Below are 144,179 nucleotides of genomic sequence, written 5' to 3' on the forward strand. Positions count from 1 at the left end.
TACAACAAATATACCAGGTGTATCAGATGTCCCTTTCGATGTAATTTGAATTGCAATGGTCGATTTGTGTATATCTGAAATATTTCACACGCTAGAGGAGGTGAAAGAGTTAAGTGGGACTCTCTGTATGTGTGTATGAGTGTACCACATGAATTTCATTTGTCATCAAGTTCTTATATGTCAAGAATTTAGACTATTTGGCTGTTTACCAACTATTACTTCTATCTCATAAAATTACAGTGTATATTACTAGGAACACTTAATTTTTTTTTCCAGCGTATTCGACGTCACAGCTCTATCTATACCAATATGTATTTACTGATTCCAAATTAGTGTAATAGGCCTATTGCTTGTCTCTTTTCACTGATTGGTACTGTGGTTGGTTTATGTCGAACTATTTTCCTACTTCATCATCATCATCATCATTATTATTACTCGTATTATTATTATCATCATCACTATGCATCATTATTATTTACCATTTATTCTTAGGTACTTACAATGTAACATCATTATAGTTATCTGTATTGTCATTGTCATTATTATTATTATTATTATTATTATTATTATTATTATTATTATTATTATTATTATTATTATTATTAGAGCGGTGCAGACGGAGCACATGACAGACAGAATGGCATCATAGCAAGGGTTCCGACGTTACTTGGCGTGTTCCCTGTGTACAAGGGACTGTCAGGTACACGATGTGTTGACGTACAGACGACACAATAGAAATGACACAGTTCTCTAACGTTTCTACAATTAATTTCCTACAGATACTTTAGTAAGATTTCAAAATTACAAAACTAATTAACCATTTCATCCTAAACAAACAATATACTGTATACATGTATGATTTCATACAGAACGCAAACAAAATCACTGTTTATTTGTAACGGGTTCATGATATTCTATTCGCAAAAGCACTTGAACAATTGTTTTTTGTTTTTCCTTTTCTTTACAATGACTGTGATTTATTAATGCACATATGATACGTTATCTGATTTCTTCCAAATATTGTTACAGTGCACAACAAATGACATTTGTACGTTATTAACAGAAAACGATTGTCGTCTATCTGATAGCATGGCCTTATATGTGGAGAAGCTTCTTTCTACGTCTGTTGAGACAACTGGGGCATACGTAAAATCCTGTAAAACATTTTTTTTTTCAACTTCTGTTAGTTCTTCAAAGGAATCCTTATCTCCAGAAATACTGTCACTAATCTTTCAGAGTTTATAATATCCACCATTTTTTTCAACTTATTTGTTATTTTCGCAGATATTATTTTACAAATTTTATCGTCTACTTGAGTCACTTTCTTCCAGATATTTCGCAGTAGGGAAATCTGATCAACCAGTTTTGTACCAGACTTTTCTAAAGCTGTTATACAATCACGAATAAACCCGTAATTCGATTCAATGTATTCCAATTTGTTTTATGCTTGAATCAATTAACAAAAATATCACCATATTCGGAATTAAGTCTCTTAACTTTGCCGAACGAATTTGCTCCGCCTTAGGCATCGTAACACTAGAACCGAACTGTTCTTGTTTCTTCAGTACTGACGTTAGCTTTACTACGCTGTACCTACTGCTTGCAGCTATCCTGTGTACCGCAGAGTCAGACCTCTGCAGGTACACAGGTGAATTTACAACCCTTGCCCTGTTGCCGGTGTGTCGAACAACTGCTATCTTTGCACTGCTCTAATTATTATTATTATTATTATTATTATTATTATTATTATTATTACGTTTCACTGAAACACTATTCAAATGTTTAATGCAATGTCTCTTGTAATTCATTATTTTAAGTTATAAAATAACTCAATATATAGTACAATATTATTATGCTGAAAACAATGAGACTTTGAAATTTCAGTTTTTAGCGTATAATCTGATTGGTGCTCTCGCCATCATCGGTTGGGGAGTTGTCACGTCTTGCATCATGTTCGGGATATTGCAGCTGCTGGGAATACTTCGAGTTACAGAAGAGGAGGAAAGAGTAGGTACGTACTGTGCCTCACAATCGTCCTGGGTTCCTTACTATCTGCGACAGCGCTATGACATGGACCACGACAAGGATCACGATAGGGACCACGGCATGGACCACGATATGACACCAAGACGAGGGACGCATGATTAGATTATGTATTACTTAATTAAATATATTTACTTTCGTATCTTACACGTGCCAATCATTTTGTAAATTCTGGTATTTATTAAGCGATGTGTACTCGTATCCTAGGCAACTCAAGATAAAAGTGTAAACTACATACATAACTAGAGCCCTGCCTTTAGTCACTTTGGATACAAGTTAGGTATTAGTCGAGCATTTCTAACCTCGCGCGCCTGGCCGCGAAACCAGGTGGCCCGGGTTCGATTCCCGGTCGGGGCAAGTTACCTGGTTGATGTTTTTTCCGGGGTTTTCCCTCAACCCAATCCGTACAAATGCTGGGTAACTATCGGTGCTGGACCTCGGACTCATTTCACAGGCATTATCATCTTCATCTCATTCAGACGCTAAATAACCTAAGCTGTTGATAAAGCGTCGTAAAATAACCGACTATAATAAAAAAAATGTACAGTATATAACATTCTTTTTCGTACAGCCCTTATGTATGTTTTAACTGTCAAATAAGATAAAAATTTTGTTTCCTTCTTTACATATATAATTGTGTGTAGTTTATTCATAATATTCGCTACTAGATTTAATTATAATGTATCTTTAAAACATTTGTTGTTATTTTAAAAAGAAATCTCCATTATTCGTTGTGTTGAATATGCAACTTTTCTGTTCGTACACTTACAAGTCTTGCCCTATCTCACCGTTCCAAAATACACTAACCGGTTCGTGCTTGCTACTGCTGAGTGGTGGCTTCCCTTGTTTACATTTTTACAAGCATGACAGTAGTGTACGAGATGGCGAAGCGAAAGCAGCTTTCAGAAGATCTGAAGAAAGTTATTGTTCAACTTGCCCTTAAAGGCAAGTCTTTACGGGAAATAAGTAAAATTGTTGGACATACACATTCAATAGTTCAAACAAACAGATTTAAATATGATGGGTTTTGGAAGAATTTTAGGCGAAAACCAAAAGAAAGAATATTAAATGAAAGGGACGAAAGATACATTGTACAACAAATTCGACGTGACCCTAGATTAAGTGTTGAAAAACTGTGTTCACAAGTCCAACACACTATAGGAAAAGAAATTTCTAACTAGACCAATCGTCGTGTACTGTGAAAACACGGGTATATCGTGGCAGGGTTCCACGTAAGAAACCTTTTATTAGTGAGTCAAATAAAATAAAAAGACTTCTATTTGCAAACCAACACGTTTCTAAAGAGGAGGACTATTGGTATCATGTAATATGGTCCGACGAGACGAAGATAAATCTTTTCGGCGCAGATGGTTGCAACAGACTGTGGAGGAAGGCAAACTCTGCCTTTAGAAAAAGAAAATCTATTCCTACTGTAAAACACGGAGGTGGTTCCATCATGATATTGGCCTGTATGTCTTCCTCTGGAGTCGGAAACGTACACTTCATTGATGGAATTGATGGAATTAGTCGCCCTGGTTGGCAAGTTGGTATAGCGCTGGCCTTCTATGCCCAAGGTTGCGGGTTCGATCCCGGGCCAGGTCGATGGCATTTAAGTGTGCTTAAATGTGATAGGCTCATGTCAGTAGATTTACTGGCATGTAAGAGTACTCCTGCGGGACAAAATTCCGGCACATCCGGCGACGCTGATATAACCTCTGCAGTTGCGAGCGTCGTTAAATAAAACATAACATTGATGGAATTATGGATAAAATGACGTACACAAGTATTCTTGTGAAAAATTTGAAAGAAAGCGCTAAAAAAATGGGCTTCCAGGGTAGTTATGTATTTTAACATGATAACGACCCTAAACACACAGCCAAAATCGTCAAGACCTGGCTCATTTTGAACGTTCCCCATCAACTCAAAATGCCACTTCAATCAGGGGATTTAAATTCTATCGAACATTTGTGGTCAATTTTGAAAAGGAAGCTACGAAATAGCAAGGTAACATCCATTCCGGAACTCAAAAGAATAGTGGCAGAAGAATGGCAGAATATCACTCCAGAGGTTTGCAAGAAACTTGTCTCTTCAATGAAAAGAAAATGTGAGGAGATTTTTAAAGCCAAAGGATATGTTAAAAGATATTAATTTTGTGTAATAGTTGGCAATTAAGACTTTGAAAAGTACAAAATGATTAGATGTATGAAGAGAAAAGTTGCATCAAATGTGCACATTTTTTTTTTATTTTGTATGTTTATTTATAGTATTTTATTTTTTTATTTTAGTATTTATTTATTTAACCTGGTAGAGATAAGGCCGGCAGGCCTTCTCTGCCCCTCTACCAGGGGATTACAACTATAATATGAACAATAAAATTACAATTAACATTAAATTTACAATTGCAATTACAATAAAAATTGAAGTACGACAAGATTACCTGATTAATGAAAGCTAGACATTTTATCATAGAAGTTAAGAACAAAGAATATTTTTGTATTTACTAAATTACAAATTAAACCTACAATAACAAAATTCTATAGTGATGAAATTACCGGATATTGAAATATTTTGTGATAGATTAAGAGAACTATTTACAAGAAACCATGTCTGAACGAGTCTCAATTACTGACCAAGTGCCTAGTAAGTTTTCGTTTGAATTCAATTTTATTTCGACAGTCCCTGATGCTAGCAGGTAGCGAATTCCAGAGTCTTGGCAGGGCTATTGTGAAAGAAGATGAGTATGAGGAGGTGCGATGGGATGGTATTGTTAGTATTGTTTCATGACGAGAGCGTGTGTTCAGATTATGGTGGGAAGAAAGGTAAGTGAAGCGAGACGACAGGTACGAAGGAATAGAAGAGTTCAAGATTTCGAAGAGAAGGAGAAGTGAATGTATTATATTATATTATATTGATTTGAAAAATTTGATGACGCTTATTTTATATCCTGAAAAGAAGATATTGTTTTTTCATATTTTAATTTAACCCATTAAAATAAATTATATTTACGTTAACAAAATTATATAATTTCAATAACAATATTACTGTACGACCAATATTGTTACATACTCATGCGACAAATTATTATTTTACAAGACTCAATAAGAATAAACTATTTCTTTTAAGTCAAACAAATATTATTTTTACAATAAATACATTGCAATTACATACTGTAGACGTCGTACAGGTTGGAATTATTAGTTCAAAAGACATACATCTTATAAAACAAAACTATATCTTCTATGAACTTTACGAGCGTCTATGCATTACAAGGAACTATCATAAACATTTTGAGATTCCCTTATACGAGCTACCACATTTTCATACCAGGGCAGTAAATGATATCTACGTAATGTTATTGCAAAAGGAAGTTTTCTTTCTGTATATTTTTCCATGAATTCTTGACTATTTTCCATCTTTTCAAGTGGAATATCCGCTAATACCAACATTTCAAACAAGTCATGGTAAAATTCAGACCGATTAGCGGGAAAGTCGGAACTGGAAAGCACGTTTCCATGTTTTTTGGACAATTCTTTTACACGTGTAACATGTGTTTTAGTGTTGCAATTTTACTCTATAAAACGCCGTTTGTTGGTTTTTATTTTTATGTTACATACCTTACAGAAAATGTTTTCTTCTTCCTGCGTGAAACACTCGTTACCAAATTCTTCTATCAGAGCGCTGATCGTCAAGCGCCTACCGTTGGTTTGTTTTGGCATGTTGACAGCGTACTTCATTCACTGAACAGCACAACGCAACTGTGCAGGTAGGGGTGGTGCACGGAGCTATACTCTATATACACGTACACTGCTGGGGGTTGCTTGGAGCGTTTGGGTGACCAAAGGCAGGGCTCTAAACATAACTTCTGACTGGCGATTATAGTGACAGGTTTCAGTCGTTTTCCCTGTATTACAACTCATCAAATTTTAAATGAATTCCAGGGCTAGATATATCCATGCACAATGAGCCTGGATATCACCCCTTGGGATGGAACACATTCCCTCCTGTATCGTCATCCCCGTCGCCACAGGCAACGCCAGACCTACAGCCAATCCGCACCCAACACAGAGGCAGATATAGCAAAAGTAAGTTAAGTTCAAACTCCTTGTGAAACATTCCCCATTTCCCTCCTTGATAATTTATTAAAACTGATATAATTAATTATGAATGCTAACTTTCTTATAATCATACTTACTTACTTACTGGCTTTTAAGGAACCCGGAGGTTCATTACCGCCCTCACATAAGCCCGCCATTGATCCCTATCCTGAGCAAGATTAATCCAGTCTCTACCATCATATCCCACCTCCCTCAAATCCATTTTAATATTATCTTCCTATCTACGTCTCGGCCTCCCTAAAGGTCTTTTTCCCTCGGCCTCCCAACTAACACTCTATATGCATTTCTGATTCGTCCATACGTGCTACATGCCCTGCCTATCTCAAACGTCTGGATTTAATGTTCCTAATTATGTCAGGTGAAGAATACAATGCGTGCAGTTCCGTGTTGTGTAACTTTCTCCGTTCTCCTGTAACTTCATCCCTCTTAGCCCCAAATATTTCCTAAGAACCTTATTCTCAAACACCCTTAACCTATGTTCCTCTCTCAAAGTGAGAGTCCAAGTTTCACAACCATAAAGAACAACCGGTAATATAACTGTTTTATAAATTCTAACTTTCAGATTTTTTGACAGCGGACTGGATGATAAAAGTTTCTCAACCGAATAATAACAGGCATTTCCCATATTTATTCTGTGTTTAATTTCCTCCCGAGTGTCATTTATATTTGTTACTGTTGCTCCAAGGTATTTGAACTTCTCCACCTCTTCAAAAGATAAATTTCCAATTTTTATATTTCCATTTCGTACAATATTCTCGTCACGAGACATAATCATATTGTCCATAAAATGTTAACAGCCATACAAAAGGAATTTATTCTTCTACCTATCACTAGACATCGGTAAGGTTCCCTTTTATTACCCATATTACTCATACCAGTGTTTATTTGTATGGTTGTGAAACTTGGACTCTCACTTTGAGACAGGAAAAGAGGTTAAGGGTGTTCGAGAATAAAGTCCTTAGGAAAATATTTGGGGCTAAGAGGGATGAAGTTACAGGAGAATGGAGAAACACAGAACTGCACGCATTGTATTCTTCAACTAACATAATTAGGAACATTAAATCCAGACGTTTGAGATGGGCAGGGCATGTAGAACGTATGGGCGAATCCAGAAATGCATATAGTGTGTCAAGAAATTAAATTACAACATCGCATACAGAACAAATAACACTCTACAAAAACATCTCAACACACAAACAACACAAACAAACAAATACATCCACACAGGCGTATACAAACTCAAATGCAACACCTGCAACAACTTCTACATAGGACAGACAGGCAGATCATTTCAAACACGTTACAAAGAACACATCACAACCATATCAAAATTACAAAACACCTCCACATATGCAGAACACATCACAAATGCTAACCAAACATACAGAGACATCAACACAGACATGGAAATTCTACACATCCAACCAAAAAGCCAGAAACTCAACACACTAGAACAATCCGAAATATACAGACACACAAAAACACATCCAAATGAAATTCTCAACACACAACTCAATTTCAGAACATACACACTTTTTGACTCCACATTACACTACACAAACACACCCCACAGGAAACAAAACAAAAGGCGCCAAGACCAGCAACAGCCAGTTCTGAAGATGGCCAATAGCAGGCCGAAACATGTTAAGCAGGTAACGTAAAATTTAACACGAGAAAAACACAAAATACGTTCTTTACTGTCTTAACTTTATTAGGAAATTTCCTGGCTGACTAGTTTCGAAGCGATAACCTTCATTGTCTAAAGCCTGATTTACAGCATTGTGGTCTACTCTACGTTATTGAAGTGTATTTCTTGTTCAACTTCGTTATTAGCTTCTAATTACTATTGTGTTTAATTTTCAGTTTTCTCTCAGTTTACATCACGTATTTGAGAATACAACTGTAACTGAAATTCGCTTCCATTTCAACAGGAAACAAAGCTGACAGACTCAGACCTGCAGGGTTCATGAATCCTGTCTTCGTTGACCCAGAAAACGATGAAGACTTGCCGCATAGTTCTTCCAGAATGTGAATCATATGATTGGCTCAGGAAAGCGAAGTCCGATAAAATACAATGGATGTCGTTGAGACCTACTAAATAACTCCCTCTTCAAGATTCAAGTCTGGGAGATCAATTCAATTGGTGCAGATTAGCTGATTTGTACAAGCAAGTGTTTCGTGAAATGTTTGAGCATTCAAGAATCAAATACAGCACAGTATTACCTATGTACTGAAACGATAGAAATCGAATGGCGTTATCGAAAATATTCGAATTTTTGTTTGTGTTAATATGAACCTCATGACGGCAAAAGGATTTTGTTCTTTATTGGTCATAAACAAGTCCATATTTCCGAAATCATTGTGTACATGTCCATCTGCCATCTTCTTTCATGATTTATAATCGTCTATAAACACAAAATAACTCATGTTATTTGTCTACAGTAATCTCACTAGAGATTTTGATTTATCCAGAGAAAATCAAAACTCGAGTGGGATTTAATTGACTATTACACGATTAGAAGAAAGTATATGATTATGTAAGTATATAAAGATCAGAAGAAATAAAGTACTCTAAGACAAGAAAATATTAATTTACTTAATAAAATACTAAACTGACTTGAAAATGTATTATTGTATCATCTCATCATTACAAATATTCCGCTAGATGGCAGTAGTGTGCTATGATGAGCTGTTCTCTTGTTACCAATTGTGCCAACTATACAATCTTCATTGAACTCTATGGACGATTACTAGTCAAGAAGGCTTTTCTTATTAAATACAGTTTTCATACTATATAATTTGAACTGGTAATGGAAATTACGGGAAAACGGCTGAACGGATCTTAATAAATGACCCCTCATTTTGAAGCTTGGAACATAAAGTTTTTCAGGAAAATGGTAGTTTTCAGTGAATTGTCAATTTTTCAACATAATTTTCCTATTTTCTAAAATCCATCTGTCGTCACTAATTGCATTTCAGAATAAAACAAAACACACACTACAGTAAACAATATTACACGAAGGCCATGATCTGCAAGAATGCTGACATATTTAGAGCTCAAATTAAATTGGTTATTAAAAACTTCAAGACCCAAGACTTACTAAAAATAATTTACAGGTTCGATTCTGTGGTGTGTAATTTTCTGAGTACAGCTGTGTATTGGATATTAAAAACTACAAAACTTGAGGTAGTTTGATGACATTATTACCATTAGAAATAAAATATTATTATAATTAATGCCATGATGTGACTATTGTTCATTAATTATGCATATTAATGCTATATTTATGATATGAAAGTGAAACGTTTCTGGATTATATAAGTAGATGTACAGAATATCTTAAATTAGATTTTGATTTCTATATTTTACTGAGTGGCAGCTATATAGTATATATAGTATATGTTACTGAAAACTATAAAACTTACGTAAGATAATAATATTGTTATTAAAAATCAAATATTTTTATAGTTATTAATCAAGTTGGGTTGGGTCTTTTTCATATATTTAATGGCGGTGTGGTGTAGATATTTATATGCGTGGTTCTCTTCAGTATTGGCTCGAGAGAGCGCAAAAATTACAGTTCCTAAGAAAAGACCAAAAGGTATTACTTACTGATAAAATAAGAAGCCTACAAGATTTTGTAGTCTCCCGATCATTTCAGCAAGCTCTCTTAGTAGGATAAAATGATTTTACCCTCTACATTTCAAGGTAGTTCACGAAACATGCAGCAGCTATACCAAGATGCTATGTCTATTGTTCGAAAGCATAGCAAACCTGACTTTTTTTTAATTTTCACCTACAATCCGCAATGACCTGAAATAGCTATTGCTTTACTCCCACATGAAAAACCGACTGATCGTCCTGACATTGTTACCTGCGTTTTCGCTTTCAAACTAAAAAACTGAAGGTAGCCTATATAGGTTCAAGAAAAAGTATTTGGCATAAAAAACCATTCAGAGGGAGAGTATCTTTCATTATTATAGAAGCAAATAACTTTCAGGATGTCTGGTATTCTTCATAGAAAATAAATCTGAAAAATGTTTATTTGAACGTCTAATGAACTTAGTTTGCAGCATTTGTTGCACAAGCCATTAGTTATTTTGTAAACACAAGATTTACATGAATTTCTAATTACTCAATACATTTTCTCACACTTCCTGTGCCAAGTACATAGGCTATACTTAAAAATGTTTTATTTAAGCATGAAGGTCCATCTTTTATTTCCCTTAGCCAGCATCATTATCCTCGGGTTCATTGTGTTAAATAAGGAACATGTGTCTTACATTCGCTGCTCATGACGCAGAAGCGTTCAAACGCAAGAGACCATGCGCTCCATCTCTTTTCGAAGCACACAAATGCTGTTTTCTCTCAAATCGGTCCAGTGTGCTTCCTTTTCACTATTGCTAGATTTTCAGGAGGCCTTGATCCGGTCTCCTTGGAAACGTGCAGTTTCTGTTTCCTTCCAAACGCGTACAACTGATGCAGAATTATTGTTCGTTGCTGTCGGTCAGGGTGGCGCAGTAGATAGAGTGCTGACCTTCTGTGCCAGAGGTTGTGGGTTCGATCCCAGCCCAGATCGATAGCATTTAAGTGTGCTTAAATGTGACAGGCTCATGTCAGTATATTTACTGGCATGTAAAAGAACTCCTGCAGGACAAAATTTCCGGCACACCGGCGACGCTGATATAACCTCGGCAGTTTCGAGTGTCGTTAAATAAAACATATTTTTTTTATGCTCGACCATGCCGAAATGTAGTAATTATACACCTGGTAGCAGCCCTTTAATGGACCTCGTTAAAGTACACCTATTCATTAAAGTTCAGGTGTTCCACCAATCAGAAAACACCTTTGTAAAAATATGAAAGCGCAAGTATCGAGTATTCTCGGATATGCAATCGAAAGACAACTAGCGAAACGTCACGGAGGCTGGAAATCCAATACTGTCGCAGAAGGTTATGTTCTGTTACTATAATAATTAGCATTAATTGTAAATAATATTCAAATAAATTCAATTTGCCATCTCGTTTTTCAATGTCTAAATCAATTTCAAGGTTATATCAAGATTAATCTTTATTTTACTCTCTAGATTATATCAAGGCCAATGTCATTTGTTTCTCGGAAAAAATGAATACTTTCGCGTCTGCGCACATCTCACAATTTGCGAGATATTGCACAAGGTCAGTTCCGCTCCCCAGTCAGATAAGAATAACATGAATACTTATGAATAATTTCAAGTTAGAAATATGGTCGAGCATAAAAAGTCCTATAAAACTTGCCTATAATGGTAATTAAGACGCTCGTATGAAAATTATGAAACTCGCTTGCGCTCGTTTCATAAACATACTCGCGTCTTAATTACTACCATTATAGGCTCGTTGCATAATGTACTATTATATAGGACACATAAAAATTAATTGTATTAAAGTAAACAAATCTAGTGTCTGAGAGTAGTCTACTTTTCAGAGATAAGGTTTATTACATGCAGGAAAAATATTAAAGATGTCAGAGAGACCATAAAAATGTCATGGTTACCAAATGATGTAACTGTAGAATTCTTTTGTTTGTTTTTTTTTTTTTTCATACTCTGATAAAACTGGTTTGAAAAATATTATTAGTAACCTTTTTTATACTTTTATCAGATATTTAAGTTCTAATAAGTCTCGTTGTGGTACCTTGAAATTTTTTTCCAATTGTGAGTTCATTTTCTTATAAAATTTTATAAATTTAGAGCCTGCATTTTCTGATAATATTTGTGATCGTTCACGTACATATACCCTTAAAGGTTTCATATAAAAGAATTTTTATCTAGAAAAGGAAGCAAAAGCAGGCAAAATTGTATTAAACATTGTTTTTGAAATATCTCAAAGAATAACCCCCTGAAATTAATTATATTACTTCACCCTGCATATAACATGAATTACTTATTTACTGGCTTTTAAGGAACCCGGAGGTTCATTGCCGCCCTCACGTAAGCCCGCCATTGGTCCCTATCCTGAGCAAGATTAATCCACTCTCTACCATCATATCCCACCTCCCTCAAATACATTTTAATATTAACCTCTCACCTATGTCTCGCCTCCCCAAAGGTCTTTTTCCCTCCGGCCTCCCAACTAACACTCTATATGCATTTCTGGATTCGCCCATACGTACTACATGCCCTGCCCATCTCAAACGTCTGAATTTAATGTTCCTAATTATGTCAGGTGAAGAATACAATGCTTGCAGCTCTGCGTTGTGTAACTTTCTCCATTCTCCTGTAACTTCATCCCTCTTAGCCCCAAATATTTTCCTAAGAACCTTATTCTCAAATACCCTTAATCTCTGTTCCTCTCTCAAAGTGAGAGTCCAAGTTTCACAACTATAAAGAACAACCGGTAATATAACTGTTTTTTTAAATTCTAACTTTCAGACTTTTTGATATCAGACTGCATGATAAAAGCTTCTCAACCGAATAATAACAGGCATTTCCTATGTTTATTCTGTGTTTAATATCCTCCTGAGTGTCATTTATTTGTGTTACTGTTGCTCCAAGATATTTGAATTTTTCCACCCCTTCGAAGGATAAATCTCCAATTTTTATATTTCCATTTCGTACAATATTCTGGTCACGAATAATAATAAAATATGTAACCTGACAAGACCTGGCAATATACAAGTACCCCTGCGACAGACAGGTTTAGAACCCAAGTCTGTAACATTCACTTGGCGCTAGATCTGCACCTAAAACGTTTTGTACAGCACAGTCAGTATCTTCACAGAATACATGGTAGAAACTGACGGAATTAAGAAAAAATACGCGTGACTGAGCCATGATCAGGGAAGTGGAAGATCGCGACTACAGACAGTTCCAGATGTAACCAATCTCGTCTGATGTGAGAGTGCTTGGATGCAGTGTGAGATTCAGTCTCTCACAGGAAGGTTCATAAACATCAAACAACAGTTTAATTCAAGTCTATGTTCATTCAGATAGTTTTAAGTTCCGATGTGTGTAGTGTACAGGTGAGTAAAAACAGCAAGTCAGAAAGTAAGGTTCCTACAGTCTTGAAGTTTTTATATATTGGCCTAAGCATTAAAAATTAAAAAAAAAGTTTATTCAACATTACATTTATTTGTCAACATAAAAGTTTAGAGATTTTGAACACTTTTCTTTCATGGGTTTTAAATTGAGTTAGGCAATAAATTGGAACTTTTACAATGAAATTATACTTTTAGTACAACCGGAGGAAGAGTTGTATTGTATTGTATTTATTTACATTCCATTGTATTCGTACATCTCTTCACAGCTAGAATATGAAACATGTCGTGCTATCAAAATGGAGTGGGTTATATGATAATAAAAATTTTTAATAGCTTCCCTATGGATATAAAAAATCAAACTCAAAACATAAGATTATTTAGGGCCAAATTAAAGAAGTACCTAATTTCTCACGCCTTCTATTCTGTAGGTGAATTCATGACATTCAATAACGCTTCATGAAATTGATACTAAAACTTTGTGTTGTACTAGTAGACTATATTGTAAATCTCGTCTGTATATATTTTATCTAGACTGTGGCTATAAATTAAGATTTTATAATAGTATTAAGTTTTTTGACTTGTTCCATATTCCAGCTGTAAGCAATGTATGAATACCATGGAATGTTAATAAATACAATACAATACATATCCACACCTCTGCCACGCGTATACTAGCATGACTTTGAGGACAGGTGAGCGAAACTGGTGATACATAACGGAATGTAATATCATGAAGCCCCTATCGCGGAATGTGTATACATTTCTTTTTTGTCACAATTTTTTGGAAAATTAAAAAAAATATATCTCGAAAACTATCCCAAGTATTGAGTTCGAACTTACCACAGTTACTTTTAGTGTCAAATAGACTGTCTGTACAAAAATGTAGGTTTCTAGCATGTATAGTTTCACCTCGGTCCCCCCTTAAATTCAAGGACCACGACCTGGGACGTTTCCCTTGTTAGACAAATTCCCACTATAGGAGAACGGTCATTTTTTTGTGCCTAAGGCTGTAGAAAAATAATCCATATATCCCAGAAAAATTGAAGGAAAAAACAGCAGCGGCTTACAAGTAAAGTCAGCCGGAGCGGTTGTGGGCGAAATTGACGAAATGTTGATATATAACTCGAATGTGCTTCATTTATTGAATGAATGAATGGCTTATAGAATACAGAGTATGCTTAGAGACTATCAGTAGGTACCCGAATTCTCTTTTTGAGCCGATGTAGAAAGCTGCGGTGTTACGTCTCGCCTTTCTACAGCCATAGAGTCCATGGAACTTTTTGTTTTTTGTTTTTTTTGGGGGGGGAGCATTGTTACCGAGCGGTTGGTGACCTACTATGTCAAACACAAAGACGTAGTTCTACAACACAACAGTATCCAGGAAAACATCCTCTCCACATCTCAACAGGAACTGTAGCGAACGATGTGTCGTTCCTTAAACAGATGTAAGGAATGTTAAAAACGAGGATGCAAAGTTTCAGCACCTCTTTTTTTAAGAAGTTAGGTACAGCTTACAGCAAAAAAATTTTGGAAATATTCAGCTTTTTTTATCCATTACTGTTTCTTATACAATAATGAAAATTGGTATATTTAAAACACTGCCCTTCTGCTATATGAAAAAAATATATATATATATTTTTTTACGATTTAAAAAAGTTATTTACTTTTTTTTTTTCAAAATTCAGTTCACTGTGCAGTGATGAAGCGTTTCCCACATAACTAAAAAACTATCCAACATTCTGTGATGAAATTTTGTGTGTGTATTTATACATGTCAAATCAACAATATGATGCAAGATCACTTGTCTACCTTTGATAGATTGTCTGATAAAAAATAAATTTGTTAAAAAAAATAGTCAAATATCAGTATTTTCTTCTAACGCAAAATAAAAAAATATATATTATTTATAAAGGAATGTAGTTGGAAGAGCATGACATTGTAAACATGAGTTTCAGCAATAAAATAAAAGAGAGAGAACATGAAAAAGTTAACAAGTTTATGAGTTATGAGGGAAACGCTTCATCACTGCACAGTGAACTGCCACCACTTTTAATTAAAACAATATATAAGTAATTTTTAATCGTAAAAATATCTTTTTTTATATATAGCAGAAGGACAGTGTTTTACACGTACCAATTTTCATTATTGTACAAGATACAGTAATGGAGGGAAAAAATGTTAAATATTTCCAAAAATTTTACTGCTGTAAGCTGTACCTAACCCCTTAATTTGGGTGAATAAATGATGTTATAACTGCTTATATTTAGTAGTATTTTACATCAATAGTTTGCGATGTGTCGAATTACTAACACTGTACTGTGTATCGCCGGTAGCAAGCTGTCTGCGTAACCGGAATCTGTGAGCGGCTCGGCTGAGAGTCGGATAGCCGCGTTGAGCTTTTTCTACAATCTATTCGCTCAGTATTTGCTAATTTATGCACATTCTTTCAGTCAACAGGAGCATAAGGTGCCATCAGCTATGTCCAGCAGTGTGGATGAAGAACTTAAAGAGCTGAAGAAGAATATCGATGACGTCTTCATTTTGACAAATGCAATTATAGTCTGCTGTAAGTAAAATCTAGGAATTTATATGGACAAAAACTTAAGTTGGAATACACAAGTCACACACATATGTAAAATAGTTTTTATGAAAATTCACGCACTAAAAAAAATTCGAAATTTCCTTCCGTTGCTTCTCAAGAAGAACTTAGTGCAGTCGCTCTTGATGCCTCATTTTGATTACTGTGACACTCTCTACACTGACCTTAACAGGAGACTGACAGACAGACTACAGCGTGTTCATAATGCATGTGTTCGATTTATTTGCAATGTCCGTAGATCTGACCGCATCACACCTTCACTAAATATGCTGTCCTGGGTCCGTCTCAAAGAGCGAAGAACTATTCACTCTCTCACTTTATTTACTCTTCAATATTCTTCAAACCTCTAACCCTAGCTACCTAGCTTCTCGTTTTCAACATTTGTTCTCATATCACGAAATAGATACTCGCTTACAACACCATATCACACTCTCCATTCCTAAACACAGAACATCCTTCTACTCTTCATCTTTCACCGTCTCTGCAGCTCGTCTCTGGAACTCTCTACTACAACATGTCAGAGACTGTCGGACACTGTCTAGTTTCAAAAATAAATTAAAATTTCACTTTTTGAATTAGATTCCTTTCAGTTATAAGCCCTTTTCTCTGCCATAGTTTTGTAAAAATATAGGCTATGTATTTCTTTTTCCTTCCTTTGCCCTTTTTGTTCTCTTTATCAGCCGATGAATTTATTAGCATAGCCTTTTTATCGTGAATTTTATTTAATTTTTGTACTTCTTTTCTTTTTTATTACTATTTTATTACATTCCATTTTGTTATATTCTTCCTTACGTTTTTCATATTAACCATTTGTACTAAATGAGTTGCTTTCACTATATTCCAATGTATTTTACTTTCTTTTTTCTATTATGGTATTATTTTCATGTTGTTTAGTGTCTATTTTATTATGCTATTATTATTATATTTTTTTTGTAATATGTTAATATTCTGTTCTTTAACTTTTTGTTAAATTTTAACTGTTTGTATACTTTGTGACCTGGTAGAGCGTAAGAGAAGGCCCTATGGCCTTAACTCTGCCAGTATAAATAAAGAATTATTATTATTATTATTATTATTATTATTATTATTATTATTATTATTATTGAGCTGAGACGTGAGTTGGTGTGGGGATGATGAAATTTACATGCACTGACAGTCTTTCTTCTCTCATTATTTAAATGTACAGTCGCTTATAAATTATATGGCATGAGATACTGAAGTACATTGAAAATAATCTTCCCATTAGTCGCATTGTTTTATATGAATCTCCAAAATTAAGTCGTGACTCCTTTGGAGCTAACTTCCCTGAAGGATAAATCTTTCAGATGATGTAACAAGTAAAACATAAGTAGTGATCCTAATCGTTATGCCCCAAATACTGATGGGTAGAGGAAACGGGAGTACCCCACGAAAATCTACCACTAAGAACCCTTTTCCTGCTACAAATTCCATTTGCACCTACCGAGATTCGAATCCGGGTTACCAGAATGGAAAGCCGATGCTCTAATCGTTAGGCTAACGATGCGCCATTATTATTATTATTATTATTATTATTATTATTATTATTATTATTATTATTATTATTATTATTATTATTATTATTATAGACAGTAATAGAGCATATATTCAATTTACAGTGATGCAATGTGGATTTGCTTGCCTGGAAGCCGGCGCAGTGCGTTCAAAAAACACAACAAACATTATAATGAAGAACTTCATGGACATTTGTGAGTAAAATCTAAAACAGTGTTTTGAAGATGACACACATTTTCTCAATATACGATTTGAGCATTTCACAGCAATTGTCTAAGATAGTTTATTTCTGAGGTGCACATTAAAAAGGGCGTAAGTCTTAATTAGTTGTTTTGAGTTATGACCTCCATGTGAATACAAAATACTGTACTTCTTCAGATGGTATAAAGGGCATATGTCTATCCTCTTCCATAATGATGTAGACCGTAAGATTTTCAGGCCATCATAATGCTATTGGACCTCATTTCAAATTTTTCTTTTGCTCTGCTCAAAACTTACAATTTATGGCTGGTACCCTATTTATCGCGGACCATCGATTTCTCGATTACCACGTATAAAGAAGAATCATAAATTAAATGATTTACTAAATACCCAATAAGAACATAAGATTTCATATTTTAATTGCAAAGAAATGCAACATTTAATCCTAAAATTTGAGATACCTGAATCTATTTAAGTATTTTAATGATATAGGTCTAATCATTGTATCGACCACTAGTTAATAGATAGATAGGCACCATTCCGAAAGCCTTTGTAAAGTGGAGGGAAAAATACAAGCTGACGAGAGATCTTCAAGATGCCATCGACACCACCATAATAAAATTTTCTGTAGCGATATTTCGTCAGCATCTTTATGGTGTACATTCAATTTAAATTATATTTGGTTCTATTTTTTTTTCTTATGTCTTAATCAGTTTTGTCTGAAACCTGTTTCTATAATTTTTCATTTTAAATTTTATTGTGAGCTATTCTGCATCGCAGGGCAAACCCAAAATATTGGGTCAGACCAATAAATAAATAATTTAAGTACCGGGTGTAAGGGTACTGTACTACAATAATAAAATTTTAATTTACGAAACCCAAGCAGAAGAAAAACAATGAATACCATTGAAAAGTCAAGATAATATTGGAAGTAATACAAGACGTAAAGACACTTAGCAATACTTTTGCAGATTCCTACAACATAAGGCTGGTTCACAATAAACCGGAAACGGAAACGACAACAAAAACGAGAACGGAAATAATGTTAAAATGAATGTATTTAAATGTGAGCATTCACAATAGTTATTTGTGAATACAGTAGAACCTCTATTATCCGTGGTAATGAAGGGGATGGACTGAACGGTTAATCGAAAAAATCGGATAATCCGTATCATAAAAGATTTTCATAAATAAAGTGCATATTATTTAGGCCTATAGTTTCATAATTTCCTCCGTGGTGTGGTGTTTAACATGCTGGATAGTGGATCAGAAGTTCATTAATTTAAGATTTGTTACCAGTGACGGGTTTTAAGGGCTAAGGGAACACCTTGTGATGGTTGTCTGCCGAAAGATAGAAGTAGAGGTCTCATGTTGTAGATTTACAAAGTCGTACTTTATATAATTGACCTTTTTTATTAAATCGCGCACAGTTGTAACGCCAATCTCGTATTCTGATTCGATATGAGATAAAGTTTCTGCTCTCCCAAATCTCTCAATTATTTGCTCTTTTTTATAGTTAGCATAACACGTTTTCTTTCAACACCCATGGAAGATATTTTACATATTATGTTATACAAAATGTTCACTCCAACCGTCGAAAAGGACTGAATTGTACACGGATTTTGCAATTGTGTGAAAGTTCTTGGAGTCATTTCCTTGAAACCACGTAGTGACTATTTTACAATTTGGGAAAAACACCCCCTCCAACAAGTAACTGTATAGGACTTCATATTTTTTTCTGTAAAAAGAGAGAGAGACACAGTCGGATAATTCACCAATCGGTTAATAGGGTAGCGGATAATCGGGGTCCTACTGTACTCACATTTAAATGCATTTATTTTAACAATATTTCCGTTCTCGTTGTCATTTTTGTTCCCGGTTTATTGTGAACCAGCCTTAATTGTCTTCTATTTCTTTCTTTCAGTTATAAGTGCCCTATGTTACTGGCTGGTAGGATACGCGCTTGCCTACGGAGACGGCAACCCCTTCATCGGATACACGTACTGGGCTGGTGTAGGTGTCAGGGGTCACCAGATGGCGCACTGGTTCTTTCAGTTCGTCTTCGCAGCTACCGCGGCTACTCTGGTGTCCGGCGCCGTGGCGGAAAGGTGCAACTTCATCGCCTATATCACCTACAGCGCAGTCATAACAGGTGATATGCACCAGGACTTCAATGAGAGACAAGATCTGTTGGGCTGGTGCAAAAGTTCTAGCGCATTTCTCTCTGTGACAAAAGTGTTTGTTCTTGATTACACAACTCTTAACACTATATCACTTAGGAATATATTTATGATGATCACTTTCACGTATTAAATGTAAATCAATTTTAAAGCCCTAGTTGACTAATTCCAACTTAGTAGTAGCTATCTTCAGTGCCAGTGAGGTCCTTGCATACATCTTCTGGTTCCTTCTGCAGAGCGAAATAGCTTGACAAACTTGAACCGAATATAGTGGCTGTGATTCACACGCTAACGGCAGCATCAGATATCAGCAACGATAGTAAGCTGGTTTTTTTAAAAGAAATAATAGTTGAAGTAATAATAGTAAACCAAATTGGTAAATTTAACAAAAATAACCCTCTCCAAAACATATAATAAGGTAAAGATACAAACAAAACTGATAAATTCTTAACAGTACATGGGGTGAGGCAAGGAGATTCCTTATCTACAATTCTGTTCAACATCGGCCTTGAAAAAATCATTAGGAACATTGATATAAATTTTAATGGTACCATATTTAATAGGACCAGATAGTGCATGGCCTATGCGTATGATATTGTGGTCATGAGTAGATCTCTTGGAGTGCTAAATGAAATAGTAACCCAAATTCAAACAGAAGCAGAGCACATGGGGTTAAAAATTAATAAAGAGAAAACTAAATATATGAGAAACATAAGACCAAGTGGCGTTTGTAATAAAGATATTATAATAAATGGACAGAAATATGAGGAAGTAGATTCTTTTAAATATCTAGGAGTTCTAATTACCCAAGAAAACACTGCAGATGCGGATATGAGGCAAAAAATTGCTGGGGGAAATAGATGCCTGAGAGCCCTTAACAAAACTTTGAGAGCAAGATGCATAAGTAAAAAAGCAAAACTTACATTATATAAAACAGTCGTAAGACCAATTGTGCTTTATGGCAGTGAAACTTGGACTCTGTCGAAGAAAATGGAACAACAACTGATGACATGGGAAAGGAAAATTCTAAGGAAAATTCTAAGGAAAATCTGTGGTCCTAAATATGAGAATGGGTACTGGAGAATTAGATATAATACAGAACTGAAAACTCAATATAAATCTCCAGATATTGTTGCTGAAATCAAAGCCCGTAGGTTGGAATGGTTAGGACATGTAATCAGGATGAATGATCAGAGAATACCAAAAAAGATTCTAAACACAAAACCAGAAGGCAGGCGCAAAATTGGCAGACAGAAACTAAGATGGTTGGATGGAGTGGAGGACGATTTAAGGACTCTAGGCGTGAGAAGATGGAGGCAGAAGGCTCTGGTTGGACAGGAATGGACCAAGATCCTAAGGGAGGCCAAGGCTAGACTACAAGGGCCGTAGTGCCGAAGAAGAAGAAGAATAGTAAAAGTAATTTTATAAGTGTCCCCTGCGGTGGCTGAGTGGTCAGGCCTTCAGCCTGTCAGGCAAGCTGTCCGGGTTCGAGTCCCGGTCAGACGTGGGATTTTTCAACAGTAATCTCACTAGACGTTTTGATTTATCTAGAGAAATCAAAATTCGAGTGGAATTTAATTGACTATTATACGATTAGAAGAAAGTATATAAAGATTAGAAGAAATAAAGTACTCTAATACAATAAAATATTGACTTACTAAAATTATATTTCACTAATAAGCCGTTGAAAGCAGAAGTGGTGTAAGTCAAAACTGGGTAATGAGGGTTAAAGTAAACATTCTGTAAAATACAGCGCAATGTAGCAATTAGTAATGAATTTATTTGAACTATTATTAGTTAGTGGATAGCATGAAGGTCATATTAATTGCTACTTTGCGCTGTATTTTACAGAATTTTTACTTTAAACCTCATTACCCAGTTTTTGACTTACACCACTTCTGCTCTGAACGGCTCTAATGTTAGCTTCACCAAAACCTTTGAACGGAGCGCCATTTTCAGTTGACTATGCGGTAAACAAATGACGATTGCAAAGTATGATTTATGGTATCGTAAAGAATTTGCAATTTGAAATATTGGCAAACAAATGGTAGTGAGGTGATAAAAACAAAAGAAAGTATATAAAGATTAGAAAAAATAAAGTACAAGGCCCATTCAAAATGAAAATTAAACATAACCGTAACATAAACACACAAGTTTGCGCCCAGGCTACCAAATATTCACATAAACACTGACATTAACATTGCCGTAAGACGTTAACATGAAAGTTTGCAAACTCCAAACTTCCATGCTTATGCTTACGTGATTTGCAAACAGAACACAATCGTGGAGCGCTGAAGTATACGACAGAATATGAGGAAATGGCGTCGTTGTTATGTTTCCATGGTTACCAAGTATGTTTGCTGTTATGTTTATGTTTCCAACGTGAATGATTTTCATTTTACCGTAACGTTTATATTCTTAAGTTAACGCTTACGTTATGTATTATTTTCATTGTGAATGAGCCTTAATACAATAAAATATTAATTGACTTACTAAAATTCCATTTCACTAATGTTAGCTTCACCAAAACGTTTGAACGGAGCCGCCATTTCCAGTTGACTGTCTATGCAGGAAACAAATGACGACCTCAAAGTATGTTTTATAGTACCGTAAAGAATTTGTATTTTTAAATGTTGGCAAACAAAGAAACAAATGCTAGGGAACTGATAAAAAGAAACAAATGCAAGGGAAACGATAGAAACAAGCAAACGCTATGGAAGTGATAAAATTGTAGCGATAAACAGCCATTATTGGTTGAAACACGTCCTTTCAAAAGTAGTATGACGTAGTAAAAATGTAATAGTCATTGTAAAATCCATAGTGACACCTGTGGCGGACAAGATCGTTGGGTTAGCCCACATTAGACATCTACATTATTCCGTCAATATTTCTTCATTCCGTCATCATTCCGGCTGGCGACGCACGGTGTGGGTTTAGGAATGCGCCTAGCTTGACGATTAGCGCAGTAAATCGTAAAGGTCATAGTGCCTCCCTCCCGAAAATTTCATTCCATTCCAAACTTTACAAGTCATTGAGGTTTACTGCTCCTGAACATGTTTCTAAACTTTCTTGACAAAAATCAGATGTTCACAAGCAGCGGTCATAAAGGTCACATGACGTATGGCCACTTTATGAGACAACACAGGACAATTATAAGAGAAATTGCATGTACTTAGTCTTCATAAGAGAGCAAGTTAATATCCAAATTCGTCGAGAACCGAAATCTACTTGATTTGCAGCCGGAAACTTGATCCCCAGCTCAGCGAATGAGGATAATGATGGATTGATAATGTGTTGGTGCTCCCAGGGTTCGTGTATCCCGTCGTGAGCCGATGGGTGTGGACCGAAGAAGGCTGGTTGAATCAGATGGGGTACAGGGACTTCTCAGGCTGCGGGCCCGTTCATCTCCTGGGAGGTACATGTTCGTTCTTCGGAGCTGCGTTCCTGGGACCGCGTCTGGGTCGTTTTAACAAGATGGAGGAATCTCAAGATTTTCCGGGGCACTCCGTGCCTGTAAGTATCCTCACACTTAATTTTAAATTACAGTTTGTGAGGTGAAAATGTTCCGATGTACAACACCAGTGGACCAAAAATAATAAAGGAACCTTGCCCTCGGCTGGATATGAACCTATGAACCTCGGGTCCAATGGTCAGTATAATAACCAGGAGAACTCAAGTGCGATTGATGATGGCACTTTTTATGGTTTACAGTCCACCGCAGTGGAGTAACGGTTAGCTTAGAGGATTCCACGTTAAGAAAAAAGCATCGAGTATATGGGGCTGTTCCATCAAATGACCAGTTGCCATAGAAACGCTTACCTACCACATACCTTCTACAATGTACGTGTTCATAAAGTGTGCATACGATTCATCTGCAATACTCGTAAATTTGACCATATAACACCTTCCCTCCAGTTACTTTCATGGGTGCGTCTGAAGGAACGAAGAACAATACATTCACTGTCTCTTCTGTTTAGAATCATGCATACTTCTACTCCGAATTATCTGTTATCTCGCTTTCAGTTTCTTACAACTCTTCGAAACCGACATCAAGCACTTCTTTCTATCCCTCATCATAGAACGTCTTTATACTCATCTTCCTATACTGTAGAAATACCTCGCCTCTGGAATTTGTTACCTAATGACGTCAGGGACTGCCGGACTTTATCACAATTCAAAATTAAATTGGAAAATTTTGTCTTAGTTAATGTTTTTAAGGTATTGCTAGAAGTATTGATTTGTGTTTTTATTTTCTTTTTTAATCTAGACTAAAGTTGCAAGTTTCTTGTTTATGTTGTTAATTAGTTAGGATACAATTAATTATGATACTTAATCGCTCATTTAAAGTTTTGTGACTGCAACCTGTGTATATTTTGTGTGGCTTTACTTTGTTTATAGTGTTTTTTTCCTCTCCCTCTCTCTTTATCTCTTGTGTAGCTTTACTTTGTAGGCTACATAGTATTTTTTTGCTGTTTATTTCTGTGATTGTATTTGTATTCCTGGTGTTGTGGAAGAGAAGGCCTGATGGCCTTAACTACACCAGAATAAATAAATAAATAAATAAATAAATAAATAAATAAATAAATAAGTAATAAATGTACTAGGCAAGGCCCATAAAACCAATGCTTTTTTCTTAATGTAGAGTGCTCTGATTTCGCAGGGGTTTTACCGGGGGGGGGGGGGCGTAGTTGAGAAAGGAGTTTAAAATCCCTTTCGTTGCAGTTGATGGGTCTGGGAGGCATGATCCTGGTGACGGGCTTCCTGGCGTTCAACGGCGGCACGCTGGGCTCCATGACTAACCCAGGAGACAGCGAGGTGATCGCCCGCGTCATCAGCAACACAGTGATGGGCGGCTCAGGGGGCGGACTAGTCCTCATGGCGGCGAGCAAGTGCGGGCTGTGCGGCGCCAGAGCCTGGAGCTTCATTTATACGTTAAACGGGGCTTTCATTGGCATGGTAATCAGTTATCAGCAAACTGCAAATTTTTAGGCACTAAAAACAGTTGGAATAGGCAGGCAAAATAGGCATTCAAAATTCTAAAATAGGCATTTAAAAAGGCACTAACAAATTTCTAATTCTTAATGGCTAACACGACCATAGCGTAGCATTATACACTACTTTCTATAGGAATGTCATTATGGCAATGAATAACTAAATATTCGTCCAAATGTTGTAATGAGAACTGATGTCTATTGTCTGTAAGAATGTTCTTAAATTGGGAGAAACTCCCTTCCACTTCACATGAAGTGATGGGGCAATACTTCAATCAGCTGGGGACCAAACCAGTGGGAACGCAGTAATGTCAATGTATTTTCCAATCAGTGCTTCTGATGACTTTTGCTTTGGCATAACTCCACGGTATACTTCACGTATTATAGCAGAAAACTCAACTCCATACTCGATTCACTAACTCACAAAACGGGTACACAGTTTAAACAACTACCCTAGTCAACTACCACAATAATTCATGCGGCTTTCGAAATACATTTTTTTCTTATTGGTTGATTTTAAATTATTCGATTTCTCCGCGCTCTGCTGGCAGTACAACGTAACGCACAGAATTATCGATAGTTCTATATCACTTCCCTCTGCTGGATAAAAAAGAAACAAATTACAGATTCAAAAAATGTCGATAGAATGGACAGTAAATTCAATTATAATATATCATACGGATATTTAGGCAACTTTTAGGCATTTACTAATGAAATAGGCAATTATAGGCACTATAGAATTCGCATATAATACTCACGTCTTAAAATGGATATGTAACCTAAAATCTTCCGCCTTCAGGTTAAGGATCAAAATAGGCATATAGGCATAAATCCCCAGCTTACTTATCAGTCAGAAATGACTAGGGCGCGGTAGTAGAGGGCCTAAAATTACAGAAAATGATCTTAAATTTCTGAAAATATGACGTTATAATTTAAAAAAACGACAGAGATATTAATAATAATAAAATAATAATATATTACTTAATGTATCCGAAATCACGTCAATGTATATTTAAATATTAGAAGGGGCAGAGAGGTGCAGACGGCTGTCACATTCTGGTTCTGATCCCAGGCGGCAGACTTCTACGACACAGAGATACAAAAGTTGATCCCACAGTATGAGAAATGTCTCAATTCCGGTAGGGAAAATGTTGAAAAATAGCTCTACAATATCTGTTACAATAAATCTTTCCGTGAAATTTTGTTTTCTTTCTGTAAACGGCGCCAGGGAAACTTATTTTCTGGACGACCTCGTAATTGCGTTCGAGTGGCTAAAATTTGTATAAGCACTTGTTTTGACATTATTAACATGGTGGAAGAAAAAAAAATAACCACCTTATCTGCCCACATAATAATATTTGCTTGTAAGTCAACCAGATTTAATGTTCGAGAAAGTCGTAGGCCTATTCGTGGGTTTGAATCTCTCTGCTTTATCGTTGATCACATGTTTCGTGAAACAGTAGTAGTAGCAGTAATATATACAGCCAGTGCCAGCGTTTTTGGCGCGTCCTTGAGTAAAAAGCCAGTCAGTGAGGATTTCTTGTCAGAGCAGCTGAGAACGGTACTATCCAATACGTCACGTCAGTAATCTGCCAATCACAGTTGTCAGTCTTATTGTCTATTGACTGCGGCAAAGACAAGATATTCGCACTTTGCATTTCGTGTCCTTGAGTACAGTGTTCAGTCAGTGGTATCTGTTGCCACTTCGACTGAGAGTGGTGCCACCTCCTAAACAGAAGTACAGTAACGTCAGCAATCTGCCAATCACAGTTGTCAGCTTTCTTGCTCACAGACTGTGGCAACGTTCTCATTACTTATTTCACGTGCCAGAAACGATGGCTTTGGTGGTGGTAGTAGTAGTAGTAGTAGTAATAGTAATAGTAGTAGCAGCGATAGTAGTAAAGTGATAGTATTAGTGGTGGTGGTGGTAGTGGTAGTAGTAGTGATAGTAGTAAAATGGTAGTATTAGTGGTGATGGTGGTGGTAGTGGTAGTAGTAGTAGTAGTAGTAGTAGTAGTAGTAGTAGTAGTAGTACTGTCATCCTCTGAGGAATTTAGTGCTGAGAGGAATGCGGTTCCGACTAGTCTAGCACGGTACTGGAGTGGGAGGGAACAGTGACAGCGGCAGTCTGGAAGGAAGTACAATCATACTGAAAGCATTCGCCCAATTTACGAGAGCAGTATGCCTATTAGTTTTCTAACGTATTTTTGGCGAGATAGAGATACAACCATTCGTACTTACGTATTCAGAGAAGGAAAGTATTGTAGAACATTTTATTTATTTATTTATTTAATTAATTCATTTATTGTTTATTTTTTCTGGTGAAGTTAAGGCCATCACACCACCAGAAATACAAATACAATAAAATAAATAAAAAGAAAAATCATAATAAAACTACAATAATATAAATGAGAAGAAGAATCATACTATAAAATTTAGTGATTAGTAGAATTGAATTAAATGTGTAAAGTAAACAATTTAAATATACTGTACTGCTGAACTCACTTGAGAAGTAAAACTACTTGATTTGTATTTTAAGATATCACTAACAAATGAGTTTCACATGACATTATAGGAATTTGTTTTTCACGATACCAACCACACATATTCTAAAATTCCAATAGAATAAAACCAAAAACTTTCCACAGCATGTTTCCTTAAAAATGACTTGTAACGGTGAAATATTTAATATGAGTAATTCATATAATATTAACATAGCTAACATCAGGGAGATGTTTGAGCAAAAATTGCAACAATACAGTATATTTAATATATTAATAACAAAACCATATAGGCCTAGGTAAACAATATGTATATGAAATATTCACACACTACTACAAACTGAAGACTGCATATTTTTGGACGATTAATACTTCCCACTCCACTCGGCTCGGCTTGGCTGTAGCAACAAAAGAATCTACCTGCAACCCCCCCCCCCCACACCGATGGCAAGAATACCTCAGGTCCAGCGCTAAACTCGTCAGAGGAAGACAGTAGTAGCAGTAGCAGTGGCAGTAGCAGTGGCAGTAGTAGTAGTAGTAGTAGTGGGCTGATGTTCGAGAATAAGGTGCTTAGGAAAATATTTGCGGCTAAGAGAGATGAAGTTACAGGAGAAGGAGAAAGTTACACAATGAACAATGTTGCAGGTGTCAGTGTGTGCTGGTGTCAATGAGATGAACATGTGGGAAAGTTTCGTCTCAGGGATAATCGCTGGACCAATCTACATGATCATCCATTATATTATTCTTTGGTGCAGAAGTAAGTTCAGACATTTTCAACAATTTAATATAATAACACTGAACAACAAGAATTTTGCTCCGACTTAAAACAACGTGTCCCTTATGGTTTGGTGTGCGCTGAATCCGAAAATGCATCTCTTTTCTTCGTATCACGTAAAGTTTTTAAGATATACTATGATTTCAATTTTCGATAAGCGCTCCCCCAGGAAATGTCTGGCGCGGGTTGTGGGTATAAATCAAAACAAAAGCTAATGTATTTTATGACTTATTTACGGTTTATTATGGTTGTTGACATGTTATTTTGTACTTCTATTAAATAAACAGATATTGGTCTCTTCTATTAAGTAAATTTCATAACAGTTCAAAGTGAGGTCTACGCAATGAACAAACAAGGGTGTGGTTTTCAGTATTTAAAAGAAAAGTTTACCAGTTTGGGTGAAGAAAAATTAAAAGAGGGCATTTTCATCGGTCCACAAATTCACAAAGTTATGGCTGACCCTTTGTTTGAGGAAAAACTTTCCGTTACAGAAAGAATGGCATGGCGTGCTTTCAAAGACGTTTGCTCTAATTTCCTTGGAAATTCTAGGGCAGACAACTACATCGAACTTTTTGTGGAAATCATATTAAGTGCATATGACAAAATGAAGTGTAATGTGTCTCTCAAAATACACTTTTTACATTCTTATTTGGATTTCTTTCCTCCTAACTTTGGAGCGGTAAATGACGAGCATGGGGAAAGATTATCATCCAGCATGCTTGCAGACTATTGTTGGTTCCTTGTAAAATACAGTCCCGGGTCTAGTTATAAACAGAAGTCATCCAGAAAATTATTTGAAAAGTAAGTTCAAAATCCGAGATTTTTCTCATTATATGCATGAAATATTTTTATTGTTGTTGTGTTTTAAACTATGTTACATCATTTTTGTATCCAGTATCAAGTATTATGAGGAATTTTGAATCCCTAGTGTGTTGTAATTTTATCAGTAGCAGTGAAAAATTAAAAACAAATAAGTTTTGTCATAAAAAATTCAATTAATTTTCCACGGAAAATGGTACGTGATGGGGCAATTTGGATTTTAAATTCAGATTTAGGGCACACATATTAATAATATTTACCTATTTTTTTATTTCGGAGCAAGACAAAGAGTAAAAATTTGTTGTTCAGTGTAATTAGCAGGCGAACATTGAAAACTATATTTCACATCATACTGCAACTAGCCTACAGTAAATAAGTCTATAAATTATGTATTATGTAAAATTAATTTTTATTTTGCTACAGTATGCAACAGTATTTTATTTTCATGCTATGCGAAGTATAAATTGGTATGATGATGGTAACAAATTCTCTTTATATTTTACCCCTCTTGCAACAATTAAATTCTTTATCAGTTTCATTTCTTGCAATTTCTGGAAATCTGTGGTGAAGTTATATGCATAAAATGGGGCTTGGTCTTCTTGCAGTTGACGACCCTTTGGATACCGTGGCTATCCATTTTGGAGGAGGATTTTGGGGTCTGCTCTCAGCTTCAATATTTTCAAATACAGGTCTAGTGTTCGGTGCCACAAGAGAATCCTTGATGGTAAGAAACTTTCGAGTACCAGTACCAGTATCATTCAACTATACAGTTCTTCTACAAAGAAAGAAATAATTTAGAGAATTTTGTGATTATATCAATAGGTATAGGTGGTTCTGGTATACAACCAGATCGCAGTTTGAAAGTTTTTTTTAGACTGTCTTCGAGAAAGTCGCATTTCGAATGTTGAATAACAATGTTTATGCTCGACCATGCCGAAATGTAGTAATTATACACCTGGTAGTAGCCCTTTAATGGACCTCATTAAAGTACACCTATTCATTATAATCCAGTTGTTCAGCCAATGAGAAATCACCTTTGTACCGTTATAAAACCGCAAGTATCGATTATTCTCGGATATGCAATCGAAAGACAATTAGCAAAAAGTCACGGAGGCTGGAAATCCAATACTGTCGCAGAAGGTTATGTTCTGTTACTATAATAATTAGCGTTAATTGTAAATAATATTCAAATAAATTCAATTTGTCATCTCGTTTTTCAATTCTAAATCAATTTCAAGGTTATATCAAAACTAATGTTCATCTTATTCTCTAGGTTATATCAAGGTCAATGATATTCGTGCCTCGGAAAAAATCAATACTTTCGCGTCTGCGCACATCTCACAATTCTGCTCCTCACTTACATAACCATAACATGAAAACTTATGAATAATTTAAAGTTAGAAATATGGTCGAGCATAAAAAGTCGTATGAAACTTGCCTATAATGATAATTAAGACTGTAGTAGAAAACGGTAGCCCGGAAAACTTTTCTACTATTGACGCCGGCCGTGAAAGCCTACACTCCAATAATTAAGACGCTCGTATGGAAATTATGAAATTCGCTTGCGCTCGTTTCATAAAGAAACATACTCGCGTCTTAATTACTACCATTATAGGCTCGTTGCATAATGTACTAATGTGGATTAGAGCTTTTGGGATAAAATGCCACCTTATGCTTCTAGCTGCTTGCCTACAGAATGGCTGGAGCATCTGCGATCATCGTTTGGTCGTCAATAATGTCTTGTATCACATTTGGCATTCTGAAATGTGCTGGGAAGCTTAGAGTAAGTGCTGAAGATGAACAGAATGGTAAGTAAATTCATGGTGACTCAAAATATTTCACTATCACAAACCAATTTACCCATAATTTACAATTATTATGCTGCAGAGTTTAGGTACTTCTGAAGAGAGTGAATACAGGAGCTTCTAGTAATTGAACTATCTCATCAAAATCTAAACAGATCTGAATAGTGTTACCTTAACTTTCAAAATACACGAATAAAATTTAGGTGTCTCTTGTTTTATCATTGACATTATCACATCTGTAAATGTTAGACTCTTTAATAAAATATTACACTCTTACAACCGACTTAATACTAGAAGATACTAATCAGGATTATACACCAACACTACAACAAAACGCTCGCTAGGAAGAATAATTGGATACTTAACAGTAGAAAAGTGCAAAGTGCCAAATTTATGAACAGTATTTTATTAATGGAACAGATGCATTATAGGACCCACCCTTACTTACTTACAAATGGCTTTTAAGGAACCCGAAGGTTCATTGCCGCCCTCACATAAGCCCGCCAGCGGTCCCTATCCTGTGCAAGATTAATCCAGTCTCTATCATCATACCCCACCTCCCTCAAATCCATTTTAATATTATCCTCCCATCTACGTCTCGGCCTCCCTAAAGGTCTTTTTCCCTCCGGTCTCCCAACTAACACTCTATATGCATTTCTGGATTCGCCCATACGTGCTACATGCCCTGCCCATCTCAAACGTCTGGATTTAATGTTCCTAATTATGTCAGGTGAAGAATACAATGCGTGCAGTTCTATGTTGTGTAACTTTCTCCATTCTCCTGTAACTTCATCCCGCTTAGCCCCAAATATTTTCCTTAGCACCTTATTCTCAAACACCCTGAACCTATGTTCCTCTCTCAGAGTGAGAGTCCAAGTTTCACAACCATACAGAAGAACTGGTAATATAACTGTTTTATAAATTCTATAGGACCCACCCTAAGTATAAAAATATGCAAAGCCACAAAAAATGGTCAATGGAAGTACCGTTTCGATCAAATAATGATCGATATATATTGTTTTCATTATGTTGCCAACCAATCAATATTGTTGTAAATTAGTTTTAATCATAATCATGGCGGCAATTTCGAATGCTATAGTTAAATATAAAAAAGAAGTGGATCAAATTCTCCCTCTTGATTTAAAATGTAGGCCTCGAAATGGAAATTATGGAATTATAAATAAGTTGTAAACTTTTTAGTTGTTTTATCCATGAATAAAGACATGTAGGCTATGTTTATGGTTTTTTATGCGAATATGGTTTACTTAGGAATGAAATGTTTTGCGAAACATGCAATCCTGGGAAGAGACTGAAGAAATTTAAAAGTAAACGAGATGAACTCCTGTGGAGATGTCATTGGAAATTACAAGGTATTAATGATAGACACAGGAACGCTGTATCGTAGCACTTTGTGAAATCACTCGGATAAAGGAGAAGATGAAATGGAACATCTCCAGTCAAGTCCATGGTAAAATGTTAATTTTACACCAATTTTGTTTTTAATTCTTTGGTCCAGGGAAAATACTAGTAAAAATGTGTTTTTGTGAAAGACTAGTATTTTCCCTGGACCAAAAATGCAGTATAAATGGAATAGAATTAGTATTTTATAATATAGCATAAAGATGACTAATATGAACTTAATTTCATTGTTGTATTAATATCAATGTTGTATTGTTTGAAAGTTTGATGTTACTGTGTTTAAAGTTTAGCTTTGGTTTGTTTCTTTAACTTTACTGTGAATAAAATTTAATATATTGTATAACAAAGGTGACTAATATGAGTTAACTTCATTGTTGTTAGTTTTATTAAATTATACATGTTGATAGTACTATGTATTTAGTTTTGTTAAGATGGCATACTTGATATAATAATCGAAAATATACAATATATAATCAATATTATGGAATACTCGGGGTGGGTCCTATAATGCATCTGTTCCATAAAGACAGCTCTTTTTGCACACGACATAGTTACATGGACATCTTCCCCACAAATAGTCAAATCCAAAGCTTCAATGGCAAAGGCTCTGATCCTATTATAAAAGTGGACTGACAACAATTTGATGGCCATAAATACTGATAAAACAACGTTTCAAATATTTAGTTTGAAGAAAAAAATCCCGAAACTAAATCTACAGTTCAAGAAAACAAACCTGAGACATACACATGAAACGAAATATTTAGGGACAATTTTTTATTCAAAATTATCTTGGAAAAATCATACTGAAGTAGTAGTAAACAAATCAACAAAAAAAACTTCCAATTTTAAAGAGATTAGCTGGAGCAAAGTGGGGTAGACTTTGAACATCACGTACAAAACATTCATAAAGCCAATACTTCTCTACAATGCGAAGGTATTAATTACAGCAAATAATTTCAACCTGAATCGACTAGAAGTATGCCAAAATCAGGCCCTGCGACTAATAACTGGTGCAACAAAATCAACTCCAATCACGGCAATGCAAGCCCTAACCCAGAACCCTCCAATATGTCTAACTCTAGAGGAGCAGGTACTAACACACATGAACAAATGCTACGGTTAACAACAAAATGGGAAAAAAGACTGTTACAACCAACCAAGTTGAAAACACAAACAAGTTTCCTGTCCAAAGTCACAGAAATAAAAACAGAATTGAATCTCCCTAAATTTAAAGAAAACATTTTAACCAGAGAAAACCCTCTAACCTTCGAACTTAGTCCTTTAGGATATAAAGAAAAAAGCAGCATACATACCAAATCATTCATTAGGAGATTCAGCAAGAAATTCCGTAAATAATGTAGGTAGTACACATAATGTGAGACATATTCCCAACATTTATAGGATTGTCATTTCTGTGTAATGTTGTTGCCCAGCAACATTAATATTTATTTATTTACGTAAGTCTTTATATACTGATTTATAGATGCTATAATTATTATCTGAGATCGTAAATGAAACAAGTTTCGTAAATATTTCGGAATCTGATCCACTTTTGTATACAAAATATGGAACAACTGGATAATACGCACGGCAGACCAATATCGATAATCGACTCTACTTGCTGGCCACTAGTCACCGGGCCATACCGAGCCGTATCAAACAAAATATAATCGAAATGGTGGTAGTCAAATTCGCGACTATATTCTTAAATAATTCACTCCATTAGTCAAGTTCAAGGTTTTATGTAGTACAACGGCGGTTTTTTGAATGCATTAAAATAAAATGAAGATGTAATAAGATAATAAACTAGGTTATCACAAGGAAATTAACAGGAAAAAAGGTGTGTTTCACGGAATACAATTAAAATGACGGAAAGTAAATTTCCGGTTAATGTTCGCCAAAGCGTAAAGTACGTTATTATGACGGCGTTGCTATTTTATTTCTGGCCTATAGAAAAATACCTAGACTTTTACGAAAAAAAAATTTAAGGACCATGAAATTATTCACCGCTTTCATTATAGCCCTATTATTTTTTAACAATATTACGAATCAAAAACTGTCATATTATATAATTTTAACTACTACATGGACGAATCAAATCAATCTAACCTAACCAAAGCTAACCTAACCTAACCAAAGCTAACCTAACCTAACCAAAGCTAAGCTAACCTAACCAAAACTAATCTAACCTAACCAAAACTAATCTAACCTAACCAAAGCTAATCTAACCTAACCTAAGCTAAGCTAAGCTAAGCTAAGCTAACATAACATAACCTTCGTAAATGCAAGGCCTGTAACCGGAGCAAGAAGGGATCTCAATCATTTAATCTCCAAGTACACGCAAAAATAAATTCAAGTAAGGATCACGCTCCCACTGCATGAGAGGTCCGCGCATGCGCTACAGCAAAACTGTTTCTGTCCCGAGCCTCTCATCTAAGGCACTCGTCATAATTTACTCGCAATATTTACGCAAATACACATTGTCACTAACAGTGGTGCTATCTCTCAATAATGTTCAGAACGAAGGAGGTAGACAGAGAGAGAAAAAATGTCTCCCGCCAACTACGCCACACACCAACGTCATGTTCTTATGTTGGTGACATTGTGTATTTACTTAAATTTGGTGGTAAACGTAACGGCACGGTTCAAAGTGACCGTGCTAATTCTCCAGTATAGCGCAAATTTTCAAGTAAAACATGATCTTAATTATTATAGGTACTGCATAAATGTACAACAATGTAATTGCATGATTCCACCTACAGTTATTCTTTTTTCCAGGATTGGATGTATCTATGCACAAGGAGCCAGGATATCCAGTGAAAGGATGGCAAATAATGCCTGAAATGATGATTGTGTCCGATAAAAGGAATTCCAAATTAAATGTTTAGTATTTTACAATATTAATATTCATGCTCACGAAATTACAAGGTCTAAAATAAAATTTTAGGAACCTAGGCGTCAACACAATTAAAATTATTTATTCCAATTATGAACTTCAGTCTGATATAGCTGTCATCAAACATGTTTCCATTTTTATTATGGTTATCATTATTGGTATTGTATTACTATTAAATATGAATAAACATGGTATTTTCATAAGTAAGAGCTTCTGTATCAATATCTAATTAATTTTAATCCAGTCTTTTCGATCCTTTCCAGTTTCATTTCACACTTTCCAATCTATCACCTTCCAATTTTAATTAGACTCGCCATTGAATTATATGAAATCAACTGTATGTCATTAATTGTAACAAACTTCTTACATCATCTTATTTGAAAAGTTCGGCCCAACAACCTGGTACACATATCCAATGCTTTTGATAAGTGTTAACACAAATGATTCAAAACATACCGATACGGTACACAGTATGGACAACTGTTCTTTGCCAGTAAATGATACATAGTGTTCTGCTCAAGGGCAGATCTTTCACTGCAAACCCAGCTTTCTCCAATCTTTCCTATTTTCTACCTTTCTCTTTGTATCCTCATATGATCCATATATCTTAATGTCATCTATCATCTGATACCTTCTTCTGCCCCGAACTCTTCTCCCATTCACCAATCCTTCCAGTGCATTTTTCAGAAGGCAGTTTCTTCTCAGCTAGTGACCCAACCAATTCCTTTTCATCTTCCTGGTAAGTTTCAGCATCATTCTTTCTTCACCCACTTTTGCCAACACAGCTTCATTTCTTATTCTGTCTGTCCACTTCACACGTTCCATTCTTCTCCTTATCCACATTTCAAATGCTTCTATTTGCTTTTCTTTACTTCGTCCTCTGCTTGTTGAATTTCTCGAGCATGGGGCCACAATCAATGCACAGAGTTATGAAGAAACTGAGGTGTTTCATTAAATCAAAACACCCTGTAATGCTATCGAACAGCATTATCCTTCATGATGTCTGCCCACATACTGCAAACTCCGTGAGGAATACAATTCAGAGATTTGATTGGAAACGCTTCAACATCCCCCCTACAGCCCAGATGTCTCCCCATGTGATTTTCACATTTTTGGAGAGTTGAAGAAGACATTCACAGACTAAATTTTGCATCGGACGAAGACGTATGTAACTGGGTAAAGAATTGTTTCGGTAAACATTCCACAAGCTTTTTAAAAAATGGGATTGATCATCTTGTCTCGCAGTGGGATAAATGTATTTTTAATAAAAAAGCCGCCCTAAATAAGGGTTCGAATAGATCGGCCTGCTAATCAATTCATGAAGAATAATCATGAAAACCAATTGTGTGACAATTTGAAAGGAAAAAGAAAACATTAAGATAAATGATACGAAAACATAGGAAATCATTTACAATAAAAGTTTGTTGGGTACAAATGATTACTAATTATAGCTAAGGATGATTTTAACACATGAGATCCTATGGCATCAATCGTTGCATCAGAAATTTTAAATTGTTTAAGTTGATTTAAAGTTTCGCATGGGATCGTGCCACGGGCACTGAACATGAGCCCAAAAACTGTCCAATGTGTGATGTGGTATTGTGCTCCGAGATGCTGACAACAAGGCTCATATGAATAAATAGTTTTGGAGATTACTTTTGAGATAATAAATTTTATATTATACTTTTTGACATCTGACCCATTTTCATTTGACTACCCCTCACATATAAACTGCCCTGGGTGGTAGAATATCTAATAAAAATTCAGCTCTGTGGACAGGTCCGCACACATTTCCCTACACAGACCAGTCCCAGTCCATCCTTTATCACTTAGATTCCTCAAGACAGGCACTCTGCACTACAGTCATTAAGCCAACGGAACATTACTTTCTGGGACCAGTCTGCATAGCAACTCTCTGTACATCAAGAATTGCTTTCTATGGAAGTTTACTGTGTAAGGATATGAATAGGGATCTATATATACAGACGTGGACAAATTATTAAACTAAATTAATTATATGTGCAACGAAGCTGTATTTATCTATAGAAATAATGAACAAAAATGTATTTTGCACAGAAATAATGAACAGAAAATTGAGTCTTGAGATTTCTAATTTTTTTGTGAACATTCCCTTATTCTTTATTAAGGGGACACTCAACTATATTTTGGAACTTTTTTCCTATTTGACCAATATTTTTCAAATTTGGAGAAAAAGTTTAATATACACATGGAAAGTAACATGCAAAATCTCAGCTCATTAGATCCAATACTTTTCAAAATAAAAAAATATTTCAATTTTTAATCAATCATTAATTGAAATATCACTTTTAATTATCATTTTTTATTTTTTGGCTTTGTGCATTTGACTGTGACTTCTCAATGAATAGGGGAAGAATTCTGCGTATTGATTTAGTTCTGTCACGTAAATTAGTGTAGAAATTTAATTTTTCATTTCTATGACACTTTTTCTCCAATTTTTAAGTTGAGTGTCCCCTTAACATACTGATTTTGTCAGGGATGCTGGAAACCAAAGTTTCACACTTTCTTTGAATATCATCTTCATTTAGCCAGATATCAGACAGTGCTTAAATGAGTCCATGTTTTGTTGTAAGCCTCTTTTTGTTCACTTTCTTCTTCAGTATAGACCACAGAGTTTCAATTTCGTTCATGTCCGGTCTTCTTGCAGGCCATGGGAAAATATCTTCTGCAGTATATAATTAAAACACCAGTAGTACCAACATAGCCAGAAAAAATATACTTAACCGTTAGCAAAATATACCAGAAGATGAAAACAATCATATTTACAACAATAGAGACTCTGTGAATTATATTGATAGTTGATATGACGAATTATATTATGTTTCCAAGAAAAAGTTTCAGTCTAATAATTTGTCCACGTCTGTATAAAAGGAGAAAAACTGAAATGAGGAAAGAGTACTGAGAGCAAATCATCAAAAGCCATAGATTATGATGTGATCCCTGCAGGAGATATTTACCACTATGTTATTCTATTCTATAGCCTAGGGGCTGCACAAAAACAGAGATAGAACTAAGAAAATATATTATAATAACAATAATAATAATAATAATAATAATAATAATAATAATGATGACAAAGCCTAAAACCGAAGCTAGGGACCAAATTTGACAACTTCTCCTTGGATCCTCACCATTACCCAAGAAAAATCAGGAAGAAGCCACTTCTGCTGAACTATGTTCATCAAGAAAGAACAAGCAACAAATTATAAAATTCTCTGATTCCAGCTTTATACCGGTGGTACGTATAAAAAAAGAGATTATTTTAATTACTACACAATGTAGCTCCTTGTTTATCGTTTTTAGGTTAAACAGTAAATTTTCACAGGCTCAATTAAAATTTATTACTTTTTCTTTCATTTACAGTAGGCCTAACTAGAGGAGTTTCATTTCATACTTAATCCAGGGTGCTGAAAACGTAAATACGGCCCTGGAAAGAAGAAATAATCGTAAAAATTTATGAGAATAAACCAAAGAACAGATTAAATACAAAAATGATAAGTTCTATGAAACACTTCACAGCAATATCCCCCTATTATTTTTAATAAAGCATGCTGAAAATATGTTTATTTTGAAATGTTTAACAGCTTTTGCAGCATTACATGGCTCTCATTACAATTAGAAAATTTATAAAATTATTTAAGCAAAATATAGATACATTATTTACAAACTAGTTTTGTTACTCATGTCTGTAAATCATCACATTTCTTCTTGTTTCTAATAAAAAAAAATAGAAGCTTATACGTCATTTAAAATGACAAATATACCTGAATTATTTCAATGGGCTAATAAATACTATTTCTATATCTACATTTTTTGCGTCCTTTGCGGACATAAATAATTTAAGATGATTTACAAAAGTATACATTAACCTTTTAATTCCTAAAGTGAACTACAATACTACATGCATAGCATAATATAGTATTGTATGCCAATTTTAGCAGAAAAATAATTGCACTCCCCTATTTCAGTCTGATTCCGTTACACATTACCTACAATAAATTCCAGAAGTGTCATAATCTGTTAATAAGCCTATCAGATACGAAATTGAATCAGTACCTTCCAAAACGCCATTTTTATTAGCATGTACAATACATTCGCGTCACACTTGATCCGAAGTACATGAGCGGGAGCAAGTCTGTAGAGCATGTGGTAAAATGAGGCATTTTAGATACGTAATGTCCGGCGTATTGCAATCATATAACTTTCATATTGTCGTGACACTGTTATTCCCGGAGTGACTCCTCCTCTTTGCTTACGTCTTAGGAAGTCAAGGCTCTATAAAGTCTAGGTAGGTAGTATCGTTCGCCATTTTTGTTCTTTCGTTGCCGAGCTACCAGACGAGGGATCTAGTTCCTGCACCGTTAAACATTATCATGTCGTAGCTCCTATGATAATAACATTAACATGTCGTAGCTCCTATGATAATAAATCAAACGCACTGTAATTCAGCAAATAACGTCCTCGTGTCCTTTCTGCGAACGCAAATGAAAAAGCCAAAATGGCGGGCGATTATATTAAGTATTTATCGAGCCTTAGGAAATACATAACGTCTTCATCAGCGAACGACAAGACTCACATGTTTAAATGTAGCCGACCTGCAACGTGATTGGCTGCCGGAAATTAAAGTGACGGGACTATAATTAATGGCATGCAACAATCTTCATTTTATTTCACTAACCTATGTTACAGTAGTTGCTGAAAGTGGTGTCCATTAGCATTCAGACAATCATAACTTAAACTGAGAGGATTCGATCCGACAATGGGATGGGGATCGGTGTGGCTTAGTGGATAGAGCATCAACACGTATAGCTGAAAACCCGGATTCAAATCCCGGTGTCAAAGAGAATTTTTCTCCATTCCACTCATCTTTCATCATTTCAGATAATTGTTCAAAAAACTGTGTATCTGCATACGATACCTCTCTGAATTTACTGTATCTTACAAAAATATCAGTCCTATTACCCGATTTGCTGTTACGGCACACCACATACAATCTTTTCATCATGCAGAGTCACTTCGAGAATTAATCGCGAATTTTCTGTGCACCAGAATCTATTGTTCTGTGAACATACATAACCACGTAAATGAAACCATTGCCTCGCCAGAGAAAATTATTAAATGTGGATCAACAATATCGTCAACAGTGTTTTGTAAAACCCAATTACAGAAATTCACTCAACTTTCGTTGTCACGCGGCCACTTGGACTACAGTAACTATGTAAGGTTTCAATTTTAAAAGTTTAGTAGCCATATGGACTGAAGTTTTTGATATACCTACTTCTTGTGCAACACGATGCAAAGATTTATTAGGAGAATATTGAAGTGATGCACCAATAAAAAATTAAATTATGGTTTATTTAACGACGCTCGCAACTATACAGGTTATATCAGTGTCGCCAGTGTGCCGGAATTTTGTTCCGCAGGGGTACTTTTACATTCCAGTAAATCTACTGACATGAGCCTGTCGCATTTAAACACATTTAAATGCCATCGACCTGGGCTGGAATCTAACCCGCAACCTCGAGCATAGAAAGTCAGCGCTATATCAACTATGCTAATGAGTAATTTACAATTCATGTTGGAAAATGTTCAGCTAAGCCTCGTGTTAATAGCATATATCAAAATATAATTAATTATTTATTCCGTCAATATGGCTTAAGCATTGAATTACATATGAAAGAAAACTATTGATGTGTTACATCCTATTTAATCTTGATACTAACATTTTCGCCCCTAATGGGGCATCTTCAGGTACAAGATAGAAGTATCATCTAAAATCAATTACAAACAAGTTTTACATTTGAAAATGCCATGATTAGAATGAAATATGACAAAGTGACAATATTATCCATACCAACATTAAATGTCCTGTCAAAATATTTAAAACAATGTGAATTTGCTTACCTATACAAAGTAATCTCCTTTTTGTTTTAAATTAAATTTGTTTTTAATATTTTGAGAGGACATTTAATGTTGGTATGGATAATATTGTCACTATGTCATATTTCATTCTAGTCATGGCAATTTCAAATGTAAAAATTGTATTGTAATTGATTTTAGATGATACTTATATCTTGTACCTGAAGATGCCCCATTAGGGGCGAAAACGTTAGTATCAAGATTAAATAGGGTGTAACACATCAATATTTTCTTTCATATGTAATTCAATGCTTAAGCCATATTGACGGAATAAATAATTAATCATATTTTGATATATGTTATTACACTACCAAGGCCAACTTGCACCAATATCATCAAGTTTTGCTTTCTGTTAGAACCTTTCATTTCGGCCTACGAATTTTAAGAGTTCAGCAATCCCGTTTGTCTTAATCTAATGACAAAGTTTCGAACTGTATCTCTATTTGGAGGTCGAATATCGAGGAATTTCTCTACAAATTGCCTACATACTTGTCGGCATGAATCTATTTTGACACAAGTTTCGTACATAAATATTCGCTGTTGTAGAGTAAATTTTTCAGCAGGAATTTCAGTTATCTAAACAACTAATTTAATGCACAGCACACATATTTCAAACGTATTTCAAATAAGTACACAAGCACACACACCTTCTATCACTAAAATCTCAGACTGTACTAAGCTGTGGCAATGATCGGTAACATACAGGCCTGCGCAGCCTTGAAGCATGAAGCAATCAGCGGTTGGGATCGTTCCGTATTCTTCGGATCAAGTGTGGCATGAATGCACTGTACAATAAAATTTTTAAGTGGCAGAATTTAAATCTCAGTCAGCAGCCTATTTCAATTTTGGCACAACAGGGTCTAAATGCAATTATACTTGTCCAAATCATTACTTCCAATGACTCATTATACAGGGCTAGCAAATTATCTCCCAGCTGGAAAACAGCAACACTGCTATCCCACAAACAATTGTGTAATGTATAAAGAAGACTCAGTCAAGGTGATCATCTAACAAGCAAACGTTCTGATGGGGGCAGATAAAAAAGTTAATTTTTTTTCTTCCACCATGTTAATAATGTCAAAAGAAGTGCTTATACAAATTTTGGCCACTCGACCGCAATTACGAGACCGTCCAGAAAGTGATTTTCCCTGGGGTCGTGTATAGGAAAAAGCACAGTTGCATGGAAATATTTATTGAAACAGATACAGCAATTGTTGCGCGATTTGTCAACATAGCCTCCACTGGAATTGAGACATTTGTCATACCATAGGATCAATTTTTGTGTCGTAGAAGTCAGCCGCCTCAGATCGGAACCAGCGTTTTAGTGCGTCTGCACCTCTCTCTGTTGATTCCATGATGAGAAATGTCTCAATTCCGATGGAAAATATGTTGAAAAATAGCTCAACAATTGCTGTGTCTGTTCAAATAAATTTGAAATTGTGTTTTTTTTTCTGTTAGCGGCCCCTGGCAAACTTATTTTTTCACGGCCCTCGTAATTGCGGTCAAGTGGCCAAAATTTGTATAAGCACTTCTTTTGACATTATTAACATGGTGGAAGAAAACAATTTAACTTTTTTATCTGCCCTGATCAGAACGTTTGCTTGTGAGTGGAAGCCATTTCAGGATATTTATTAATTTGGTAAGTGAACGTTTTAACTGCTTATATTTAATATTATTTTATATAAATAATTTGTGGTTTATCAAATCACAGATACTGCTTTGTTTCCATAACCAGCATATGGGAGTGTGGCCTGCTGATAACCAGGACTTCCACTTTCCAAGCCTAATATGAAAAAATTATGTGTAATTTAACTTCTAAATTAAACATGTTATAGTAAGGAATAGAAATAAAAAACGAAATAGTTTGCACACAATTTTTCTAAATATTTGTAACATAATATATTTATAGGATTATAAGTTTTATGTAACAAATAAATAATTTAATTACATGACAAATTATGCCACACACACTTCTTCTCAAGCTGCTCATATTCACAAGAGATAATTATTCATTTCAAGTGAATATAAAAAAAAATCGTCTGCAATCACAAAATTGGAAGAACTACTTCTGCTTATAACTGTTTTTGTGACTTATAATGTAAGAGGTACATTATTCCTATCGGTTCCGGACAATTGGCCACAGAAAATTGGTAACAGGGACAATTGGCCACAGAAAATTAGTAATAGGGACAATTCGCCACAAATAGACAATTTGCCACAATAGACAATTCGCCACAAATAGACTATTTGCACATTCCTTTGCCTTAATCCTTCCCCAGTCTACAGAATGATTCTTGTGTTCAGACGGTTCTTTGACGACACTGCTTCCATCATCTGATAACGTGACTGCTGCATTACACCCGCCACGCATGTCACAGCGCCAAACAACTTCTTATTTTCTCTAAGTCTCGTGTACATGTAGCCAAGATATATTAATTTGTCAGAGCCTCTTTCTGATTTTGTGAAGCGAATTTCTTCTGCCATAGTTCAGAATTAGTTTACAGCTTCTGGATTTGTCTTGTGTTACCAGAGAAATATATTATAAATTATTGCGAATTTGAGTATTACCTTCATATATTACAAGTTGTAGCGAATTTTAGTATATGGCCAATTGCCTTTCACACGAATTTTAATGTGTGGCTAATTGTCTTTGATAAGAATTTTAAGTATGTGGCCAATTGTCTTTGATAAGAATTTCAATTATGTGGCGAGTTGCCTCTGTGGCCAATTTTCTGTGGCGAGTTGTTCCTAACCCTATTCCTATAGATCAAATGTCCAATTAACAGAAAAATGCCTGCAAGAGAGACTAACCATCATGAACTGAGTTTGCTAAATTACTTTAGTTCCCAATCTCCACTTGCAAAAGGCATTCTCAAAATGCATTATTAATTTGAAAACTTAACGTAACATTTTTCTGTACCTTAATACTCTCCATCGTTAAGTAATTAATGAGGAAATATAAATATTCTCTTATACATACATCATACAAATGTGATGAAAGAAAATACATTTTTCACGTTTTAACGGTAAAATTATACAAAATCTCAGTCAGTACAGAGAATCACGTCATGGAGGTTAGTGTATTTAAATTGCAGACCTTGCTTGTTTCACATTCCACATTATAACACACAGATACATGGTTTTTAGTAAATAATATGAAATAAGCCTTCTCTAATCAATGGGCTTACTCTTAACTATAATAAACTTCAGTTCTTCCATGAATATGCTTATATTCCTCTCTTTGACACAATTTCTTAAAACGTTTTGACACCTGACAAGGTACAAGTGTCATGTAAGTTAATACTGAGGGCATGCACCTTGAAGCAAGAGGGTTATCACAACTATCACAATACAAGGTAATTATAGCAAGGAAGACTTATTTACGAGGCGTGTTCTTAAAGTAAGTTCCGTTTTCAATTATAGCCGTCACATCGCTGCAATCGTTATTTTGCGCATGCGTGTTTTCTTCTTCAGTCCTCAGGCAAGCTGAGCATGCAGTTTCAGAGCTTCAGTCCGTGTGTGTGGTTAGTTATGATCAGTTGAAATGTTTAAAGTGATCGAGCACCCCGCCAACTGTGAGATGCGGTCTGTTATCCATTTCTTGAATGCGAGAAACATCAAACCAGCTGACATTCATTGTCAACTTTGTGAGGTGTATGGTGATGATGCCATTAGTGATGGAATGGTCAGGAGATGGGTTAGAAAGTTCAACGAGGGCCGTGTCTCTGTGCATGACGAGCAGCGTACCGGTCAGCCATCTTTGATCAATGACGATTTGGTGCATGCTGTCGATGAAAAAATTCATGAGGACAGGAACAAATTGACCATCCCCCCCTACAGCCCGGATTTGGCTCCGAGTGACTTTCATCTCTTCCTGTACCTCATGAAGTTCCTCGGTGGTCAACGTTTTGATGGCGACGACACCCAAAATCTCATCTCGAAATTTGGCTGGGAACAAATTGACCATCCCTCCTACAGCCCGGATTTGGCTCTGAGTGACTTTCATCTCTTCCTGCACCTCAAGAAGTTTCTCGGTGGTCAACATTTTGATGGCGACGACACCCAAAATCTCATCTCGAAATTTGGCTGGGAACAAATTGACCATCCCCCCTACAGCCCGGATTTGGCTCCGAGTGACTTTCATCTCTTCCTGCACCTCAAGAAGTTCCTCGACGGTCAACGTTTTGATGACGAAGTGAAAACAGCAGTGCGGGAGTGGTTCGCATCGCAGGCAGGCGAATTCTACAATGAGGGGATAGAAAGACTTGTGCCACGACTCGATAAATGCCTCAATAATGGTCGAGATTATGTTGAGAAGTAATTGAAGTGTGGTGAATACAATGCAACAAAAATGGTTTATAAATATCTTCCCGTTTACTTACTACACCCTTTTGGAACTTACTTTAAGAACATGCCTCGTATTATTTACAAATATGTCTCGAATTTAACACAATAATAAACATGACAAATAAATTACTACAATACAATAAAATTATTCTTGTTATGTCTTATCCATGAATATCTTACACGCAATATGCACAAGATGTCGAATATTAGATGTGTAAGCATAATATACTGACAGACAAATAACAGTAAATGAAGAAACTATGAAATTATTGCAATAGAGATGTGTGTACCTCAACCAAACTTCCATCATCATATCACCATCTACATATTCCACCTGGACTTACTGAGATATAAAACCCAGTTGATTGAGGCATTCAGGTAGCAGTTTTCTTAATTATTTAAAAACTAAATTAATATATAAATATGAACAATTGGCTTTTCGTTTACAGTGCTAAACATTAAAACACAACTTATGAGTGATAGAGTTACATAAAAACTGCGTACACATGTTTAGGAAGATTTGCTAATTGATTTTATGACTTTTCTTCAGATGGTAGGAACACTTATGCAGTAATGACTATAAATTTGTTTTTAGAAAGTCATTTGTCTATGAATTTACAAAGTTACTGTTTATAGTTCGCAGCATTTTTCAGAGTATCAAAGCATATTTTAAGTAACTTGCATTGTATTTTATTTTAATGCAGTTGTACTTCATATTCTCTTAAGTACAACTTTATTTCCTATGTGAAATTAGGAGTGTAACCATAGTAACTATGGTTTATTGAGAAGAAAAGAAATTTACCACCCAGAAATATTAGTATGAAAAAACATTACTTGAAGAAACATGTTACAACAAAAAAAAAAAACTCAGTTTCACAAAAATCGGAAAGCAGACTAAAAAAAATATGTATTTTCCACGAGAATTAAAATGTGGTAGAACGAGTGAACTGAGTTATGAAGCTGAAGATATCAACAAGTAAACACAACACAGCCATCAGCAATGATTCGAGGCATAAATTAACTTATAGCAGTATAAAAAAACACCACGAAGTCAGAAAAAAAAAAGCTGTGAGATGAAGAAATGAAAACTTGAGAGATCACGAAGAAAAACATAAATCACTTCATTAATGGAGAAAAAAAATACCAGACAAAGGAACTAAATGATCTGACCTGCAAAAGTTTGCATAACACAACATCTTAGATTACCATATCTAATATGATAAATGTGAAATATGTTTCCAAATTACCTTAATATTGGCTATCTTGTTCTTTTAATCAGTACTAACATAATATTACAAATGCATCTAAATATTTACTATTATAAAGAAATATTTAAGAGTGTGCAATTCATATTTGAAATCAATGAGGTAAAAATTCAATACATCCTCACAAGAGCAGAGAAAAATTTCATCCAGTATGTGTACAACAGGCAGTAAAACAACCTACTACAGTTAAGGAGTTCAGTGTCACAGGAAGATTATGTACTGTCAAAGATACCATGAGAAATGACTAATACACGAAAGGTCTTCAAATCTATCTAGGTTTAATTTATCCCCAAGCAAGATGAAGCACTTTGCCACAAAGTCAATAAAATCGAGATTTTGCAGGTTATTAATCTTAGTGTATTTCCATAACTTGGATCTGAAGTGTTTTTGGAAGCCAATAAATATGAGTAGTGCTCTTTTCTGGAGAAAAAGGTGGTGGAACTCTTTAGAATATATTATCGCAGACAGGAAGACGATTACAGTCCAGTGCATGGGAATTTTGTCGTTTTTAACCTCCTTTTCATTTAACCTAGGTTTAGCTTATGACTTTCAAGGTCTAAGTGGACTTCAAAGAAAAATTATATTAAGAAAATTATTAACACATTCTCAGTGCCATGATGAAAAATACAACAAGAAAGGTACTTGAATGCCATTCCATCGCAATCTGCCGGAAAAAAAGCACAGGGAAAAACTATAATTAAATATGTTATAATGAAATATGCTCATATATGTTTCTTACTTACTTACTGGCTTTTAAGGAACCTGGAGGTTCATTGCCGCCCTCACATAAGCCCGCGATTGGTCCCTATCCTCAGCAAGATTAGTCCATTCTCTATCATCATATCCCACCTCCCTCAAATCCATTTTAATATTATCTTCCCATCTACGTCTCGGCCTCCCTAAAGGTCTTTTACCCTCCAGCCTCCCAACTAACACTCTATATGCATTTCTGGATTCGTCCCATACTTGCTACATGCCCTGTTCATCTCAAACGTCTGGATTTAATGTTCCTAATTATGTCAGGTGAAGAATACAATGCGTGCAGTTCTGTGTTGTGTAACTTTCTCCATTCTCCTGTAACTTCATCCCTCTTAGCCCCAAATATTTTCCTAAGAACCTTATTCTCAAATACCCTTAACCTATGTTCCTCTCTCAAAGTGAGAGTCCAATTTCACAACCATAAAGAACAACCGGTAATATAACTGTTTTATAAATTCTAACTTTCAGATTTTTTGACAGCAGACTGGATGATAAAAGCTTCTCAACTGAATAATAATAGACATTTCCCATATTTATTCTGTGTTTAATTTCCTCCTGGGTATCATATATGTTTCACATAAAAATATTAAGACTGTGAACATATTAGTATGCCACCTTCTATGCAGAAAGAAATATAGTGTCATTGCACAATTAACCTATTTCTGTTTGTCTTTGTGTCATTCAACAGATGATGCCAATACATTTCAAGCAGTGATTCATATATAAAGAGAGTAACAAAATAATGGGGTTATAGCAGAGATGAGTAGAAACATAAGCTTTTGAGAAGGGAATGTATATCCATTGCAGCCTTGTTTTGGAGCTATGCATCTGCAATACTACTTCTTAGAACTTGCAGGCAAACAACTTATTAAGGGTACTGGTAGAGTTGGCAACAGTTTTAGCATATAAATATGAATACATGAATTATTTTTTTCCTCTGTTTCTATCAAACACAGACTAATGTCCTTTGCACCGTGTGATAAAGAAATGTTGGTGAGTTGTGAGCTGGCCATAGACACAAATTATCTTTCATTGTTTTAATACAGGAATGGCAGAAAGGAAAGTCTATTGAATTTGCGATTGTCAACAGTTAGGAACACCTATTACAAAAAGTTTTAACCTTTAAGCAGTCATGCATGACCACCCCACCTACTTAAACCGTTATCTCGAGTATGCAAATTCTGATTTCAAAAATGTTTATGGTTGTTGTTGCCATACCAATTCCAATAAAGGTACTGCAAGTTTCAGAAGTACAGGATTATTAATATGTAATTACGAACTCCATAATATCTGACTGGGGTGTTCACAACACCCCGTGTGATTACTTTAGGATTAATCTCATACTTTTCAAACTCCCTCTCCCCATGTCAAAAACATAAGCCTATTATTTGATAAAATGAGTGGAATAAAATAAATTACTTATTAAAGAGAAGAGCAAATAAGTACATACATTCTACTGTAATGTTTATACTTTAAACCCAAAATGTATACCTCTAAAACGGTAGTTGTTAATATACTTACTTACTGGCTTTTAAGGAACCCGGAGGTTCATTGCTGCCCTCACATAAGCCCGTCATAGGTCCCTATCCACTGATACTTTATATGCATTTCTGGATTCGCCCATACGTGCTACATGCCCTGCTCATCTCAAACGTCTGGATTTAATGTTCCTAATTATGTCAGGTGAAGAATACAATGGGTGCAGTTCTGTGTTGTGTAACTTTCTCCATTCTCCTGTAACTTCATCCGTCTTAGCCCCAAATATTTTCCTAAGCACCTTATTCTCGAACACCCTTAACCTATGTTCCTCTCTCAAAGTGAGAGTCCAAGTTTCACAACCATAAAGAACAACCGGTAATATAACTGTTACAGATGCATTATTATTTCATTAATAAATCATTTTTTAAGAAGACAGAGTGTTATTAATAAAAAGAAAAGTACTCTGAAGCTCAAATGCTTGTACTTTCACGATGCATACTGTTGATATCCAACTGTAATACATGGATGAATGAAACAATCAATGAATAAATGAATAAATTAATTAACCAATCAGCAAATCAATCAATGAATCCATGGCTGAATCGATGGATGGATCGGTGTATGATTGATTGGATGTAGTGGGAGAGAAGAATTATCAATTAAATGGTAGGCCTACACAATGATAAACGCGTCCTTGAAAGGGCTCTTGTAACTCCTGCATGGCTCAATGTTGTCTGTCTTTGCTGTCCATCCACAAAGAGTGAGAACTAACTCGAATATTTGTTAAAACCGAACCTCATACACTCCCCAAGATGGAAGAGCTTTGCATACTGACTACAGTGCCAGGCATTCAATAGCAATATTATGATTTCTATTTTCCATAACCAGTTGTGAACAACTCTAATTTATATACATGTTTTTGGGGTGAATATTGCCAGGGGCGTTATGTACATTAAAATTTATTTTGATTTTTGGAATACTGTATAGGTGTAATAACATCTGCAGATTGCACACCGCAAGTATCGCAACACTTGCTCGTTTCTCGGAGCTACAGGAAAGACGTAGAAATAGCGAGAATATGATGCGCGCGCAAGTGCCTTCCTCCTTGGTCCGTCCTAGGCGCACATGCTTCTGTTATGTGGTGTTTGAAGCTCTGGTCCGAGAGCTACACCAACGACTATTTAACGTTACACAGAGCAGTATTGACAGCGGGAATGTGCTGTGCAATGTAATTGTATGAGCGGAATGCATGTGTTAGCTGCTGCATGTATTATTAATTCTTAAACATTAATTTGAAACATTGCAATGAGTTCGGAATTGTGTGTTATTGAAACCTTATTATTAAATCCATTTTTCCGAAGAACTATTCAAGATAAGACATACATTATAGAGAATATGTGCGCTCGTTCTGTGCAGCTCAATACAACAATATGCATTGGTTGGCAGGGTCGAAAAAAAACTAAATAAACTGTTTTGTTGGCCATGTTTGTTATATTATATCGAACTTCTACATCTGGTAAGCGAATATGATCCATGACTCATAATGATTTCATAATTATAAAATAAATTATTTATGTGGGTCTGATTATTTTTATTAATTATGAATTATATATCCTCCCATCTTCCCCTATGAATAAAAGAGCAAGCCTAACTTTCGTGACTAGCATTCGCTCCTGAATATTACATAAAAATCCGGACTCTAGTTATCACACGCATTTGTCAAATGATGTGGTATCAGCATGATGGGTACATTGCCCACAACCACAATCAGAAAGCATTTGTGTATATGCTGCATCATCAATAAGGAATTTGTACTATAATTAGTTCAATCACCAGATCTCAATACTTCATTAATTTCTGCAAGGAGTGAAGTTCTAGCATAGTACTCTGTAAACAATCAACTGTCTAAAGATTATGTAGCTGCAGGTACTTAAAAATAGCAATTTTATATGTTCATAGCATCCAAACAAAGTCCCAGTGTATAGATTTCCTACAGCTCATGTAGCTCCCTTCTCTTTTCTCCTCTGACAATCGCATATAGCTTGGCTCCATAATTTTTTTACACCCTGTAAATTTCCCTTATAACATTTTTCCGATGTGTTAAACAAAAAAATAAAGAAAAACTTAATGCAATCAGTGGCGTAGCATGGAAAATAAAAATGTACAGACATAGCACTATTAAAAGACATGAAATTATATATATATATATATATATATATATATGTATATTGCACAATTAAGGAGTCAATTATTGTTTAAGTACTCCCTTGCAGATTAGCTCCATCTTACGAGTCTTTTCTTCATTACAAAATGTCTTCTCAAAACTTGGATTCCTACTTTACAAATGACAGTTTTTTTTTCTTTGGCAAGTATAACCAGATGTGACGATCTTCAATTCAACATTGAATTGCGTAAGTTTTTATAATTTTCAGTGTGCTCGATCTCTTGGTGGAGGCACAAAGAACTACAACTGTCAAAGTTATAATTGGAAGTTTCTTCACAGATGTTCTGAAGTTTGTGGTACAAAACATAATTTACAGGTAAAAGTCTTATCATTATCACTATCCATGTTGATTACTTCATTCTAAGTGCTTCAATGCCGAACACATTTGGAAACAGAGCTGTAAGCTTGCTGAATTGCAGAAAATTTGTGCCATTACACCTCAAACTGCACATTATTTCGTAACTATACAGAAGTTTGGCTATCAAACTGTCCAAACTTGATGTTCAAATGTGTTATTTATGATTTCATAAAATGGTTCCTCTCAAATACTAAAAAGTCCAGATTTTATGTTAATCTGTAGCAAATTAACGTCATCCAGGATCCCAGTTTTCCAAATATAGTAGTAGTAATCTATTGCCCAAATGCTTAGATATATTCCATTTCAGTGGCGGTGCGTCAATAAGAGCACAAGAGCACGTGAACACCTTGTTTCCATTAATGCACGACTAGTTTTATTATTTAATACCGTATTGACGTAGTGGGGATGTATAATATCAGGATCGAGTATTTTAAACTTCCCGCATAATCTTGCATAAACTTCATATGTAAACTTGCCAACATCCGTTTACGTACAAGCCGTGATCTTTTCAAGAAGGTTACAGAAATTTCACGCGTGCGCAGGAGAAAATTGTCTTTTGCTGGCTGCTTATGACTCGTCAAGAGCACAAAGCATTAAGTGAACAGTGAATCTATCTCACAGATGTCAGGTGCATCGATGCCTATCGTTTACGTGCTATATCTCGAGGAGAAAATTTAATAAGTCTGTATTTTAGCCTGCAGGTGTCAGCATCTCACTGTCTGAACATTTACTTTATGTGGATGTGTGTACAGTGCTGCTACAAGAGTGTAGCTTGTGAATTACTATACTTCAGTGTCAGCATATAGCATAGTTTGGCTTTGAAAGACGTGCTGGCTGAATGTGATGGTGGTATGAATTTAAATATCTGTATGGTGGTGTATATTATTTAAGAATAATATTTACTGGCATGTATTTATAGTAATCAATCTATGTGAATGGGATTACAGTACTGGTATAGGCTACAGTGTATCAGTGTGTTGTGAATCAAAATATATTACTGAACACACGCTTTTGTAAATTGTTTTATATATTAATTTTTAACAAACGTAAACAATGAACTCTGTTCAAGTAATTTTGAAGAGTAAAGAACTGGGTAAACTGGCTTTCCAAGAAAAATTGGAAATAAAAAGACTGGGTTTTATTATTATTATTATTATGTTGTTTTGAATTTATATACGGTTTTTTCGACAGTGAAACATTGGAATCATGACATTTCATATTAGGCTAAAAACGTATGATTTGAAATTCGCTTCGATTTTGGAACACACATAATATTTTATCACGAGCCGCCACTGTTCCATTTGCTTTCTTGCTTCCCAATAAAGTCCAGCCAGCGTTCTTGTAGGGGACATCTTGAGAGCTAAACAACTCCAAAGGTGATCCTTATTCTACACAATAATGTTGTTCTATTTCAAAATACACCCTTAAAAACTGCACTTGCCCCTATATGACATTCGCAGAAGCTTCTTCCATTGCTACAAACTTCAGTGTCTCCTCAATAACTCTTCATGTTCTTGGTGTTCTCTAAATTATTTTGTTTTCTATGGTGAAGTCTTTTCGAGAATTATTTTCCTCATACTATAGCACCTTTTACTCTTGTAGTTTCTACAAATTCCGTTTTTACCTAGTCTGCAGAAAAGCTCTGCATTTCGTATATAATTTCTTCTTGTTGCGTGTTTTTAACTTTAACTCCAAATATTCTTTATTACAAAAATTCCTCTCTAAAGTTCGTCACCATCCCAACAATTATCAAACAGTAATAGCAAATTAGACTATTTTTATTATTCTCATTATCCACATGCAAAATATACTTTTACACCGACTGTCTCGAAATATCCTTCTAAATTACTCATTCTGTTGCACCGAATCCAATAGAAATCTACCTTTTTTAACCATCTCCTTGCTTGAATGTTAAGCCTAAAGTCAAGGAATATGCTAATAGAAAAAAATGAGTGTAACAAAAATGGCACATACTTCCTCAAAAGTCTTTTACATGCTTAAAAGACACATACATATATGAAGTAATTTACTGTGTATCTAAAGAAGAAGACACATTTTCATCTTCTGGACTGCACATAAAAATACGTTCTTTATAATCCCAAGAATTGATACATTTCACTTCATTTATAAAATTGTACAGCTAAAGTAGAATACTGCAAAAAATTCCTTAAATTTCCATGTTACACCTCTTCGGTTATTGTATTGAATTCTAATATTAATTTGGTATTTACAAAAATAAAAAATTTATAAGAATATGCATAGGTATTAGTCCTTCAAAACAGAATTGTGTTACTGCAAACAAATTATTAGTTGAAAATAATTCACGGACATCTCTATCGAATACAAAGCAAATTCTGAGAACTACGAAGAACAAGTACTGATGTAAAAAATTAAAAATAAAGTTAACAACTAATTTCCATTGAATCACTATTATGTTTTTATTTCAATCAAAACATGTGTTAACTTCTGTGTAAAATGATTATACTTCAAGCACATCATTTCCTGTGAAATTCTCACAGATATTGTATATGAAAAAATACGTCCAATATTAGAAATCATTGAAAACAACTTTTTCGACATCAGGAGACAAAGGCCTATAATATTTCAGTGAAAATCTCGAAATCAATCTTTAGTGGCATTAAAATACCTATTTACAGTTGCTATAACAACAAAGGAACACCACAGTACTTCCTTTTTTTTGTATTTCATATACCGGTAATAAAAAGGAAATTCAATAAGTCTCATTTTCCAAATCATTCGTTATCAATTCAGACTCACCTAACTAATTGGAACTGAAGTGACGCTTGCTTAATACCGTTTACTCACAAAAGTCTGAAATGATATGAAAGAAATGTCTTTATCACCATAATCACAATGTAAGGGCAGTGAAGTAACAGCAGGGTAGCTGTGGACAATGTTACACATTGCTGCCTGTCACCAAAAGTCTGCACATAGTGGTTTATCACATTAGTCACTCGAGGAGGCTTATGTGGGTTTCTTGTACCTGCAGTCTATGTTAAGGTAAGAAAATAACCATAAAAAGTAATATTGTGGGACATATTGTAGTCATATATAAGGAGCAAACTTTCAAAACTTTACATATCCATTTTCAGAAAATACACTTCAGATTTTAAAATCTTGCATCTCTGCAATACACAATAGTAATATGCGTTACAAGAGCGGTATGTTGAAGTTTTCATGTTCGAGGAAAAGTTTGAAAAAGCGAAACGTAGTTGAGCTTTTTTAATTTCCGAGAATTGAAAGAAAACAAACCGCTCGTGTATCGTACATTATTTTGTGCGAAGATCGTTTATTACATACCTGAAAGAGGAATTTCTAATTAGTTGCAATGAAATCTCCATCTTAGTTTCTGTTCAATGACGGCAAATTTGCAAAACAAAAATATCTACCTTCAACATTGTTGCTTTAAAATGTTTTCTGTGTTTACTATACTCCAGCAGGCCGTGATATACGTGTCTTTTTTTTTCCCCCAGTCTATGATGAGTCTGGAATCTTGTTGATTTTTTCACGGCTTCCTTAATGTTACTTGCATCACGAAAGCAGTAACTTTAGTGGAGTTGTAGAGTTTACTTAATTTTTGCAAATATTTAAAAACAATAATTTAGGTGAAATTGCAGTGGTAAGTTTCCAATTTATAATTATTACTATATTGAATGTCTGTAAAAATAATGTTAAAAGCCTAAAGCAGTAAAATCAATATGTCACTTAAGCAGTAAGAAGAGGGAAATTGTTATGTGTGTTAGGTTGGGAATACTGAATGTGGAATTTTAGATTTTCCGCGGATTGGTTTTGTGCGGAAACCAAGCAAATACGCACGATCTCGCACAAAATATTTTATGTGGTGAAATATTAAAGATTTTTTTTTGCTATAGATTCTTACCAAATTTCACAATCGAAAACAAATCGTTTATTATAAGGACACATATCTGTAGCATTTCCCGAAAAGTGGCATGACAAGTTTTTAAAGTTTGCTCCTCATATTATGTACTACGATATTGAAATCAATTGCTTCCTTTTCATCTCTGAGCACACATTGTCTGTCTATCTTATCTTGCTTGATGCCACTGGTAGGGATAATACTGCATTAATTTTGTTGAAGTTCCTTTGCACCATAATAACGCACTTTAATCTAATATAAGTTTGATCACAATCACACATCTGCCTTATAGATAATCATTCTCATCTAATGTTTGTGGCTCTATTATGATATTAACATTGCAAATGGTTAACTAAAGCAGAACAGGAAGTTAACTGACACAAAATTCGTCTGTCACTTTTCATATATTGCCATGACAACATAATTTACTTCCAGCATAGAACTTAACTGTAAAGGTTATACTACATACAATCACTTTCTGCTGAATCAACTTGTGTGGAAAAAAGGGGAAATCGCCTTTAGAAAAGAGATAAATCGAAGTGTAAAGTAATTATATGCCTCAGAGCAGTGTTGCCAATGTGTGCACTAAAATTCTTATGAAAATGAAAACTATATACCAGTATATAAAAATATAAAAAATCGAAGGGGTTCAAAGATCTCCTGAGCGGTATGATGGCTACTTATATTTTATTAAAATAAATGCACTCGTTTGCTTTCACCCTAAAGACTGTGACAAGTTCACAATCATTTCTATTATTTCAAGACAACATGGAACCACTGCAAGTATACAAATGACTATTTCTTTAAACTTAATATACAAGCTACATATAAATAACTCCACTGTGAATATTTCACTGCAAAATGTATACTTTTAGACGTATATCTTACAACTGAATGGAGAAAAGTTATTCTCCAAATCATAGTGAGGCACATCCCACTGTTTTCACCCTAGAAACTACCCATTCTTCATTTGTCATATATACATCATGCTAACTGTATTGTACTGCCGAAACCAGAATATTTACGCTCATAAAAATAGCTATGCCCTATATTTTATTATACATGTACATACTTCAAATCTGTTCATTAATCACGTTTCACAGTCGTCCACAGTTATTTTGGGAACTTTCAAATATAACTTTTTATACAGAGAGATCAGACGAGGTCTGGACAGGAGCGATAGGATTTTAACTGTGCGTTGATGACGTTCTTGCAATGGGGAATGAACAGTTTAGAGTCATGGTGATACAACAATACAAGTTTTCATAATGATGATGTAAACATGCATGTGTTTGACCTGGCTTGTGTCAAGGTTAGTGAATCAGTCTCTAAATGACTGGCAAGTGACACGATACATATGATACAGTGTTTTCTTGTGCATTTAAAGTGAAAGTGTAAAAAGTGTAAAACAGTGGCGGCTCCTGCATATTTTTTAAGAGGAGGAAAGAAGTTAACAGCGCAAAATGATACCTTGAGAGAAACATGCTACAAATTAGCCAACATGCATACATGTAAGACCAGGTAGTGTTGGGGTTGGCCTTCCCTTTTGTATAGCAATAATGTTTTTTGTAAACTGAGTTTACTAAATTGTCCAAAATATAATATGTTTTCACTTCCAATCATTGTTGAATAATTGCACAAATTAACAATTACAAGGAAATTCACAACCTCGCAGCATTTTTCACGCACACTACAGCATCACACGTGTTGGAAGAGACTGTAGTCCGGGTCAGGTTACTTCATACCCTAAGGGTGAAACCTAACTATTTTTCCATTACTACATATGCTAGTGAATTGTGGTGATTTTCTAGTTTGCAGCTTGAATTTTCTTTTGCCAACTTCGTTTCGAATTTCGATACTGACAAATGCTACAAATGGTAGTAATTTTGTAACTGGTATGTTGGCAGCTGAGACAAATGTTGTTGATACTGGAGTTTCATGAAATTAAAATTGTACTAGATTTCTGAGCCAGTTACTGGAAGCTAGTGAAATTTGAACATACTAATAATTAATGTATATCAGTATTAATATTAATATATAATAGTTATTTTATGTGTTGCATTGTGGTTATAATTCAAGACTGTAGTCAGGTTAGTACTAATTTTATATGGTCAAACAAAATACATTTTTAGGTTAGATCTCGTGAATCAATTGTTTAGTCAAACCAATGAATTTCATATTGCCAGACAAAATACATAACATGGTGATCCCTTTCTCGTATAGTTGGCTACGAAAATATTTACAAATTATTGAATTATTTAGAATAACCTCCCAACATAAAGGTAAAGTACAGTAAGTAAATAAGTCATTCAGAATCGTGTGATATCTGGTAACAGTTGGCAACACTGACGAGATGGTACTATTTGCTGTTTAGGAACTGTTCTTACGTGATCCTCACTATAGCTACTAACACATTTCCGGAACCGTTTTACAGAAATGAGAATGAGAAATAATCTGTTAGGAAAGCAAGAACACTGCACCCACCCACGTGGTCTGTGTTGCCACATATACATTTTACAAGTTCAGTATCACATGCTTTTGAAGAATATCAGTTCTTGTAAAGTCATACTACCATTATTGTTCAAAGCTGCCGGTGGCCGATTAATTTTTTTATGTTAAAAATAATGTAGTTTGCGGTACTTTCAATTTCAAATATATTTGTACAAAACTGAAAACTTGGCTGTTGTCCTGTCTAGTAGACAATGAATGGAAGTGAATTTCAGAGGCCAAAAAGATCTGCGATACCATCTTAGAACTACTTCCTCTTTGTTTTATATAAATCCAACTTCAACTTTCAGATATCCTCGAAAGTTTCAAACCATGAATATAGCTTATATAAAGTGCAATGAATAATATATATTGATTTATAATTTTAAAAAAAGTTTATATGGTGCCTTTCATAGCTTTGCGTTAAAACTGTTTTTATAGTGTCTCCTCCTAGATGACGTGTTATAGTCTGGTTGAATGCAGCAGTTACAGAAACTTGTACGGTTGTATCACCGTGACTCTACACTGTCCGTTCCTCACTGCGAGAGCATTAGCAGCGCAAAGTGAAAACCCTGTCGCTCCTGTCCACACCTTAGCTGATCTCTCTGTATAAAACCTAAATATAAATATGGGTAATTCTTTAGAATTATTTATAATAAATAAGAAAATCATAGAATGAATTCATATTCTTTCTGTAAGTAAAAGCCATATAAAAGTAATAAATGATGAAGCATGAAATAGGCTACTTCATAAGACTGAAGTACAAAGAAAAAGGCCCATTCACAATTAAAATTAAACATAACCGTAACATAAACACAGAAGTTTGCGCCCAGGCTACCAAATGGGATCATTCACAATGACTCACATAAACACTGACATAAACATTACCGTAAGACGTTAACATGAAAGTTTGCAAACTCCAGACTTTCACTGTTCCAGGCGCCATCCACTACTCTCTCGGAAGGAAGTCCACATTTCCCACCAGAATCAAGAGCAGACTTCCAATGGACCTCATATTATAATCAAAATTTATCATCATACCAACCTATGTAAATAATTATTTATTAAAAATTATTTTTGTTCATTGAGGAGCCCAAGCTAGGCTGCCCTCAATTCAGTGTCATATATTGTATTTATATTTTATTTAGAAATGATCTGTATAGCACTAAATGCGCTGATCGATCAGTAAATTATTAAAAAAAAAAAAAAAAATTTCATGCTTATGCTTACGTGATTTGCAAACAGAACACAATCGCGGATCGCTGAAATGTACGACAGAATATGAGGAAATGGCGTCGTGTTTATGTTTCCATGGTTACCAAGTATGTTTGCTGTTATGTTTATGTTCCCATCGTGAATGATCTTGATTTTACCGTAACGTTTATATTCTTAAGTTAAAGCTTACATTATGTTTAATTTTCATTGTGATGGGCCTTTACAGTTCGATAAGATAAATAGACATTATGTATAACTTAGTGGAAATAGATATTATCTACACTATTTTAGCACAATAAATGAAACATCACATGCACTCAGCATGAAAACAGAATATAAGTAGCCTATAAATTGTAGCGAGAACTACGTAATCTTGGTAAACAATCCCACTTTAACTCCAGTACTTCATTTTCCTTTACGTAATTGCACGTAACTAAATTTTAAATCTATCGTCATAAAAAAAATGTGTTTTACGATCGTGAACATATTTGGAGAAAAACACAAATCTGCCACAGTTTTACTGGTAAATGTTCCTTGGAATTAAATTTTATGCCCATCTTTAGATCTATCTACAACACTTCCGAACTCTGTAAAAGATAGTTCAATACATATCCTATCAAAATATGTCTTAATGAATGGAAGTGGAACATAAATAATATTAATTTTTTCTTCTTGCACAGGACACTAATCTCATTAGTATAATGATATAAAAAGAATTAAATCAATGGAAGAATCTTTGTACATATTCATAACTGGTATAGTTACAATTATTACAATACACTACGGAATTCATTCCACGTAGGAATCTCAAAATATATTAAATTTCAAGACCGCATTACTTTCTAAACTTCCTTGGCATGCTCTGATTTGTTATCTTGTGATGATGTTAACTTTGGATTAAGTGTTTGCATCTCTATATGATCATCTGACGTTGTGCCAGGCAAATAACCATTACTACCAGTCCGATGAGTTTCTTCTTCAAAAGAACAGTGCCTTCGCACTAACTCGTCGAAGTCCGGATAAATCCCTCGCATTACGAACACGATACCGAAAACATTCTTCATCAGAAATATGGATGCATTATGTCCATATGAAAACCACAGGTACAGACGCACAGCAAGGTATGGAATGTCTATCAGGCATAAATGAAGAAGATTATAAACAATTTTCAATGGTAAAGACAAGCGTTCAGACACTAGATCTGACAAACTAAGTTTGTACACAGCAAGTGTTGGAAGAATGAAATTGAATGAGCAAAGAACAAGCACTGCATTCTCCAACGTGAATGTCAATACCATTTTGGTTTCATTCACCAGTAATAAGGCTAGAAGACTCACAGTGTCCAAAATTTCAATTCCTGTTTTAGCGCACAAAGAAGTTACGTATGTATACCGAGGACTGTCTCGTGGTGCCCAATTGTGACCTTCTACAAGTAAAAGGAAAATTATTCCAGATGTTGCAATTGTTACTTGAAGTAGCTGTGGCCCGAATACGGCGTCTGTTTCCAAAGTGTCTGGAATATCAGTTTTGAATATCATCATTACTTTAGACAGCAAAATCCCTGTATAAAATAACCATGACACGTAGCTTAATGGTAATACTCCCAGCTTAGATGTAGGAAATTTGCTTCCGAACACCTGTTTTGGGGAGTATCGATAGACTCTGTCTTCTATGGATACATCTTCACTTGCTGTTAGATACTGATACGCAATTGTGAGCGTACCAAGAAATGCAAATAAGCAAGCAAAATCAGCAAGAAACCAAAAATATGGAAATACAGTATTACTGTAATGACTTATGAGGTAAAAATTTAGAATTGTTCCTTGAACAACAAGCAGCAATGTCATAAATGTCGCATCCATTATATGTAATACCATTTTCTTTGGTAAACAACACCATATAGGGTTGGAGTCCGTTTCAGATGCCATGGCGGGTGAATATTATTCGTATGGATGAACGAAGAGCAGTTTCCCCACAATAGCGCAGGTACCTGCAAAGAACGATTCTCATAATCATAATTCACATTATGTACACTACTTTCTCAACAAATACAAAATATATATGTAAAATAAACAGAATAAGCCAAATAATCAACTAATACTTGCCAATACTATACCATTACTCCAAAAGTAAAACGTAACAAATGTACACTTTATCTAATAAATGTACTTCAATTACTATATTTATTACTTCAAACCGAATTTATTATAGAGCACATGTTATAGAATACTGCAGCACATGAAATATGTAATGAATCATATCAATTTACTAAATTCTTAGTATATTACTACAACTACACATTACCACAAGATGTACTGGTCTGGTTCGTAAACAAATCCATCGAATCCTCGCGATTAATTATCGCAATTAATATGATCTTGAGACTCTTTGAAAAGAATCGAAATCAATTTCACACAAGGCCGTATGATGGCAGCAACGTCGACATACCTGAGTAGACTTGTGAGAAATAAAACCAGTACAATCCGAACCGATCAGGATTTTTTAGGACTTCTGCTTGGAACAGTGACGTTACTTACCCGCTTGGAACTACAGCGCTACGTTGCCAATTTGGGCTACGACGCAATCAGCTGATGCTAGCTACCAAGACGTTAAAGTTTTCATTGACAATAAAATTGACGCGAAGGTATACAATATTACAAAAATCGACAGAAAATGAAACACATATTAATAGCTGACACAGTGTGGTTCCAAGAGAGTTCTTCAGAACTCACCACGATGTGGGTGGGAACTATAGCATTGGCAACTCAGTCGTTGTTACCATAGCAACAGTCTTCATTTGTTTTTTCCCATCGCAGCGCTGAATGTCACATCTTTGTACGTACCAACCTTGATCATGATCTAATAGGGTACCACCACAGTCTACTATATTAGACTGTGGTACCAACCCAGACAAAGGCCTTGAACGTCTCAGTAATGAAAGTTGCGTTTTTTACATAGTGCAGTACAGGATAAATAATGTCTTGATTTGATGTTCTTAAATGATGTCTATAAAAAAAATCCCAGCCACAGAATTTTTTACTCAAGAAGGGAAATTTCGTTAACTTCTCAGGGAAATTCGAAGTGCAGTCTAACACTGCTCCAGTGCTAAAATGGCGGTGAAATTGAAGAGTAATGGTACTGGTTACTGTATGTCTGTGTTAATAGTTGGACCGAGTGCAATTTGTGAAAAACTATCAGCAGCATTACATGAGTGCAGTAAGAAACAAGAAATGTATAAACTTCTAGTTCACAGCGCTAATCGCGTACAAGATGTTGTATTATCAGATACAAATACCCATGTAGATTTTGTAGCGTTCTGGATTGATACACGCAACACAGACTGCCTTGATAAGCTAGGACAAGATATCTCTAAGTTAGATATAGACTTCACCATAGGACGTATGTGCTTTGTGCATGGGAGTGACGTGAAGCCCGAGAAGATGGCTGTCAGCTACAATGCAGTGTGGGATCTTAAAAAGAAGTATTCTGTTTATCTGTTAGCTGGAAATACAACAAATGAAGCGAAGTGTTTTTACTTGGCAGGACGTATTTTGAAGTTGATGTCTGCAGTAAGTGGTGTGTACTCCGGTATACCATACATAGACTGCCATTGTCTACCAAAGGAAGATATGTAAAGACAACACAAGGAAAAGCTACGTTATAGTGATTCATTGTATTGTATTTTGGTCCAGGGAAAATAGCATGTCTTTGCGAAAACACTTATTCACTGGTGTAGCTTCCGTCATAAATTCATAACTGGTGTATAATTCAATTTCTTAATATTACAAACTGTCCGAAAAGTTCCGTACCATAAGACAAATCATAGAATGTCGGCAGGCAACTCTTCTTGCTGAATTGATCGCAGAGATCTCATTGAATGAGCTTCACGCTCGTGGACTTGAATCTCCTTAAGTCACGGGTCTACAGCGTCAAAATATCTACGCCAAAGGATCGAGAATTAGTGTCTCGCCATATCATAGCTGGTTTTGTGACTAGTGTTTTAAACATCATGCACTTTTGTCTCCAGATGTGTGGATCACACAAAAAACCATACTGTGATTATTCCTATGGTACGAGACTTTTTAGACATTCTGTAGAATGAGAAAATAGTTTCAGAGTTTGAGGGAATGAGTGAAAGTGTACACAACTTGAACATGATACAGCAAATGTCTTCAATAAAATTTATTTTGTATCCACTGACTAATAAATATTATTTCATTAGGCCTATGAGTAAATATGATGACAGCTGGTACAGTCGGTATAATATCTGTTCTTTTGGTAATTCTCCATAAAAGCTACATTAGAGGGAGATTTTTTTTTTCTTGGATGGCTTTTGTGACATGTATATAGTGACAAACAGTGGTTTTACTTAGCAACCACAAAATACTTTCCACATAAAATCGTTTGAGTTACCTGTATATTCATATGACCAAGGCCCATTCACAATGAAAATTAAACATAATCGTAACATAAACACAGAAGTTTGCGCCCAGGCTACCAAATGGGATCATTCACAATGATTCACATACGCATTGACATAAACATTACCGTAAGACGTTAACATGAAAGTTTGCAAACTCCAAACTTTCATGCTTATGCTTACGTGATTTGCAAACAGAACACAATCATGGAGCGAAGAAGTATACGACAGAATATGAGGAAATGGCGTCGTTGTTATGTTTCCATGGTTACCAAGTATGTTTGCTGTTATGTTTATGTTCCCATCGTGAATGATGGTATGACTTCTTGATATATTCTTTAAGTTAACGCTTATATTATGTTTAATTTTCATTGTGAATGAGCCTTAACTGTATGTACACAAACTCCTCCCTTTTCTGTCCTCCATGTTGGACTATGATCGTGTCCCACCATCTTCCTGAATACACAACTAGATCTAAGGATTGCTAGTTAATTTCTACCTCAGGTAAAAAATAAATAACTAAAAAGTTGTAATAGTACCTTCTGAGTACAGGAACATACACAGAGAGAGAGAGAGAGACCAAGAAAAGAAAGATAAGAGATGAGAGAGAATTGAAGAAAAAGGAAAAACACTTCAGGAGGAATAGATGCAAGTGACATCTAATAAAGAAACTTAATCTTCCCCTTTGTTTTTTCATTTCCTCACGGATGGCACCCATCACCCACCCTGAAACCACCTCTTTCCCTATCACCTGAATGTTTCTTGGGGTGGAGGAATGTGGAACATCAGTGTAGCTTTTATGGAAAATTACCATTCTTTTCAAGACTTCCCTGCACAAAACTATTTACATGTACCAAAATACCTGAAAACTTAAAAACACATAATTCAGTATATGTGGTAGGATTAGTCATTTAATGGATAGTGACTACTGCAAACATAGGATACAGTTGTGCCAAGTTATGCACATCCACTTGCAAGTACTCTTTTCTTCTGTTGTGAACACAATATATTTATAAAACTGTACATAACATTCAGAGAGATAATAAAGGTCATTATATACCTACTGAACTGTTAAGGGTGTTTGCAAACACGATAAAGTGTTTTGCAATTCATTTTGAATAATTTTCAGAAAAGTCTATGATATATAATACGAAATATTTATTTTCAGTCAATGACTTTACTTTCTATATGTGTAAGGTACAAGTCCTTATATTACATAATTTAATACTGTATTAACGTTTTCGTCGGTCATGTCGACATCATCAGATACAACATTTTATGCAGGAATATCAAGTATATCAGTCTCTGCATAAAATATAATAAAAACAACATAACTTAGGACATCAATATATCTCTTTTCTTGTGTAAATATACCCTTACTGTGAATTGATTAAAAACACACGTGTGATTACAATGCATGTACATATATAAAATTGCAGGTCTTCACTAATAAAATAATAAGACTGAAATCTGTATGATATATTATGTGAAGATATGCTTAGAGTCTTTGATCTATATTAGGCCTATCTGATTTGTTTGTGCCCACGGACGGTGAAAATGCATGTAGTAATGAGAAAATAAGAACATGGGCACAAACAAATCAGATAATATACTGGGTGTTCATTTCAAAGTGTGTCATGACGTCACTGTTGTTGGGTCACCGATTTGAAGCGAGTTTCAGCTTATATGTTAGAGAAGTTGCCTATTATTTAAGGCGTTCTTCAATCTGAACTTGAGAATGTGTACGGTATAACTTGAACGTCGTAGCAACAGATGGCGGTCTGTACGGTCTGTGTGCTACCATAACCTCTTTCGAACTGTGTTTTGCGCGGGCAAGTCGTACGCAGGGTATTTGTTATCATCGGTTGTGTACGGTAACATTCCACAACACAAATCAAATGCTCCGTGTCCATGTTGACCGTCGAAGTTAATGTCAACAAATACGTAAGTAATCGTCTTAACCCTCTCCCCATATCCCGACAGTACATATTACCAAACAGTTCACATTCCTGCCACTACCGGCGTTACCGTACGTATCAGTACATACTCTTCAGAATGAACGCCATACTTGCTAGGCAACTTCTCTACCTCATAGGTTATACATCTCTGCGGAAGTGTAGGAAGATTGAATTCTTTAGGCTCATCGGCTAGCCACATGACGGCATATAGCGAGCCATGACACACTCTGAACTGAACACCCAGTAGATCAAAGACTGTAAGCATATCTTCACATAATATATCATACAGATTTCAGTTTTATTATTTTATTAGTGAAGACCTGCAATTTTATATATGTACATGCATTGTAATCACATGTGTGTTTTTAATCAATTGACAGTAAGGGTATATTTATACTAGAAAAGATGTCCTAAACTATGTTGTTTTTATTATATTTTATGCTCATTAATGTATACTGTATTTTGATTGTAGAGACTTATGTACTTATTAGAGATGATATTGCTGCATAAAAAGTTGTATCTGATGATGTCGGCATGACCAATGAAAACGTTAATACAGTATTAAATTATGTAATATAAGGACTTGTACCTTACACATATAGAAAGTAAAGTCATTGACTGAAAATAAATATTTCGTATTATACGATAAAGTGTGCTGATGCATACCTAAAAGCACACTGAGAACATTTTCAGTATTTACTGAAACAAAAGCTACTATTTTTGTGTTGGCACAGAAGGTACACAGCAACTTTTTGATCTCTCCACATGTATTAAAAAGTAGAAAAATCTTTCTACATATATTAAAAATTAAAAATATCATTAGGATGCATTTTACCGATATTTCAACACGAGTAGTCGTTCAGGAATCATTCCTTCATCTCTCTTCATAATAATGGAATATTCAAGAATAAAAATAAAATGTAAGTTTTTATTGTGCACTTTTTATGATATTTCACATCAATCTCCAAACATCTTAGTAGCACACATGTTAGCATGTATGTCAGCTATTGCTGGACTTATCATCACTGAACACATTGGACAACTCTGAAAACAAAAGAAAACAATGACATAACGCATAAAGAAAGTGAACATTTATTGATGAGTTGAAGTGAATTCCATTACAAGAAAAAAAAAGTCCTGCAATATAGGTATACACAAAGGAAGCTGATTTACTGTGTATGCAGGCAGCTAAGTGAAAAGAGAAAATAATTTGCATTCATGAAAAAGTTAATAATAATAATAATTTATTTATTTAATCTGGCAGAGCTAAGGCCAGTAGGCCTTCTCTTCCGCCCAGCCAGACTCTAATTCTAATTGAATACAATTGCTTACATAGTTGTTACATTAATATCTAGACCATAAAACAACATGAAAGTAAATAATGAAAGTTGGATAAGTAATGTTAGTGTGACAATAATAAACAATGGTAAGCAATAGTGATGATGATAATAATAATAATAATAATAATAATAATAGTAATAATAATAATAATAATGAGATAATTTAGATATTTATTCTGTGATATATATAACCATTAAACATTGAGAAACCTGAAACAGCTATTATCGTTAACAAGAATTGTTAGAAAAATATTTCGTTAGCTATTCTTAAATTGGTTTGATGTCTGACAGTCCCTGACATTACTCGGTAGGGAATTCCAAAGCCGAGGAACAGCCACAGTGAAAGAAGATGAATATGAGGATGTTCGGTGGGAGGGAATGGATAATATTGAGGAGTGTTGTGATCGCGTGTCTAGGTTATGATGGGTGGATAAATTTTGAAAACGAGACGCAAGATAGACAGGAGTGGAGAAATGCAATATGTGAAAGAGAAGGGAAAGACAGTGGATTTTCCTACGATCTTCTAGACGGAGCCAGGACAACATTTCGAGGGATGGTGTTACGTGATCAGCCCGGCGAATATTGCAGACGAAACGGACGCACATATTATGAACAAGTTGCAGTCTCTGCGCCGAAGTAATGCTTAGGTCAGTAAGCAGAATAACACAGTAATCGAAGTGGGGCATCACGAGTGTTTGCACTAACATTTTTTTTCATGGAAAAGGGTAGAAAATTCTTCTATCGCCTAAACGAGTGGATTAATGAGAATACTTTTTTGCAGGTTTCTGCAACTTGAATGTTCCAATTTAAACTTTTATCCATATAAATACCTAGATTCTTCACTGATTCACTGAACGGAATTTTGGTGCCGTATATTTTAATCGGGGACAAATTTGGTGTGGCAATAGTGCTTAACAAACGTGAATGGCCCACAATGATTGACTGTGATTTTTCTGGATTTAGCTTAAGTCGGAATTTCCGTGTCCATGTCCAGATTGAGTCCAGATCGTCATTAATTTGAGTTATTTCATCATTTATTTCAGTGTCAGACCAATAATAACAACAACATACAGGATAATTATTTATAAATGATTCGAGTTTTAAGTTGCTGTATTAAGAAATATGTAACACGTACAACAATGAAAGATTCATCAAAATAAACAGAAACTGTCCAGGTTTCAGACAGACTTTCACAAATGTTCGACGTGGCTTCCTCTTGTTACACGATACACATCTATGCGGTATTCTAGTTTGTTCCACATACGCTCTAGCATATCCGTAGTAAAAAAAAATCCATGGCGCTACAGCCCATGAAGGGCCAAGACCGACCAGCCGGCTCCTGGCCTCACGTCCACATGCCGAAGCAGAGGTGGACGATCATCCAACCAGAATGGAGGTATCGTGTGGCGGAGATAGGACGAGTATTTCAGAATTTTTTAACATGATACACCATTTGTATCGAGAATGCTGGACATTATTTTCAACATCTGCTTTGATGAAAGGTAAGATCTACATCAGTTTTCAACTTCATTTATTCATTAGGTAACTCTTAACTAATAATTTAAGTCTACTGTAGTGAAACTGAATGCCCACCCTTGCTGCTACAGCTGACCGTTGAGTCGAGCAATGGATTACGGGCGATCTCTTCCCCCGACGTCCCCTGCATAGTGCGGTAACTTTTCGCTGCCTTTCTTTGTATATAATGTCACTGGAGTAGAAGGTTATAAAACTTCTTTGTAATAGCATTAGGAATACTATTTCGAGAACTATATCATTCAAGCTAGATTGCTTGCAGCTTCTTTACTTGGTGTAGCTATTAACAGCAATACTGATTGTTACATAAACATCTTAACAAACAAATGTTAATTTAGTTGCACTGTACAGAATACAGTACAAGACATAGTTAAAGCTTACCACTTCTTCTACAGCCGTAATGTTTGGTACATCACTTCCAGCAAATGCAGTGCATTCTGACGAATGATTTTCAATAACATCTGCTTCGAAATATACTGCAATGCAAAAAAGATTCACATTACTAATTTCATTTTCACATGCGTTTTAATAGAATATATTCTTCTAAATAATCTTTGAGGGTAGATATGTCATATAACCCTTTCTTGTAATACAGTGTACAGTCACTCCCTACACACTTCAATAATACAGAGTGATTGGTGGGGTTTTACGAGTTCCCTGTCAAATTCTACGTATCCAACCAACAGATACACTAAAACACACCCACAACAAATCCTCAACACACAACTGAATTTCACAACACACACACTATTTGACTCCACACTCAGGGTTGCCACATTTTAGATCTACCAAAGAGTGACATTCTTTTTTCATCATAATATACAGTACTTACATTTTATTTTAAAGAACGAATGGTATGAATATGGGCAGAGTTGACATTTTCATCACGGCAAAAAAAAAAAATAAATAAATAAAAAACGAAATAAAAAATATTCCTTTACATACAGTTGAAGAAATTAATATGAATCTGAAAATTGAAATTTTTATTAAAAAAAAAAACATATTGTACATACATGTTTCCAACACAAAACAATATTTGTCTGGCTGCAAGTTACATCACATTTCTCTGGCATCTTTCTGAAGGACTTGTGGCAATAATATCTTATGCCAAATTATTAACTTAATGACTTAATATTAGTTCTGTCTCATAGATTTCCCCAGCTGTTTTTTTTTTATTAATTCCAAAGCACAAATTCCAAAAGCTGGTACCAGATATGACAAAATATTTAAATTCCAATGTTTATTAATTGATAACAATAACAGTCCACACCTGTGGAGTAACGGTCAGCGCATCTGGCCGTGAAACCAGGTGGCCTGGGTTCGAATCCCAGTCGGGGCAAGATACCTGGTTGAGATTTTTTCCGGGGTTTTCCCTCAACCCAATACGAGCAAATGCTGGATAACTTTCGGTGCTGGACCCCGGACTCATTTCACCGGCATTATCACCTCCATTTCATTCAGACGCTAAATAGCCTAGATGTTGATACAGCGTCGTAAAATAACCCAATAAAAAAAATAACAATAACATAAAATTTACTGAAACCTGAATTCATATTTATTTTATGACTTATTACTTCTCGAAACCCATAATGTAACACACCGTGCAATACACATTTTCAGAGCTTCCAACATATTTATTACTGGACTTCAGCATTTTCAACAAGCTTTTTTCCATTCTCTTTGCCATGCATTTGGGATGAACGTCTCTTTTTAAATGTTTAGAAATATCATATTCACCACTGAATTAGCTGTTAGCTGTTACAAACCTTACACTTGTCAAAATATTAGTTTTTTTTCCAATATAAAGACCTACATTGTTAAGAAAATTAATTTAAATTTGTTGTAATTATCTAGGCCTAGGACAAAATAGTTACTAGGTAACAATACAATTACACAAGTGACGTTAATTTCCTAAAGGAGGGACTTTTATATGAAAATCGGGACATGTCCCGCCAAACTGGGACATCTGACAACCCTGTCCACACTACACAATACAAACTCACCCTCACGGAGGGCGAAGACACAAGGACCATGCAGTTCTGAAGATGGCTCCCAAGCCAAAACTAGTCAACTAGGTATTTTTAAACCTACTTCAAATTACAGTAGAACCTCTACTGGATGTTCATTTCAAAGTGTGTCATGACGTCACTGTTGTTGAGTCACCGATTTGAAGCGAGTTTCAGCTTATATGTCAGAGAAGTTGCCTATTATTCAAGGCGTTCTTCAATCTGAACTTGAGAACGTGTACAGTATAACTTGAACGTCGTAGCAACAGATGGCGGTCTGTACGGTCTGTGTGCTACCATAACCTCTTTCGAACTGTGTTTTGCGCCGGCAAGTTGTATGCAGGGTATTTGTTATCATCGGTTGCGTATGGTAACATTCCACAACACAAATCAAATACTCCGTGTCCATGTTGACCGTCGAAGTTAATGTCAACAAATATGTAAGTAATCGTCTTAACCCTCTCCCCATATCCCGACAGTACGTATTTCCAAAGAGTTCACATTCCTGCCACTACCGGCGTTATCGTACGCATCGGTACGTACTCTTCAGAATGAACGCCGTACTTGCTAGGCAACTTCTCTGCCTCCTAGGTAATACACCTTTGCGGAAGTGTAGGAAGATTGAATTCTCTAGGCTCATCGGCTAGCCACATGACGGCATACAGCGAGCCATGACATACTTTGAACTGAACACCCAGTATTATCCGTGGTAATGGAGGTGGACTGGATGGTTAATCGAAAAAAACACAAAAGTTTCTTGCACAAACTTCTCTTTACCAAAGAGAATTGATGACACTTTCTTCCATATGAAATTCACCTGGACCAATTTGTCCTTCTAATACAATGGTCAGTGCTGTTTTCAGATGTCTCATTCGTGCTAATTAAACCTACCAATTTTTAACCATATCTATGAGACAAACGAAAGTGTGGCTCGCTCCCTATGCTGCTTTGTCAGACAACACAACATACCTATTCAATCCTCGCGCATGCCCAACAGGTCAAACATAACAGACTCCCATTGGATGCTGGAGACCCCATCCCCGTCTCTTTAACTCTAACTCGTTCATATATGCATCACAGGATGTAACATTATAGATTTCAGTATGCTCTTTCGAATGATGTATAAATTGTCTGGAAGTTTTCTTAACGTTGAGTGATGTTCCATTGTTAGTTACAGTAAGTACACAACTGCTGATAAGATAATCCTCAATTTAACAGACAATATTAAGAACTGACAAGTAAATGACATGAAGATAATGTAATGAGGACAAACTGAAGTACTCCATGCATTCTGGCCCACAAGAATAGTGAGGGTCACAAAAGAACAGTTCCTAAACAGCAAATATTGTCGTCTTGTCAGAGTTGCTAACTGTGACCAGATATCACACGATCCTACGTACTAAATGACTTATGTACTTACCGTACTTTATGTTGGAAGGTTATTCTAAATAATTCAATAATTTGGAATATACGGGAAAGGGATCAACATGTCAAGTATTTTGTCTGGCAATACGAAATTCATTGATTTGACTAAACAATTGGCTCACGAGACCTAACCTAAAAATGTATTTTGTTTGACCACATGAAATTATTAGTACTAACTTCGAAAACTTACCTGACTATAATCTTGAATTATAACCACAACGCAACACATAAAGTAACTAATATGTATTAATATTAATACTGATATTAATTATTAGTATGTTCAAATTTCACTAGCTTCCAGTAACCAGCTCAGAAATCTAGCACAATTTTAATTTCATGGACCTCCAGTACCGACAAATATTGTCGATATTTGTCTCAGCTGCCAACATAACAGTTACAAAATCACTACCATTTGTAGTATTTGTCAATATCGAAATTCGAAACGAAGTTGGCAAAAGAAAATTCAACCTGCAAACTAGAAAATCACCACAATCCACTAGCATATGTAGTAATGGGGGAAAAATGGTTAGGTTGTTTCACCCTTAGGGTTTGAAGTAAGCCGATCCGGACTATACTCTGTTCAGTGAGAACTTATTGGGAATTAATCCATTTTCTTTGTTAGAGATCAGCTGAAATTGAAACTACAACTAAATAATACTGGGAAAAATAGCATCAATGTAGACTTACCCTTACATATTGGGCATTCAACTAACTGATCTGGTGCCTGTTTAGACACCGAATCAATCACTGCATGATCTTGATTCCTGCTTATGTCTCTAATATCTGACATATCACTGTCTGCAACACATAACTTTTTATTATTATCATTTTCACTCGAAACCTTCCTCTTCAGGGGACTACTAAGGTCTTCAAGTGTGGCACATTCAGTTTTTTCCAATTCATTTGTTTTTTCACTAATGGCTTCCTTTCTCATGCTCCTGAAAGGAGACCTGTCTTCCAGTTTATGACCGGAATCTGCTAAACTAACGCGATTTCTTCTTGTTGATGGGCTCGGCATAACTACACCGTCACTTTTTGATGTATTGGTTTCTAATGAAAGATTTCTTGTTGTATTTAACCACCCAGTTAAACCATCGTCCACATTAGATTCTTTCATTGAATTCTCTCTTTTGTTAGCACTATGGTTTTGAGATAGTTTATTTACTAAGTTAGTATTTGATTTGGGTGTTACAGGCTCCTTTAAAATTGTGTTTTCTTTCTTAATATTTGGTGAATTTGTTTTGTTGGCATTTTCTTTACTTACTAAATTAATATTTGATCTGGGTGCTACAGGCTCCTTTACAATTGTATCTGCTTTCATAACATTTGGTGAATTTGCTTTGTTGGTGTTTTCTTTACTGACTGAGTTCATATTCAATTTGGGTGTTACAACCTCTTTTACATTGATGTTTGCTTTCCTAACACTTGGCGAACTTGATCTGTTTGTGTTTTCTGAAGATTTCAGTGACATCACATATTTCTTGACAATATCGGAAAAAATATGTCTTTCCTTTGTTGAGAATTTCCGACCTTGCATGTGTTCCATTTTTTCCCTCACATCTATTAACTGAATTCTGTCCAGGTCTTCGTCCTGTAGTTTCAGTGACTCCATAAAACTCAGAGTGGATGCCTCCAGAAGAGACTCGTCTATGTCTTCGTTCTTTGTACTGCTCGCAGATACATCCTGGAATCTACCAGCTTTTTCATCTGTTTGACGACGAAGTTTTTCACTTCGGGAAAGAGGTGATGAGCCACCTGACCTCTGACCAGTTAATTTCACACTCGTTGGACTGAAATAATGAACAAGTTATGTTAGTATACAATGTATATATAGTCTGAAAATTCAGAGTAAAAATAATAAATAGTACCATTTAATTTTTTTATTATGATGGGTATTCCACTGATAATTGACTTCAATCTATCAATTTCCACTCACTGTGTGATCATGCAGACATGACATTATGCTCAAAATTTATTCTGGAAGTGAGTTCCTCTTTGTTTCGTCTACAGTTGTGTTAAATTGGAAAAATCATATTAAAGAAATTACCCCCAAACTAAATTCAGCTTGTTTTGCTATTAGATCTATGCAAAAGATAGTAAATATCAATACCTTAAAAACAATACTTCCACTCGGTAATGAGTTTTGGAATAATATTCTGGGGAAATTCCACAGATAGTAACAATATATTTCTATTACAAAAAAGAGTAATTAGAATAATAGTAGGTGCCAAATCTAGGGAATCGTGTAGGACTATTTTCAAAAAACTACAAATAATGCCCATGGTTTGTCAGTATATCTTTTCATTAATAGTCTTCCTCATATGTAATCGTGAAAACTTTGTAACTAATTCAACAGTTCATAGCATAAATACACGTCAAAAAAATGACTTTCATACTCCATCGGCAAGTCTATTGTGCTATCAAAAAGGAGTGCGTTATATGGCAGTAAAAATTTTTAATAGCCTCCCTATCGATATAAAAAATGAAACTCAAAACATAAAATTATTTAGGGCCAAATTAAAGAAGTACCTAATTTCTCACGCCTTCTATTCTGTAGGTGAATTCATGACATTCAATAACACTTCATGAAATTGATACTAAAACTCTGTGTTGTACTAGTAGACTATATTGTAAATCTCGTCTGTATATATTTCATCTAGACTGTGACTATAAATTAAGACTTTATAATAGTATTAAGTTTTTTGACTTGTTCCATATTCTAGCTGTAAGCAATGTATGAATACCATGGAATATTAATAAATACAATACAATACAATACAATACAATACAATACAGTACAATACAATACACTTTTCTCTGACAAAGAAAGCTGTCTTTTGCTAATGAAATATACATTTTCCATCAAGTGTGAAGCAGGTATTCGTTAGAACAACGGATATTTATGTATGACAAGACATAAAAAAAAATAATTTAAGAAACAATACATTCGATTCATGAGAAAGCTCTCTACCATTTTTGTGCTGAACAAGTACATGAAAAAGTGTGATAAAAAAACAAGTTTCTTTAACAAGACAAACTGAAGAAAGATTAATGTTTTAACAGAAGATTTGATTTGAAAGATAATTACTGTTGTTTTTTCAGATAAGTTACTAATAAATTAATTATATTAGGTTACTGTTCAGTCTAAACTTAACACTTTTACACAATGAATTAAATCACTGAGTGTAAATATATTTTATTTTATTAGAGGACAATAAATTTTACAGTCTGTACAAAAGAAACCAAATGACCTGGAAATGTACAAAAACTAGCCCAGACATGTTCAAACATTTTTAACAAGAGCCAGAACAGGTCACATTGTCACACAATTGTACCTACACCGATTTCACATTTCTGATAATCCTACTTGTCTGTGGTGTAATAATCATGATGAAGATCTGGAACACATTCTTCTATACTGTCCATCCATAAACCACAAAAGAAGTAAATTAAAATCATCAGTACCAGTTGCAGAAGACACAGCCCTGCAGTATATATTGACTACACCCCAACTCTGGCTACTAGCAACAGGCATCTATAATGAACACCGATCAAAATACCCTCATTTCTCGTGAAAAATAACAACTGAATAGACTACAGTGGACTATAGTGGATTTTATGTAGTCAGCAAACAGCTGTATACATTAAGAAGACTAATTATTATAGGACAAGCGTTTTCGCCTTACAGCATTGTCAGGTCTCATGAACATAACAAAAACACACTATAAAGTATCTAGTTAACAACATATAATATGCATGAATTATAATATTGCGATGAAGATTGGAAACTCTGATGTATTTTTTATAAGCATGTCAGAATGCAAATGTAATTTATGAGGCATTTGCACATTATTGTTAATATGGAAGAACCAGAAATATACAATATTATGCATAACAGATATATGTCTTAAATGTTAGACAAAATAATTAAAATACAATTAAAAACAGTTGGAAAAGCATATTTTGAATAAATTAATTGTGGTACATAGTTGTTAAAATTACATCTATGATATATGCTGACAATTGTTACCAGTTATCTTATCAGAGATCTAGTAAATAAGTATTTTGTAATTATGTGTCCAGGAATGATAGTTGCAGGTGGATAATAACTTGGTCGTAATGTTAGTTCGTGGATGTTAGAATGCATAGAAATGTCTGAAACGAGATATAATGTGTTTTAGTTTTATTTTTATTGAATGCAAGCAAGATATAATGTGTTTTAGTTTTATTTTTATTGAATGCAAATAAGATATAATGTGTTTTAATTCTATTTCCACTGATTGCAAAGTTGCTAAATGTTAAAGTAATATGAAGTTACTTACGGAGATATTGTTCGTCCACCACTGCAGAATTACTAAGCTGTACAGAATATGCATGATGCAAAAGAAATTTTACCAGGCTGTATTACTCAATCATCTGATGGAAGTTAATTGGCATGTATGTAATATAGTAGGTTTGCAAGGTTGGGTAACTGTTCGTTGATTAGTTTTGCATTATTATTATTATTATTATTATTATTATTATTATTATGATATTTAGCAATAAAAAAATTCTTCAGCAGTGTTGATATATGTATTATTATTAACAGTTTTAAGGATTTCCATAGCATTGTGTATGGGTGTTAATTCATGATTATTCCTAATAAGGTGAGTGGCTTATTTGGATTTATTTCTATTGAAACGAAAATTGGCAAGCCCCCCCAAGATACCTTCGCCATAACCCTTCTATATTATTCCTGAACCGTCAAAAATCAACATATGTATAACAAACATAGATAATAGTATCAGAGTTAACACCATTCACAATGAAAATTAAACATAACCGTAACATAAACACAGAAGTTTGCGGCCAGGCTATCAAATGGGATCATTCACAATGATTCGCATAAACACTGACATTAACATTACTGTAAGACATTAACATGAAAGTTTGCAAACTCCAAACTTTCATGCTTACGCTTATGTGATTTGCAAACAGAACACAATCGTGGAGCACTGAAGTATACGACAGAATATGAGGAAATGATGTCGTTATTATGTTTCCATGGTTACCAAGTATTTTTGTGGTTATGTTTATATTCCCATCGTGAATGTTCTTGATTTTACCGTAACGTTTACATTTTTAAGTTAACGCTTATGTTACGTTTAATTTTAGATGTAAAAGAGTAGTGTAGTTCAAAAGTGATATATGGCTGGCATCTTCTACGCAATTACCATACGCCCATTCTGGTATTGTGCACTTAAGCCAATATCTGTACATATTCTACATATTTACATCTGCTGAAAAACTAAATAAGAGGACTATTGATAAAAATGTATAAATATAATGTTATGATTACCTTGAATTTGTTACTTCCTTTTTCATTTTCTGCCATTTGGACAGAAAATCAATATTAATGTTATTACTTGCAGTCTCCTCCTCCACATAGCTGAACAATCGCATAAAACTTAGTCCAAACTGTGTGTGGAGGTTAAACGGTTGTGTGACCACTACACGGAGTAGGTCCCATTTCCCATCTCTGGTTTCTTCAAGGAAGTCATCTAAACAATAACATTTATTTTATGCACAAATAAAATTTTAATAAATACAATGCTTCTCATACATTCTCAGATCAAAGACTACACATACCTTTGGAATAGATTTTGACACACATTTTATTTTGGCCCATCCTACTCTCTTGCATGGTCATCAAAGCAGAACATGGTAAAAGGTCCTTAAAATCAGTACACCCTAACTTTGATACCAGAAGAGAAACAAATGCAGATCCATGGTTACCTACAAAAGTAACAGGTAAAGAAAAATTGCATTAATACACACATATGGGTTTACAGACAATAGACATCGTGTCCATAAAGTTCTAGTACCATTATAATTAATCACTGCTCAGAAACCACATACATAGAGCAATACGGTTTTTTGCAACGTGTTCTACATCTCTAAGTTTTGTTTTCATTCTTTTGCAGATTTGGTAATTTCCTACAAGACGGGCAAAATCCAACATGGCTGACAAAAACTATCAAAAACGTTCTGCCAACTGTGAAGTTCAAATGTCACCAAACATCACAAAATGAAAGATGGAAAATCAAATACATATTCATATTTTTAAAGAAGAACAAGCCCTCCAGAAAAATTTAAATATATTTAATTTTTCACCTTTGATTTTTTTGGCGTTTGGTGGCATTCGAACTTCATAGTTGTCAGTACTTTTCTGGCAGTTTTCATCCGCACTTTACCCCTAAACTAAAACAGAATAATTTATCACCTTATCAAACAAAATTCAATTCTCATTGACGTCTTCAACGACAACCACTTCACTTCCAGTATATGACACAGGCTTCAAGGCAATCTAAAGGCAACAAAGAACTAAACCAACACTTTGTAGTACAGTCAACTTCGCATAAATAAACCATGTATTTACACAAAATGAAATTCTCTTCGAACACTTATTATACCTTAACTTATACAGAAAATTTAGTAAATAATTCCTTCAAACCACACAGAAACAGTTTCATCATTCAACACAATTCTTATTCACCAGCGAAAGATCTAAACCATAGGGTATGGTGTTCCACAGGGCTCAATTCTTGGACCAAGTCTCTTTTTGTTATATGTAAACGATTTAGAGTCATACATCAGTCATGGAGAACCAACTTTCTTTGCAGATGATACCAGCATCTTTTTATCAGGAAAAGATGTCAATACGATGCGTTTTCTTATAGAAAAGACAACAAATCAACTAGTGGAATGGTTTAAGAGAAACAGACTGGTAATCAATAAGTCGAAAACCATAGCCAGTTCTTTTCATCATTCGTAAAATAATAATTCTGAGTGGCCGATCATAGAGTATCAAAATGAAACAATTCAGTATTCTAACAATACAAAATTTCTTGATATATGGCTAGATGAACATTTAAAATGGTCTGTACACCTTCAGGAACTAGGGAAGAAATTAAGTAAAATTTGCTTTGCCTTGCGATTACTAATAAGAGCATCATCTATTGAATCTGCTCGCACATTGTACTTTGCATACTTTCACTTTATCCTAACGTATGGTATAATCTTTTGGGGTAATTCACCCAATGCAATCCAAATATTTAAACTACAAAAGAGAGCTATTAGAACCATAGTTCAAGTGTCTCAAACTACCAGCTGCAGACCATTCTTAAAAAAAATTACATATCTTGCCATTAACCTGTATTTATATTTATGAAACCTTAAATTTTATGAAATATAATTTGCATAGCTTACCTACAAATTCAGACACACACCAGTACAATACAAGAAATAAAGATAATATTTTTATTGACAGTTTTAATAAAACTCTATATAAAAACAGTTTCATTCATGCTGGTCTTCTTATGTACAATAGCCTACCAAATTATCTTAAAGAAATATCTGCACATCAGAAATTTAAGAAAGCTCTTTATAAAATTTTAATCAAAAACTGCTTTTACAGTATGAACGAATTTATTGGAAATTGTCATAACTGAATAGAAAAAGAACGCCTTACTTCAAAAAATTTTACTTCCTGACTTCGAGAAGGATGTCTTCTCATGAAAGACGCAATGGTTGAAATTGACTCCTGACTTCAAGACATACTGCAAACGGGACTTATAGCCGAAATAGACTGATCTGTAGTTTTCTTCAATCAAGTTCCAAGTTTTTATATTTGTATTTGTATTGCATTTAATTATAGTTATTACTTTTATGTATATTATGTAATTAATTATTAGTTTGTAAATATGACATGTCCCATATCATGTATATGATCAGTGGATGTAATAAATGATTATGATTATTATTATGATTATAAAACCGACACAAAACTTAATACTTTGTTTTAAGTTAACACATTTTTCACAAATATCATAAAATGACAAACTTTCAATAGCTTCAGCCATCAGATACAACATAACACCACTCACGTCAAACAACCAAGAACTACTGACGTCATTAGCCATTCAAAATTAATGAAAATTCTAGAACAAATGACAACTATAACCAATCAAATTAAAAGAAAGTCACGGCGACACCTAATATAAAAAAACCTAGAACCAACATATAAAAGTCACTAAAAGATCACTAACATTTAACTCTGAAATAAAAAGGTTGGTAATACTTAGTACATTCAACCAAGTGCCCGTCTTCTATGAAATTACCTCAGATTTTAATTAAACGATGATGACGACACTAGTGGAAAAGACCCAATGTGTGTAGTGGTATGCCGAGTGTAAATCACCAATAAAAAATGCTGCTGGCAATATGGAAGAAATCCTCCATCCAAATCCACCATAATGAGATGAGTCACGAACTTTCAACAAACTGGTAGTGTTAAGGACTTGTGAATCAACAGACTGTTGACAATGTGCAAGATGCATTTCAACGCAGTCCTCAGAAGTCGATCCCTCGTGTTTCACGGGAACTGCACATACCCAAATCAACTATCCATAAGCGGCTAATCTTCAAGCCTATAAATTGCAAGTATTGCAGCCAAAAGACCGTCCTCTGTACTTTGAGTTTGCTGCTGCCATGCTGAACACAATCGAAGAATACAATGAATATCTACACAGTGTGATGTTTTCAGATGAAGTCACTTTCTTCTTGTCTGGACATGTTAAAATTAAGCAATTAAAATTAAACCAAACCCTTTAACTCTATTAAATATAGAATATAATCTAAATTTAACAGAAGAAATACTGAAATCAGAAGTAAACACTGAAATAATGAAACAATTGTCTTTAGAGACAATTAATATTAGGTACTCTCCACAAAACTGGCTTCATTTATACACTGACGGATCCTTGATCTCCAGAGAACAAGGTGCCGGTGCAGGTGTTACGTGCTGTCCCTTCTCACTTTATAGATTGAGCCGTGCCCACGACCACGGCCGTTCACCTAGTATGTCACTTCATCTGTCAGAGAGCTCTCAGATGTCACAGTATAGATAGTGCTATCAATCCCTTCATTTGTTCTTTCCCAAATAACCCTATTGGCTGTTCATTACGTCTCACGAGGATAGAGGGGGAGAGAGTTTACCTGTTTAATGGAGATACACGGAGCGTCACTCGGTTTCCGGTACGCGGCAGATAACTTAACAAGACTTAGGCTCTCGTATGCGGGAGATATACAGAAACAGTTGGCTCAGATTCAAGGTCTCGTACGCGGCAGAAACATTTAACAAGACTTAGGATTTTGGTACGCGGCAGATATAGACAACGTGACTCGGCCTTTGTAGAAACTTTGGAGATAGATCAGTGGAGTAGTTATATTGCGTCGTGTGTCTTTGGGATTTTAGTGGATCGTAGTTTGAAACTTCGCTTGCTTGTGATACGTCTTGGGGGCTAGTTTTAGTATTTGAATCGAGTAACATATTTGTGAGATATATGTGTTTGAGGTAAATTGTATTTGGGAATTATGTAATGAGATTTGATTTGAAACGTGAGTTCATGTTCCGAGACGGTTAGAGTGATAAAGCAGCGGTTACGGTCTCACATTTTGTTTTAGTGTATTCCCTGCTCCATTTGATTATTGGTTTCCTTCGCCGCTATTTGTTATCATATGCGTCGAGTTTTGTTGCTATTTAAACGATCCCTGAGATTGGAATTATCGTCCGTTACTTATTACGTGTATCTGTCTCCATCCCTCTCTCTCTCCGTTGGGTGTTCATTTTGTAAAGTGCAGAGATTTGTGTTAGTGCAATTTGCACAGAGTATGTGAGCAATATGTGCAAAGGGTAATGTATAGTGATCACTCATGTAATGTCTTATGCTGGGTAGAGTTTCTCTCTTATTGAGTGTATATGTCTTCATGGTTTGGTTACTCAGTTTGAGTGGTATCTATGCTCGAATGGATCATGCATTAAGTTAATGTGTCGGCTGGGTGTTGTGTTCAGATTCATACTCAGATAGTTAATATATATATACTTTTAAAGAGTGGTTCATGAACATATGGCTAATAGGTTAGTCACTGATTGTCGAGAGACGGCCATATTAGATTGTTTAATCACTTATAAGTGTGTTGGCCTCAGCCTTGTGATACTTACATGATTTACATATCTTGGGGATATCATTTCAGATTAGTTTGTCCTATTTTCACTCACTCATTTCATATTTATTGTTATTTCATTTTTTATTTATGTACATTGTTACTTATTATTGTTAATTATATTTGTTTTACAAATTCACACTATTCATTTCTAAAAGTCTTCCACTGCGCACATCCAATCCTTCCAATGTGCCCTCCACCTGGCGAAAGCAGCCAATATAAGAAAGATAAAGAAGAGGAGTGGATGATCGTACCGCCGCCGCCCTCCACTCCACAAGATCTCTTGGATATGGAACGACAAGTTTTGATGGAGAAATCGTTGCAATAAGGGAAAGTCTCAGGAATCTTCTATGCCACATCAATAAATTTAGGAATGCAGTTATATTATCATACTCCAAAGCAGCTATTCTGTCAATAGTCTCTAAACACACACCTTCATCTCAAACAGCAGAAATAACTAAAATGCTCTCTCAATTAATATCACTCAATAAAAGAATTGTATTCCAATGGATACCATCCCATTGTGGAATCCTGGGAAACGAGGATGCAGATGCTTTAGCAAAAAAGGGCAGCACTGATACTTACAGACCTGTTACTAAATCTACGTATTACTCTGTGAAAAGATTTATTAAATCTACATACTTAGACTTCAACAAACAAAAATTTGACAACACAATCCCATGGGAAAAAATGGAACTCTCTGCATCATAATCCACAGTTAATTCCCGATTTACCACGAAAATCGTCTGTAGCTGCATTTAGATTGGCAACAGGCCATGACTGTTTGGCCAAACACCTGCATAGAATTGGAATATATCAGTCGGTCGCGCTTCTGAACAGGGGCAGCGGCATTTTCCCTAAGGTTACAGCCCAGTTTAGGTGTGTGTGTATTAATCGGAAAAAATGTCATATAAACAAGTATCCTATTCTCAATATTTTGTAGCCCCTAATTTTCGATTAATACACACACACCTAAACTGGGCTCTAACCTTAGAGGAAATGCCGCTGCTCCTGTTCGGAAGCGTGCCCAAATATTGGAGTGCAAGAGGTCAAATGACTTTATAGTCAAACGCCTGGCATTAGAAAACAACAACAACAACATGTTAACCGCCATAATGTTCGGATATGGGCTTCTGAAAATTCTGGCATCACTCGAAAACATGTTCGTGGTAGTCCATGGATAGGGGTGGAATATCGTCTAGACATCCTGAGGGCAACGAGAGAAGCACATGTGCAAGTGCTCTGAATGAAAACAAAACTCTGAGAGATGTAGAACATATTGCAAAAAACAGTATTGCTCTAAGTCATGTAGTTTCTGAGCAATGATTAATTATTACAATGGTACTGGAACTTGCAAATGAGATGACGATGACGTCAGTGATGAACATTAAGGAAGATGAGAAAGACGGAGAAAGAGGAAGAATAGTAAGTGTACCAGTGGTGGTGTAAAGCTTTGAGCAGCAGCTCTCACTAGTACACAAAATAAAATTTTTTACAAATGTAATCTTCATCTTATGATGTTTGGTGACGTATATACATCCGTTGATGTGACATATTAATGAATTTAAATACTATTATAGTCACAATCATGCCATGGTATGAAAGAAAAATTACACAACCTCCAGCGGGAATCGAACCTACGACTTCCTGTTCTCCGGTCAGGTGCTCTACCACTGAGCTATCGAGTTCGTCTCACGCCAAAGGCTTGGAATTATCCTTTCATACTGACGACTCTGTTATAGAGTACTGTTCATAGCGTCTGATCTAGTCAGCACTGCTTATGAGTGTGTTCATACCATGGCATGATTGTGACTATAATAGTATTTAAATTAAAAATTTTATTATTCCCAACTAATCATGTCATATAAAAAATATCATCTACTATCATTGTTCAGTTAATGAAGTTAATGAGGTTAAATACTTAGCTATAATTATTGATAATCATTTAAAATGGAATAATCATATTCGTTATATTTGTAATAAATTACGTAAAACATTATGTTACTTTGTTGTCTTAAGAAATATTTTGTCAATTAACTGTTTACGTATAATTTATTTAGCATTATTTCAATCTATATTTATGTATGGTATTATAGGTTGGGGTGGAACTTATAAATCCAACCTTTATCCGTTAATTTTACTACACAAAAAAGTATTAAAAATGTGTTTAAAAAAGCAGAAAGATTACCCAACTGAATTGTTGTTTAAACACTTCAAAGTTTTCAATATTAAACAAATGTATTATTCTATTTTATTAAAATATTTTCATAGAAATTTTAATAACTTTGAAAGGTATATACATAAATTTAGAACTAAAAATATGAATTCTCTGCGTTTGTGTGAACCCAAATGTAAAACCAATGCAGATTTTTATCATAGCATGAGTCAAGGTCCCAGATTATTAAACAAATTTTATTCCAATATTATTTTAACCACGAATCTTCTCCAAATTAATAAAAAAATATAAAAATTTGTATTGGATTTATAGTTTGGGTTTAAACACATTAAACACTATTTAATCTGTATTCACTCTCAGTTTTAATTTTATTTTTGTCTGTATTGGAATCCCCTCCTGAGCACGAGTCTTACTCATTCAGGAGTGGGCTAGTTTATCTTACATTGTATTTATTAATTTGTATTCATTTCAAACTTACTAGCAATAAAATAAATAGCCTAAATAAATAAACTACTACATGACAAATTTACAATATGAGGTTGGTTAGATGTTACTGTTAAGATACTGGTACTTATTTTACAATGTGCACAACAAGAATACAAAAAATTACTGACTAAAATAATTTGCACAGTAAACAGAAATGAGTACGAATAAACGTAATTCAAAATTGTAAAATCAGTGCAGGCAGATTAAACATTTTTAATTAGAAGGGACGTAATAACTACTTATATTCAATATTTACCAATATGTACACTGCTTATAACGCAGCATTCAGCCAACTGAAATGTAGCCGACATTGATGTGACTGTCTTTGAAGACGAAGTAAGCCATTTTCCACCAGACAAATTTCCAGTGAGAAGATTATCAGCTGGATGTTTCTCATCCTGAAAGTTTAAGCATAAATAGAATAAATTTCAGACACATTACCTACGTCTGGATGTAGTGTTTAGATAGCTACTTCAATATTAATATAGGCTACACTGTGTCTGGTTTATAGACAAACAACTGTCTGCTGGATCACACTCTATGGCTAAAAGTTTATTCGGTATTTGATTACTGTGGCGGCACCAAACGTGGCAAGACAATAGACATCTGCAACTAACCTTCTCATCTAATCTTCTCACATTCCTCGGCCTCATGTCACTTACCTATCCCCTAATCTAACTCACTCTAACCTTGTCACAGTCCTCGGTATCCTATCATTTAGCTACACCCATATTTAACACACTCTAACCTTGTACATTCCTCGGTCACACTTAGCTGCCACCCTTTCATCTAACCTAACCTTTAACTCCCAAAATTTACGAAAATACACAGCGGCGGAGGGTGAAACACAGTGCAATACGATTCTCGCGATCAAACACTGCCAATGTGCAAAATACGGTAAACCTGCGATGTCTTTAAGCAGATAATTACGATTTGTTCTAATTCTGACTATAACTCTAAATCCACTATCTCATAGGATAATATTTGCTATTTACCTGCGAGGTATAACCTCGAACTTCAACCAACTTAACCTCAGGCATGTGCAACAGTAATTATTTTCATAGAAATAGGATTATTTCCATAACGTAATACACTCGGTAACACCACTACTTATGGTTCCTTTAATGGTTTGCAATATTAATGACAATAGTGCTGGGACATAAATATTTCAGAATGCTACGCTCTTTTCACTGATTTCACAACATCAATTTACCGCCTACGAATGATGTTATAACTTCAGGAAATTGACAGTTGACACCAAGCAAAATTTCCCCAGACATTCCCCAGGGTCGCCAATAAATACACATTATTTCCCACTAGATACTTCTTTTCCTTCCGATGAAATTGCACCTCGATCTCTCGATTTACTCGCTGTGAGCAAAGAGTATATTTCGTTGATGCTACTGCCACCTACAGGCAAATTACTTAAGAAAACTATAAAACAATGTGATCAGTTATACAATGATCTTCAAGTTCAACCAATAAAAGAACACATTAAAAAACTTTCCCATGATTTTTTCTTCGGTTTACCCCTTGCTCATCCTACTAAAATCTTCAATCTTGACCAGGACTTCACTTTTACGTATCTGTAACAGAATGCCAGCACACACATTCATAATCAATCTATTAATCTTGAACGGCTCATTCTTTCACAATTTTTCTTCTGATTGTTAAATATTTTAGCAAATTCTTCATATTTAATAATTATTCAAAACCTTTAAAACGGATGGTGCCAGCGTTGGGGGGGGGGAGGCTTTGGTGGGCTGGAGCCTATCCAAAATTGAACTCACCCTTAAACCCTCTCCAATATGAAAATGAATATCATATGAATAATTATTAGGCCTATGTATTGTTCATTAATTTCCCGGAAAAGTAACTGTCGAAAATAGTGTAATAATGACTCTGAAATGAGCTATCCAAAAGTAGTTCTCCATGAAGTTTGCCTTTTTTTGTTCAATCCATTATAAAGCACATTGTAGTTAAAAGCCTTTGCGTCACTTTTTATCACCTCTCTTCACGTTGAACTGACCATCTATTATTGCAACTCCTCAGCGCCTGCAACAAATACAGTCTCTTTCATTGTATGTATGTATGTTTAGATAGCAGTCTGAAGATTGATCGAAACCTCATAAGTGACACCAATAAGGCAACACTGGATGCTAGGACCATCTTAACAGCATTATAAGCTCTCAGGCAAAGCTGTACACCGAGCCCTGTCTACACAATCATTCACAGGAGTAAATCAAATAAACTTATGTTTATAGGTAGCCTACCTCCAACAAATCAGTGTTTTGACATTAAAAAAATACACAGGAAAGATTAATCACTACAATATGAGCCTTGAACTTGAAAAACTAAAAATTTCAACATAAAAATGGTACACCATACTGATGGAGATAACATAAGTGCATATTATGAAATTACCATAAATTATTTATTACTGATCCAGTGTTCAATACAAACATTTGCGAAACTAGTTTGCAGATATTTCTTTTATAGTTCGCCTTAAGATGGCACTGATGTGAGTTCGCCAAACAGCAGTGTCGAATTACAGAGTGAAAAATATTCAGTAGTGTGCCTAGATCTAGAAGAACACATAATACAAGAAGAATATCACAGTGATGTCAGTGAATATGATTAGTATACTGCAGTTTCAATAGATAAGCCAGCTGATATACATTCAGATGAAAACTCCGAATGTGATAGAAAGCAGCAATGAACACAATGCATTGTGATTTCAGAAGTCAATACGAACTGATGGACCAAAACAATCTATGTTACATCCTTTTCCACAGACATCAATACTTGTGTTTGGAATTCTGAAAAGAAGCTTTCAAACCGACTGGTATAGAATAATCCTTTGGTTAAAATACAGTAGGCTATACTGGTATAGAAAGCTATGAATGAATATCAGAGAAAAATATTATGATCGCATTAGTTATGACCATTAATTAAAAAACAAATTGGTAGCCATTCTGTCAAAACTTGAAGTACAGCCAAATCACACCTACCAAATGTTGGAAGTTCTTACAAAATTTTGCTTTAGTGGTGAATGTTTTAACTTGACAGTGAAGAAGTTCGATTTAAAGAGTTCAATAAATTTTATTTATTAAACAGCTGATTATTTCTAATCAACACTAATCCTGTGACTTAACTTAATCCTCAAAGCACAATAGAATTATTACCTCTTTCAAAGGTTTGAATCAACTGGAGCAGTCAGTAGGAAATCAATTTCATATATACCTATACACTCAAAATGCCTTCAAATTAAGTGTAGATTTGATCACAGTCTAGTATATACAGTCGCGAAGCTCAATACGTAGTAAATATGCAAACATTAGATAGTTGCTCACCACTAGGATCACTAATATCACCTCATTACAGGCAATGCAAAATAGTACCGTCACAGTCTATTGTGTCTAGCACCCTCAAAACTCAAGCTTCGTGACTGTATATAGTAGACTGTGATTTGATGTTGTAGGTCTAGCTGCATAAAGATGGCAATCCTGTACATTACACTTAGTCAGCATAAGATTCATAACCTCACCTGGTGGGTGAAAAACATATTACTAAAAATTTATATACTAGTGTCGACCGTGACTAAGATATTATGTAAATTGCTACAGGCAATAAAATGCCTAAGGCATGAAAGAAGAAGCAGAAGATGATGAAGATGATGATGATGATGATGATGACGACGATATATTTGGTGCCGAATGATAAATTTAAAAACAGACACACCAAAAGTTTTTTTAAGTTTGATTTATTTAACATGAAAATATTAAAACATTACACACGAATATTCAAACCTATGACATAAATGCAATACATTTGCTTCAAAATGTCGACAGCACTCTGTGCGAAGATTTGTTAATACAGTAAAATGTGAGCTGTAAGTTTTTCAGAATTGCAAGAAATGAAATACATCATTCAGAAAAAAGAAACTGTAAAATTTCTTACGACCATAATCTCTTTAATGACATGCTAGCAACTTATCTAATGCTTCCTAGTACGGTTTATAACTTACAGTACAGTCAGTCACTCTGGCTTGGTCAGCTTTTGCAAACGAATTGCTCATGAATGAAATGGTTACCAAACATTCTTATCCTACACTTTACTCTGTACTGCCTGAATCAGCAACATACAAGCTGAAAAATAAACAAGTTATGATAAAATCTTACAGGGAACTTTCAACTGATAACTTCCCGAACTATGCTATCCAGTACAGTGTCTAGTTCTTATGTAGAGGTTCCAGAAGGATGAAGTTCATTACTCTCGATGATAGGAAGACAGATGAAGATAATAGAAGACTAAGCGAGAAGTATTAGGTAATTATGCTTGTAGAGAGTTCTTTTCTATGTCGTAATCTATGACTTGGAGGGAGATTTCATTATTTTGTGTTCCTTTCAAATCCATCGTCCTTGTCAGAGTTTGAATAAATCATGAACCTTGGGTCAAACATGAAATACGATAGCCATTTCACCACAAAAAACGAGGACAATCTTATAAAGTGACTTAGATAGGAATCGATATGATGTCAAATGAAATTATAATAGTTAACATTAGTCATATTTCAGAGTACAAAAGACTGTTTTATGTTGGCTTCTAAACAATACAAATTTAGTTAGGAAGAGTGAGTGATACTAATTTTCATTAATGGCACTGTGAATAGTAAAATAATGGGTTTCTTCAATGGTCCAAATGCAGATCTTTATTGTTTGATTTTATTTATAAACTAAAACAAATTACAGACGAAATTATATAAAAAAAATTACTGACAGCCTATGTAAATGACTATACAGAAATTAATCAGGAAAATAATATTTTGTACTGTATTGTACAGAAAGATTGTGTGGAAGACCAATTGTCCTGTCTGTCAATGTATTACTTGGAAATAGAAGTTCACTCATTTGTAATAGAATAGCGAAATAATCTGCACTTTGACTAGAAACAGATCATAATATATAATATTCTTCAGTTTTGACTTGAAAACACATTCCAAACCTGCTCTTTTTCACAATTTACTTGTGTAATATCTTCCATTTTGAACGGATAAATAAAGAAACTTTTCTAAAACGTGTTTAAAAAAAGATTAAGTACCGTACTCTCACAATCAAGTTAATACATTAAAGATAAAATACAAATTATTTAAAGAATTTTATTTATCTCTATCCTGCACTAATGCAAATTTCTATTAAGAAATGTAACCTATTAAGTAGAGTAAGTTTATTTGTCACATTGCTTTTGGCACAATTGCTATTAGCTATTTGTTTCAGGCCTATTTCAATTCAGGCACTATTAGAAGTATAGGCTTACTCTATTTGTAACTAAGTCACATCATACAGTCAACTGTTCCATTCTTTATATTGGTGTAATTTGCAGCGAAACATTCTGAAACACGTGATGGAACCACACATTGCTCTTAATCAGCATATAATAATGTATACTTAACCTTTTCCAATGACATAAGAAGTAAACAAAAAATGTTTAATGACTGAAATTAATTAGGTATGCCCAATTTGATAGTAATGGCCTTTGTAAAAAGAAAAAAGAGTAATACTGTATCATGTTGCCATTTTAAAATTATTATAAAATAAAAATGCGATTATTTACTACCGAAATTGTATTTGCTAATATTTTTATTAATAACTTCAAACCTGCTGAGTGAATGAATATTTTGAAACATTTTCTTTTCCTTTGTGCAACATTTCAGTTTCAAGTTAAGGCATGATACTTATAACATTATTTCTTACTTTTTAGTACGTGTCCACAATGTCCACTTTAAATGGAATGTGCTATTTCCCAAGATTTTTTCCTGTAATTCATGGTCCATGATTTGACATTTGAGAATGTGTTCTTTTGTTTTGTTCTCTGTTGATGTCTAGTTCATGCAGCAAATGTTTATATGTGTTTGGGTATATCGTTATACATTTCAACATTATTAGGTTGCTCAAAAAATTTTCTGAATGTTTCTCCAGTTTGCCTTTTAGCCAATGTTCTGTCAGATTATGGATCTCATTGATTGTTCTATCAAGTAAATCTATGAGTCATCGTTTAGATAAAAATATTAATGAAATTTTCGCTATTTAATCTATTTTCTTGCCTTGTATTTTGCAATGGCCAAGTATCCATTGTTGTGTGATGTATTTACCTTTAGTGGAAAGTAAGTTTATTAATTCTGCAATAGGTGTGACCCTGAAAGCACATGAAATTGGTTTGTATATATTTTTTTATAGTTTGAATTACTGTAAATAAGCAGATATGACTATTATCGATGGTTTTGCATTATTGGAGAGCTGCGTCTACAGCTAGTAAAACTGGTCAAAGCTTGATACACAAGAGTGTGGGATGGAATATTTTTCGTTTGTTGATGGAATGTAGTATCCTGCTCCAGATACGCCTTCTTCAGACAGAGAACCTGTATCTATGTGGAAGTAACTGCAATAGATTTAGTTGATCATCTCCACGGTTTCTACTTTTAAAATATCACTGCTTCATAGAGATGAAAATTCTCTTAGTTTCTTTCATTTCCAAGGAGGTATATCATGACCAACTGGGATCTCTGCTATGCTGTTCATAACCATTATGTTGGAAACTTGGCTCATTGCGTATCTAAAATATTGTTTTGGTGCTGTGATGTCTTCATTCAATGTATGCAATGGATGATGTGGTGTTGATTTTAGGTTTTTAAATTGTATGTGTATTCTTTTTTGTATGTAGAAATTGAGAGGTTACCATTCAATTCAAACTCCATTGAATTCAATTTCCTTCTCACTACCGGTACATTACTCATAAAAATGAATATTTTTCTTTAAATTTTTATGTTTATGTAAAATCTTTGGTCAGTGGGAAAAGCCACATAAGTCAAAAAAGTAGATTTTTCTGTTGTACCTAATCGCATAGCTCTAATATTTTTTCTAATTTTTGAAATAATAAATTTTCTTGTATGGCGGCCGGGTAGCTCAGTTGGTAGAGTAGCTGGCTACGGACTGGAAGGTCCGGGGTTCGATCCCAGGTGGCGACAGGATTTTTTTCTCGTTGCCAAACTTTCAGAACGGCCCCGAGGTTCACTCAGCCTCCTATAAAATTGAGTACCGGGTCTTTCCCAGGGGTAAAAGGCAGTCAGAGCGTGGTGCCGACCACATCACCTCATTCTAGTGCCGAGGTCATGGAAAGCATGGGGCTCTACCTCCATGCCCCCCAAGTGCCTTCATGGCATGTTACGGGGATACCTTTACCTTTACCTTTAAATTGAAAAGGGTCTTACTTTAACATACATGAATTTCAATATTATACTTATATTCAGTTAAGAGTAAATTAAAAAGAAAGTTTCTCCTGAAAAATTATTATTTTTTTTTTACTTATGTGCTTTTTTCCGCCAACCAAAGAAATGGTACTTGAACTGTTGTCTTTGTTAAAATACGGAATGGCCCATAAGTCAGTTGTCACAAGCAGTTATTCATCTCTTCACTCACTAGCATAATAGCTACTTGACTAGAGCAGTAGCTATTTGAGGTTACATTGTTGTTAGTGGTAGCTACTAAAAAGCACCTGTAGAATTTGATTAGTGAACAAGTGTACAATGTACAGAAAGTTATCTTGCGAGAGCGTGTCTTTTTACTTAAGAATTGGTGGAAACATGATCACATTCACAGTGAAGTTCTTCAGTTATTTGTGTGGAATGTTTTCCAAACATCGCAACTCTTTCTTTACAAGGTATTCAGAAGTTGAACAAAAGACTTGAACAGGATGAATTGGTAGTAAATCTTCTTTGTTCAGGTTGACCTACATATCAGCTACTATACAAGAGAATCTTGACTTTTAGCACAATGTTTTGTACAGTCACGTAAAAATTAATTAAGAAAAGAATTCTATATAACATACCTAGAACTAGACTACAAAGGATGCAGAAAAAGTTGAAGCTGAGGCCCTATAGCCCTACTTTATTTAAAGGTCTAAATGAAGAGATCCTGGTATGCATACAGAATTCTATAAGTTGTACAAAATACGACTTGAAAACGATGTCTGTTTTTAAAAACCATTATGAAGTTGACGATGCAACTTTTAAATTAAATGGAAGAGTCCAGAGAGACAACTCTGTGTCTACTGGGATTCTGAGAATTCTCATTTGGTGATACACACAGAATTAAATATCCCTGGTGTAACTATTTTGGCACAAATTTTTGTCGGTGGACTGAGCAGATCCTATTTTTTTTTTTTACTGGACTGCTAATTTAGAAAATTACCTCGAAATGCTTCATGAAGTGATACTAGAACAGTCCACTTTTAAAACAGTTGCAACCAATTCGGGAAGTCACAAGATGCTGCACCCCTTCGCTGTGGACTGACTGTGATAACTTTTTTGAATGAAGTATTTGACAAAGGGACGTGGTACCAATGAATGGCCTCCTTGTCCACCAAATCTTATCGCAATAGACTCTCAGTGTGGAGAATACTAAAAAAACAGACTTTATTCATCATCTGGAACATTTAAAGGAACTTATTCAGTCTGAATTCGAAAACCTACTCTCCCAGAACATTTGTGACATGATTTGTGTTTCGGTATTGAATAGACACCATCTTTGCATTGAAAATGAAGGAGGGTACTTTGGGCATCTAATGTAGGTTAACCAGTAATATGTTATTACAATATTTTTGTAACAAATATTTAGGGGACGGATGTTGATGAAAAGTCATCTTATTTTTCACATTAGGACGATGTCTATTAATATAGAAATCCTTTCTATGTTAATATCAACGTAAAAAAATTAATTTCTTATATTGCATTTTTTGACGTTTTTGAACTAATAGGTCATTTTTATATATTTTTTTTTCCGGCATTTTTTGGTCATTTTTAATATTTTGAAGAACTTTTAGATTATTTGAAATGCATTTTACTTTCTTCTTTACTGATGGATCTGTTAAATCATTTTCTAAGCAAATAGGTCAGTAGTAATTACCTACTGAATAAGTGAATAACAGTGAAGTTTGAGTTTTATAGTTTGGAACAGACTCTAAAGTCCACCCCTCATTCCACTGAAGGCTTCACTTCACACAATGGAAGTTAATATAAAATAACTGACAACAGCTCAGTTTAAATGAGGACTTTGACCGACCACCCCTGATAGAAACACATTGTAAATCCTCATTAAAATCTATAGTTTTCCCTTAAAACCTTAAATTTGTTGCGTGTTCTTTTCCTTTATCTTAGCTAAATTCCAGGAAGTTGTCTCTTCTCTTCGAGATTTGCAGGGCAGTCATTGACACAAGGTGACTAATTTTAAGAAGTTGTAGTGCGAGTACGTGAATAATATTTAAATGTCATTTACTTTTAATTTTACGTCACTTTACCATTAGTTTAAGAGCATTTTAATGATCATTTTAAGTAGATTTTTAGGTCATCAACATCCGCCCTCTAGCTATAATTATGGCTTTACATTTTGTAAATGCAACCTATTTTCAGTAATAATGCATTTTTATGCGGTCTTTCCCCTCTGTTGTTTATTATATATATGAACCATATTTTATACATTTGGAGGCAAAGTCATCATGCTGGAATTCAAATTAATCGAAACACAGTTCTCGATACACTAATGTTTGCCGACGATCAGGTTATTATCGCTAAAACAGAGGATGCTTTACAAAGAGCCATTTATAATTTGCAAATAATCGCCTCTGATTTCAATATGGAAATCTCAAAAGAGAAAACAAAAGTCATGGCATTTTCGGGAGAGAACCCAATTCCAAGTAAGATCATGATAAATAATACTTTAATTGAACGTGTTAACTCATTTAACTATTTAGGTTATAACCTCTCTTACATCACTGATGAAGATATGTCAAACAAAATATCTAAATTTATAAAAATCACTGGCGTCATTAATGCCGTCTTCAAATCCTCCCATGTTCAGAAACATACAAGGCTAAAGGTATATAAAACACTAGCTCGACCGGTCCTCACTTACGGTAGCGAGGCATGGACAATCAAGGCTGACGACAGCGGAAATGAGGTTCATGAGACGAACAGCGGGATGCTCTTTGCTGGAACACCGTAAAAATGTGGACATATTGCAGGAACTCAAAATGGATCCTATAGTTAATTTTGTTCAACAATATCGACTTCAGTGGAAAAAACATGTCGAAAGGATGGATCGCACTAGATGGCCTAAACAGATTCTTACTTATGTACCAAGAGGAAAGAGGAAATTGGGAAGACCACGAAAGCGCTGGCATGAGACCGTAACAGATCCTGTAGGGTCTAATACGTGAGGGATATGATGATGATGATGCATTTTTATCAACTGACTTACGGACCAGTCTGTAGGTTTTGTTCATTTTAAATTTTTTTTCAGTATGAGAAAAGAGAGAAAAAGTCAGCAGAGTCTTCAGTCTAATATAGAAAACTATGTTTATAAAAATGTATTTGAAGAAGGATATTATGAAATAAAGTTTTAATTACGAACCGAACAGATTTATTAGAATCAGATGTTGTTTAAAAAGATGAAATTAAAATTTTGTAGGATCACGAGACTTGGGTAATAACATGAGAAAGATTAAAGCCTGATAAGTTTTGAAAGTTGTACCCGACGAATTTCAATTAATAATGACGAATTCTGTCATGAGAACTAGTAATGAATTCAATCTAAATACAGAAATCAAAAGTAAGACACAGAATAAGAACATATTTGCTGAAGAGATTCAGAGATGATGATGATGATAATGATGATGATAAAGATGAAGAAGACGATAATTACTGTTTAACTCTACTTTGTTGGAGTCAGTTCTTTGTTTCATGCAGACATAAAATGGCTGTCATGCATGACTGTAAATGCGTTACAAACAAAATGCTTTTTCAAAGCATAAAAATAGTTTACAAATTATCGAAGCATATTTGCAACAATTAGAAGATCTTTTTTCCTAATAACTATTCTTACCTGTCTCTACCATAAACTTCATAAAACGTCAACATTGACAATATTCTCTTTAGTAACAGTGGTAAATAGTTTCGTATTTAAAGGACATCAAAACACAAAAATGCATTCTCCAATCTTAGTTGATAAATATAAAGCAGAGGAAATCAACTATAATCAGACTTAACACACGCTGTGGGATACTGTAGATCTCGAGTTACAATGAAGAACTGAAGTGTGACGTCACTGGATCAGATACTACACTGCTTGTGAAATACAAGCCTATGCAGCTGCTTCCACTGATGGACGACTGTGAATTATCATGGCTACACACTGCATAATGGCATTTTTCACCTCATTTAAAACATAAACAGAAATGTGTGACTTGAGAAGTAACTGAAAAAATGAGTAAGAAAAGATAAGTAGTTCTACATGCATAAGTAGCAGCAACACAATTCCTTAAGAATGACTGCACAGTCGTCCAGATGCCAGCCATCTATGATCCAATGACATCATTATCAATTTTATTTCCTTTTATTATCAGCAAATGGCGCTGCATTCACAAACCATAAATACACCAACTCGTACTACTCAACGTCTAGATTACTTCAAGAGCAACATGATTTTTGTGTTTCGGTCTCCTTTAAGAAATATTAATTAGGCACACTATATCCTGCATATTTTAAGTACTGTATACATCTTCAAAAATGTATATATAGACATGTAAAAATATATCTGAAACACGTATCTGCTCATATAACTAGCACGAAATTATAATTGCAGTAGCATCAACAGTGACAGCTGGGCACAACACAGGATGTGCCAGCACCATCTCATTGTGTGGCCAAGGCAAGCAGACATTTCTTGTAGTCTCCTGATGCATCTCCCTGGAATGAAACAAACTTAATCACAACACAGGAAGTGACAACAAAAATATAATTCATAGGAACATAAAAAATACGCATGGCAGAAATAAAGGAAGAGACATTTCATGAGGTGTAACACTAAATTACACAATGATTTTCAATAATAGGATATACAATATTGAGAATTATTAATAATTGATTAAATGGCGATCTTACTCGTGTTAATTGTGTAAGCATGTGTGGCTTACAGCTGTTTCGGTGTTACTTGATACCATCCTCAGAGCCTACTAGATCTCGGCGCTATCTCAACTTCACTGCCTGTTGTGTGGGTGCATTCGTGTGATGAAGAGTTGCGTCAAATATTGTGTGCGAGTTCTGAAATTGATCTGTGTGTTGAGAATTTGACTGGGGTGTGTTTTAGTGTGTCTGTATATTTCATATTGTTCTAGTGTGTTGAGTTTTTGGTTTTTGGGTTGTATGTGTAGGATTTCCATGTCTGTATTTATGTTATTGTATATGTGGTTAGCATTAGTCATGTGTTCGGCATCTGTAGATGTATTGTGTCCTCTGGTTATAGCTTTAATATGTTATTTGTAGCGAGTTTGGAATGATCTGCCTGTCTGTCCAATGTAGAAACCGTCACAACTATTGCATGAGAGTTTGTATACGCCTGTGTGGTTGTATTTATTTGTTTGTGTTGTTTGTGTGTTGAGATGTCTTTGTATTGTGTTTTCTGTTCTGTATGCTATGTTGTATTTGTGTTTTCTGAATGAGGATGCGATCTTGTGCGTGTTTTTGTTTTTGTATGTTAGTGTGATGTATTTCTTGTGTTCTTATGTTTGTGTTGTGTTTTTGTGTTTGTTGAGTTTTTGTTTTTTCTTCCTTATGATGTTGTCTATTATGTTTGGGTTGTAACCATTTTCTTGTGCTATGTATTTGATTGTGTTCACTTCTTCATTGTAGTGTTGTTGGCTCAAGGGTATGTTGAGTAATCTGTGTACCATTGTCCTGAATGCAGCATGTTTGTGTTGTGTGGGGTGATTAGATGTGTTGTGTATGTGTGTGGTCGTGGTGGTTGGTTTTCTGTATATTTTGAAGGTGTGTTTGTTGTCAACTTTTGTTATGGTGATGTCTACGAAATTTATGGAGTTATTGTTTTCAGAAAGGATGAAAGTCCAATTTCACTGATTTTGAGATAAGTACATCATTTTAACCAGAATTTCTTTCACTATAGCTATCAGCTGGAAGTGCACAAAATCCGTATTCTCTTTAAATTCAGATGTCAGAGGATGCAAGGATTTGCTTTGGAGTTATTTTGTTTTCCCGAAAAGCTATGTTTTTGTTTTTGTGACTTCCATCCATTTTGCTCTGAGGTATAGAATTATTATTCTAGTTTATATAACTGTTCAATTTTTTAACTTGGTTATTTAACGACGCTACAACAACAACAACGAGGTTATTTAGCATCGATGGAATTGATGATAGCGAGACGATATTTGACGAGATGAGGCCGAGGATTTGCCATAGATTACCTGTCATTTGCCTTATGGTTGGGGGAAACCTCGGAAATAACCCAACCAGGTAATCAGTCCAAGTGGGAATTGAACCCATGCTCGAGCGCAACTCCAGATCGAGAGACAAGTGCCTCAGCCGACTGAGCTACGTTGACGGCTCTGTTCAATCTTATAATATGCTTCTGCGAATATTAAAAATTAGTACATCCCTTCCCACTCGACTACAAAATGTTGCTGACAACAGAGGTCATTCTGAGTAACACAGGTTCAAATTGCAAAGATGTAACAGGCCTAATAACAAAAAAACAATTGTGGCCGGGGATCGAACACAGAACATTTTCTTGGCAGGCAAATGCGCTATCATTCAGATATCAATGAATGCATCAGTATCACAACTGAAGTCGGTTGGCATATATTATATCTAATATATATTTTTATTTTATTTGGTCTAGTGGTCAGAGCTTCTAGCTATAGTTCATGAGATCCCGGGTTCGATTCCTGTTTCGAGCACAGGAATTTTTCCTTAAAGGGGATTATTCCTGTGTTCGTCCATGGTCTGGAATTTAGGTTAAGTTTAGATTTAAGACCTTTCCTGGCACCACATTATCATAATCATCCTATCACATCATCGGGGTAATGTAACTCCGCCTTCCAGGCGCCCCAACCTCAGAAGTGGGTTACAACTAAGCCACGGCCAAGAGAGAAGACCAGAAATGTCGAAAAGACAACCTGGTGGCATTGGATAAAAAAAAATATATATATATATTTTTCAATCACCAAGCATTTATACATTTAAATGTAGCTTCTCAACATTCTAATCTTGATTACGATGGCTGTTCTTGTATATCACGACATCAGGATTAATTTTATTTGTAACATTGTGTTATATGCATGGTGAATTTATGACAACTGTACCGTTTTGCACTCAGTTCAAAAAACACGACTGGCCACTTCATGTTTCGATGGCTGTACTTACTTTCTGGATGTGTCTTGTTTTTTTTTTTATTGGGTTATTTTACGACGCTGTATCAACATCTAGGTTATTTAGCATCTGAATGAAATAAAGGTGATAATGCCAGTGAAATGAGTCCGGGGTCCAGCACCGAAAGTTACCCAGCATTTGCTCGTACTGGGTTGAGGGAAAACCCTGGAAAAAACCTCAACCAGGTAACTTGCCCTGACCGGGATTCGAACCTGGGCCACCTGGTTTCGCGGCCACAGGTGTGGACTGCGTCTTGTTGATTAAATATAATTTAATATGGTACAACCAACAGAAAGAGCAATTTCCGAACACGTCTTCTATTCAGCACAGATACACTAAAAACTATTTGCTTCTACTGACTTTTCTCATAGTTTCTGCATTTGTTTTGTACTACATCTTTCAGAAGCCTCTACAGTTTCATGAAACACTGTTCCGCAGAATATTTGCAGCTTATGAAAAATGCTAGCCGCAGAGTTACCTAATCATACGAAAAGGGACTTAGAGAGAAGAGAGAGAGAGAGAGAAAAAAAGATAATTTGCATTTGAAAGCATTCTTTACATTGCTTGTAATTTAACATTCAAATTTCAGATGTAATCCAAGAATGTGCTTGGATTGCACATTACTTACCGATATGAAGCTCTCCAAGGTCTTGCCATATTTGGCCTGGAACGCATTCTTTATCTCAACCATATCCACTTCACATCGGGTAACCATAATACGGATCAGAGCTCTGTCCTTAGTGCCCATGCCAGCCATACTGTCATGAAGGCGTTCTGCGAAGAAAGCTGATTTGTTCTTTACAGACTTCACTGAAAGAAAAAATAATCGGAATCATTAATTTCATTGTTTGTCATCGACAAATATATCCATATCTCTAATTCAGGGCTTTATTTAACAAAATAGAAAAAAACTACACAAATATATAATATATATATATTTTTTTTAATCTAAAGCTTCGCATATTGACGTGTAGTCATTTATGTCTCTGCCTATTCTTTTTAAGATTATGATGAATTCTATTTTGAGGTATCCATTAAATAGGATTATTTATATATATATATATATATATATATATATATATATATATATATATATATATATATATATACAATATATTTCTTCCTATAACCATTACAGGATGCCATTGACAAAGAGTACCGTGATACAATAAATATAGAGAAATGCCTTGAGGCTTTATGAAACATATTTTGTTGTCACAGTGAAAAATAACAAATTGAAATAGATTGGAACACAAAATAATATACGAAGTAACGTCAAGAAGATGTCAATTAAAGTCATGGTCCATATATGTAACGCCTGAAAATAGCTATTGATCCTTTGCGTGTTTTTTATTAAAATAATGTGTTTAATCTGTAACTACAGTCAGTGTATTGTTATTAGTATCTCTTTGTTGTTACCTATTGCTTTAAAAAGAATGTGTTTAACTTGTAATATTAAGTCAATTTTTCTACTATTCCTTTACTGTTTACATTTGTTTTTAAATCTTTTGTATTGTCCCTACCATTATATATTGCCCTTCAAGAATTTCGTTATTCGTTGTAAGTCATTACTTGTGTTATTATTTTAATTATTGTACTTGTTCCTGAATCACGTATGTAACTTTTAACCGTAAATCATTGCTTGTAATATCCCTTTATTACTCTTAACTGCTCCATTGTTCATGAATTAAGTATTAATTTGAAAGTGAAAGTCAAACTTTGTTATATTAATCTACTATTGATTATCTTTTTAAGGTCGTGCCTTTACTCTGAAACGGTTAGACATTCTTGTATACTTTTTACATTGATTATTCCTCAAACATCTCATTAATCTTTAACAGGATCCATTCTTTCACTAATGTGCATGCTTCTACATAATTCATGTGAATTGTAACTGTGACCACTATTTTATGTTATCACATTACTATTGTTTATTGGTTATAAAATATGTATTTAGATGCCAACTATAACCCTAATATACCTCAGGGTGAAATAGGGTTTATTAAATTGGATAATAAAAAAAAAAATCGGATTCTGTTACTCCTGCATGGTAGAATGACATGAGTATGGAAGTAGGCAGAATGGATGAAGATGAAGGTGATAATGACAGCGAAATGCATCCAGGGTTCGGCACCACAAGTTATCCTTCCATTTGCTCTTAATAGGTTGAGGGAAAACAACGGAAAATCTCAACCAGGCAACTTGTCCCAACCAGGATTCGATCCCGGACCTGCTTGTTTCGCAGTTAGACAAGCTGACCACTACTTCAAAGCAGTGGACTCACGTTAAAATGTTATATGAAATAATTATAACACAAATGGAACTATGCAAGTAAGAAATGCAGACAGTGCAGCTACTTACTAATTTTTTGTAATTTGTTTCAATTCTTATGGAGGGAGAACAATACTGATTACTAGTGACAATAAAAAAATTCTCTTATAAAAACAAAAACAGAAGACACCATCTCTGACTTTCTTTTTACTTCGTTATTTAAAGATGTTGTATCAACTAGGAGGAGATATTGGAGAAAAAATGTGAGTATAAGGGTACAGTACATCAGTTATTCATAGATTTCAAAAAGGCATATGACTCGGTTAACAGAGAAGTTTTATATAATATTCTTATTGAATTTGGTATTCCCAAGAAACTAGATCGATTAATTAAAATGTGTCTCAGTGAAATATACAGCAGAGTCTGCATAGGACAATTTCTGTCAGATGCTTTTTCAATTCACTGTGGGCTAAAGCAAGGAGATGCACTATCACCTTTACTTTTTAACTTCGGTCTAGAATATGCCATTAGGAAAGTTCAGGATAACAGAGAGGGTTTGGAATTGAACGGGTTACATCAGCTGCTTGTCTATGCGGATGACGTGAATATGTTAGGAGAAAATCCACAAACTATTAAGGAAAACACGGGAATTTTACTTCAATGAAGTAAAAAGATAGATTTGGAAATAAATCCCGAAAAAACAAGGTATATGATTATGTCTCGTGACCAGAACATAGTACGAAATGAAAATATAAAAATTGGAAATTTATCCTTTGAATAGGTGGAAAAATACAAATATCTTGGAGGAACAGTAACAGATATAAATGACACCTTGGAGGAAATTAAATGCAGAATAAATATGGGAAATGCCTGTTATTATTCTGTTGAGAAGCTTTTATCATCCAGTCTGCTGTCAAAAAATCTGAAAGTTAGAATTTATAAAACAGTTATATTACCGGTTGTTCTTTATGGTAGTGAAACTTGAATTCTCACTTTGATAGAGGAACAGAGGTTAAGGGTGTTTGAGAATAAGGTGCTGAGGAAAATATTTGGGGCTAAGAGGGATGAAGTTACATGAGAATGGAGAAAGTTACACAACACAGAACTGCACGCACTGTATTCTTCATCTGACATAATTAGGAACATTAAATCCAAACGTTTGAGATGGGCAGGGCATGTAGCACGTATGGACAAATCCAGAAATGCATATAGAGTGTTGGTTGGGAGTTTGGAGGGAAAAAGACCTTTGGGGAGGCAGAGATTGAGATGGGAGGGTAATATTAAAATGGATTTGAGGGAAGTGGGATACGATAGCAGAGACTGGATTAATTTTGCTAAGGATAGGGAACAATGGCGGGCTTATGTGAGGATGGCAATGAACCTCTAAAAGCCATCTGTAAGTATGTATCGACTACGAGATTATTTAGTGTCGATGGGATTGGTGATAGCGAAATGAGGCCGAGGATTCGCCATAGATTATCTGACATTTGCCTTAAGGTTGGGAAAAATCTCGGTAAAAACCAAACGGGTAATTAGCCCAAGCAGGAATCGAACCTGCGACCAAGCGCAACTCTAGATCGGCAGACAAATGCATTAGCCGACTGAGCTATGCTGGTGGCTCGATCCCCGACATCACTGCCTAAACGTGTATCTAATGTAAGTATAATACAAATAGAATTGAACTGAATCTAATCCAATCTAAATCAGACGTCCTGGCCAGGAATCTACTCTAAGACTGCTGGGTTTGCAGCTACATATTTCATCATTCTTCAGTGACAGAATGAAGAATAAAATTATAATAATGTAACAGTGTAAGAGAACAAACTTCATCACCTGTAGTAAGATTTCAACTTCGATCCACAACGTATTCAGTTCCTCTGGTAATTTATAAGCTTGCACTGTATAAGTATATGTTGGAAATTTATCCTTCGAAGAGGTGGAAAAATTCATATATCTTGGAGCAACAGTAACAAATATAAATGACACTCGGGAGGAAATTAAACACAGAATAAATATGGGAAATGCGTGTTATGATTCGGTTGAGAAGCTTTTATCATCTAGTCTGCTGTCAAAAAATCTGAAAGTTAGAATTTATAAAACAGTTATATTACCGGTTGTTTTTTATAGTTGTGAAACTTGGACTCTCGCTCTGAGAGAGGAACAGAGATTAAGGGTGTTTGAGAATAAGGTACTTAGGAAAATATTTGGAGCTAAGAGGGATGAAGTTACAGGAGAATGGAGAAAGTTACACAACGCAGAACTGCACGCATTGTATTCTTCACTTGACATAATTAGGAACATTAAATCCAGACGTTTGAGATGGGCAGGGCATGTAGCACGTATGGGCGAATCCAGAAATGCATATAGAGTGTTAGTTGGGAGGCTGGCGGGAAAAAGACCTTTGGGGAGGCCGAGACGTAGATGGGAAGATAATATTAAAATGGATTTGAGGGAGGCGGGATATGATGGTAGAGACTGGATTAATCTTGCTCAGGATAGGGATCAATGGCGGGCTTATGTGAGGGCGGCAACGAACCTCCGGGTTCCTTAAAAGCCAGTAAGTAAGTAAGTATGACTTACCAATCGCAAGAAGGCCTGCTTCAATGTCCCCTGAGAACTCATTCTTTATGGCTTTCTCAAACTCATGACCTGTGAGGCGCTGATACTCGCTGAAGATGAGTTGGAGCTGTGGATAGCTTCGTGAGCACAAGATGCAATTGAAAGTAGATTCATCTGTTCCAAGTCGCAGTTCACCTGTTCAGACACAACATTGATTGTTTAAACAAACAAGCGTCCCATTATAATAATAATAAATAATAAATTTAGCTTCCCTTATGAAAAGGTTGCCAGATTTGACAAAGTGTATTGCATATAATTTGGAAACACACCTAAAAGGTGAAATGATATACATTTGAATCGAATATACAAAATGTGCCCAATGTGCCCATTTACAGTTAAGAAAGGGGGGAAAAAATATCATCAGATAGGTTAGAATGATTTGAATGCCATATACCGCGAGAAAAATAGTAATACGGAGTGATTGGCATTGATATCTAAACCAATCAACAGCCATCGGCTAAGATAACTTGAAATTTCCATTATCACTCCAGTAGAAATGATTTCTCAATATCTGAACTGATCCTTTGAGGGCACTAATGGCTATTTCCTTCACAATGCTGTTTGTTAGCCCAGGTTTTTACATTTGTTGGTAAAGGAGAAGGGTATGGTACCTCGTGCTCCCACCATCAGACCTATCACATCAATGTGGGACAGGCTATATTTATCTTTATAGAACAGGATTGTTGGTTCATAGATCCGTTTCTTTTCACTGTCCACCTCATGCGGTTGATCTGCATGTGTCTCAAATCTGATGGTGGGATCGAGAATGTATGCCGAGTTGTTCTTAATGGCAATGATATCAATTCGCCGAGCACTTCCTTGTGTGGCTAGTCCCTGCACCTCTTGATGGACTGTAAACCCTACCTCCTTCAGTGCCTCCGCCAGCATGGTGACGGATGTTGTGAAGGGCCTCACTATAGGGGCAGAAGCCAAGGATATGGGGAAGAGTTTCAATCTCCCTGAGATAGCGCCTACAGCGGGTACCATCCCGACTTCTACCTGGTACAGCTCGGACCGGAGCGACTGAATGATATTCGCCAATTCAGATCTTTTCAGCAAATGCATGTTCTTACTCTTTACATCTTGTTATGGGCAGCCCATTGATATAGTTTTCACAGCTTGTTACATAAATGCTTGTGTAACAATATTTTAGTCAATTTGAAGATTTAAATGGTCTTTCCATTCATTTCTAAATACATTTTTAATTGAAATAAATACTTAGATAAAAAAAAGTAAATTTTGCTTATGTTCTTTCCAAACCTAGAATCAATAACAATAATTAATGTTTTACGTGATTGTGTAGTCTGTGAATGCAGCCGTTGATTTTAACGAAATAATATTAATGGCAGAAAAACTTACCAGCTCTTAGTAGTGACTGGGCATCCTGCATAGCTGCAGCCTGATCCACCATACTGCTTTCGTCACGATTTCCCTGTAACAGAACAGTTTACGTAAAGAAGAAAAATGGACATAAACAATACAATCACAGATCTGCTGACCTTATGACAAACAGTCAAAGAATAGTTTTTTTCTTAAATGGACATAAGGTGGACATCCCAAAAATCTAAAATTAATTTAGAAACTGCTTGCTATCTTAACGAACTTCAACATGAACCATCAGGAATCTGCTGCAAAATTGGAATCTAGAGAAGAACCGATTAAAAAAATTCACTCTTCTAAAAAATACTAGCAGTTTCTGTAGTATGTAAGTATCTAGAATTAATATTTTCAGTGTGTGAACAGAGTGAGTATGTTTTAATTCTCTAGAGTGTGTAAAAACAAGTGAATGGCAGACTAACAGAAACATTAAAAATAGTTTTTCTTATGTCTATATCTATCGCCAGAAATAGTAAAAAAAATCTGGTAACCTTAAGGTACGGTCACACGTCGCTACTTTTGCAGTGATGCAGCACAAAAAACTGCGCAACTCTCGTACTGCGACATGTGAACAACGCTGCAACCCGAAAAGTAGCGGCTGCCGAACCTGCTGCCCGCTGCTTTTCCATGCTGCGCGCAGCTTAAAAGTAGCGACGTGTGAACAGGGTTCTCAGGGTTGCAGCCGCAGCATTTTTGATATCGGTTCTGTTGAAATTTTTGCTGCGGTTGCGACCAGTGTTGCCACCCATATGTGCCAATGATACTTTTATTGTTTGGATGTATTTTAATGTTAGTTGTGATGAAAATAAATTATTTGTAACAGTTATTAAATGCACAACACAGTCTGAGCATAATTGGTGACGATATAATTCATTTCTTAAATTTTCTGTAGCGTAGTTCCAAACAGGAGGGTTGCCAACATTGATTACGTGAATATACTGCTGGTTATCATTTAAGTATATAGGCGTTTTTAAAAGCTTTATAGTAAAAATAACGTCAATTTCTGAATACTAGATACGACAGAAAAGCAAATAATAGATAAGGAAGCTTTCGCATGAGTTTCTTAATAATGCGAACATAACCACAAAATGTATATTGAGAAGTCAACATGGAGATGGAACCTGCAGCATGACTGCGGCTGCAAAAGTAGTGCCTTGTGTGTGAACAGACTCGCAACCTCCAGTTGCAACTTTTGCAGCACGAAAAGTAGTGTGCAGCGCGCTACTTTTGGCTTACATGTGAACACAACACGCAACTTTTGCAGCTGCAGTACAAAAGTAGCGCTGCAAAAGTAGCGACGTGTGACCATACCTTTAGTTAGTGTACAGTGAAAACATGTAATATTGCAGTGACTTATAATAACATTAACGTGAAAAAGAAAACATTTAAATATTATATATAAATTGTACATTGCTTTACATTTAAAAATCACAATTTTGTACAAAGTACATTTTCCACAAATGTCGTCTAAAGTTCCGCATCCTTTGTCATTAGTGAGTTTGTAACTAATTGCATAATTTCACAAATATATCACAACTATTTCAAGCTACATTATTTTCAATTGCAGTCTTCTAATAAAGTTCCATGACAAATTGATAAACACGCTTAACTTCACACTACAAAATGTTGCCCATTATTCTGTAATGTATTGTAAATTGGAACTGTAACTTTATTATCTTACCAATTACCGGTACTTTCAGTGCCTGTCCGAAACTGTAATGAGGCACTGTGTAATATATAAAGCTAAGAGCAAAATAAAATATTATTACAGTAAATTTCCTATTTTCCTATTATGTACTTATGTGAAATAAACATTAGGTTTGTTACACACAAGGGACTAAAATCGCCTTAGTGTGTGATATCATGAACACAAGACTCATTACGAAGGCAGTGGTCAGCATATCCACACAAGCTACATTTATTAGCTTCTCATGTACTCGGAAAGAGATTAGCAACAAGACTAAAACCAATGAGAGAGCAGAGTAGTGAATTATTTGCTATTACGTAAACGACTGAAATATATATTCGTAACAGACAAATTATATTTCAACAAGCCACCAAAGTGTTCCAGAGCTTCACTGTATCTGGGGCATTATTCAAGGGTACTTTTGATAGTCTTTCACTATTTCTCAATGAATCATTATCATTTTCATAATAATCTTACATACCCTAGATCCATATCTCATTACGTATCACGTGTTTGAGGTGAACTGTTCGAGAATAATTTTATATTACATTATTTGATTTACTTACGGTGCAGAGTGAAACTAAAAGTCGTCTGAAATTGCCTGAGGTGTCACCAGCCAAATCCTTTTCCATGGAACTTCGATAAACTGCAAGAAAATGAATAGTATAATTCATTACAACAGTGAGAAATCTCTGTGATTCATCCACAGTCTAGATAGTTAATCACATGAATGTCAGTTATACCTTGGAGTTCCTGAACAAACTTCCAACTCTGTAGGCTAACTACTGCCACACAACTAAGGGGCTGTCAGTAATCAGTCATGACATGTACTACCACCCAGAGTGCAATATCATAAATCAACAAATGAAGTACAGTAAAATCTCTCATAACCAGCACCCAAATAACCAGCAATACCAAAACAACGGCACTTTTACCTGGGGCAAAAAAAAAAAAGTTTAAATGTGCTTTTGTAAAAGATCTGCCAGTTAACCTTCTTGTCCAGGGTTCGATTATTCGCGGATGACTGTATCGTATATAGGGAAATAAAAAGTCATGAAGATACTACTCTTCTTCAGAATGACCTCAATAGAATAAACGATTGGGCAATGGCCAATAAAATGAAAATAAATTCTCTAAAGAGCAAAGCCATTAGCTTTACAAGAAAAAGAAATAAAATAATCGCATCGTATATGTTAGGGGATGAAACCATTCCGGAAGTTAACACATGTAAATACCTCGGAATAACATTTAGCAGCGATCTTGGCTGGGGGGAACACGTTACAGACACAGCGGGAAAAGCATGGAGGCCGTTACACTTTGTGATGAGGGTACTAAGGAAAGGCTCTGATAAATCCAAAGAGATTGCATATAAATCACTAGTTCGTCCAGTAATGGAATATGGTGCTGCATGTTGAGATCCTTACAGATTAGAACATATTAAGACACTGGAAAAGATTCAAAAACGGGCTCTCAAGTGTTGTAATAATTCACCATTAAAATGGGACACACTCACGGACCGGAGAACGCGAATTCGATTATGTGCAATGTTCAAAACATACAGAGGTGAGCCTGCCTGGAGAGAAATAAAAAATAGGTTGCAGCCACCAAATTACTCTTCAAGGAACGACCACTCATATAAATTGAGGGAAAGAAGACAGAGGACGGACACTGGAAAGTTTTCTTTTCTCAATCGTACTATCAGGGACTGGAATGCTTTACCTGCAGACTTACTAAAGGCTTTACCAATAACCAAAAATGCATTTAAAAATAGGCTTAAGGACTTTACTAATAGATGGTAGTATATTATACACACTAGTTAAAGGGTGTAATTGATATCTTGTTATTTGAAGTGTTCTATCAGTGAGGAAGTGTGTAGTGTCAGTGAAGTCTATTGTGTAAGTGAAGTGTGTTGGTGTCAGTGAAGTGGCTGTGCAAAGTATTTGAACAGTGAAATGGTTAGAAGTGTTAGTGAAATTAGGTAGAATCAGTGCAGTGAGTGAGTTGACAGCGAAATAAGTGTAGTGCCGAAAGGTACTTCTGCAGATATGAACCTGTCAGACTCGTGGGTCTTAGTTCGAGCTTAGGGTTAAGATGCAAATTAGATTTACTTTAAATGTTATTTTAAGTGACCATGCCTCATTTAATTTAGGATGCTCCTTGTTGTTATTATTATTATTTTATTAGTTGTGTTTATTATTAATTGTCATTATTGAGTGTAATTAGTCACCACTGCCACCAGGTATATACCCATTTGCAGTGTGAATAAATACATACACATTGCCAGTCTGGGCCATCAGTTTTGCCACATTAGGAAGTTCGCATAAACTTTCTTCAGTGAATATTCGAACCTAAAATTAGTGTAGGCTATTATTTGTGTTGTGTGATGTGTTTTAATAAAGAAAATCCACACAGTGTTTTTGTTTATTTAGTTATGTTCGGGCTGTCAGTGTTGCCACATTACGAAGTTCTTTCCAATATATTTTGTACACAATCCTCCAAATAGACCTCATTTGAATGTTTTTTTAAATATCAAGTACGACTAATAAATAATGAGAGATTTTGCCGGAATCAGCTACTTACTGTGTTCATACGCAGCACGAATTGTTCGAATCTCGTGATTGGTGGTGGTGCACAGGATCTCAATAAGTGTATCCTCATTTGTGCCGATTCCACTTATAGCATCATGCAATTCTTTGGCGTAGAACTTCGGCAATGGTGTCATCATGGCCACAACCAAGTCTTCAAAGCGACCACTCAGCTCACTTTTCAAATCTGATATTAAATCCTGAGAACAGAAATATCATCACACAGCAAGTTACACGACACTACTATGACCAATATTTACAAAATATTGCTGTCTCGATGGTCAGTGATTTCAACTCTTTACAAAACATCCTTACACTAAACAGATGCTTCAAAAATGAAATTACTTTGACCACTGCTAAGGACAGACACAGTTTCTGGTAGCATTTGGGGCTACCTGGGGCCTGTTTCTCAAACCTCACGGACTAGTAATACTAGTCTGTACAGTAGTAATATTAGTTTATTTTACAAGTCTGTGTTTCTAGAAACTACACGGATAAAGTAGTAGTTACCAGTTCACAGACTAGTAATATTAGTCGATTTCACCAGTTCGTAAGTGATTCTGTTTCTCAAAATGCTAATCTAGTTGATTATACTAGTATTCAACGGATATATTCCTACAAGACTCTAAAGACTGATGATTTCTATATTATCAGTTACCAGTGACAACCTCTCTCAGATAATCAAAACAAAATGTTGTAATTATTTTTTAAAATATAAGCTTATGTGATTTAGTGATTCCGACTGAAGTGATGAAGTTGTTGTGATAAGAGCTAAAACTATATAGAGAAGACAAAATTATTATTCCTTTATTATGAATGAATGAATGAATGAAATAGCCTTTGGATTTCCCGTGAAGGGCTATGGCCTCCTAAAAGGGGAGCTCTTTAGAGATCATGCGGCCTTTATTATAGCATTGTTTAAATATAATGAACAATTTAGGTAAAGTGCTGAAAAGCTTAGATAGTTGTCAAATATAGTGGGACCTGCCATAACAAGACAAACAAATAGAAGTCATGCATTATCAGCAAAGCTTCAAATACAAATTGCTCTACAAATCGGGATGTTGATTATTTTCCAATGCCATCTGGTTTTTCTGTCCTAGACCAGAAACACATGCAGAATTTTTTTCCTAATAATCTGATACCAATTCATCAACTGCAGTAATTTTTGCTGGCTTTCCTCCTCCACGCCAGTTCTTCTGACATTGTCAACTTCAGTCTACAAATTAAATATAAAACGACACTAATTTATGAATAGATCAAATGTAAAAGCGAAAAAAAATAGCGAATTTTTCATCAAGGCATAAGTGGCATTCATGTGGGCAGTATATTCACTAACTACATAATATGTTCATATTATGATACTGTGAACTTGAATTGGTACTTATCAAAGTTGCTTTCTTAATGTTGTCCCTTAACGTATGCATAATCTTTGTTCTGAGGTAAAGGTTCCATAGCCTCACACATTATAAAATTGTTTCTCCATTGGTTTACTTTATCATTTTTTGTTTATATGCTTGAAAAAGCACCGAATAGTATATGCTTTGATTCATTAATCATATTGAGTATAGTTAATTTGCTTCCAATTGATGGAATTTCAACCGAAAGAGAAATCAAAACCTAAACACAAACAACTTAGCTTTCTAACCTCAAATAACAATACCTACCAATGACTATAAAGAAACGAACTCAATCAGCTGACTAGTGAAAGAGATCATGCGACTAGTGAAAGATTGTCACAAAAGTTACTAGACTGGTAAAATAGTTTGAGAAACAGAACCTACTAGAGCTGGTGAAATATACTCTGGTAACTGGTGAACTATTAAACTAGTATTTTTGAGAAACAGGCCCCAGAATGCAGCTCCTGTACGTTTTTTTTTAAGCGCTTCAGTAAAGCACTTCATGCCTTTGCTGCAGCAAAATGAGGGTTGAAAAAAAAGTAAGTAGGTCAACTGACTGCAAAATGGTGGACAATTAATACTGGATTCTATTACTGCAGTAATAAATTTAACCTTAAAAGAACCGAACATGTTAAATAGTTTCGACTTCCATGATACTGACATGGAATTATTATTACTAGACGATTTTAACAATAATAAACGTTGCAAAAGACCAAAACATGCATTCCGCCATGATGGATCATGCAGCAAACTCGTAAAGCGATGTTTTGATTTGCTGCACGCTTGCTGTAGAGCTGCTGCAGCGACAGTGAAACAAATATAATAAAAGAACGGACTTGCTTTAAAAAAAACGCACGGCTCTTTACTATGACAGCGCAGGTAAAATTGGGGAGTGAAATAAACCCGAGAGATGCAGAGTCACTCCAGTCAGTTTGGTTTAGAGTTTGAAATATGTGACTTCAGAGAAAATGTTAAAGTGGAATGAAAAAATGCTACTCTTCACTCAAAATGGAGTGAAAATTTTTAAACTTTCTCTAAGAAAATGATTCCCTGTGCACAAATACAGAAGTTAATTGAACTATCTCTGTATCTTAGAAAGCATGATGAAATATTCAGATTGTCAATTAATACAAATGAATACAATATAATATTTATTACTCAGTCAATGACAAATCAATGTAAAATAATGACTTATATTATATGGTCATTAAGTTTATATACATAAATTACAAATTGCAAACGTTTTCGCCCATTCTGGCATCTTCAGGCACAATTATACAATATCTCAATATCAAAATGCGTAGCTACTATATTGGTGGTAGGTAACTATTTAAGATTGATGATGTGCAGAACATCTCCATAATTAAAATGTAATAAAGTTAGTTGTTTACACGAATACACACTTCCCCCACGTCATTCTAGCTACAGTCCCAACAGCAGCAGGTCGTCTCACATCTACGTAAGTACGTCCATAATTTAGCCTTCCAATTAGTTTTTCAAATTCTTCAAAATTTGATTTACTTATTATTTCATTACAGATAATTACTTCAAACACAGGATGTTCATGTGATCTATACAGTTGCCACGTTCAAATGACGTAAGTACTTTTAATTATCCAATCCGATCACATTTTTATATTTGATAATTCCTATTTCTATTTCGTATTATTTATATATTTCAGACATAATTCATCACTCATTGGACTCTACTGAACAAGAGTTCCACACAATATTATGAAGTTTAATTACAACACTACGTGGTTTTTAACATTATTTTAATTTTATGACCTGTACTTACTTACAAATGGCTTTTAACGAACCCCAAGGTTCATTGCCGCCCTCACATAAGCCCGCCAGCGGTCCCTATCCTGTGCAAGATTAATCCAGTCTCTATCATCATACCCCACCTCCCTCAGATCCATTTTAATATTATCCTCCCATCTACGTCTCGGCCTCCCTAAAGGTCTTTTTCCCTACGGTCTCCCAACTAACACTCTATATGCATTTCTGGATTCGCCCATACGTGCTACATGCCCTGCCCATCTCAAACGTCTGGATTTAATGTTCCTAATTATGTCAGGTGAAGAATACAATGCGTGCAGTTCTGTGTTGTGTAACTTTCTCCATTCTCCTGTAACTTCATCCCGCTTAGCCCCAAATATTTTCCTTAGCACCTTATTCTCAAACACCCTGAACCTATGTTCCTCTCTCAGAGTGAGAGTCCAAGTTTCACAACCATACAGAAGAACCGGTAATATAACTGTTTTATAAATTCTAACTTTCAGATTTTTCGACAGCAGACTGGATGATAAGAGCTTCTCAACCGAATAATAACACGCATTTCCCATATTTATTCTGCGTTTAATTTCCTCCCGAGTGTCATTTATATTTGTTACTGTTGCTCCAAGATATTTGAATTTTTCCACCTCTTCGAAGGATAAATCTCCAATTTTTATATTTCCATTTCGTACAATATTCTGGTCACGAGACATAATCATATACTTTGTCTTTTCGGGATTTACTTTTTTTTTACTGCTGATTTTATTCTTTTATGAACAAAGAATCCTGTTCCTAATTGGTGATTATTGTTTCCTTCCCCATAATACAACAAGTAATCTCCTATTTGTGATATGCCATTCCCATCTAACCTAACCTCTTGTACTCCTACGAAGTCTATTCTATATCTAGCTAGTTCTTTTGCTACTAATGTTACCCCTCCTGTTCTATAAACACTAGTTACGTTCCAAGTGCCAAATCTCAAATCCTTATTCCTTTGCCGTGGTCGTGCCAGAGAATCAGTCCTATTCCGAGGCTTATTATAGGGATACGTAACAAGCTGTTTTTTACGGTGATGGGTTGTTAGCCCTTCGCCCAACCGGAGATGTTCTGCACATCATCAATCTTAAATAGTTACCTACCACCAATATAGTAGCTACGCATTTTGATATTGAGATATTGTATAATTGTGCCTGAAGATGCCTGAATGGGCGAAAACGTTTGCAATTTGTAATTTATGTATATAAACTTAATGACCATATAATATAAGTCATTATTTTACATTGATTTGTCATTGACTGAGTAATAAATATTATATTGTATTCATTTATCTCTGTATCTTCTTAGAAGTACCGTAGTAATGCTTCAGTGTTTTTCTTCAATGAACATGATGTGGATATCCCAAAAATCTAGCAAGAGTTTAGAAACTGCTCGAGCCAAGCTTGCTATCTTAACAAACTTTAGCAAGATCTGTCAGGAATTTGCTGAACAAAATTGGGATTCAAAGAAGACCAGCTTAAAAAATTCATGGCCAGTTTGTCCAAGTAATGTTTAATTTTGCTTAACGAATGTTAAATTAACAGTCTGTTTATTTTTAACGCTTTGTTAATGTATTTTCCATTTGTTCAACATAAATTTGTTTAAGATAACCAACACTTAACTATAACGTCTGTTAGCACTATTTTAACTACTCAACAGCAGTTGGTAATGATTCTACACATGTAAGAAAATTTTTGATTGGCTAAAATTAATCTTTAAATTCTATATTATAGAGTGAGTCATGAAACTTGCATAAAATGACAACCTGTTATAGTAGGCCACGCTCCATAAACAAACAGTTGACAAATGAAAGTTGCAGGTGACGTGCTGAATAATAATTACAAAGTAAGGTTATATTTCCTCATTGCTATTATGGGTACGAAATACGAAAGAAATAAAATAACACTGATGTATTTAAACAGTCCAAAGTATTTTTTAAATGTTATATTACCAGTCATATGCTAAACATTCCCTACAGAGAGACACAAAATATTAATTTCGCAACTTCTGTTCGAACAGCTGTGGAGACATCGGCCATATTTAACTAACTGTTAAATGAGTTAACTGCCTGAAATCCTACATTTAAAATTAACAAACTGTTAACAATCTGTTAAACCAAACTGGTGTTGAAAACTTACAATTTTATTAATTAACAAACAGTTTAGAGTTTAACAGTCGTTAAATTTTCTAACAATACTTGAAAAAACCGGCCATCAGTCTTCTAAAAAATACCAGTAGTTTAAGTAGTAAGTAAGTAGAATGAATATTTTTAGTGTTTAAATATGATCAATCTTATAATTCTTTAAACTATGGAAAATAATACAAGAAAATGATAAACTAACAGAAATGTTTTCACATGTCGATATCTATGCCCAGAAATTGTGGGGGGGAGGGGGAAAAAAAAATCTCTCAGATTTTCTTCCTTAGACACAGAGAGTTAAACATCAGAATTTAACAACATAAAAACCCACAATCTTAATCAGGTTGAACCCGCGAATCATAGCGAAAGTATATCTTATAATGTAAGTAGGATGACAGTCATAAAAAATAAATATTTAAAGCTGAAAAGAATACAAGGAAAACGAACTTGCATTAAACAAGTATAGCATTTAATCACTATCTTAACAGTATGGCAGTGTGATTTAAAACTCTACAAACCTTTCCATACAGAGTTTTAAACTGCACCGCAATTTCAAGTCTCTGGCTGTTTGTTCTGTTTGCAAGAACATTAATAATGGTCTTTTCATCAGTTCCAAACCCTTTCATTGCTTTCCGTAGAACCTCTGCATCTTGTCGTGGATTGAAGGGTGATACAGGCCTCACAGTAGGGGTGCCCTGCAAAAGTTAATATCGTTATACATCTTGATTATATTCCTCAGTTAATATCATTGTTATATAAAATATGTTAAAAGTATTATTTCGAAGTAGGTTGGAACTGTAACCACATAATATTTTTATGCTCGACCATGCCGAAATGTAGTAATTATACACCTGGTAGCAGCCCTTTAATGGACCTCATTAAAGTACACCTATTCATTAAAGTTCTGGTGTTCCACCAATCAGAAAATACCATTGCAGCAATATGAAAGTGCAAGTATCGATTATTCTCGGATATGCATTCAAAAGACAACTAATTCTGTTACTATAATAATTAGCGTTAATTGTAAATAATGTTCAAATAAATTCAATTTGTCATCTCGTTTTTCAATGTCTAATTCAATTTCAAGGTTATATAAAGATTAATGTTTATTTTACTCTCTAGATTATATCAAGGTCAATGTCGACATTTGTTTCTCGGAAAAAATCAATACTTTCGCATCTGCGCACATCTCACAATTTTATGAGATATTGCACAAGGTCAGTTCCGCTCCTCAGTCAGATAAGAATAACATGAATACTTATGAATAATTTCAAGTTAGAAATATGGTCGAGCATAAAAAGTCGTATGAAACTTGACTATAATGGTAATTAAGACGTTCATATGAAAATTATGAAACTCGCTTGCACTCGTTTCATAGATAGATAGAACTTTATTGTCGAAGGCATAATATATGCATAGATATGGTCAAGTATATACAATTACAATTTAATTTAAAATAAGTCATATATAAAAAACATTATTCATTTCGAGGGCCCATGCGTGTATCCTCAAGATTGTAGGGACACAATTTTATTAATTTCGTCTTTATGTAATTCCTAAATTTGAGAGAATTTTTTGTATATTTCATTTTATATTTATAATTTTTTAGGTTTATTATATATTCCTTTATTGGTAAATGATTTTTATATTAATAATTTAAATTTACAAGACAGAGCATCACCTATTATAGAACAATTAATTTATTTTCAAGATGGTGTTGGTAAATCAATTAGGGCATTGTTGGCAAACTATTGTAGATTTTGATACCAAAGACCATATAGGTTCTACTAGTGTTTGTAAGATGGTGTGCTGAAATAGTTGAACTATTTTGTTACGAGTATCGTAGGTATGGAAGTCACAATTTTGGTGGAAATCAGACAGATTTTTATAAATTAGTTGTAAAACATTAAAAATATATATACCATAAACAGTAAGAATATTATATTGTAAAAAAATGTTCCCTACAAGAGGTCCTACTGTCAACTCCCGCTATGCATCTGACAATACGCTTTTGAGCCATAAATATATCATTCAGCATGGTTCAGATCCCCAAAAACAAATAGCATATGAAAGCCTTGACTCGACGTGTGCGAAATAATAAGACATTAATACATCGTGATTTATTATCGTCCTCAAAATTCTGATTTGATAACAAATGCTATTGAGTTTAGAAATTAAACTTGTGCAATAGAGTCTCCAAGACAAACAATCATCAAATGTAACGCCCAAGAATTTAGTAGTTTCCCATTTACATAAGTATTGATCTTGAATAGAAATATTAATGTCCTTCAAATTTTTCTTTTGAGAATTGTGAAAGTAAATATATCCAGTCTTATTAACACTTAAGTGAAGCAGATTGCTATCAAACCATGTTTCGAGATCTTTTAACAGGTCAGAACAGGTTGTCTCTAAATCCAGTTCATTTCCATCTTTTACAATAACAGAAGTATCATCAGTATACATACACATAAAATGATTTCTTACATACATGGGTAAACATACTCGCGTCTTAAGGGAAGACTCCACTGAAAATCATGAAAATTTATCCAAATTTTTTTTAGCTATTTCACTTATTCAGAATTTATATTTTCATACCCCAAATGGATTCAGCTCAATTATGATTACAAATACTCGTATGTTTACACTTTTTAAATTAAGTTTGGAAGGGGGAGTGGAATTTAAAGAGCTGTCAAAATTGTTTTTCATCGAAGAATTCTTTTTTAAAATTTCTGATTACAAATCTAGTAACTTTTTGTTGGCTCCCTGAAGTTACTACATGAATAAAGCGGAGGAGAATATTAATTTACATAAATATTCATTTTATTTTCAAATCTATTCTTCTGTGTTCATTTTTGTTGATTCAACACCAACTTTCTTATGTCAAATATTAATCAATATGGATGAAATTTTTACTGCAAGTATTTATGAGGTAGCTGCATGTTTCTATGCATTTATTTTGTGAGAAATGCTGCTAGATTATTTGATTAATATTTTTCTTAATGCTGCTAGTTTATTTTATTAATATTTTTCTTAATGCTGCTAGTTTATTTTACTAATATTTTTCTTAATGCTGCTAGTTTATTTTATTAATATGAAGAAAAATATTAATAAAATAAACTAGCAACATTTCTCACAAAATAAATGCATAGAAACATGCAGCTACCTCATAAATACTTGCAGTAAAAATTTCATCCAGATTGATTAATATTAAGAAAGTTGGTGTTGAATCAACAAAAATGAACACAGAAAAATAGATTTGAAAATAAAATGAATATTTATGTAAATTAATATTCTCCTCCGCTACATTCATCTAGTAACTTCAGGGAGCCAACAAAAAGTTACTAGATTTGTAATCAGAAATTTTAAAAAAGAATTCTTCGATGAAAAACAATTTTGACAGCTCTTTAAATTCCACTCCCCCTTCCAGCCTTAATTTAAAAAGTGTAAACATACGAGTATTTGTAATCAGAACTGAGCTGAATCCATTTGGGGTATGAAAATATAAATTCTGAATAAGTGAAATAGCTAAAAAAAAATTTGGAAAAATTTTCATGATTTTCAGTGGAGTCTTCCCTTAATTACTACCATTATAGGCTCGTTGCATAAAGTACTATTATATAACACATGCACTCCATGCTTCTCACCTTTGAGTACGTTGAATGCACATTAGAGCCAGGCCTACTCAAGCTATGGCCACCCGTATGCATGCCCGGGGGCTGAGCACCAACGGGTGCTACATAAGCAGATGTGATAGGGTTGTATGGTTGAGGCTGTGGTGCGAAAGAAGTGGGTGCTTGTGCTGGAAAACCAAGCCCTGAGGACGGGTAGGGAGAGCTTGACTGTGTTGGATACAAGCCACCCCCTGTTGTGGGTGGGTATGGTGCGTGGGTAGTGGTTGGATATTGTGTATGGGTGGTGGGTGGGTATGGTGCATGGGTCGTGGGTGGGTAAGGTGCCTGAGATGTGGGTGGGTACCCTGCCTGGGTGGAGGGTGGGTAAGGCGCCTGGGATGAGGGTGGATATGGTCCCTGGCCCGCACCACCACTTGGAGGATATGGTTGTGTGCTTGATGGAGGATACTGAGGATACTGGCTCATCCCAGGACTATGACCGGGATAGGTAGGATTTAATGGGTAACTGAGCTGGACAGTGGCATGCTGTGGAGGATAGAAACCAGGAGTTGGTATCCCAGAAGCAGCCTTGAAAAAAAAATAGAGAAACAGAAATCAGTGCTACACAAGCAAATATTAATCAAAGGATATTATTCTAAAATATTACATTTATTAAAAGTATACAGTGGAGTCATGTTACAACATTTTTTTATGAGAAAGCTGTAAAATTGCAACAACAATTATTTGATTTTGACTTTATAACATAACGGTTCTGAAGTAATACTGCAGAAAATGGAAATTAAATTTATCTACTCAAAACTGTGTGCTGGTTTCTGAATTAATATTGCAGAAAATGGACATTAAATTTATCTACTCAAAACTGTGTGTTTTTTTAAGAAATATTTATCTCATTTATGACTATCACTAACAATAGCCTATATCGGTAGTACAATTCTGTTTTTAGAGAGATTTTTTTTATTTAGGAAACCTAATCTAATAAGACGAACATGTCAGTTTTTAGCATTTACTTTATTTATGGGACTATTCAAATAAAAAATACGAATTATTCGATTCTTAAGTTCTCGAGATATATCTCGAATCGTGAACAAGTATTCGAATACTTTGCTCGGATGGTAGATGCTGCGAGAAATGAAGAATATTCACGGCTAACTTCGCCTATAAACATGAGGTGGTTGCATTCAATAAAACCTGCTCCAGATCGCCCCTCTCTGCCTCACCTCTCTCCTCTATCTTTCTCTTATCTAATTACAGAACGCAGGAATACAAAATCTTTATAAGAAGTTGCACGTAGCTACAGCATGTGATTAGAATAATAAAAAATATATAAATTCCTGTGCTTGCACAATACACTTCTGACATTATCGCTGTCATGCTGGTTGCTGGATAAGAGAACTAAGAAGCGAGAACTACTCGAGAACAACCGAGGTAAGTAGTCAAATCGCTATTCGAGTGATAAAAGTATTTGAGAACTTTTATTCGATTCTGTCCATTACTAATTTACTTGAATCTTCTTCTAAACCCACTCTAACAATTCAGATGTCTGAATTTGTTTTATTATAGATAGTGTCTGGTACTTACTTACTGGCTTTTAAGGAACCCAGAGGTTCATTCCCGCCCTCACATAAGCCCGCCATTGGTCCCTTCCTGAGCAAGATTAATCAGTCTCTACCATCATATCCCACCTCCCTCAAATCCATTTTAATATTATCTTCCCATCTACATCTCGGCATCCCCAAAGATCTTTTCCCCTCTGGCCTCCCAACTAACACACTATATGCGATTCTGAATTCGCCCATATGTGCTACATGCCCTGCCCATCTCAAACGTCTGGATTTAATGTTCCTAATTATGTCAGGTGAAGAATACAATGCGTGCAGTTCTGTGTTGTGTAACTTTCTCCATTCTCCTGTCCCTCTTAGCCCCAAATATTTTCCTAAGAACCTTATCTGGTAGACTATTAAAAGTAACAAACAACAGAAATAATAATTTCAAGAATTGTAGAAATATGCACGAAGAGTAGATTTATACACACAAAATGAATATAATGCTGAACTTCGTAATAATATTTTAAAGTACAGACTTTCTATTGAAGTTCTGATTTACAATCCAATGCAAGGAAACTAAGTAAATAATATTTGAAAATTAACAGCTAAGAATAATGCCTAATGCTTTTGATAATAATGTATGTTCTTTATATTATTGTTTTTTAGTAATAGCAGTAGCGGTGGTAGGGTGATGTAATGTTCATATCTTTTCAATTACTGGTAATGTTTCTATTCTGAAAATTTCATCGTGTTTATAAGGTTTGTATTACCTCATCAGGTTTAAATCTTTGCTTTTGATCTGTTACAATTTCACACTTGACTGTGAGCTGCCTTGATCAACTGTGTGATGAGTGCTAGTTAAACTATGTCAAACTTTAATTATAATGTGAGGAATAGCATTTAATACGCCTTCTTATTTCCCTTTCACCTTCTTTCCTCCCCTGGAACAGAATTCCTAACGTCTATGACACAAAACTGCTGGGTTCTTTTTCCTTTTATATAAGGCACGGTAAATATTCTGGATGCCTTTAATAATTAATCTACGTATTTATATGTATGAATTATTTAAGTTTATTATTTATTTTTGTATTCTTCATTGTGGCTGAAGCTGAACCATATCTGAAAACAAATCCAGCGGATCTGTGTTCAAATTCGAGCAGTGAAATGAAGTCTGAGTATCGTGAGTCTTTTGTTTTGTGTTTGTTATACCGTGTTTTCTTAAAAGATTGCCTTGCGCCATGCTAACAACACGACAAAGGAGTTATGCTATTTGTCAACTTCTAATATTACTTCAGAATCCTCACAAATGTTAAGTAGAAACAGACAACAGAACCTAATCCTCAAGAAGACTAGCAGGATTTGAATTTGTATCACTTCTTATCAGACTACATACATTTGGAGAAATGTTATAGGTCTATTATTACCGTATGTCAACTTTGTATCGAAACACACAATCAATGTTGTTTAGGCCCACTTTACAAACCAGAATTCCAACAATTTCTCAGCGTAAAAAAAAAATGATACATTTTATAACGTTGCACATATTCTCCACTGTATCTTAGCATTAAAGCTGCATCATGCATAACACAGCGCCAATATTGTAGTACATTAACTACCAGTACCTTGGCCACTGCCAATTAATTGTGCGCAAGTTTAATATGTTAGTTATACATATAATGACATATATACAATCAGGTATCAGATAAGGTTAAGTACACATTTCACCACTACAATCATAATGCACTATACATCTATTTCATTCAGTGAACACTTAACATGTAATAGAGATCATTTTGGCAATAAAATTTACCAAAACCAACATGTTTGGCCTTTTCTTCTGTAGACAGAAACCTCAATCCTAATGCTTTTTTTTTTTTTAGTGAAAAGGTTGTAAAACTGGTTAGCCAACGTAGAACAAAAGGGCAAAGATAGGATTATATAAAATAAATTTCTGAATTTCAACTGTATGAAAAATTAAACATAATGTAAGTGTTAACTTAACGTTACAGTAAAATCAAGAAGTCATACCATCATTCACGATGGGAACATAAACATAACAGCAAACATAATTGGTAACCATGGAAACATAACAACGACGCCATTTCCTCATATTCTGTCGTATACTTCAGCGCTCCACGATTGTGTTCTGTTTGCAAATCACGTAAGCATATGCATGAAAGTTTGGAGTGTGCAAAGTTTGGAGTGTGCAAACTTTCATGTTAACGTCTTAGGTAATGTTTATGTCAATGCTTATGTGAATCATTGTGAATGATCCCATTTGGTAGCCTGGGCGCAAACTTCTGTGTTTATGTTATGGCTATGTTTAATTTTCATTGTGAATGGGCCTTGGTGACAGGAGAAAAATGAGGAGAGCAGTAGCAGTTTTAACAGATGGGTCTGTGATCAGGGACAGTGACAACTTCAGTGCGCTGGTGTTCATTTAAAGTTAACCTGGGCCTGCTTTTCTACCCTCCCCCAATTCTACACAAAATAATATTGGAAAAGGAGCTAACACATATTTCAAAACATTTCCATATTTATTTAATTATTACAACTTTCAGTTTCTCTTATTGGTGTGCATAAATTGACAATGTTAATCTTTAATATGTTACATCATATTCACATTTTAGCTTAAACTTCTTCTATTATTCAGTATATTCAGTGTTGTACAGTCAGAGCACACAACATAGTACAATTGACAAAGTCAGTAATAAAAGGTAAACAACAAAACAATAAAATTAATTCAAAAACTCTCAACAACGTTGACATTAAAAAACTCATTAATTTCATAAAATGGTTTGTTGATTAACCAACCAGAGGCAAGTCTGTTGAAAGACTTCCTTTCCAGATTAAAAAGATATCTCGGAAATTTATTTGCTATTTTTAAAGACATAATAAAATAACTATTCATTGTTTTAGTTAGCCTACACTTAGGTATGTCAAAAAGGTCACGGTTTCTGGTGTTGTATATATGAACATCATTCCTATGTGTCAACATATGTGAATTTTCTTTGACGAAATTTAGGGATTGATAATTTCATTTATCGAACTGCTACTTCCGTTGATTTTTTTAGGAGATATATTAACTGGTGGTACTATAATGCATCTGTTCCATACGAAATTCTAACATGAATAATATAATAATTAAAACAATTCGTTTATTAAAATTAATCAGAAATGGATAGTATCTTGAATGTAGCCTACGTAGGCCTACTACAATGCGCTAGGCTTATGTTATAAAAATGGTAAAATTACATAACAAAACAACGCGGTATGCAAGCACTATAAATCTCGGTTGCTTTTCCAGAAAAGCTACACCAAATGAGACATAATTTTCTTTTTGCTTCCCTGGCTTCTGTTAGATGTATATAATGATACACACATGGTTTTAGTTTGCAGCCACAAATGCCTTCAACATAAATATCGTTTGATAAATATCTATATTCTAATGCATTGTTGTAACTCTCCCCCCCACTTGTTACTAATTATCAACATAACATGCGAAAGATTCAGGACGAATTACTAAGCAAGTGGTCAGTTTCCCTAGTATTGCGTCCTGGATCTTTTGGGAGCTTTATTTGTAAGAAGTAGAGGTGAGGGAGGGCAGCAACAGTGCATTAGAATATACCGTGAAGTATTAAAACGATTTTTATGTTGAAAATATTAATTTTGTGACTGCAAACTAGAAGTGTGTATTTATCACTATACCATGTTCCATAGCATGTATATGATTAGTGGATGCAATAAATAATTTATCATTACATACGATACATCTGGTAAAAAAAAAAAAAAAAAAAAAAAAAAAAAAAAAAAAAAAAAAAAAAAAAAGAGGAACAGATGCATTATAGGAGCCACCCATCACACATTATGCGTAAAAAAAAGGTCAGCGGAAGCAATGGTTCGCTTAGCGTTTTTAGCCTTCAATAATCGATAAGCATTAAATGCTACTAAATTAAAAAATTGACTTAAAAAAAACAGTCTGTTACTACTGATGTGATTTTAGTCACTTTGTATTATATTTTTGGTCCAGGGAAAATACGGTATATTTTACTATATTTTTCATTTTGAAGTAGGCTACAAGTCAACGATATAAAACTGTCTTAATTTAGAAGTTGGCAACATATTTTATGTCGATTATAACAATACATATCGATAGTAGCATTCATACCATTCAACCAATAAGGAGATTGGCCCCTATAATGCATCTGTGCCCCCCCCCCCCAAAACTCTTTGGTGTAGCTTTTTTGGAGAATTACTCTCACTCGAGTTCTGCGATTAAGCTGATTAATGGAATGAAAAGTATTTTATGTCACTATTTACAGTTAATAAGAACTAGCCTACATTGCAGATGACGTTAGTGATATTCAACACTGAAAGTGATACGGTATTAAGATTAGGCGTATCAGCTGTTAGTACCTCTATCACAAACATACAAATTAAAGTACTATATCAGGGAATTGTGTAACAACATATGCACACCCAGCTAATTACACAACAATGATTCTTATATTTACCTGAGGATATCCAGGATAACCAGGGTAACTCATCGTTTGTTGCCTGTAAAGAAAAATAATCACTGTACATAAACATTTACCTCTGAAAAATCTTGCAAATGAAAGACATGCTACTTTTCATTAGCATAATAATATGCTTTCTCTGCATTTGTTTATCGCCACTTTTCACTGTGACAGGCTGTGCAGGGCGACGCCCATTTTAGAAACGTGTAAACAATTGTTTCCAACATAAACCAAATTACACTTACATCTTTGTTTCTGAATCTGCTACTTACCTTGCTGTTACGAGAGTATAAGCTTAAATACACACAATGAATTCTGGATTCTCCAACACACTGTCCCAACCTGTTTTCTTTATACGTCAGACAAGCCAAGAGTATACGTCATCACTTTTATCTAAAAGGAACATTACACCATGCACCGAGCAGTTCGGCAGAACTCGACTCATATCGTAACTATTCGTGTACTCGTATGTTAGTATGTCATTTAGGAAGGTCATTTTAATTCTTCAGAATTGCGGCAGGAGAGATACAAATTTAATCGGATTAGAGGAGAGCGAGCAGTATTGGTCATCGCTGTTCGATAAAATGTAAACCATGTTGAATATTACCAGCGGAACTCTATAACTTGGGCTGTGTGTTGCTATTTGGCAAGCTCTACTATTGTTAGACCTAGGCCTACTATGTATATTTTGTGTGATTTCAGGCCAAGGCTGTCAGATTGTTCTTTATGAAGGATATAGCCGTCTAATCTCCAAATACCCTAACTGTTACATCTATTTAATTTGTTTTGCTGAAGCTTGGTCAAATTAGCAATACCTTACCAGACTCAAAATTAAATGATCAAATCCTAATGAACCCTTAAGAAAGGGGTGGGGCATCTATTTAATGCGAAATAAATCAGAAGATAGGAATGAAAGGTAGTTATTTGTTCACGGGTTCGAAACTCGATTGAGTATGATGGATTTTAAGGGGCGATAAAATCCTTGACACGGAGTTTCTCGGGGCAAAAAGTGAAGTTCTGAGACTCATACTATAATAAAGTGACACTACTTAAAGGAACTCTGACCATGATAGAAGGCTCTAGGCATTAGGCAAAATGTCAACCGTTTTTTTCTTTTGTACGGAGAAGGGACCCAAAGGCTTGCACTGCAGCCTGAGGCTTATTGTGCTTACCATTTCTATTCTGTGAATGATTGGGTAGCCGAACGGCAGCGCTCTTGCACAAGTACAGCACACCGCACCGCGAACTTCACTGGGGATATGATATGGATGATGATATGTGAATTAATGATGGCGAAATGATTCCGAGGTCTATGGCCGAAAGTTACCCAGCAATTCTGCTTCCGTTGGTTGAGGGAAAACCCCGGAAAAACCACAACCCAGTCGACCTGGTTGGTATAGCGCTGGCCTTCTATGCCCAAGGTTGGGGGTTCGATCCCGAGCCAGGTCGATGGCATTTAAGTGTGCTTAAATGCGACAGGCTCATGTCAGTAGATTTACTGGCATGTAAAAGAACTCCTGCAGGACAAAATTCCTGCACATCCGGCGACGCTGATATAACCTCTGCAGTTGCGAGCATCGTTAAATAAAACATAACATTTTTAAACACAACCAGATAACTTGTCCCAACCAGGATTTGAACCCGGACCCACTCTTTTCATAGCCAGACGTGCTAACCATTACTCCACAGCTTGGACTTGGGACAAGTTACCTGCTTGGAGTTTTTCCGGGGCTTTCCTCAACCAACTGTAGCAGAATTGCTGGGTAATTTTCGGCGTTGGACCTTGGACTCATTTCGCCATCATTAATTCACACATCATCATCATCATCATCATCATCATCATCATCATCATCATAATCCATACCATAGCACGGTGCGGCGTGCTGTACTTGTACAAGAGCACGGCCGTTCAGCTACCCAATCATTCACAGAATAGGAGTGGTAGGCACAATAAGCCTCAGGCTGCAGTGCAAGCCTTCGGATCGTTTACCCCAGTTTTATAGTATGGAAAAATAAGTAATTTTAGAGGAAATATGGGAGGGACGATATAAGGCCTTCCCTAAAAATTCGAAAGCAAAAGCTAAACTGACGAGTATCAAATCCGGGTCCATTAAGTAGCTATGCTATTACTTGGGCCACAGCGGGTGGTGATAATAATAATAATAATAATAATAATAATAATAATAATAATAATAACAATAATAATAATAATACTAATATACGGTAATAAATAGCCGGAAACGCTACGTTTTCATTATACGAAATAGATTGACATTGTTGGCTCAGAATCTAAATTCAAGCTGTTTTCATGTCCTCATGACTAAATTGCTCCCAAGTTGTTGCGGATTACAACACGATGCACGTTTCGCGACGTCATATACATTGACTACACCACATTGACGTCATAACTTTCACTGACGTCAGGAGGTGATTCAATGACGACAAATGACACAAGGATGTGAGTAAGAAATGAGGTCATAGCTATCAATTCGAATCAGATCTTAAACAACGCTTTACTGAATCATCAAACTTTTATTATAGATAATGGTCGATGTTTACAAAATGAGGGAATTAGTCATACAGTATAGTACACATGACATGGGATGATTCAGGAATAAATTTTGTTCCTTTGCTTTAACTCTTCTCATTAACTACAGAAACTATTGAGAGATGATAAAATGATGTAGCAGTAACATTATTACAGTTATTTATTTGACATCCCTTTTCAATTGTAGAGGTTATTTAGAATCGTTGAGATGGTGCTACCACAGTCTAGTATATACAGTCACGAAGCTTGAGTTTTGAGGGTGCTATAAACAATTGACTGTGCCGGTACTATTTCGCATTGTCTGTAATGAGGCGATATTAGCGATCCTAGTGGTTAGCAACTATCTATGGATGCATATTTACTACGTATTGAGCTTCGTGACTGTATATACTAGACTGTGGTGGTACAGTGAGAAACGCTAATGGAAGGAGAAACCGATATGCTTGGAGAAAACCTCAGGAGAAAATGTATTCCGCACAGAGTCTCTACCAGTAAAAAATAAAAGATACCAAACTTGGCAAAAAAAAGTACTGGATTTGGGAGAAAAGTACTAGATTTATTTTTCTGCCAGTTTTACCAATCCTTTTTCTTTATTTTGTCTATTATATGATATTTGAATGTACAGAGTTTCTCTTTCCCCTTATCCATGATTGCTTCACAGATACCGGCGCATTATGGAAAGTATAAAACACAAAAAATAACACTTCCCCACAAATTAATAGGAATATAAGCTTCCAATCGGCTGTTTTTGCTGTTCACACTGTATTATTCTTATATCGACACAAGTTCATAACTACAAATAAAAAATGAAACGTTTTAAATACTAAACAGTAACTTATTTATAACTGAATCTTAAATTTATATTTTCATTCATTATTGTAATAGTTCAATCTTTGTAATTGAACCCACTATCCATATTTTTAATTAGTTTATTTTACGACGCTTTATCAGTTGCGATGGTTATCTAGCATCCGAATTAAAGCAAGGAAGAGACTAGTGAAGTGCTTTTTGTGGAGTGTGGCATTATATGGGGGAAAACATGGACATTACGACAAAGTGAAGAGAAGAGTTGTGGATATGGAGAAGAATGGAACATGTGAAGTGAGAGACAGAATGAGAAATGAAGCTGTGTTGGAAAGAAAGAGTGAAGAAATAATGATGCTGAAACTGATCAGGAAGAGAAAAAGGAATCGGCTGGGGACTGGCTGAGAAGAAACTGCCTACTGAAGGATACATTGAAAGGAATGGTGAACGGGAGAAGAGTTCGGGGCAGAAGAAGATATCAGATGATAGACGGCATTAAAATATATATAGGATCACGTTCACGTGCGGAGACAAAGAGGAAGGCAGAAAATAGGAAATATTGGAGAAAGCTGGGTTTGCAGTGAAGCACCTTCCCTCGGGCAGAATACTATGACTGAATGAATGAAAAGAGAAATGAATCCAGGTTCCAGCGCCGAAAGTTACCCAGCATTTGCTCTTGATGGGTTGAATGAAAACTTCGGAAAAAACATTTGGTAATAGTGTAATTAGTAGGCATTTTCCGAAAAGTTGGCCTTCTAGATCACCAGACATAACTCGAGTTGATTACTGGTTAGGGGGTTATCTAAAAGAAAAGGTATTTCTTAGTAGATCTACTACACGTGAGAAACTGAAACAGTGAATACCGGATGTCATTGAAAACATCCCTAGGAATGTTCTTACTAATGCCGTTTATAGCATAGAAGAAAGACTGTTTCTTATTGAACAACATGGTGGTGATCATATTTAATTTTTTCGTGTTTTAATAAAATTCCATTTCTTTACGAACAAATTGGTGTTTTTATTTTCGTGGAATCTAACAATTTGACAAACTCATTACCATTTCAAAATGGAAACTTACTTTTGAATAACCTTATACACGTATATTACGCCGCTGTGATATGTAATGTGATTTGTCATCTAATTGCAGCGAGCGAACTCTCCATTTTTGTTCGGTACAGTCTGTTAATATGGAAATTAGTTTCCGTTACTATAAAGACAGGCATTTAACTCTATAAAGTTACGCATTTTTATAATACCTTATTGATGATTAGTCCGATTTTTCCACACAAGAACGATGTTGAGACAAACATTTGATAACTATATGAAAAATGTATTACACGGCCATCTTAATACTGTTGCCTGTGCAGTCCACCACACTACAGCATACGCTCCGACCAAATGTTTCTGTTCATTGTTTATGTTCAGTATGATATTAAAAATGTTTCTATGCTTTAACACGTATAGGAGAGATAACTTTGTAGGGTTACGAAAGAACTTGACAAATTTCGGCATTTAAGGCTCATTCACAATGAAAATTAAACATAACCGTAACATAAACACAGAAGTTTGCGCCCAGGCTACCAAATGGGATCATTCACAATGATTCACATAAACACTGACATTAACATTGCCGTAAGACGTTAACATGAAATTTTGCAAACTCCTAACTTCCATGCTTATGCTTACGTGATTTGCAAACAGTACACAATCGTGGAGCGCTGAATATGAGGAAATGGCGTCGTTGTTATGTTTCCATGGTTACCAAGTATGTTGCTGTTATGTTTATTTTCCCATCGTGAATGATGGTATGACTTCTTGATTTTACCGTAACTTTTACATTCTTAAGTTAACGCTTACGTTATGTTGATGAGGAGAAGAAATTCATTTGTGAGCCCTGCATCCCATACCTAAGTGAGAAATATAACATTCCCACTAGTCAGTGGAGTGTTTCTGGTCTTTTGTTTGGTGCACATGGCACACTTCCTAAATTCGCATGTGATAATTTAAAAGCACTCGGACTCCGATTTTTTGAAATTCAAAAAATTTTGTTGATGATTCTTAAGGATTCAATCCAAATATTACATTACCATTTATATTTTGGTCATTGATGATTCTGTTGGGTTTGCATTTCTCTGAATTTTTTACTAAACAATTCCTGTCTTTCTAAATTATTCTGTAGTGCTTTTATTCTGGATCTTTATGGTCACCCTCATTGAGGGCAGATTATTTTCTTTAAATATTTATATATTTCATTGTGAATGAGCCTATGCGAAATGGTATAGGTTATGTTAGGTTTTGACACAAGTTATTTTTGCATTTGCAACAATACGGCCTAAAGGAAGCCCACGTACTTTAGACAGTTAATATTAATTTTGTGAGAATGGATTTGTGATAAATGATAACACTGATAGCTCATATCTGTATTCTGAACATAACACGAATCTCGGTTCATGATTTTATCATATTTCACTTCTGTCTAAATTATCATAAACGATCAATATCTCGCTCGATAAGGAATTGCGAACTAATTTCTAGCGCGTACATCAACACTAGAGCCAATAAAAGAACACGTATGATTTGATATGATGGTATGGGAGGTGTAAAACTCCACTCTTTTTGCTTATCTCAATAATTTTCTTATCTGGAATTCAGTATCGTGTGTTAAGTTCGGACCCGGATGTTTGCCCTTGTTATTCAACGATGACTAATGTGAATGCCCAAGATCGTGGCCAATCTGTGAGTTTGGCGTGCGTCACACCTCCATCTACTAGCACTAGCAGGATTACCTGAACTGAAAACATTGATCCTGAGTTAATTTATCTGTTACATGTCGGCTCGTCCCGGTGGAAGGCAATGTTTGTTTTCAGAGCACTACCTGCTCGCAGACCCCTTGCCTGACTCCACCCCCGTCAGCCAAGTATTGCAACGGTCTCCAAGCGCAGAGATTGGTACCGGTATCTATACCTCAGGTGAAAGGATGCAAATACCGTACGTCCTGCCTTATTAAAGTGAATACACACCGTTATTTGTTACTTTTATATTACTGAATGAACTTTGAATGTATTGGAATCATGAAGTCTTCCTGGTGTGTAAGAATTGTCATGAACAAGTGTCTTCACAGAAGACTCTTACAGTATATTTACCATATCACTGAAAGCCTAATACGCGTATGAATGTTAAAAGACCATAACAACTGAAGGTATTGTATAAATACAGTAGATGAATCGATAAATAAATAAATAAATAAATAAATAAATAAATAAATAAATAAATAAATAAATAAATAAATAAATAGGTAGATACGTAGGTAGGTAGGTAGGTAGATAGATAGATAGATAGATAGATAGATAGATAGATAGATAGATAGATAGATAGATACATAGATAGATAGATAGATAGATAGGTAGATAGATAGATAGATAGATAGATAGATAGATAGATAGATAGATAGATAGATAGATAGATAGATAGATAGATAGATAGATAGATAGATAGATGGATGGATGGATGGATAGATGGATGGATGGATAGATGGATAGATAGATGGATAGATAGATAGATAGATAGATAGATAGATAGATAGATAGATAGATAGATAGATAGATAGATAGATAGATAGGTAGATAGATAGATAGATAGATAGATAGATAGATAGATAGATAGATAGATAGATAGATAGATAGATAGATAGATAGATAGATAGATAGATAGATAGATAGATAGATAGATAGATAGATAGACACACAAATAAATAAATAAATAAATTAATTCGTGACGCGGCAGACCATAGAAGACCTGACTACTGACCTCACGTTCACACTTCTCAGCAGAAGTAAACGATCACCTAACCAGTACGGAAGTAACGTGTGGTTAACACAATGATACCCCCAAACATCATAGGTGGTTTTCAAAAGCGGATTTCCCTACTTAATTTAGCTTCCTAAATTATAATCATTTTTATATCGAATACAGGCTGAATTAAATCATATTAGTGTATAAATTAAGTTATTTACTTTTTCGCATGGGCCTGATCTCTTAAATAGGTCTAATTAAATAAACATATACACTAGTAGTTAAAACTCTACTCCAGAGTATTGCTGTAGAGTCTTTAGTGTATTGTAAGTATTTATAATTCAAATATCTATTATCTCTTCTACTACTTTATTGATTAAGGTTTGTTGAGTGGAAGAGAAGGCCTTAAAGCCTTAACTCTGCCAGCGAAAATAAAACATTCTACATTATATTCTACATCCTGCCATAATTCATCACAATGCTGGGAGGGCACCGGTCCTATACACTGGCCGAATTAAACAACTGAACAGTACACAATAATGGTGGTATAAAAAAGAGAGGATAAAAATGTGAAGTATATAATTTCGAATCTAGAAACTCATATCCCTATCCTTAACTTAAATACAAGGTGTAGCTGATGCGAAATCTAGAAAACTGATATCGTTAGCGTTTTAACAAGCTCTTTAAACGAAAAAATGGTTGACCGAATTATTTTGTGGAATAAAAATGCCTTCAGTGTGCAATTCAGAAAATAAATATTCATCTTCTTATCTTGTTGCCTAGTGAACGAATTAATACAGTATTTATATGCATTAGAAGAAAAATAAGCTATAAACGATATCACTATAGTAACATGGAAAAGAATTTTTTTTTCGTTGTTGGTAACTCTATAGCATCTATTAGATGCTTTATGGTTGTGCTAACAGATGGAGTTACTTGTCAACAATGTGACGCTGAAACGTGTGTTCAGGTTACTGCCCAGCGACAGTCCTGAAGTATTTTTATATTTGTGATGATTGGTTAATTAATATTAACCCGGCACACTCACAATCACACTCACATTCATACAAATTTCCAGACTCTAGACACACAGGGAATTCTTCTTCAAGGAAAATTCACCGAGAGCCGAGCCCGGGTGAAAAGAAATTATTGCTGAGAAATTAGTAAAATGTGTAATGAGAAAGTTTGTGTCAACTTGATGACACCGCCTCTTCTTTTCAGTGGCGGATATGTTCAAGCGTTTTCCTGTTGTGTTATCTAGTGTTGAACTTCGTTCTACACGTCATCTTCACTGTCCCAAATTAAAAATCACGTCATCTGCGAGAGATGAATTTCGTGGAATTCACAGTTTTCTAAATCATTTAATGAACCACAAAATAGTAGCTATGAATTTTCCTTTCGTAGTAGTATTTAATTTCAATCGTGGAATGCACTGCCCTATTCTGGAATAAATTTTTCTCGAACAGAACGAGGTCAGTTCGTGATTACGTAACCCGGCACCGACGTCCAGCATCTCGAGTAAACATTCCGATAGAGGGGGAGGTAACAGAGCCACGTCTAATTTTATGCAAGGTCGACAAGTTAGAGATGATTTGAAGCAGTCTGCTCTTCAGAATATCTCTCCTTCCTTACAATACAGATGGACTTCGACAGTAGCAATAATTCACTTAGCAACGCTTTTACCTTCAGAAGCTGTTTAGTTTAAAATTGGATCAGAAATTGCAGAAGAATTTTACCTGGAGTCCTCTATCAGGGACAAGGTTCTTTCATGTGCCGTACATTTACGATATGGATCCACAACTTCATTTCCCTCTCGAAGGAAACCATGCAATGGAATTTATATGCCTTCCAAATTCATCGCCCTCGGCCTGGTTCGAACCCTCGAACCTCAGATCCAACAGCTGGTACGGTAACCACTACACTACCGACGACGACGTAAGACTTTGATGACGATATTAATATTAATAACTATTAAGTTTATATTAAAGACAGTAGCTATACTAATAATAAATCTGTAGCCGAAATTTTTCTGATAATTTTCGATTTTCCAAAAATAATTGGTCCTAACATATATAATTAACCACTCTGAAACCGAAAATCGCTTTTTTGAAATTTTTGTTTATATGTCTGTCTGTCTGTCTGTATGTTTGTTACCTTTTCAAGCGATAATGGCTGAACGGATTTCGATGAAAATTGGAATATAAATTAAGTTCGTTGTAACTTAGATTTTAGGCTATATGGCATTCAAAATACATTATTTAAAAGGGGGTTATAAGGGAGCCTGAATTAAATAAATCGAAATATCTCGCTTATTATTGATTTTTGTGAAAAATGTTACATAACAAAAGTTTCTTTAAAAATAATTTGCGATACGTTTTATTCCTTGAAAAATTTTGATTGGACTGATATTTAATGAGATAAATGAGTTTTAAACTAAAAATAACTGCCATCTAAGGCCGTGTAATGAATTAAAAAACAAATGACTTCGTCTATAAGGGGCCTTGGACACAACAATCAAACGAAAGCTATGAAAGATAGCCTACAGATAATGTTTCTGTGTTTGTATGAAGCTGAGAGGATAAAAAGAAGTATGAAGTAATATCGGAAGCTAAATTAACCGATTTGTATCATTAATTATTATTTCACCATTGGAAAGTGTAGTTTCTCTAGATGGACATAATGCTATAATGTTATTACAGTAACTTCTGATATAATATAATATAATATAATATAATTAATATAAAATGTAATGTAATGTAATATTATATAATATAATTTAAGTTATTTGAAGGGTTCAGAACCATAGTGGGCCAAACGCCATTTACTGAATACGTAGAAAACAAGGGTTAAAATTAAGTTATTACCATAATTCAATGGAAACCTATAACAAGTAAAATAAAATATACACATTAAATCTAAATGATGTCAATCTTCATTAAACTATGGTTGCATGTAATAAAAATTAAGAAACATGTTAAAGGAATTGTCGTTGCACCAAATGAGTGTCTCTGGACCAAAATGATCTCATTTTAATTATTTGGATACAATTTAAATTAAGTAATTAAACGATTTATCCTTCTATCAAACACGAATGTTCCCTGGATCAAATGTCCTATTTTAATTATGTAATTACTTTATATTTATTTCTAACGGGTGCAGCGGAGCGCACGGGTACGGCTAGTAAATAATAAATGTAGAAATTGCAGTGCTTCATCAGAAATAATAGAACACGTCATGAATGAGTGCTCAACACTTGCCAATATGGACCACACTGACGACATAAAATGCAGTAGGTATTAATAAGATTTAACATGAGCTCATTGTTGACTACACACCCTACTATATTATTCTGGTAGAGGAAGCGCAAAGAAAGCTTGCCCATTTGACTGGTGCGCAGAGAACGATATTCGGGCCTCGTGCCGTCATGCTCGTTACAGGGCTGCTATGAATCACCTAATGCTCATTACAGGGCGCATTCGAAAGCGCGGTCTTGAACTGTTCGTATCCTGGAGTGTTGCTTAGAGATGGGGAAAATAATATAAATACCGATATATTGATATTGCAATATACTGAAAACCTAATTTCGATACTCGATATATATTGCAAAAAATATATCGATATATCGTAGCGATTAACGATATATCGCTAGTTTGTATGCAAATTAATAGCCTTCTCACGCAATTACATTTTCATGTGTAGATTTATTACAATAAACTTGCTTAAATTTTAATATTCCGTATTAGCATTGAAATTATCATAACAGTCAAAAGCATAAGTATAAAATTGTAACGGTAAAGAATATACTTTCAATAACATATTATTATGTAGTTCCTAACCTAAATCAAAATTATGGTGGAGATAAGGTGAGCTCAAATGATACAATGGGAAAGAGCTAATTAAACTCTACATGGGTCAGAATTTGATACTGGAACAGGATTCAATCAAAGACACAAAATGTAATTCCCTCTTCAACCTAACAACGTAACCATTTTAAAATGTAAGTAAACAGTACCTACAGTTTTGTATCTATGAAATCAGAGCGCAGTACCAGCACTGTCGTTGCAGCAGTTTCATGATCTCAACAATACGTGTCTTTATTGTTGTAGGGATCAATGTATATAAATTCATATTTGGTTCTATGAAATCAAAGTAAAAGCGCAGTATAAGAATTTACACAGCAAGAAAACTGTGTCAACAGATCTATGACAACATCTCAGCTGAACATCACTAGCGCGAATGATGGCGAATAACTACAACTACATGCACAACGTGTCTATAAACTTGGAAAGGTAAATAAACAATCACAAACTATGTAATATTAAGGGGACACGCTACTGAGATTTCTAATCTCCACAATTTTTAATTGTAAGTTTTTGAAATTTTAAAATCGAATAGTAGTTGATTAGTTACATGTGCACAATTATTTTCAAAATTTTATGTTGAAAAATGTACTCGAAAAAAAATAAAATATAAAAAAGTGTTTATAATTTTAGTAAACAAATATCTGGGTTCCATATATTTGTATTCTATAATTTTGAAATATATAGTCCCACTTTTCACGTGCGATATTATTCTTCTCTAGTGTTAATATTATATTATATAATTCCACTGCCGCTGTAATTTAAATTTTATTTCCTATTTCATTTAATTACTTATTATTATTATTATTATTTTTTTCTATATTTCTCTTATATTAATATTGTATTATATAATTTTTGTAACTGTTAATTTTAATTCTATTTCCTATTTTATTTTATTTTATATTCTCTTATAGGCTTATTAATATTATATCTGAACTGCGACCGAACACGAGCGCTGCTCATTCGGTCTCAAATTTTGTTAATACTACTGTATCTCCTGTTTTATATTGTTTGTATTATTTTATTTCTATTTCTCTTGTTTGTTTGTAATTATATTCTTTATTCTGTATATATTTAAATTTAAATAAATAAATAAATAAATGTAAATAAATAAATATAAAGATAATTTGTTTCTTAAACTTTTAAAATGATGCTAAGACTACCTACAATGAAATGGTGCATGGGTTTGTTCCTAGTCAATACAGTTCATCAGTAAAAAAAAAAAATTAACTTTTAACATTGACCAAAATTGACGAAAACTCAGTAGCGTGACCTCTTAAATAGGAAGATGCACATTATTACATGTCTGACATCTTAAATTTAAATAAAGAAACAATATGGAAAGCACAGAATTATACTTGAGAACTGGCACTAATTTCAAATGCCACTTAACCTGTGAATGTACTGCAGGCCCTATTATAACAAGTTTAATGACTCCAAAAAATTCATTGGAAGGTTAATGTCACTGATTTTATTAAAAACTAGCCGTACCCGTGCGCTCCGCTGCACCCGTTAGAAATAAATATAAAGTAATTACATAATTAAAATAGGACATTTGATCCACGGAACATTCGTGTTTGATAGAAGGATAAATCGTTTAATATGTTACTTAATTTAAATTGTATTTAAAATATTAAAATGCGATAATTTTGATCCAGAGACCACTCATTTGGTGCAATGACAATTCCTTTAACGTGTTATTAATTGTTATTACCAATTATTTTTGGAAAAGCGAAAATTAACAGACAAATTTTGGCTACAGATTTATTATTATGTTTATATTATATTATATTATATTATGTAAAAAGTGTGTTGATAACGGATGTACTCGAATTAGAAAGTTTTTAATTTGTTGTGGGAGCTCTTGAATCTCAGGAGGAACAGCTTTTACAACAGCGCAACATAATCTGCTTGGCTCATTACCCAATTTTTTTACATTGCATTTATTGCATATATATTTTATGTATTTTAACACGATTCAATTGAGCATAGTTAAAATTTGAATTATAAAATAATGGATTGCTAAGCTAACGTACTATTACTGCATACTAAATCAATACACTCTCGTTGTTCGTTAATTCTCTGAGATAAAAATGAATATGTTCATAAACATTATTTTCAGAAATACAGAAAATGAATATACAGAATAACCTATCAAGTTTTCTGTGCATAAGAAGCTATTTTAATCTTACCTGTCCTCAATTCACTCACAAGTTACTGTAATAACATTATAGCATTATGTCCATCCAGAGAAACTACACTCTCCAATGATGAAGTAATAATTAATTATACAAATCGGTTAATTTAGCTTCTTATATTACTTCATACAAACACAGAAACATTGTCTGTAGGCTATGTTTCATAGCTTTCGATTGTTGTGTCCAAGGCCCCTTATAGACGAAGTCATTTGTTTTTTATTTCAATACACCGCCTTAGATGGCAGTTATTTTAATTTTAAAACTCATTTATCTCATTAAATATCAGTCCTATCAAAATTGTTCAAAGAATAAAACGTATCAGAAATCATTTTTAAAGAAACTTTTGTTATGTAACATTTTTCACAAAAATCAATAATAAGCGAGATATTTCGATTTATTTAATTCAGGCCCCCTTATAACCCCCTTTTAAATAATGTATTTTGAATGCCATATAGCCTAAAATCTAAGTTACAACGAACTTAATTTATATTCCAATTTTCATCGAAATCCGTTCAGCCATTATCGCGTGAAAAGGTAACAAACATACAGACAGACAGACAGACAGACAGACATACAAACAAAAATTTCAAAAAAGCGATTTTCGGTTTCAGGGTGGTTAATTATATATGTTAGGACCAATTATTTTTGGAAAATCGAAAATTACCAGAAAAATTTCGGCTACAGATTTATTATTAGTATAGATAACAATATCGTTACTAATACAATAATTTCAGTTCAATGATCATTAAAAAAATTAGGTAAATACCTACTGTATATCGTGCTATTACCGATAATTGACAAAAACTGTAATTCACACTTTTTAAGAATACCTGGAATTTGGAATTTTAGACAAGCCAAAGTTTGGAATGTTAAGGACTCATTAAAGCCTCGTATTCAACGCTCCGATTGGGGAATATAAATAGGTACAGAGTGCAGTGGTAGGAAAGACCTTGTTTCCGATGTTAAGCAAAAAAGAATTAGAATATACAGCCGTCCAAGAATATCGTCAGTACAGCAGTTTAGTTCTTTTTGTAGGCATTGATTTATTTGTACAAACTTTAACATCTTTGTTATTCGCGTGTGTAGGATCTTTGGGTATACCAGTATCCTATTGAGCAGAGATCTCCAAAAAGCGTCTAGTCATTTGTGATCCCGATGCTGCCCGTCGAACACAGGGTGCTGAGAAGGGAGAGAGGCTTGTACCACAGTTTAGTATATGCAGTTGCGAAGCTCAATACTTACTAAATATGCAAACATAGACAGTTGAAATATGCATCCATAGATAGTTGCTAGCCACCAGGATCGCTACTATCGCCTCATCACAGACTCTTTCCCTAGCAGACGATAAAATGTGTTGTACTTTTGATATCGTGTTCTTTTGAAAAATTAACACCTTCCTTCCACTATTGAAATACGAAATACATAAGGATTATATATTATTTTCATAAAGTATATATTATATTTTATAAATTCACCGTCCTGGATCTTTCGAAAGGATAACTCTGACCTCTTTTTCTTAGAATTTATAGTGTAACAAACGTCTCGTTGTCCCATATTATTAATCAAATTATTGTATTTTAGCCATTTACAGTTATTACAACCGATAACGAACATTTCACAGTTTACACAACTTTTCACAACAATGCGAAATAAGGCACAGTCAATGCCTTTCCGATCTAGACCAGGCCGTAATATATGTTCGGGTTTTCTATTTCAGTGTATGGAGCTCAGTGAATTATTATATTATAACTTTATTGCGTATCATAGCTAAGTTTTATTTAGTGTAATGTGTCCATAAGTTCCCTTTACTTCTTGTTGCATAATAGGCTATATTGCAGAAATAATTACAAAACTGTGTTATTTTAATGTGAAGAGAATTTTACATGTTAACATAATCTTTTCGCATCAACATTTTAAGTTTAGAATGGAAGCTATTTTGAGGTTTAATAAAAAATAATTTATATTGTGATTTTAATATAGCACATCTACCTTCCTTGATAAAGACAGAAAATTTATCATACCACTCTTATGAAATTAGTGTACGTTCGATTGTTACTTAATCTCTTAGGTAGTAGATAAATACAATAATTCAATACTCAATTGTAGTATTAAAATACAGACAAATTAAATGTGCGAAGTATCATACATGACATTATGCTTAATTATAATGTATAATTGCGAATTTAGGAATATAAGATATAGTAAACATAACCTATAATATTTCCATATGAATGGCAGGGCATTGGAGACCACTAAAATTAGACAGAAAGGGACAACTGGGACAGTAAATATAACCTATAACTTCAACATATCGTGCTGTGCAACTGAAAATTATTGAATCGTGCATAAATGAATGTACAATAATTTCGCAATATTTAATCGAAATAAAGGCAGGTAGGTCTATTACACATACGAACAACGTAATTTTCAGACCAAAAATAATATTACACCTTAACTCGCAAGGAATTATGTCTGAAGTGTCTCCTAATCATTGTTTTAGATTTTATTAATGCAATTACATTACATTTTAGAGAATATATGTTACTTTTTATGCATTCCAATTAATTTATATGGTTGAAACGCCGCCCTTCGTGATCGGGTTAAGCGATTCACATGGTCTGCCTTACGGCCTGTATTTCATCACGATGGCAGTGACACAGTCTATTGTTCCTAGTACACACAGCGCTCCAAGCGGCTAGCAACTATGGCAAGAAATGCAAAAAATCACCCCAAGCTTCGCGACTGTATATAGACTGTGCTTGTACCTCAACAGATGGGAGCGGTCGGTGAGGGATTGCGGCAACGATCTCCTTATGTTTACAAATAATAACATCAAAAGGATAAGATATATCATACATTTGTATATTATTTTGACATACTATGAAGCTTCTACTTTTGATTGGGGAATATTCAATAATGGAATAATTCATTTCGCATTACATCTAGAAGACATTCTGTATGCACGATTTTACAAATGCTCATTCTGTAAAGGGCTTCATTGATTTTTCCAATATTCCGAGTTAGAACATAGCTAGCAAGACGTTTTTTTTTGTTTAATACTGAGGGCACGTGTGAGAGTTGTGTTTGTATTATCTTGTTTCAAATTTATAAAAATATTTGTACGTATTCCACCTAAAATGAAACGAAAATTGTAAGTATATCTTGCGAAACTGAGTGTAAACGTATTGTAATATACTGATTATTATGTATAACCAACAGATATACAGACGTCCCAAAATAAATTTTCACATGTCCAACATGCCTGTAATTGTATGATACTCTTTGTGAAGAGTCGAGTATTGTCGTCGCATGTTGAATTTTAACAAACTCTTAAGATTTTTCGAACAAATTAAACATTTCATATTCTCTCCACTAACACGAAAATATATTTCTCTTCCCTTTCATCCTTGAATGTACTACGTCCATGATTAGAAGACATTGTGAAACGGTGGAACACTCCGACCAACACAATGATAATGGCAGTCCACCACTGCTCTTCGTTTGCGCATAAACATTGAGTACAGTACACGTGGGGATGGGTGAGGCGGAGCGCGCTTATTACGTACTGGCTTCGGTTCCGTTCAGGAGCTTAAGGCTGGTTCACAAAAAAACCGGGAACGAAAGCGGTAACGAGAACGAGAACGGAAATATTGTTAACATAAATGTATTTAAATGTGACCATTCACAATAGTTAATTGTGAATGCTCACATTTAAATACATTTATTTTAACAATATTTCTGTTCTCGTTCTCGTTTCCGTTCCCGGTTTATTGTGAACCAGTATCTTTACTCGCGAGTACGCTTTTGGAGAAGTCTGCTATTGAGTATTGTTGAGATTCTGCTGCTATTGTAGTGTGTTGTAGATAGATTGTGTTCATGTACCTGATTTAGATTTTGTTTTAATATGTATGATATTGGTGATTAAGGCAGTGATAAATCATGGTGTATAATTTCCAGTCTGTTTTTTTGGTTTATTGACAGAGAAAAAGTATGAACGAAAAACTAGTCAGATTTTTCGCCTACGGAGTTCGAAACCGGGACCTCCTGAATGCGAGCATCAGACGTTACCGTCTTGAGTCGTTTGCTCGGTTATAGCAGTTTTAATTAATAAGTTCTTATTGAAATTCATAAACGGCTGTTCTCGAAGTGTTCCGTACATGGACGGCAATTTGTACTCAAATATTTTGTATTTTATGTTAGCAAATTCACTCGTCGAATATTTATAACCCATTTTTACATCTGAAATAATTACAGTAGAATTCAACTTCACAATCAAACGAAATAAAAAGAGAAAAACCGACACTTAACCATGTTAAGAACACATGTCAAGCATGAGCCAGTATGCCTATACTAAAATACGTCTGGATTCTTTTTATCTTTGGGGAGAGCGAAACAATGCAATTCTGCATTTCGTCTTTTGTTGCGGTTGCAATTAAAGCCTGAACAATACAATTCCTTCGAAACACTCATTCTTATAATAAATCTGTAGCCGAAATTTTTCTGGTAATTTTCGATTTTCCAAAAATAATTGGTCCTAACATATATAATTAACCACCCTGAAACCGAAAATCGCTTTTCTGAAATTTTTGTTTGTATGTCTGTCTGTCTGTATGTTTGTTACCTTTTCACGCGATAATGGATGAACGGATTTGAATGAAAAATGGAATATAAATTATGTTCGTTGTAACTTAGATTTTAGGCTATATGGCATTCAAAATACATTATTTAAAATGGGGGTTATAAGGGGGCCTGAATTAAATAAATCGAAATATCTCGCTTATTATTGATTTTTGTGAAAAATGTTACATAACAAAAGTTTCTTTAAACATAATTTGCGATAAGTTTTATTCCTTGAAAAATTTTGATAGGACTGATATTTAATGAGATAAATGAGTTTTAAAATTAAAATAACTGCCATCTAAGGCGGTGTATTGAAATAAAAAACAAATGACTTCGTCCATAGGGGGCCTTGGACAGCAATAATCGAAAGGTATGAAATATAGCCTACAGAGACTGTTTCTGTGTTTGTATGAAGTAATATCGGAAGCTAAATTAACCGATTTGTATAATTAATTATTATTTCATCATTGGAAAGTGTAGTTTCTCTGTATGGACATAATGCTATAATGTTATTATAGTAACTTCTGATATAATATAATATAATATAATATAATATAATATAATATAATATAATATAATATAATATAATATGTAATATTATATAATATAATTTAAGTTATTTGAAGGGTTCAGAACCATAGCGGGCCAAGCGCCATTTACTGAATACGTAGAAAACAAGGGTTAAAATTAAGTTATTACCATAATTCAATGGAAACCTATAACAGGTAAAATAAAGTATACACATTAAATCTAAATGATGTCAATCTTCATTTAACTATGGTTGCATGTAATAAAAATTAAGAAACATGTTAAAGGAATTGTCATTGCACCAAATGAGTGTCTCTGGACCAAAATGACCGCATTTTAATTATTTGGATGCAATTTAAATTAAGTAACATATTAAACGATTTATCCTTCTATCAAACACGAATGTTCCCTGGATCAAACGTCCTATTTTAATTATGTAATTACTTTGTATTTATTTCTAACGGGTGCAGCGGAGCGCACGGGTACGGCTAGTTCTTATAATAAATCTTTCACTTCTGTATCATCACAATAACAGCTGAGTTTCCCAATAGTGTTAGTTATTTGCGCTTGGATAGCTAGCTATATCCGCTCATGTCTGTCTGTCTGGCAAAAAAATTGGCGCAGTTTCCTTACTGTATGAATATCTATACCTCTGTGGTGTTATCTGCGACCTATGCTATTGTAAAAGTCTGAATGGCATCTCGATGGCGCGTATTTTCGACCTGGCCCCTGAAACATTACACTTACACGGAAAAATATTACTGGAGCTGTCAGAATAAAACGATTTGAAAGAGGATCGAATCTCGGATCGTCAATAATACACAGAACTAGCTTCATGTTAAAGTGGAAAACGCAACTTATACACTAGGAGGAGTATCCTTTGTCGTCGCGACAATTTCATGTTCTCCACGGTAATTAACTAATTGTTGCTTTTATTTCTCACATAATATTTATATTTCTTGGGAATTATTCTTATATTTATCAGAGAGAATTTTTTAAATTCGATAATAAATCAGGCAAAAAAAAAAAAAACATGTTAATATTTGCATTAAAATATGCAAAATAAAAATATATAGCCCATGCATTTAAAAAGGAATACTGTCGAAACATGAATTTATGTAAAATAAAGTTGGCTTCAATACAATTTTGTTCGTGATGATAAAAAAATGATGTTTTATTTAACGACGCTCGCAACTGCAGAGGTTATATCAGCGTCGCCGGATGTGCCGGAATTTTGTCCCGCAGGAGTTCTTTTACATGCCAGTAAATCTACTGACATGAGCCTGTCGCATTTAAGCACACTTAAATGCCATCGACCTGGCCCGGGATCGAACCCGCAACCTTGGGCATAGAAGGCCAGCGCTATACCAACTCGCCAACCAGGTCGACATTTTGTTCGTTTTCCCTTTATTTCCGAGATAAAAATTGTTTTATATGAAACACATCATTGTGTGTAATTTTCAATGTGGCTAAGTCAATTTAAGAGAGCACTGCATTATGATAATAAATTATTAAAGTAAATTAAATTTTGTTCTTTAAATGTGCAGAAATTTGATCTAAACAAAATGTAACTTTTCGTTCTGCAAAGGAATTTTACAATGTCTGCACATTTACGGTCTTACTAATAAACCGTGTATAGTTTTTATATGAGACTTATGCAGAGTTGAGACAGAAAACGTTACTAATAAACCGTGCATA

The 144,179-nt window shown here is 34.7% G+C and overlaps 4 protein-coding genes and 1 long non-coding RNA gene across 8 annotated transcripts in view; 2 read left to right on the forward strand and 3 right to left on the reverse strand.

Moving 5' to 3' along the window:
* Positions 1–8,212, forward strand: part of LOC138708732 (putative ammonium transporter 1) — a 32,662-nt gene extending 24,450 nt beyond the window's left edge. For both annotated transcript variants that reach the window (XM_069838858.1, XM_069838859.1), the window contains 3 exons: positions 1,885–2,011; positions 5,982–6,125; positions 8,090–8,212. In XM_069838858.1, coding sequence (XP_069694959.1) covers positions 1,885–2,011; positions 5,982–6,125; positions 8,090–8,190 — 372 coding nt within the window. In that variant the 3' untranslated portion in view covers positions 8,191–8,212. The remainder of the gene's footprint in view (positions 1–1,884; positions 2,012–5,981; positions 6,126–8,089) is intronic.
* A 4,850-nt stretch (positions 8,213–13,062) lies between these two features.
* LOC138708734 (putative ammonium transporter 1) lies at positions 13,063–35,095 on the forward strand. Its single transcript, XM_069838863.1, has 10 exons — positions 13,063–13,158; positions 15,627–15,742; positions 17,413–17,502; positions 19,434–19,661; positions 22,997–23,202; positions 24,412–24,645; positions 27,827–27,938; positions 29,381–29,499; positions 30,457–30,583; positions 34,778–35,095. The coding sequence occupies exons 1-10, from the start codon at positions 13,142–13,144 to the stop codon at positions 34,885–34,887; spliced, it is 1,359 nt and encodes a 452-aa protein (XP_069694964.1). The 5' UTR covers positions 13,063–13,141; the 3' UTR covers positions 34,888–35,095.
* Positions 35,096–38,278: 3,183 nt separating this feature from the next.
* On the reverse strand, positions 38,279–61,438 carry LOC138708735 (uncharacterized). 3 transcript variants are annotated; one of them, XR_011334764.1, is made up of 3 exons: positions 61,334–61,438; positions 60,760–60,875; positions 38,279–38,361 (listed from the first exon to the last, which is right to left on the reverse strand). It is a non-coding gene; the product is annotated as an uncharacterized lncRNA (long non-coding RNA). The 3 variants fall into 3 exon arrangements; XR_011334765.1 differs by lacking the exon at positions 61,334–61,438 and adding an exon at positions 61,190–61,324; XR_011334763.1 differs by lacking the exon at positions 61,334–61,438 and adding an exon at positions 60,991–61,183.
* A 3,180-nt stretch (positions 61,439–64,618) lies between these two features.
* LOC138708736 (uncharacterized) lies at positions 64,619–85,552 on the reverse strand. Its single transcript, XM_069838865.1, has 7 exons — positions 85,269–85,552; positions 84,530–84,671; positions 77,196–77,342; positions 76,906–77,107; positions 72,255–73,357; positions 68,518–68,612; positions 64,619–66,307 (listed from the first exon to the last, which is right to left on the reverse strand). The coding sequence occupies exons 1-7, from the start codon at positions 85,311–85,313 to the stop codon at positions 66,221–66,223; spliced, it is 1,821 nt and encodes a 606-aa protein (XP_069694966.1). The 5' UTR covers positions 85,314–85,552; the 3' UTR covers positions 64,619–66,220.
* Positions 85,553–88,030: 2,478 nt separating this feature from the next.
* LOC138708737 (annexin B9-like) lies at positions 88,031–124,556 on the reverse strand. The gene is made up of 10 exons (XM_069838866.1): positions 124,404–124,556; positions 124,129–124,171; positions 118,083–118,637; positions 114,957–115,133; positions 109,080–109,284; positions 107,066–107,145; positions 104,795–104,867; positions 103,397–103,570; positions 99,174–99,355; positions 88,031–96,070 (listed from the first exon to the last, which is right to left on the reverse strand). Exons 2-10 carry the CDS (start codon positions 124,159–124,161, stop codon positions 96,017–96,019), a joined length of 1,533 nt encoding a protein of 510 aa, XP_069694967.1. The 5' UTR covers positions 124,162–124,171; positions 124,404–124,556; the 3' UTR covers positions 88,031–96,016.
* Positions 124,557–144,179: the final 19,623 nt, after the last annotated feature.

Source organism: Periplaneta americana, chromosome 11 (genome assembly GCF_040183065.1).
Source record: "Periplaneta americana isolate PAMFEO1 chromosome 11, P.americana_PAMFEO1_priV1, whole genome shotgun sequence".
NCBI classification, from domain to species: domain Eukaryota; kingdom Metazoa; phylum Arthropoda; class Insecta; order Blattodea; family Blattidae; genus Periplaneta; species Periplaneta americana.

What these genes read in the sequence shown, in the direction of transcription:
- LOC138708736 (XM_069838865.1), bottom strand. Translation starts at nt 85,313, where the DNA reads ATGCCTGAGGTTAAGTTGGTTGAAGTTCGAGGTTATACCTCGCAG. An exon ending in AAGGAAGTAACAAATTCAAG is followed by an intron (nt 73,358 to 76,905) that starts GTAATCATAACA and finishes TCATTATTTCAG; the next exon opens with TCCAACGAGTGTGAAATTAA. An exon ending in TGAATGCCCAATATGTAAGG is followed by an intron (nt 68,613 to 72,254) that starts GTAAGTCTACAT and finishes TTTGCATTGCAG; the next exon opens with TATATTTCGAAGCAGATGTT.
- LOC138708734 (XM_069838863.1), top strand. An exon ending in AAATGCAATTATAGTCTGCT is followed by an intron (nt 15,743 to 17,412) that starts GTAAGTAAAATC and finishes TTCAATTTACAG; the next exon opens with TGATGCAATGTGGATTTGCT. An exon ending in GAAGAACTTCATGGACATTT is followed by an intron (nt 17,503 to 19,433) that starts GTGAGTAAAATC and finishes TCTTTCTTTCAG; the next exon opens with TTATAAGTGCCCTATGTTAC.
- LOC138708737 (XM_069838866.1), bottom strand. Translation starts at nt 124,161, where the DNA reads ATGAGTTACCCTGGTTATCCTGGATATCCTCAG. An exon ending in TTAAAACTCTGTATGGAAAG is followed by an intron (nt 109,285 to 114,956) that starts GTTTGTAGAGTT and finishes TTCTGTTCTCAG; the next exon opens with GATTTAATATCAGATTTGAA. An exon ending in TCGTGCTGCGTATGAACACA is followed by an intron (nt 107,146 to 109,079) that starts GTAAGTAGCTGA and finishes ATTTTCTTGCAG; the next exon opens with TTTATCGAAGTTCCATGGAA.